The sequence below is a fragment of the Monodelphis domestica genome, chromosome 7 (assembly GCF_027887165.1).
Source record: "Monodelphis domestica isolate mMonDom1 chromosome 7, mMonDom1.pri, whole genome shotgun sequence".
Lineage (NCBI taxonomy): Eukaryota > Metazoa > Chordata > Mammalia > Didelphimorphia > Didelphidae > Monodelphis > Monodelphis domestica.
The window spans coordinates 196,823,507-196,967,685 of record NC_077233.1 but is presented as its reverse complement, the minus strand read 5'-3'; the positions used below and the strand labels follow the sequence as shown (position 1 = coordinate 196,967,685).

General features: G+C 36.4%; 1 protein-coding gene and 1 pseudogene across 2 annotated transcripts; both read right to left on the bottom strand.

Annotated features, from left to right (window-relative positions):
• Positions 1–27,843: 27,843 nt before the first annotated feature.
• LOC100617400 (heterogeneous nuclear ribonucleoprotein K-like) lies at positions 27,844–29,908 on the bottom strand (annotated as a pseudogene).
• A 22,099-nt stretch (positions 29,909–52,007) lies between these two features.
• CFAP95 (cilia and flagella associated protein 95) lies at positions 52,008–120,434 on the bottom strand. 2 transcript variants are annotated; one of them, XM_007498568.2, is made up of 6 exons: positions 120,138–120,434; positions 80,057–80,168; positions 67,373–67,491; positions 66,341–66,409; positions 59,494–59,551; positions 52,008–52,270 (listed from the first exon to the last, which is right to left on the bottom strand). In XM_007498568.2, exons 1-6 carry the CDS (start codon positions 120,263–120,265, stop codon positions 52,085–52,087), a joined length of 672 nt encoding a protein of 223 aa, XP_007498630.1. In that variant the 5' UTR covers positions 120,266–120,434; the 3' UTR covers positions 52,008–52,084. The 2 variants fall into 2 exon arrangements, with proteins under 2 accessions (XP_007498630.1, XP_007498631.1); XM_007498569.2 differs by lacking the exon at positions 66,341–66,409.
• Between the last annotated feature and the right edge of the window lie 23,745 nt (positions 120,435–144,179).

Genomic DNA, 144,179 nt, shown 5'->3' with positions numbered 1-144,179 from the left:
AAATCATCAACATTTCTATATATTAACCAACAAAGCCCAGCAGCAAGAGTTAGAAAGAGAAATCCCTTTTTAAATCACTCTAAACATTATAAAATACCTGGGAATCTACTTGCCAAAACAAACATAGGAATTATATAAACACAATTACAAAACACTTTTCACACAAATAAAGTCAGATCTAAAAAACTGGAAAAATATTAATTGTTCATGGATATGTTGAGCTAATATAATAAAAATGACAATTCTACCTAAATTAATTTATTTACTCACTGCCATACTAATCAAACTACCAAATAATAATTTTATAAAACTAGAAAAAATAATAGCAAATCCATCTGGAAGAACAAAAGGTCAAGAAAATCAAGGGAACTAATGGGAAAAAAATGTGAAGGAAGGAGGCCTAACAGTACCACATCTCAAACTATACTATAAAGCAGCAATCATCGAAACAATCTGGTTCTAAGCAATACAGTCGTAGATTAATGGAGTAGATTAGATACATATTATACAGGGGTAAATGACCTTATCATCCTATTGTTTGATAAAACCAAAGATCCCAGCTTTTGAAATAAGAATTCATTCTTTAACAAAAACTACTTGGAAAATTGGAAAATAGTATGGCAGTAGCTAGGTATAGACCAATAATAGCTCACACCCAAAGCCAAGATAATGTCAAAATGGATAAATGATTTAGGTAAAGAGAGTGATACCACAACTAAAGTATGGGAACACAGAATGGTTTGCCAGGCAGATCTTTGAAAAAGGGAAGAATTTATGACCAAACAAGAGACAGAGAATATTATAGATATAAAATGAATAATTTTTATTATTTTGGATAAAAACCTTTTTGTACAAACAAAACTAATCTAACCAAGATTAGAAGGGAAATAACAAACTATAAAAAAAATTAAACAAATGTCTCTGATAAAGGTCTAATTTTTCACATTTATAAAGAATTAAGTCAAATTTATAAAAAGACAAGCCATTATTCCTTTGACAAATGGCCAAAGGATATAAACAAGCAATTTTTCAGATGAAGAAATCAAAGCTCAATGATCATATGAAAAAATGTTCTAAATCACTTGATTAAAGAAATACAAATTAAAACAATGCCAAGGTACCACCCACCTCACACCTATCAGATTGGCCAATGTGACAGTAAAGGAAAGAAGTAAATGTTGGAGGGGATATGGCAAAATTGGGACACTAATGCATTGTTGGTGGAGTTATGAACTGATCCAACCATTCTGTAGAGCAATTTGGAACTATACCCAAAGGGATATAAAACTGTGCATAGCCTCTGATCCAGTAATACCACTCCTGGGTCTATATCCCAGAGAGTTAGTAAAAAAGGGGAAAGAACCTACTTGTACAGTAATATTTATAGCTGCTCTTTTTGAGGAAGCAAAGAATTAGAAAATGAGAGGAGGGTCATCATTTGGGGAATAGCTGAATAAATCACATGTTGGTGATGGAATACTATTGTGCTATGAAAAGTGATGAGCAAGATCATTTCAGAAAAAAAGCTAGAAAGATGGGTAGGAACTGATGCAGAGTGAAATAAGCAGAACTGGAAGAACATTGTACAAAGTAACAAACAATATTGTATGATGATTATCTGTGAAAACTCAGCTACTCTCAGCACTGAAATGATCCTGAAAGACTTCTGATTGGGAATGCTATCCACCTCCAGAGAAAGAACTGCTGGAGTCATTTTTCACATCAGTGTGTCTTTGTTTTATGTTGAGGTTTTGATTATGTATTGTAAGGATAATTTAGGGTTGTGACCTAATCTAAATTTGATTTTTGGTCGCCAGGGGATATCTCAAATAAAATACCCAAGACAGTTTGGAAATATATGGTGGTTTAATCAATATATAGGGAAGAAATCAAGGAGAAGAGAGAGGGAAAGGTACAGGATTTCTCCTGCCCAGGCCTGTGCCAGGTGAGTTCAAAGTCCTCTACCACGAGATCCTTGAAGATTAGAGGCTTTCTCTAAGAGGATAGTGTTTGGGAGGTAAAGGAGAGAAAAATCAGCCTAAACTCTGAGAGATCTCAGAGAAGAGTCTCACCTGAACTAGGTTACTAGGCTTCCTCCAGTATGGTATCAAGGAAAAACTCACTACTAAACCTGGACAATAGCAGCTGCCTCACCAAGATGCCGACATGCTCAGCAAGCTGCTGCCAGCCACCTCTCTGCCGTCAAAGAGGCCAGAGGGAGGAAGTGACATGAAATATATAGATGGTTTTCCTGCATCTCACATGTACCAATGATATCTTAGGCTTGACTTAGGATAGCCCAGGGGTCTGTCAGTTGTTTCTGATTTGTCATTTGCTAGCACATGTCTGTCATAGGCCATCCTTCTAAATACTTAATCCTTAAGTATGGCTATAGACATTCCTGATTTTGTTAGACTAAGTAGTGTGGAGTAACCTAAAGTTCACAATTTCCTGATTTTTTATTAGACTAAGTAGGGTGGAGTAATCTAAAGTTCACAGTATGACTTTTCTCTTACAACAATGGCCTATATGAATGTGTATTTGGCATGACAATCAATAGCTATTACACTCTGAAATAAATAAATATTAGCTATTAGTGCTGGGCCTGGAGTCAGAGAGATCTCAGTTCAAGTCTAGCTTCAGACACTTATTAGCTGCGTGACCCTGACCACTTAACCTCTGCTTAGTTTTCTCACCTACAAAATGGGAAAGGGAAGTCTGGGTTTTGAAGAGAGATATAGAAGTTTCTGTGGGAAATGAAATAGAGAATCAATTAAGGTAGGAATCAAAGTATATATACTCATTAGATGTGTGACCCTCAGTGAGTCACTTAACTTCTCTTTGCCTCGGCCTCCTCATCTGTAAAATGGGGATAATAATAATACCTCCCTCTCAATGTTGTTGTCTTGATCAAATGAGATGTTTATAAAATATTTAGCAGTGTACCTGGAACATAGCAAGTGCTATGTCAATATTAACTATTTTTGTTATTAGTCAAGAAACATTACATCCTAAGATGAGAAAGAACTATGGTTGATTGCTGAGCTTAAGATGTTTGGGGTGATACCTGAAACAAAACAGAAAATGAAGAAGGGTGGTATTGTCCCAATGTTTATGAAATTAAAGAGGCTAGAAACCTTAAATTATAGGTCAATGAGTTTCACTTAAATTCTTGGCAAAATATGTATTATTAGAAGAAACAATTAGAGAAATAATTTGTGAGAATTTAAAAGAAAAAGAACTGATCATTAAAAGCCCAAATGGCTTCATTAAGAAGTGTCCAGAGCAGTCTAAGCTCATTTCCATTTTTGACAAGGTTATTAGTATGAATCTTATGCCTATATTTCAGCATTGCATTTTACAAAGTTTCTCATTCTCCTTGGAAACAAGATGGATATATATGTCTCAGCTAGATGGCAGTTCAGTCAGGGAATTTAGAATGGGTTTATGGCCAGAACCAAAGAGAAGTCATTAATGGATTGATGGCAGCTTGGAGGGAGTTCTCTAGTGAAATGTTCCAAGAGTTTGTCCTTGGTCCTTGGCACTAGTGGAGTTTATCAGATTTGCAGATGACACAAAGCTGGAAGGATTGACTAACTCACTGGCTAAGAGTTAAGATGCAAAACAGTGTGACAGTTCAGAATGTCAGTCCTACTCTAATAAAACAAACTTTAATAGGGATAACTCTAAAACCCTATACTTGAATTCAAAGAAATAAACTCCAAAAATGAAGCATAGATTGAGATAAATATGGCTGAAAAATCCTGTATAAAAAGATTTATGCATTAATAAGAATAGTAATGATAATAAGAATAATATTTATATAGCACTTATGTTCTAGGTACTATGCAAAGCACTTTATAATCATTATCCCAAGCCTGAGAGGTTAAAATGATCATATCATTATCTCCAATTTACAGATGAGGAATTTGAGAAAGAAGTTAAGTGACTTGCCCAAGGTCATACAACTAGTAAGTACTCAAGGCCCTTACTTGACGTTAAGTCTTCCTGACTCTAGGCTCAGCACTCTTATAAACAAAATGTGTGAAATAACCCCTAAATGCTAATATAATTGTAGATCACATTAAGTGAAAAAATACGGCATAATGGATAGAGAGCTACTTTTCAGTCAGAAAGAGTTGATTCAAGTACCATCTCTCCTACAAACCAGTTGAGAGATCCTAGACAAGTCACTGAAACTTTTATTATCCCCTAACCAACTCTATAAGACTTTATGTCATAGAGAAAGTATTCACCTATATTGCTAGAGGAAGTTCCCTATGTCAGTCCTATGCCACTGAAATCAAGGGTTCAGCTTTAAAAAAAAAAGGCAAGAACCAAGTCCTTGATATTTTTTTTTGTCCTCCAGTGTACCCCAATCATATTGCATCTGGGATATTTTGTTTAGCTCTGGCCACTCTATTTTAGGAAAGATATTAAAAAGTTTAAGAGTGGCAGCTAGGTAGCACAGTGGATAGAGCACCAGGCCTGGAGTAAGGATGACCTTGGTTCAAATTTGGCCTCATACACTTCCCAGTTGTGTGATTCTGAACAAGCCTCTTAATCCTCATTGCCTATCCTTTACCACTGTTCTGCCTTGGAACTGATAATTAGTATTGATTATAAGACAGAAGGTAAGGGTTTAAAAAAAAAGCTGCAGAAAAGGACCACTAGAATGGCCAAGGTTTTGGAGGCTCCTGGTAAAATTTGGGATATTTAGCTTGGAGGAGAGAAGACTTGGAGGGGGATGCTTAATTGTTGTTCAGTAGTTTCAGTCATATCCAACTCTTCAAGACCCCATTTGGGATTTTCTTGGCAAAGATACTGGAAAGCTTTGCCATTTTCTTTGCTAATTCATTTTATAGAAATTTTTAAGAGTTACCAGTATCATCTTTTCTTATATGAATACAAATAATTTAAACTTATTGGGTCCCTTTAAAAGTGCCCCCCCCCTTTCTTAATTACCTTTTGGTAATTCTCTTGAGTTCTGTGTTTAGGCATCAAATTTTCTGTTTAAGTCCAGTCTTTTCTTTATGAAATCTTGGAAGTCTTCTATTTTATTAAATGACTATACTTTCTCCTACAAGAATATAGTCAGTTTTGCTGGGTAGTTGATTCTTGGTTATAGATCCAGTTCCCTTGCTTTCCGGAATGTCATATTCCATGCCTTCCAGTCCTTCAGTGTAGATGTAGTCAGATCCTGTGTTAACCTAACTGTGGTTCCATGATATCTGAATGACATCTTCTTAGCAACTTGTAATATTTTTAACCTTGTGTGCTAGTTCTTTAATTTGGCCATAACATTCTTGGGCATTGTCAATTCAGAATTAAATACAGGAGATGATCTGTGAATTCTTTCAATCTCAACTTTTCCCTCTTGCTTGAGAATGTTGGGACAGTTTTTTTGGTTAATTTCCTATAGAATAATGTCCTGGTTTTTCCTTTTGTCATGCTCTTCCAGTAGTCCAATAATTCTTAAATTATCTCTCCTCCTCTGTTTTTCTAGGTCTGTCATTTAATGAGGTATTTCATATTTTCCTCAATTTTTTCATTCTTTTGATTTTGTTTTATAGATTCTTGCTGCCTTGTGAAGTCATTTACTTTTAGTTGTTGGATTCTAATTTTTAAAGACTGAATTTCATCCCTCGCTTTTTGGTAATCCTTCTCCTTCTGATCTTTCATCTTCTTTGCCTCATTTTCAAACTGGTTAATTTTGGCTATCAAGATTATTTTCTGTTCCCAGATGATTTATTTTGCTTTTTAAGTTCTTTTCCCAGTTGTCTTCAGCCTATCTTAATTGTTTTTTGAATTGTATTTTGAATTCTTCCAAAGCCTGTGTCCAAGTTGCTGGAGTGCCTGTGTTTTTGCTTAGTGTTCCTTGGTCCTCCTCTGTTCCATTTGCTCTGTTCATTACCTGGATAGAAGCTGTCGATTGTAATTTCTTTTTTCCTTTTCTGTTGTTTATTCATATTTTTCCCCCTGTAATTGCCTGTAATCTTTCCCCTCTGATTATTTGCTGGATCTGTGAGTTTGGGTTATTTTGTCCTGAAGGGGCTTCTTCTCTACTCTGCTGATTGACTAGGTTAATTTGATGGTATTGATGAGCCCTGAGGTCAGATATTCCCCAGCTGGCAGCCTGTAGTCTATAGGGGAGGGGTGTTGGAGCTTGAGCTTCCCTGCCCTCTGAAGGCTTCTTATCTGCCCTATTGATAAGATTAAACCAGGGCAGAGTTGATCTGTAGAACTGGATGTGCCCTAAGACTAAAACCTTGATGGGGGGGAGGCAAGATGGAGTGTCTTGGCTGTGACTAGGCTGCCTTCTCTGTGCTTCTTCTCTAGCTGCCTCCTTGCTGCCTCTGTTCAATGCCCTGTAATTCATTTTATAGATGAGGAAACTAAGGAAGAGTTAAATGCTGTCTGAGATCAGATTTGAACTCAGAAGATGAATCTTTCTGATTCCAGACTGGCACTCTATCACCCAGCTGCCCTGATATGTACAATAGGTATTTTTTTTTAAGAATTTAAGTTTAATTAATTAATTAATTAATTTAGAATATTCTTCCATGGTTACATGAATCATGTTCTTTCTCTCCCCTCTTCCTACCCCCCTCCCAAAGTCAATGAGCTGGGTTTTATATGTGTCATACAATAGGTATTTTTTTAAAAATATATTATAAAATGTCATATAGGAGAGTCATAAGGCTTTATGCACTTGAGAGCAAATCTAGGAGCAATCAAATCAACAAGCATTTATTAAGTGTTTATTATGTGCCAGGCCCTATATCAAAGGGTGGAGATAAAAATAAAATCAGAAAGAATCCCTATCTTCAAGGGACTTATTCTCTTTTTTTCCAGATTACGTGTCAATAAAATTTTCAATAATTGTTTTCTGCACTTTGTGATCCATATTCTCCCTCTATCCCACCCCTGCCTCTCCCCCAAGACAGCAGGTAATATAATAGAGGTTGTACATGTGTTTTCAAACAACACATCTTAACATGTTCATCATATTGTAAAAGAAAACACATATTGCTTACACTAGAAAAATTCATGGAGGAAATAATGTGAAGAATGGCATGCTTCAATAGTTCCTTCTATGATTAGACAGGCTTTTTCATCATGAGTCCCTTGGAATTGTCCAAGGTCATTGCATTATTGATAATTGTTAAGTTATTCAAAGTTGACCATCATGAACTACTGTTTCTGTGTATGACTGAGTAACATTCTAAAGGGAGAGACAACAGGCAAACCAGTACGTACATCCAATTTATATAGAATATAAATGGAAAGTGATCTCAGAGAGAATGTGCTAAAACTTGGGCAAATGGGAAAGATCTCCTGCAGAAGATAGGATTTGAGCTGAGTATCGAAGGAGGATCGGGGAGCCAGGTGTTGAAAGGGAGCTGCTCATGCAAGAGGAACAGCCAGTGAAAAAGGCATGGAGTGTTAAAGAAGCAGATTTTGACTCAATGTAATTCCTAATAATTATAGCTGTCCATAAGCTGAATGGGTTGCCTGGGGAGGCAATGGCTTTCTCATTCTCTAGGAGTCACCGAACAGACCCTCTTGGTGGCTTGGGGATATTGTAGAGAAGATTTCTATTCAAATATGGATTGAACAAGATGACCTCTGAGATGCCTTCAGACTGAGATTCTGAGACAGTCTTTGTTCTGGCTATAATAGCACTCACTGTGAGTCTGAGGAATTATGGATTTGATGTTTTTTAAACTGTATCCATGGTGCCAGCTGCCTCGAAACTGAGTAAGTCAGTGTCACATTTCTAAATGTGTCTTTCTCAAATCTTACTGGCTAAATGGCTGCTCTAGGAAAGAAATATTTTGAAGGCAGCCATCAGGGACAAAAAGTGAGCCCCAAATTTCATAACCATATTTCATAACTATAATTCATATTTCAGATGCAGCCTACAGATAGATAATACTAATCATACCCCTAGCACAGAGGAAATGAACCCAGAAATGTAGTTAGAGATAAACAGAAGTGTAATCTTTGTCTAAAAGGAGGCAACCAACAGACCAACCAAGAAGATCCAGTCACTCGCACCAGCCTGAGCATAGAGAGCAAGAGGCCATTCTCTCCTTGCCCCTCAACCTATACCAATGGGCAGCAAGAAGAGAGACAAGCCACACCTATTACCACTGAGGGGAGCCACTGACTTTTCCCTTCAACCACCAACCCTCAATGCCCAAATGCCAACTTTCCACTAGGAGATTGTTCAGTGTCGAATGAATGATGGCACTCTCCCCTCAGATCTCTACCTCTGCTACATGTATCCCAGAGTCTCTAAGTGGCATAGCAAATAGAACACCAAACATAGAACCAGGAAAATCTGAGCTTAAATCCAGCCTCTGACACACTAGCTGTGTGACTGTGTCTCCATCTATAAAATGAGGATAACAGCACATTTCTCTCAGAGTTCTTATGAGGATAAAATTATATAATATTTCCAGGGTTCTTTTTAAACCTTAGAGTACTATATAAATGCTAGTTATTTATTATTCCACTCTAATCCTTGATCCCACTATCTTCTTCTAAGGGGACTGATCATCTGCCTCGCCATTACTCCCCAAGACCCTCTGGACCTCGCCACCTGCCCTTCTCCTTTCCCTTCCTAAGTTCTATTGACTTTTCTATCTGCCGTGAATTGAACTTAAACTTGGACTCTCCTCTGTATATTTTCTCCTCTAATTAGAATGTGAAATTCTTGAGAACAAGGGCTGTCTCAGTTTTTATATTTGTGTCCCAGCACTTAGGATGGTGCTTAACACATAATAAGCACTTCATCAATGTTTCTCCATTCCATTTTATTCTCTGACAGGAATCCCAAAATAAGGCAGATCTTTTTTTTTGGGGGGGGGTCTGGGCCAGCGACTGTTTCTATAGGGACTTCCTAGTGTGGAACCTCCCTTCATTCATAAAGCCTGGCAATTCATCTATAACCTAAAGACTTAGGAAGTTTCAGAGAACCCTGAAATGTTAGGTTATTTGCCCATGGCCACACAACTAGCATGTGTCCAAGGTAGAACTTCCTCTTCTCAAGGTCTTTCTGATTCCAAGGCTGTTCCCACCACAGGGCTTTTCTAGGATGAATGAATAGGTAAATCGTAAATGAATAAACTTTTAACTTAAATTTTTTCTTAGCACTTATTAAGCACTTACCATGGATCAGATCTGTGCTAAGCTTCACAAGGCAAAGATCATCTCCTCAAGGAGCTTACATTCCAATAGGAAAAGACAGCAAATTTGGAGGAATAGTGGAGTGAAGAGCAGGACAGAACATTTTGGACAGGGAAGTCAAAGAAATGAAGCCTGGAATCATTGGATAATTGACACACCGTCCAGCACTTAGCACAGTGTCTGGTATGTAATTAGGTACTGAATAAATGTCTGTTGATTAATTATTGATTTGATTACTTGAGGAACGGCAGTATGGACCAAAGTTAGCACAGTGCTGGCTACTGCTGGATGAGATAAGGCGAATGCTCATCAATTAGAAGCTCAGGGTCTCACAGTGGGGGCTTGAGTTCTCAGGCAGAGGTGGGGGCTGCAGAAAAGGAACATGGCAGTTTTAAGACAGACACTGTATGCAATGATATGTGTGTATGTGTTTTCCATTTGAAATATCTGGAGATGGGGGATGATATAATCAGTGGAGAGAAAAACCAATTAATCATGAGTCAGAGGACCTGGTTTGGTTCTTGTAACTTCCTCCCTAATTACAACTAGGTGGCATGGTGGATAGAGCACCAGGCCTGGGATACTCACTACCTTTGTAAGTCATTTAACCCTTTTTGCCTCAGTTTCTCCACCTGTAAAATGAGTTGGAGAAGGAAATGGCAACCTACACAAGTTATCTTTGTCAAGAAAATCCTAAATAGAGTCATAGAGTTGCACATGACTGAAAATGACTAAACAACAATAACTTCCAATAGGACATTGGCCAAGTAACTTAACTTGGATTGAAACCAAAAATCATTTATTATCATGTGCCAGCTACTGTATTAGACTCTAGGATAAAAAGAAATAAAACAGTTCCTGCCTATTTTCTACAGAGTTTTTTTTTTCTATTGATGAACTTTTTTTCTAATGTATAAACAAATAAACAATATATACAGAATAAGGTCAATTTTGCAGAGTGGGACTAACGGAATCAGGAAAGAACTCTTGTTCTTTCTTGTAGTTCTCAGCCTTGAAGAGAGCTCCAAAAGGTAGAAGGGAAGAATAGAGCATTCCAAGAATGTCCTAAAGTAAAGAGGCAAATGATGACTTGTGTCTGGTGGTTTAGAGCCAGCTCAGCCTGCTTTTTGAGAGCTGATTGTCAAATTTTCAGTATGAGCATTGGCACATTACAAATTAGGACCTGGTTCAGTGTTCTATGGATTGTACAGACTTTAAAAATTATGGAGAAAATGGTAATAACAAAGATTAAATTGAAAAGTTTGTCCCTCTGTACATCCTGAGCCTTTGGTTTTGGCATCAGGCATGCCTTGAGTTTGGGGAACAGCAAGTAGTCAAGTTTGGCTGGAATGTAGAGTATGAGAAAGGGAGTTACATGTAGTAGAACTGCAAAGATAGTCTGGAACCAGATTTTAAAGGACTTTAGATGACAAAAAAAAAAAAATAGAATTTGCATTTTACTCTAGGAGCAATAGGGAGCTTTTGAAGGTTCTTATTGCAGGAGGGTAATGTCACCTGACCTATACTTTAGGAGCATTAATTTGAGAGACAAGCCAAAGGTGGATCAGAGAGGGGAGAGACTGGAGGCAGAGAATTGCCCAAAGGCAGAAGTGTTGCTCCTAGGGACAAATGACTGTGTGGTGTGAGTTGAAAGGAGGAGAGAGCTACAAAAGACCTTGTACAGGCCATGAAATCAAAACTACTTGGCAATTGATTAGATATGAAGAATTTGTGACAGTGGAAAGTCTAGAATGATTACTGTATCTGTGGACTTGAAATGAATTGAGTAGACCACTCTGGATCTCATTTTACCCCAGGAGGATTGGCATACATGAACCCTACAGTCCCTTCTAGCTTTGAATCTATGCTTTTATTATTCTAATATATATGTTAGCATTAACCTGGAATCAGGAACACTCATCTTCCAGAGTTCAAATTTGGTCTCAGACACTAATGATCTAAAATGAAAGTAAAAAGCCTATTCAATAGTTCCACAAAATAGTTCATGTTTTGTATTTTCAAAGGAGGACAGCGTTATATGTGTAATGTCGTCCCCATTGGTTTCAAAAATAAGATAGCTTTGATTCAGAGAATTATCTGCCCCAATTATGGTTTTTTTCTTCTCTCTTAGCAGAATTAGATTATATGAATGAAAATCTCCTACAATAAATAAACCAAATTTACCATGCCTGGTGATGTACTCATATTAGCCAATGAATATCTCCCTTTAATGCATTGTAACAAGGAAAGCAAATGAAATTAATGACTTAGACTTGTCAGTGGTCATCTAAGGTATAATAGGAAGAGCTATGATTCTGCTAGACCTAGGTTCAGTCTGAGCTGTGCTATTTATAGACTATGTGATCTTTGACAAGTCATCTTATCACTCAGGGTCTCAGTTTCCCAATGGGTAAAATGGAGATACCAATAAAATTAAAGGGCAGCTAGATGGTAGATAGTCATGGAATCAGGAAAACTAATCTTTCTGAGTTGAAATCTGGCTTCACATATTTATGAGATATGTGACTAGATATGGGAAGTCATGTAACCTTGTTTGCCTCAGTTTCCTTATCTGTAAAAAATAAACTAGAGAAGAAAATGGCAAATTACTCCAGTTATCTTTGCCAAGAAAACCCCAAATGGGGTCACAAAGTGTTAGACATGGCCTAAATAGACATGGCCAATAATATCAAATGAGATAATATAGAAAGATTAATAAAACTTAAAGCATTATATCAATTTTATTACATCAACATTGCATAGAACCATGTTGGCAAACCTATGGAACACGTCCTGGAACAGGCTACTCCCCCCCTCTCCATCACACCTGATGACATTCTCTCATCACCCACACCTCTGCCAAGCAGCCTAATGGGAGCACTTTCTCTCTCCCCTGTCTGGGCTAAGAGGGTGGCTCACATGTGGCAGTTTAGACACTTGGTCTCCAAAATGTTCTCCAACATTATATACAGAGATCGATACACTGTGGTACAATCGAATTTATGGACTTCTCTACTAGCAGCAATGCAATGATCCAGTGTGGAAAGGAAATAAGTTTGTGGGGGAAGGGGCCAACTGGGAGTTGGCAGATGATATGATGGTCTCTGTAATATTTATTGGGAAAGGAAATGGGATTTGGAAAACAGTGGGATAATGGGAGATTTGTATGAGGGTAAGGAGGAGTTAAGGGGAGAGAGGGAACACTGCTTGGTGAGGCAAGGGAGGGTGATGCCCCCTGCTGAGAGGAAACAGTAGGGGTCTGATAAGGTCTTTTATTGCCTTGATGACTGAACTGATTTTCAGCTCCCTCTATGACCAGAAAAGATAGTCCACTTATCTGACTGCGAATTCAAATAATATAAAGTTTAATAATCCAGTTGGAATTGGAGTTTTTCCTTAGCTTCAGAGTATAGGGCCAGGCCCTAGAGGCTGGTGGAGAGTTTGTCCCATTCCCGTCTACTCTTGTTGTTCTAATTCAGAATCTTAGCAATAGACAGAAAGCAAACAAGAATAATTCTAACCTTCAGAAGCCTGTGTCTTCGGGCTGAACCAAGAAGAGCATGCCACTCCAGACTGGGCTGAACAAGCTCCTCTCTCCTCCAATACCAGGAAGCCAGTCCCACCCGGCAGGAAGGAAGTGCTAGTCACAAGACCCAACTGCCACTCCCAGTTGGCCCCTTCCCCCACAAACTTATTTCCTTTCCATACCAGGACAATTTTGAGGGGCTCATGATTTCTTACTATCCACATGCAGAGAAAGAACTGTGGGAGCAGAAACACAGAAGAAAAACAATTGCTTGATCACATGGGTCAAGAGGGATATGAGTGGGGATGTAGACTCTAAAGGAACATCCTAGTACAAATATCAATAATATGGAAATAGGTCTTGATCAATGACACATGTAAAACCCAGTAGAATTGCTCACTGGCTATGGGAGGGGGCTGGGGGGATGGAAGGGAAAGAACATGAATCTTGTAACCATGGGAAAATATTCTAAAATAACTAATTAAATAAAATTTTCTCAAGATAAAAAATAAATAAATAAAAATAAAAATTTTAAAAACATTTAAAAAATAAAAGGTTCTCCATCATGTGGTATAGAAGAAATGACTTTGTATTGAGAGTAAAAAGATTTGGGTTCAAGTCTGAGTTCCACCTCTTATGTGAAGTGGGGCAAAGCCCTTTTCCCCTCTGTGCCTTAATAACCTCATCTATAAAATGAGATAATATGCACACTGATCACTCAATAAGGTAACTGGGAGGGCCTATAAGTCAATGAGATCAGTCAAGTCAGATAGCAAGTATCCATTAAGTGTTTGCTACTATACTAAGCTCTGAAGAAATAGATGTAAACATAAAGATAGTTCCAGTCTCAAGGACATTGCATTCTAATGGGGGAAGCCAACACATAAAAGGGCCTGAAAAGGGAGAGAGGTACTAAAGAGTAAAGGATAGCTGGTCAAACTCCTTTCTCAAAATGGAGGTCCTAGCAGGAACTGACCAGGGGCAGAGGTAAAAGTTAGAAAGGGATAGGCTGGGAGGCAACTAGGGAGCACAATGGATAGAGTGCCAGGCTGAAGTCAGGAAGACCTAGGTTCAAATCTGTATTCAGATACCTCCTAGCTATGTGACTCTGGGCAAGACACTTCATTTCAATTGCTTAGCCCTTATTGCTCTTCTGCCTGGGAACCAACACTTAGTATTGCTACTGAGGGAAAGGAGAGAGACAGATAGAGAGAATGAAAGAGGAGTGAAAGAGAGAGAAAGAGACAGAGACAGGGTGGGGGGGGGGGGAGGAGAAGGAGGGGAAAGAGGGAAGAGACAGAGACAGAAACAGAGACTGAGAGGAAAATAGCCTATTGAACTACTTCTTTCTGTAGAGAATACCATATAAAAAGATAGCAGAGAGGTTGACTAATGACAGAACAAGGAGCTGATGCTTTAGAGCTCAGCAGAGGTATCTGGACTAAGCTACTTCTCTGCTGACTCACAGTGTTCACAGCTGATCCCACATCCTTAATGGCCACACTGCAGGATGTGTCTAATTCCACTGTAAAATCCTGGGATCCTGCCTTGTTGCTTTGTCACATAATGAGTTACGTACTGGTCTTTGCCAAGTCCCTTATGTTGCAAAGAAAATCCCATAATTTATGTTCCATCTTCATTAATGCCATGTTAAAGTTATGAATAAAATATTGTATAGTTAAACCTTTTTTATTAATGAGATCATAGCAAGGAAGGAGGAAGTTTAAAATAGACAAAGAAAAAGAAAATGTGATGCTCATTTGTTTTCTCTTATCAAGCCACAATACCAAAAGCCTCATTTAAATTTGAAAACATTAATTGCTACCTTTGAATTGGTTATTGCTTCTTCTCTATTAGGTTCTGAACATAGCAAAACTACATATTTAAATTTTTTATTCATTTGTCCTTCAAGGCTCAACTCATGTCACCTCCCTCATGCGACCTAGCCTGTTCTTCTCAGTTGCTAATGCCCTCCCCTTCATCATTTGTTTTCTGCATATTTACATGTACATATTGTTCTGTTGCCTCCCACCAAATACATGTAAGCTCCTCAAGGGCAGGCACAATTTAATTTTTGTCCTTGAATCTTTTCATATCTAGCATGGTGCCTGACGTATGGTGGGTTCTTAATAAATGGGGCTAAATGGATGAAACCTCCTTCTCTGGTCCAGTGGGCTGCATCCTGGACAGTCCATACTGGACTGCTCCAGTGGGCTGCATGGATTCTGGTATAATATGAAAGATGTGGAACTTTGGAAGGATTGTAGAATCCCCTTATTGACCACGGATCCAAGAAGAGTTGCTCTTTTAAAAAGAGAGGCAATTTCTGCTCTTGCTCTCTATCCAAAATGTGTGCTGTGGAACTCTTTTTGGAATGCTATGAGGATAGGGAGCACTGCCTCACCACCTCATCTCCCACTCCTAACACCTATGGTAACTCCTTTGCATGTGTGATAAAGCTCATGTGTTGTGAGAGCCCAGGTTTGGCCAGTGCTGTCCCTAGTGTAGAAAGCTGGAGATAAAGATAAGATGAAATCTACCAACTCTTCTCAGGTCTTCCCTGAGTTTTTTTTTTTCCTTCAACAACCTGAAGTGAAGTTGGTATCTTCTATCTTCCCTCATGGAGCCAAAAGTACTCAAAGCAATTCAAAGCTTGAAGAGAACTTTAAGACTATCTCAAGAACTAAAAAAAAAAAAATTGAGCTCTCCGACTCTTACCAACTTCAACCCCAAACCCTATGCAGGACAGGGCATTCATCTCTTCCAATTAAGAGAGAATCCCATACCAATGGGTTTTAGGACTGATGGCACATACATAGCAGTACTCACTTGTGCTGCCTAGAAATCATAGACCTGGATTTTGAGCTCCTGGATGCCTCTTCTGTTTTGTGTTTCCTTTTCTGAGCATTGGGGATCACCTGTGACCAGGCTTACCCTGTTTTTGGCCTGGGTCAATTCACTGCCTTCTTAGACAAACTGGTCTCTTCCCCACCCCCACTGCTCCTGGCTGTCCAAAGCTCCCCATATTCATACTAGATTTAGTATAGACTTAGCTTTCTATACCTCAGAATTCCAAGGTTCGAGGAAGAGATCAGTTGGCCTCAGCCTCCCAGGTAACTGGGATTATGTGTGTCACCATATTCCCTTAAAGTGTGTCCTATATTTTTCTAATAAATCATTATTGAATTTGAAAATCCATAGGGTACATTGATATACCTTTTAAACAGTGCAAACATTTTAGAACAAGAAAATGCCTTAAAGATCATTCCCACCTTCATTTATAAATTTTTTAAAAAAGCAAAACACCAGGGTTTAGAGAAGTTAAGTGACTCAGCTAAAGCTACACAGCAAGGCTATTTAAAAGCTCAGGTTAGACCTAGTTCTCATGACCCCCAGATCAGTGCTTTTTCTTTTTCCACCAAAGCTGTTTTTGTACCACTGCAACCTCTAGAAAAATAATATTGAAAAATATTCATTGTATAGAGTTGCAGATAAGTTTATTTGCACACTTCCCAAAGTGGAAAAAAAGACCAGGTAGAATCAGAAACAAGGAATCAAAACAAGCAATTAAGTTGTTTTTAAATTTACTATGAATTCATAAATATATGCCCTGAAATGCTTTCTTTTTAAAAATGGATTAAAAGAAAATGATCTTTGTTTCCAGTGAATAATGTTTGGAAATGACCAAATAAAATAATGTTTAAAATTAAAAATAAATAAATAAATAAAAATGGATTGTCTGATGTGATTGTGATAGAATACTATTGTGCCATAAGAAATGTTGAATAGAATGGGTTCAGAGAAACATAGGAAAGCTTATATGAACTGATGCAAAGTGAAGAGAGCACAAACAGGAGAACATTGAACATATTAACAGCAATGTCATATGATGTTCAACTGTAAATAACAGCTATTTTAATCAATATAATAATCTAAGAAAATTCTGAAGTACTTATGATGAAAAAATGCAATTCACCTCCAGAAAAAGAACTATTAGATTCTGAATGTAGATCGAAGCATACCTTTTTGGTCCATTTTATTCTTCTTTTTTATTTTTTCCCTTTTTGGTTTATGCCCTCTTTGGCAACATAGCTTATACAGAAATATTTTTGCATGACTTTATATGTACAATCTATATTATAGTACTTGTCTTCTTAAGGAGACAAGATGAACAGGACAGGAAAACAGAATATGCAACTCAGAAATTATTGTTAAAAACTAATGCTAAAATGTTTTTTACATATAATTGATGTAACTTATACATAAAATAGCCATATCAATAGCCCTAATTAGACATTTTGATACCCAGAGTCAGCTTCACACAACTTAGTCCAAGCAAGAAGCACAGAGTACTGGACTGAAATCAACTTTTCAAGACAAATTCTACTGGAGGACAGGAAGAAGTACAAGGACACAAGGCCCCAAGGAAGGACAGATTCCCAGAAAACTCCGTCACTGAGGAGAAGACAGACTCACAGGCAGAAACCACAGGATACCATAAGACTATTCAGAAGGCTGCAAGACTAGGAAAAGAAAGGAGCAGGGAGAAGGGAGAAAGGCAGACCTAAGCAGAGGAAGAACCTGGGGCGTGGTAGGAAAATGTACTATTTGGATAAGCAGGATGATTTCAGAAAAAGCTAGAAAGGTCTCATGAACTGATGCAAAGTGAAATAAGTACAACCAGGAGAACATTGTACACAATAATATATGATGATTACCTGTGAAAGACTTAGCTACTCTCAACCATATGATAATCTGGGACAATTCGGGAACGACTTGGACAAAGACTGCTCTCCATCTCCAGAGAAAGAATTGCTGGAATCAGATGTAGATCAAAGGATGCTGTCTTTCATATTCATTTATTTATGGTTTTATTTTGGGGTTTTGATTCTATGAGTCTTACCTAACAACAATGGCCAATACTGAAGTATGTTTTGTCTGATAATACATGTATAATTCAGATCAAATTGCTTACCATCTCCGAGGGCGCAGGGAAGGGAAGGAGACAATTCAGATCTTATCATTTCAGAAAATGTATGTTGAAAATTATAACATGTTATTGGGAAAATAAAATATTTTTGTATAAAAATGTGCTCTTTGGTAGTTTCATATTTTAATTACTCTAATCATACTAGCTAAATACTAAAAGAAGCTGATATTACTGAAGAGCTATAAGTGGTGGCAGTATACCCTAAATTCTGGATCATTAGGGCAGAGCCTTGTATAGTTATGGCTCTGAAAATATGTGACTACTCTTACAAATGATGGCAACTTTTTTCATACTTCAACAGTCATTACTTTTAGTTTATGCTCAAATTTAAAATCATTAGTCAGTTTGACTTCTGATGAACATTTATGTTAATCTGATTATTTTTATCTTTCAATGTTATTACTGACAGTGAATGCATTTTTGAAAAACTTGAGTTTATTTATTGACTAATAGAACATTAATAAGACAACAAGAGGACTTTAACAAAAAACAATCTGAGGATTTGAGGGGGCAGAGTTTAACTATTCTAATATCAAACTGTCTAAAATTAGTAGTCTTGGAAATTTTTTTTCCATTATTTGAACAGATCTAAGCCCATTTGCTTCTCTAGTTGCAAGAAAATGTCTTAAGTATTTTGGTTTGCTATGCTGATGATTGTTGGATCATGGGGCAAAGAAAGGAAGCAAAATGTAGGACAGAAAAAATGTTTTCTGATATTGGAAGAATATAGCAGATTATTTTGGTCTGATAAAGCTATGAGTCAATATTTGAGGAAACATTCACCTACAATTGTATTTTTTAAGAGTTGTGTCAGTATAAACACCTGGTAACCATGGCAACTGAGAAAATTATGTTATTTCCATTCACTGTCCAACAAAAGGCTGAGATTATTTCTAAGCCTTCTTCATCCTTATCACCTCAATAAAGCAAGAAATAGGACAAATAAAAAAGAACAAGTATAGATGAGGAAAAGAAAGAAATCCTCAAATGCAAAACTAGCTGGACTATAAACCAAGTAGGTCAATTATTTTTTTAAGTCCTATTTGCACCAAAATATTAATAGCAGCACTTTTTGTGATAACAAAAGACAAGAAATAAAGTGCCCAACGTTTGGAGACGAATCAAATTATTGTGGGTAAATGAGGTAGAATAATAATATGAGTTTATTGAGAAATTATTAATAAGATGAAAACTTATATGAACTGTGAATTAAAATAAGTAGTAAAACATAATATGCAACAATATAACAATGTTACTGGAAAGAACATCAACATGTTTCAATGGGACAATGGGTGTGGTCCATTGTATATATTGTTAGATTTGGATGACATGTCTTTGGTAAGGGAAGGACATGTTGGCAAATATAGGTAATGTAAACATAAATGATATCATTAAAAAGTTTTTTTAATTTTTAAAAGAAGAAATTGGTTACTTAGTTCATAATTATTAATCAGGATGATAAATATTTCTTGGCATTATGAAATAGGGCAGCTAGATAGTACAATTAATTGAATGCTGAACTTGGAGTCAGGAAAACTTGGGTTCACATCCAACCTCAGACATAGCTCTGTGACCCTGGACAAGTCGCTTAACCTCAGTTTCCTCATCTATAAAATGATGGAGGATAATAGCACCTATGATCCAAGGGTTGTTGTGAGGATAAATAAAGCACTTTGCAAGCCCTCAATTACAATGTCCATGCTAACAATTATTATCATTATGTCACAGCAATTATTCAATTAAAAAACAAACTGGGTATGGTATCTAATTATCAATTAGATTAATAATCTTCCTTGAGATCATGATATCACAAATAATAAAATAAAGGTTTGAGATTAAGCTGTAATAGCATACATGCTTTTTATATCACAGTTCAAAATAATACAATAGGGGAATGAATATGGTAATACAGCCTGCATCTAGGAAGAGACATACAGCTCATAAATAGAAATTCAATAGATTTAAAAAAAAAAGATTTACTCTGTTAACTGTCTTCTACCACAGCTCTTCTCAGGCAATTACCATGCTGTGTAACAATTTGACAGCCAAAATCTATAGGCTTTCTGAATCTGGTTGAGCCTAGGGGAAAAGAAAGGCTCTCTAGGGATGGCCAGCTTAGAATATCCTCCAAGCATCTGAAATTGTTCTACTGCATTCAGTTGCAAATGGGAGCCCTTAGAAGGACCATTCCTTCATCAGTACTGCTGCAGTGTAACTCAAATCTCATGTGCAACATCACAAGGCAAGTTCAGGGCTGAAGGGAAAGAAGGGAGACATTGAGTAATACCTACAAGCACAGAATTTTTTTTTTAAGAAAGAAAGCCAGTATCAAAAGGCTAAAAGTTGACCCTCAAGATCCAAAAAATGTCATCTGAATTCCCTGCATCACAAACAGGTTTTCAAATATTTCGTTCATTTTGGAATTTACAATGGGGATATTTTCCTCAGCAACAAGTCACAGCTTTGTTTCCCTCAGTTTCCCTCTTTGTAGTGTGCTGATCTGTATGTAGCCCTGTTTGAATTCTGAAAGCTGTCAAGAGCTCTAAATGAAATGTCAATAGAACATTTATTGTTCTTGGAAGAAGGGAGCCCCTTAAATACAATGAAGCAACACAGACTGTGTCTGACTGAGGTCTTCACATCTTGAAGCTTTATAGAACCATCTATGGACCGTTTACCATTTTCAATGTGACCTCCAAAGGACCATTAAAATGCAATAGTTGGTTCAAATACTGGTTCCTCTCTTGTAATAACCACCCCCTAAAGAAATAAGGAGCAATGGCCCCAGTGGGAATTGCCCCCCAAAACTTCTACTTCTGCCTTCATGGCTATGTTTTATTCCTATGTTCTCCTCCCTTTCAGCAATACTTTCTTGGAAATGGTGCATTAAATATTACTAAACTGCAGCTAAATGGTTTCAGCGTGTATGCCATCCATTCATTAATAGCAAATGAGATCACTACAATTAGTGTTAGGGTACAAAATCCCAGCTTAATTAATAATGACAGGATGTCTACCATGAGGCTTCTGCTCTCCAGGGGTGAGCCTATAGTCAGTGAAAGAAAAAAGAACACATGTGGGGAGAGCTTGCTGGTAATCAGAAAGACAACGCCGAGTAACACAAATGATTAAACACGGAAAATTCAAAGCTCCTCGCAGAAGCCGCAAACAATTAGTCTATTTCTCTTTCAGGAGCAGCTTGAGAAGTGGGATCTTAATTCAAGCTCTGCATGATTTCTGAGCAATGCCAAATAAGGGACGATGGAGTTGCAGGGGATGCAAAATAGGAAGGGGATGATTAAGCCTCCTTTGAGTTTTTAAATTGAGATGCTTGGAAAAGCTTCAGTAATTGACAATAATCACATTTACATCTACCTAGATGAAAATGAGGAACGTCTGGCAAGGAACACTTGAGGAAAAAAATTCTCGCGCCCCCAAATATACTTACTTCATGTAGAAAGACAATGAAATGGAGAACCTGGTGCTACTCTGAATATTAATTGCTGTGGAGCTTCTTTCCTTTTCTTACAACAGCAGAAACCAAGAATTAAGAAGCACCCCAATATGATTGCATTAGGAAAGTCAACCTTGAATAAAGATAATTTTTTTAACCCCTTACCTTCCATCTTAGAACCAATCCTGTATATTGGTTCTAAGACAGAAGAGCAGTAAGGGCTAGGCAATGGGGGTTATGTGACTTGCTCAAGGTCACATAGCTAGGAAGTGTCTGAAGCCAAATTTGATCCCAGGACCTCCCTCTCTGGGCCTGGCTCTCAATCCACCCAGCCACCTAGCTGCCTGCTTAAAGGTAATTCTTAGGAGTGTGAGGATAGAGATCAGGGATATCATCTGATTTCCAGAACTCAGATGAATACTGCTGAATTTTAAAAATTAATTTGTTTGTCTGTTACATTAAAATTCCCTACCCACACTAGAGAAGGTATCATTTGACAAAAAGATATATGTATATATAATACTATGCTTTGTTCCTATTTCTCAGTTCTTTTTCTGGAAACGGATATGTACAAGTCATTCTTCAAATAATATTTCTGTTGCTGTATATATAATAAAATATAACAAATGGACATTGTTATTATTATTCCTTATTTTAAATAGAAATAAAGAAAATTTTTCTCTCTTTGCAGATTGGGTTATGGATGTGTTATTTCATGTCCAGAAATGAAATCATGTCTGCGAATTTATTTTAGTGTGAGGACCTCTCAGTGTGGAACTCCCTTCATTAATACAAATTGGTAATTTGCCTATGATTTAATAGTCTGAGAGAATGGTCCGGGTATGGGGAGATTAAGTGACTTGTTCATACTTACACAGCAAGTATGTATTAAAGACTTGCTACAAGGAGGCTAAAAACAATGAGGTATTGGTGTATATGTACATAATATATATTCCCCTTTATTACTATGAACTTAATAAGCATTAACAAAGATGAACATTTACAAAATAAACCAAATAAAAGTAAACATTAGGATTCTGGCAAGGGAATTCCTGAGACTGCTTTAATTGGGAGTATTAATCCATTGGTTTGATAATCCATTCGATTGACAATCCAGGTATGGATGAGGGCAATGGCATTGACCAATTGGTAACAATTTGGACATAATCACTAGTCAGCAATAGGACAGCCAGGAGGCACAGTATATAGCAGTGATGGCAAACTTTTAAGAAATGGAGTGCCATGCCCCACCCTGCCCCCCAGTGCCTTACCCCAGACAGGGGAGGGAGGAAGAGCTCCTATTGGCTGCTAGGCAGAAGGGTGGGGGAAGTGAAGAATGTCATTAGGTGCATGGAGAGGTGGAGAGGAACAGCTCCTCCCCAAGTCCCTCTGACTTTCTAGTAATGAATTCTGACTGTAGGCATGCCCACAGAGAGGGCTCTGTGTGCCCTTTTTGGTACATGTGCCATAGGGTCACCATCACTGATACTATATAGACACTAACTGGGTGATCCTGGGCAAATCACTTAATCCTATTTTGCTTCAGTTTCCTCACCTGGAGAAGGAAATGGCAAACCATTCCAGCATCTTTTTCAAGAAAACCCCAAATAGGATCATGAAGAGTTAGAAGCTCCTGAAAACAACTGAACAATGAATTGGTAACTATGTTGGTAGCAGCAAGATAATGGAAAAAAAAGTGACTCTCCAATACCAACACCTTAGACAACCTTAGCAATGACACTCGGTCAGCAGGTAGCAACTCTGATAGCTGGTAGGAATGGGAAGAACCTAATTTACTGATCTTTTCCAGAAAGGGTAAAGGTAATGCAGGCTTCAACCAGCTAGGGTGGTTTTTAGGACTTTGGCACAGAATTCCAAAGACTCCAAGTGCTACTTTTAATTTTTTTGCTGCCAACTTAACCCTAAAATTTTCTTTTACTTTGGTGAACTGTCTTTTAACACTTTTGAGAACTGTTTTTATCTGGGGAAATTTATATAAAGTTTTATTGAGGGGGCAGCTACATGGTTCAGCAGATAGAAAGACAGGCTTGGAGATAGAAGGTACTATCAAATTTAGACTCAGACACTTCCTAGCTGTGTGACCCTGGGCAAGTCACTTAATCCCAACTGTCTAAGCCTTACCTTTCTCCTGCATTAGAACCAATATATGATAGTGATTCTAAGACAAAAAGGTAAAGATTTTTTTTAAATGTTTTATTGAAGGAATAGATCATTTAAGCTCTATTTAGATCTATTTAGGCTCTGACTGAGCTATCATATCAAATATTGAACCATGACCAAGACAATGTTGCTAAGAGACAAATTTTAGCTTTCTATAAAGAAAAGTCTCCTGACAATGAGTTATCCCAAAAATATATGAGCTGCTTGGCTCCTTCCTTACTGAAAAATCTTCAAACCAAGAGTGGACAATGACTTAGTGGATATAAAATGGAGAGGATTCCCTTTTAGGTATAGATTGGCTGCATGGTTATGGAAGGTCCTGATGGTCTGACTCCATGATAAGAGAGCGACTTAAGAATAGGAAAGGGCTAGAAGATCAAAGTCAAAACATCTTTTAGGGTTGAAATTGTAGTCACCACTTCTTCTTTAACCCTTACTTTCTGTCTTGAAATGTATTGGTTCCAAGGTAGAAGAGTGGTGAGAGCTATACAAGGGGGGTGAAGTGACTTGCCCAGGGTCACACAGCTAAGAAGTGTCTGAAGTCAAGATTTGAACCCAGGACCTCCCCTCTCTAGGCCTGGCTTTCTATTCACAGAGTCACCCAGTTTCCCTATTGTGTCTTCTTCAGAGAGAAGACTATGTATATGCAAGTTGTTTAAAGGAGCTAGGATTCAGAGCTGCCAGTGAAGTTCTAGTTATGTAAGTGAATCGATTTTAAAGACATTGAAAAGACAGGCCTGAATCATAGAGTACTAGGACAAAGGTATATTTATTTATAGACATTTCTGCTTTATGAGTTCCAAATGAACTTTTGTATCTCATAGGAACTATAACATTTCCCTTCCTAAACAACCTTACACTGTGCTACATGGTAGGGCTGGAGGGAGAGGAGGAGAGAAATAGATAAAATAATGATCCTTGTGCTTACGAAGAGTGGGATATTAGAATAGCACCTAGCACTCATATAATGCTTCTCAGTTTGCAAAGTACTTTACAAACAGTATATACTTTAATCCTCACAAAAGCCCTGAGAAATAAGAGCTTATTGTCCCCATTTAACAGATAAGGAAATGGAGGCAGACAAAGGTTAAGTGATACAGCTAGTGAGTATCTAGGGCCAAATTTGAACTTGTTTTCCTGACACCAAATTCAGTGCTCTGTCTACCAATGTGGCCCAAAGATTTGATCCTCGAACCTAAGAGTGTTTTAGGGAACTGCTTGTCTAATGAGCCAGATGTAATCCTTCATTCAATACACATTTAATAATAATAATTTCTTGGAGGGGAGATTGCCTCTCTTGAGAGAGGCAATATGGCATAATGGATAAAGAGTCAGTCTAAGAGTCTGGAAACTTGGGTTCAAATGCCTTTTATGACCATGCCCGACACCTCTGGTACAGTATATATGTTGGATGAAATCAAGACCTGAGTTCTAGCCTCAGACACTTCCTAGCTGTGTGATCCTGGGCAAGTCACTTAACCTCTAATTGCCTCACCACAAAAAGAGTTGCTATAAATAACTTGGTAGAAGTCAGTACTTTTTCCTATCTTTGATCCCTTTGGGACAGACCTAGTAGTGGTATCTCTGAGTCAAGGGGTATACAAAGCTGGATGGCCCTTCGGGCATGATTCCAAATTGTTCTTCAGAATGGTTGTATCAGTTCACAGCTTCATCAGCAGCATATTAGTGTCCCAATTTTCTCACATCCCCTCCAACATTTATCATTTTCCATCTTGGTCATATTAGCCAATTGGATAGGTATGAAGTGGAATCTCACACTTGTTTTAATTTGTATTTCTCTAATCAAGAGTGATTTGGAGTATTTTTTCATATGACTATAGAAAATTTTAATTTCTTCATCTGAGGATTGTCTATTCATATCCTTTGACCATTTGTCAAGTGAAGAATGCTTTGTATTCTTATAAATTTGACTCGGTTCTCTATATTGAGAAATGAGGCCTTTGTCAGGGATACTTGCTATAAAGATTTTTTCCCGATGTTCTGTTTCCCTTCTAATCTTGGTTGCAGAGAATAGTGCAATTTTAAAAGTGCAGCAATTGACAGAAGGTAAAGACAATAACACCCATGCACTGCCTTAGGATTGTCTATCACTGACAGCATTTAAAGCCCAACCTGTCCATATCTGAACTCATCATCTTCCTCCCACACTCAGCTCCTTTTACTGAACTCTCTATTTCTGAATAAATAATACACTTCTCCGACTGATTTCTGGAAAGTGAGAGGTATTTTATTCCAGCTCCCTAGCTCCACTCACTCACCTCATCTGTCTTGATGTCATTTTGCTTACTAAGTCTAATTCTAGTTACTAAGTTGCCTCGTTCTTATAAAACTGTGATTTCAACTCATATGAATTTAAAAAAAATTCTCTTGGATGGCCACCATCCTAGAGTAAATTATTTAATAAAATAAACAAATGCCAATAGCCTCTTTATGAAAAGATTTTGTGTGCACTCCACTGGCTTTCACATCATCATGGAAAAAAGATGCCATCTTGAAAAGAAACCCTTTGCAATTTCCCCATGTTCTTTTCCTTGCCTGACTTTTCATGGAAAGGACTTTTCAGGATTTTATTTTATTTGCTTAAGGTCTATTCATATGATTTCTTTACCTGATGTCCTAGGACTGTCTGCAAAACATCAACACAGAAATTCTTTTTTTAAGCAGTGACTATTTTCCTATGACAAATCGTGTCACCCAATTAAAAAAAAAAGTCCACTTAGTTTTAGCCTTTTAACTGTGGCTAACATTAGCTATCTATTCAATATTTCACCTGAAGGCTAACAATTTTGATTCTAGATATACTGGTGATTGTTCCCACCCCTACGCTGTCTTTACCCACTTCATCTCTTCCTGTTAAAATCCTACCCTTCCTCAAAGAAGAGATGGAAAGGGGGAGGGCAGTCCTAGCATGGAAATCACCTGGGTAAAGGTTCGAAGGCCAGAAATGTACAGGGGATGTTTGGGAAACTGAAGAAGTCCCATTTGAGTTAACTTTAGAAGAGTGAAAGATAACCTTTAAAATGTGGGCTGTGGCTAGAGCTGACACGTACTAAATGCCAGGCTAAGCAGTTTGGACTTCATTCAGTAAGCAAAAGAATGCCACTGTGGATTTTCAGCAGTTTAGTGAGATGATTAGAGTAGTAAATTAGATAGATGACTCAGGTGGCATTATGTACAGACAGACAGACAGACAGACAGACAGAGATGTACATCAATAGTATAAGCCAGAATTGTATACATCTAAATAAAACAACAAAAAATACTCTAATTTTAAAACATCTTTTCACATCTTTTATTTGCTACTCAGAAATATTTAAATTGTTTATATGAAAAACATTTTCCAAATTGACTTTTGATTTTCCTTTTAAATTTGTTTTCCTGTTTCCTTTTCCAGTTGCCAGTCCAATACCTGTGAAGGTGGTAGTTAGTAACTGTTTCCGGGCAAAATCTACTTAGTTGCAAAATCTCGCTTGTGTTTATGAAGGTTAGATTATAAACAGGGCAGCTAGGTGATTCAGTGTATAGAGTGCTGGGCCTGAAGTCTGGAGAACTCATCTGAGTTCAAATCTGCCCTCAGACACTAGCTGTGTGACCCTGAGCAAGTCACTTAACCCTGTTTGCTTCAGTTTCCTCCTTTGTAAAATGAACTGGATAAGGAAATGGCAAAACACTCCAGAATTGTTGCCAAGAAAACAGGGATCATTCTGGAATAGTGAGATAACTGAAATGACTGAACAAAAAGAAAGATTATATATTTGACCTTTTTAAAATCTTGCTCAGGTAAGTTTCCATTATCATCAGAGAATATTTATTATATCCTGGGATAACACAAAATGTAAGCATCCAGTCATCTTACTCCCCACCCCATAGTGAGCCTATGCTCCTTCAGAGAAAGCACTGTTGGCATCAGATGGATGCAGATCAAAGCATACTATCTTTCACATTAATGTATTTACTGTTTTATTTTGGGGTTTTGGTTTCACATGAGTGTGCTCTTACAATATTGAAATGTATTTTGCATGATAAAATAATAAAATTAAAAATAAGATAAAAAATAAAAATTAAAAATAGGCCATGTTCCTGAAGTAGTTGTGGGATGAAAACAAGTCCTTGAAAGCAGAACAAAGCTAAGACAAACTAGGCAGCTAGATGTCAAAATGGATAGAGCCTGGGACTTGGCATCAGAATGACACTAAGAGTTCAAATCCTGCCTTAGATACCTAATAGTTTTATAACACTAGGCAAGCTACTTAAACTCTCTGTGTCTCAGTTACCTCATCTGTAAAATGGGAAGATGCTGAGAAATGTGAAAGTGATATCTTTCTCCATTATTCCATCCCCCCCCAAATTACAGTGACCACAAAGTAAAGTATAAAATAATTACAGGAAGATTTGTGTTTTGTTTTACTAACAATAAACAAAAATAAAATTCACTCTCTCTGCTGTTTTTCTTTTTTTTTCTTTTGCACATCCTTTCCCCACAACCTGTTTGTAAGGAACTAAAACATTGTTTATTTTACTACACTTCAAATGCAGAACACCTACAAAGCAGAAGCATGTTAGCTTTTTAAAAGTAATAGGTGAAAAAAAAGATGATTCTTCACTAGTTTTAGGAAAACTTTCCAGAATTCTACTTCACACTTTTTCAGTAAATTCTGTGCATTTTGGTTTTGGTCCTATATTTCTGTAAGGATAATAATAATTTGATCCACAGATCTTTCCCCAAAAGCTTATTAACTGTGATTGATGCTCTGGATTGATAAGGCATTTGTTTAATTCACTGACCACTTTTGCCAGTAATAGATCCAGTCAAATCTTTGGGAATAGTTCTTTGTGTTGTAATAATGGGTTCACTAAGATCATTATTTGAGACATGGCCTCTTGCAGAGGAAAAATTATATCCAGCATCACCCTACAGTTCATAAGCCATCTGCCATTCAGAAAGACTCTATATATCTAATGTAGAGTCCCCAGTCTTACCCACACCAAAAACAACTAAGGCATCATCATAATTCTTTAGGAATTCCTCTTCTGTCATAAACTATAATACCTCTTCTTTTAGGCAATGGTGGTAGAATAGAAAGAGTTCAAGCTTTGCATTTTACCCCTCCACCATGGCCAAAAGGAGGTGGCCAGAGTTTTCCAAGAGAGTTCATTTCATTATATTCTTTTCTAAATGGGGGCATAGGATGCCCACCACCATCAAGGGGACATTCTATCAAAGCCCCCTCTTCCCTTCATGGGAAATCCTATAATATATCTTCATTACTCACCAATCATCATTGTGAAAACAACATACTCATAGGTTTCATTATAAAAATTGTGATTATAGGGTTTTGTATGTCCTTTGATAGGAAATTCAGATATAAGATCTAATATGATCTTTATGCACTCCATAATCCTATCAGACTTTCCACCAATCAGAACAACTCTATCAGTGAATTTAAGACAGCATCCCAGGAAAAACTTGATTGTTGTCCAAGTATTCTCTCAAAGATCTTTGACTTTATCCTCTGACCCCAATAATTCCTCCTGCCAGACTCTGGTGAATTAATAATCTTATAATCACAATTAAAAGTCTTTTCCTTTATAGTGTTTTACACTTCTGAAGTAGGGATAATTTTCTTGAGGGTTTCTCCAATTGTTTCAGGATTTGCCCTGATACTCAATATGTGCTCAGAGTCACTATCTAGGACTGAAACCCTGGTGGTGTAGGCTGTATAAAGTGCTTTAATCTTTTTGTCTCCTTTCCCAAAATGCATAACTCGAACCATTTTGCCAGTAAAGAGTTTTGCAAACCCTAAAGTGCCATATACGTGCTAGCTATTACTGTTATGCTAACTATAAAACCTCTAGGTCCTACCAACTCTACATTCCTGTCCAGATTCTATGACCCTACAGCATGAAACCAGGATCCCATGAATAATAGCAAAATGGGAATATCTAGAAGTTTAAGGAGATCCTAGACTTCCAAGTTGCAGAGCAGAAACAGCTGCTTGGTGGTGACAGTGGCAATTATGTTAATGGGGTAAGATGACCCAATTACTTCCACTTAGTATAGGCCATCATCTTAGCTCCTCCCTCCTAAAAATCCAAAATCAGCTACTAAAAAAATTATGAGGAGCAGCTGCAAGCTAGTCGAAGTACACATAAAGTGAATTACATCATCTTTGGAAGGTGGGTAATGTGTGGTATGGGAAAAGGGGATGGGAATTATTGAACAATAACAATGCCTGCTAAAATCTCCCCCCAAGAATGTAGCATTCCTTTAGAGGCATCATGAGAGAATGGAAAGAGCACTGGATTTGGAGTCCAAAGATGTGGGTCCAGATCCCACCTTTGCCACTTAAAACCCAGGTGTCTTGGGATATATCACTTCATCTCTCTAGGACTTAATTATGGAAGTTTTCCCAGTATGGTGGAAGTAGGAGCTCCCGGTCAGGAGATCTAGGTTTGAATCTCACTGCTAAAATTTACTAGCTCTTTGCCTGAGAGTAAGTCCTTTCACCTTTGTGGCTTTATGTAAAACAGAGATAGATGCCCAGACTATCTCACAAAGCCGTTGTTCAGATCAACGTTATTTGTGAAGATCACATTGCAATATAAATGGTTCTACTACTAATAATAACTTACAGGCCTCAGCTTGTGTTCTGTTGGCCTTACCCAGTTATTTTAACTTCTCAGAGTCTTGATTTCTTCAGTCACAAAATGAGAATAATGTTATTTGCTCTATTGACATCATAGGTTTGTTGTGAGGAAAGTTGTATAAATCATAAAGCCTATAGTGATTGTTTACTCCAAGAATATTAGAAAACCTTCCTGTGAATCTATATAATGTTCCTCCTATAACAGGTTATCATCTGATTTTCTTTTATAGTGAACACTTTGATTTGCAGAAAATACCCCAAAGGAGGGATTGTGATTAAGAAAATGAATAGAGAAGGGAGGTGATGTCAGCCTCTTACATTTACAAAGACTTGGGCTTAGCATAGCAAGGCACAGGTGCCCAGGAGGACATTAATAGACTTCCACCAGATGAGTTAAAGTCATAGCTGCCACTCAATCATGGCCAACAGCTGTCACTGCAGAGGAGCCAAGGGGGAATGAGAGATCAGGCACCTCATTGGAGAGCTACAGCTGGAGCTGCATTCTCAACAGCTGAATCCTCCACTGGCATAGTTAGCTTGGAGTTGTAGCTACTAACCTCCTGGGCTCTTTTGAGGCCACTAATCTCACCAACCACCTTTCTCAGTTTTCCGGTTGATTTAGGACCTTGGGATTTTTAAATTATGACTCCTTAATCTAGATATGCAATTTCATTAATGTAGAGAACTCTCAAAAGTGGAAATGCCTTCCCTCCAACAATACAAATAAATACGACATCTATAATTCATACTCTGGGAGAGTTGTCTGGGGCACCAAGTGGTTAAATTAGTCAGTCAGTCAATAAATATTTCTCAAGTGCTTATTATGCACTATGCTAAGACCTGGGCATATATAGAGGCAGTTACATGGCAGGCACAGTGGAAAGAATCCTGTCCCTGGAGTAAAGAAGACTCATCTTCCTGATTTCAAATCCAGGTTCACACTTACTAGCTGTGTGACCCTGGGCAAGTTTCTTAACCCTCTTTGCTTCACTTTCCTCATCTATAAAGTGAGCTGGAGAAGGCAATGGCAGTATCATGACTGAAGACAACTAAACAACAAAACACTGAAGTTCTACTTCATCCTAAACATATAGATGAAATTAACCAAAAAAAAAGGGGGTGGGGGGAGTGGTTCAAAAGGGCTTAAGAAAAACAGGTACATTTATATACCATTGCTGGGGCTATAAATTGGTCTAGTCATTCTTAAAAGTAATTTGGGGGGCAGTCACATGCCTCAGTGGATGAAGAGCCAGACCTAGAGAGAGAAGATCCTATATTCAAATCTAGTCTCAGATATTTCCTAGCTATGTGACCTTGGGCAAGTCATTTGACCCCAACTACCTAGCCTTTACTGCTCTTCCACCTTGCCAATATTTAGTATTGCTTCTAAAACAGATGAGATGGGTTTTTTAAGCCATTTAGAACTATACCCCAAAAGTGATTAAGTTGTACATGCCCCTTGACTCAGCAATACCTCTATTAGGTCTATTATCCAAAAGAGAGAAAAGAAAGAGTGGACATCCATATACAAAATTATTTAAATCAGCAATTTTCACAGCAGCAAAAAAATAGAAACTAAGGGTATACCCATCTACTGGGGAATAGGCAAATTATGACATTTGAATGTGATGAAATACTATAGTGCTATAAGAAATTAATAGATAGATATATATGTAGACACATAGACACATAGATATAGACACAGATATAAAGTCTCAGAAAAACCTATGAATGCCTGGTCCTTTGTTCCAAAAATGATAATAATCAGATCCATTTTGGTAGGGCCTGCCCTAAATTTCTCCACCATCATGGAAACTGGATCACCATGGTTTGTTCATTCATTAGCCTCAACCTGGTCAGATATTCTTAATTCTTGCATCTCCGTGAGCATCAGATTTATGACAGCTCTTAGACCTTTCACCATATTGTAATGATTAAAATAGTGGAAGACTTAAATTGTAGTATATATAAGAGTGGGTGAGTAAATTTGTGACCACAGAAAATATGTTTCAAGACAGTGTCTTGTTTAAATCAAATATAAGGTGGTCACCAGGGAAAATTTCCCAATTATTAAATATACCCAGGTCAGCTGAGTTTTATAGAGATTTTAATTCATACAAATGAGGAATTAATGAAAATGAGAGAGAATAAGAAAGGAATAAGTATGAAGGGCCTTAGCTGAAAGGTCTAGACCTGAGTCTTAAGAGAGAGATCAGTCAGTCTTTAATCGCTCACCACAAGATCTGTCCAAGCAAGAATATAGACACCAGTTCAGCCAGCCATCCTTCTCCAGAGAGAGATTCTTCTGACTGTCCTCAAGAGACTGTTCTTTTCTCTCAGATTTTCATCTCCTTATAAAGGGAATTTTCTCCTATGTCACCTCCCCTAAGTTCTCCCATCTACCAATCACAGTAGATGTTTTTCAAAGGACAGACCATTCTTAGTTCACACCTAAGAAGACTAATCTTTTGAGTAATTCACACCTGAGTAGACTAGAATCTCTGAGTAAATTCTCACCTCTTTGCTCCTTGTAAGTTCACAAGTTGTCTGACCTTTATAGGTACTTAGCACCCTTTTGTATTAGTCCTAAAAATAGGCACAGCTTAAGAACTTTTTGTCTTACTATAAGTATGAGTTTAAGTACAACTTTATCTTCCCTTAAGGCATGCTTAAGTATGGTGATGTAGAGTTCTCACATTCCTGATCAAGTACCTTCACTGTTTAAAGTGGGGAATGGTCTTAACCCAATGAAGTAGGGTCTGGGAATTTTTGAGGTTTACAATCCTAACCTTATGAAGTAGGATCTGAGAATTTTTAAGGTTCACAATATCCATCTTTCCTATCAGAGGCTGCCAAAGACAGGAACCACATCAGTGAAGTGTAAAGACTCTGAATTGAGTAGCAAATATGACATTTGGGAAAATTCTTTGGATTTAAATTATCCTTGGTGTTCCTTATCACCAAGAATTAATTTCATTCCAGCAGCTATTGTATAAGGAATCCGATAGATTCTGTCTGAATTGATGCAGAGTAAAGTAAGAAAATCTAGAAGAAGAATTTATTCGGTGACATTAAAAAGAAAAATAACTTTGAAAGACTTTAAAACTCTGATCAATGCAATAGTAAACCCTATCTTAAGAGCACTCAAGATGATATGAGCTACTCACCTCCTGAAACTAAGGAGATGGACTTCAGAACACAAAATTATATATGTATATATATGCATATATATATGCATATATATATATATATTTGGATTTGGCCAATGAAGGAATTTGCTTCATTTAATTATATATGTATATATATATATATATATATATATATTTGTTAGGAGGGTTTTCTTTTTATTCTGTTATGTGAGGGGATTGGAAAGGAGAAGAAATAGATGCTTGTTAATTGTAAAAATAACAAAATTAAACTTTATGAAAGGAATTTTGTTTCCTCCCATGAATGGGATCCATTCTTCAATTAGTCTTTTATAAAATCATGTGTAGAATACATCTAAGACAGTCCTTGCTGAATTGACACAAGGGACACAGATCCTGACCTTACATTTCTAAGAAAACTAGGAATTTTGTGGAGGAAGAAGCAAAGGACAGAGAATTATAATTAGCAATTTTGGCACCTAAGGGAGCTACTGCCTCTTTTAAATGTCACCAAATGCATTTAAATCAACTTTGTAAGTAATAATGTAAAAAATAATAATAATATAAGAAGCAACTAAGATAAATTCAATTAAGTTGAGTTAGTTAGTAACTATTTATAATAGTTTGAGAAAGAATTTCAGAGCTAAGAGGAAGTTCATAAATTATCTTGCCCAATCCCTGGCATTTGGAAAACCATGATCTTTATGTTCCTCCAAAGACACTTCAGCAACTTCCCGTCCCATAAAATAAGAAACTGAAGAATAGCACTGGAATCATTGCAAAGGGAACATGGAAAAGAAGCTAGTGTTTCTATAGAAGAAAGGGGATTTCTCCTTAAAAGGAGATACAGGTGGGCCAGATTGTAGATTTCTGTATGGACAAGAGGGAATAAAGGAAAAATCAAATAGGTTAGTACTCTCCACCTCCAGAATCACTGGAAATCTGAACATTTCTTTTAGTCTCAACCAGCATATAAATTCACTATCTCCTATTCTATACTAAAGGAATATATTTTTGCATCCTCTACATTTCTCTCATTGAAGCAAAACCCAAATGAACTTATGTTAGTTACCACTTTAGGGGCAGGACATCATCTAATATATAGCATCTGTATTTATTTGTAGGGGGTAAATTGTAATCTAAGATCCATCCCTAAATTGGTAACATTGCTAGAATGAAGACTTGGGATGAAAACATGCCCCAGATAAGGTTAAGATAGCTTAACCTTAAACAATTGGAAAAACATTGATTGCTCATGGATGGGATGAGCTAACAATAAAAATGACAATCCTACCCAAATTAATTTACTTATTTAGTGCCATACCCATTGAACTACCAAAAAACTTTTTTACTGAATTAGAAAAAAACATAAAGTTCATTTGGAAGAACAAAAGATCAAGGATATCCAGGGAAATAATGAAAAAAAATGTGAAGGAAATTGGCCTTTCAGTCCCAGATCTCAAACTATACTATAAAGCAGTAGTCATCAAAACAATTTGGTACTGGCTAAGAGACAGAAAGGAGGATAAGTGGAACACACTTGGGGTAAATGACCTCAGCAAGACAGTCGATGATAAGCCCAAAGATCCCAGTTTTGGGGACCAAAACCCACTATTTGATAAAAACTGCTAGGAAAATTGGAACACAGTATGGGAGAGATTAGGTTTGGATCAATATCTTACAATAATACCCTATACCAAGATAAACTCAGAATGGGTGAATGATGTGAATATAAAGAAGGAAACTATAAGCAAATTAGGCGAACACAGAAGAGTATACTTGTCAGATCTATGGGAAAGGAAAGACTTTAAAACCAAGGAAGAGCTAGAAAAAAATCACAAAATGTAAAATCAATAATTTTGATTATATCAAATTAAAAAGATTTTGTACAAACAAAACTAATGCATCCAAAATTAGAAGGGAAGCAACAAATTGGGAAACAATCTTCATTACAAAAACCTCTGACAAAGGTCTAATTACTCAAATTTATAAAGAGCTAAACCAATTGTACAAAAAATCAAGCCATTCTCCAATTGATAATTGGGCAAGAGACATGAATAGGCAATTTTCAGTTAAAGAAATCAAAACTATTAATAAGCACATGAAGAAGTGTTCTAAATCTTTTATAATCAGAGAGATGCAAATCAAAACAACTCTTAGGTATCACCTCACATCTAGCAGATTGGCTAACATGACAGCAAAGGAAAGTAATGAATGCTGGCGGGGATGTGGCAAAGTTGGGGCATTAATGCATTGCTGATGGAGTTGTGAATTGATCCAACCATTCTGGAGGGCAATTTGGAACTATGCCCAAAAGGCGATAAAAGACTGTCTGCCCTTTGATCCAGCCATAGCACTGCTGGGTTTGTATCCCAAAGAGATAATAAGGAAAAAGACACGTACAAGAATATTCATACCTGTGCTCTTTGTGGTAACAAAAAATTGGAAAATGAGGGGATGCCCTTCAATTGGGGAATGGCTGACCAAATTGTGGTATATGTTGGTGATGGAATACTATTGTGCTCAAAGGAACAATAAAGTGGAGGAATTCCATGTGAACTGGACCAACCTCCAGGAATTGATGCAGAGTGAGAGGAGCAGAACCAGGAGAACATTGTACACAGAGACTGATACACTGTGGTGCAATCAAATGTAATGGACTTCTCCATTAGTGGCAATGCAGTGACCCTGAACAACTAGGAGGAATCTACAAGAAAAACCACTATCCACATTCAGAGGAAACACTATGGGAGTAAAAACACTGAAGGAAAAGAACTGCTTGAATACATGGATCAAAGGGATATGGTTGGGAATGTAGACTAAATGAGCATCCTAGTGCAAACATCAACAACATGGAAATAGGTTCTGATCAAGGACACAAGTAATACCCAATGAAATTGTGCGTGGGCTGCGGGAAGGGTGGGTGTAGGGGAGGGAGGGAAATAATGTGATTATTGTAACCAAGGAATATTGTTCTAAATTGACTAAATAAACTAATTCAAATAGAAAAAAAATAAAGTGCTTTGCAAATTTAAAAAAAAAAAGATACCTTAACCTTTCTCCCCACTAGAAAAGGAATTTTATCTGGCAAAGAAAATGGTATTCTTCAGGTAAAAAAGATTTTATATTTTATTTATCCTAGTAGTCAATAACTAGTATTAAATATTCCAGAGTAATAAATGAAACCACTTTATCTTTAGAGTCTTCAGAAGTGATTTCATTTATTATTCCTTTTATATAAGTACATCTATCCCTTGGATATCTGCAGATCCAAGTTCTAAGCCTCCTTTCTTTCCTCATTACATACAGATGGAGTTACTTTAAAGTACCAGGACTGAATCAATCTGTCAACCTTAGAATTTTTAAAATAAGACTTGAGGGGTTCTGGAAATTCAAACAATCATCAAAAAGATCTAGGTAGGATTGCCAACATTGCCATTTAGCAGTATGCCATGGGGAAGTATTCTCAAGCCTCAGAGCCAGTTGTTACATCTGTAAAATGGGGATAATCATATTTATATTATTTCATAGTTATTGTAAGGATCAAATGATGTAAATAAATTGTTTTGGGCATGGCACAACTCAATACCAATACAAACTGTTATATTCCTGATATAATAGCTGCTGTAATGAAATGAATTCATCATGATAAAGGATACCACAGGCAATTTAAATCAAAGAATGTTCACAAATGTTATATTTGCTACTCAATTCAGACTTTTTTCTCTTCCTTGATATGGTTACTGTCTTTGTCAGCCTCTGATAGGAAAGTTGGATGTGGGGAATGGTCTAAGAGTTGTCATAAACTTGATGCTCAGGGAGATGTAAACATTGAAATATCTGAATAACTGAAAGTAATGAATGAGCAAGCCATAGTGTTCCAAGATTATGAGGGAAATTGGGACAAATCCTACCAAGTTGAAAGGGCTTGGAGTTTAAAACGGGTAATAGATTATGCTTTCTGCCCAAGGGTTTACCCTAAAAAACTGAGTATGATATTATATGAATAAGGGGAGAAAATATGGTCCATTAATAGACTAAAACACCCTTAAACATTGATACTGAATAGACCAGAGCTAAACAGAAACTTTGAAATACAAACATGGAAGTCAAGAAAAACCTAAAATATAAAAATATATGAACAGTTGGAAGCACTAAATAATGATGGATTATTTAAATTCAAATATGAAGGAAAGAGACAAATATCCATTCAGGTTTTCACCAGCTCCAGTGGTCACAGAGAGAATTAAGCACCATATTAAAAAAGGCACTAGCTGTAGCTTTGTTCTATTTTGTTGGTTTTAAAAGAAAGGAAAAGAGGAAATGAAACATAATATGGAAGAGATGAGGAAGAAGAGAGAAATTGTGGTACATAAAAATAATATAGAAACAGAGAAAAGCAGAGTGGGACAGGCATTTCATAAACCTCTTATACTTGAACCAAAGGAGAGTTAAACATACACACACATACACACACAGAGTTTATTTTTGTGTTTTAAATTTATGTTAAAAATTCCCATGTATTAATGACTACACACACACACACCCCACCATGTACTACACGTTTCTATTTATCAATTCTTTCTCTAATGTTTCTGTTACTGTATGTGATATTCTCATTTCTGCCCACTTCACTCTTCATAATTTCAAGTAGGTTCCATGTTTTAAAAAAATTAACCTGCTCATCATTTCTCGCTGCACAGTAGTATTCCTTCACAAGCATATGCCACGGTTTGTTTAATCATTCACCCATGGATGGGCATTCCCTTAATTTCCAGTTCTTTGCCACCAAAGAGAGAGCTGCTGCAAACTTTGTAGAACAAATAGTTTCCTTTTTCTTTTTCCCTGCTCACTTTAGGAAACAGGCCTAATAGTGGTATCACAGTTTCTATAACCATTTTGGAAAGCACATTGAAACTACACCCAGAAATTCACTCAACTTCAAGTTTTCCGATATAGAAATATAACTCCTAGGAATATAAAGTCCAAAAGATCAAAGAGGGAAAGGATCCAAATGGAGACATTTTTATAACTGCACTTTTTATTATAGCAAAGAACTAGAATTATATTGCATGCCCATCAACTTGGGAATAGCTGAACAAATTATAGTATGGGAATGTAACAATATTATTGTGCGGTAAAAAATCATGAAAAAGTCTTCTCAGTAATGTAAGGAGTAAAACAAAGATTTCCATTATTATTATTCAATATTGTACTAGAAATGCTAGCTATAGCAATAGTACAAGAAAAAGAAATTGATGGAATTAGAACAGGCAATGAAGAAGTGAAGCTATCACTCTGCAAATGATATAATGATATCAGAGAATCAACTAAAAATTAGTTGAAACAATTAACATCTTCAGCAAAATTGCAGGACATAAAATAAACATTAGCATTTCTATATGTTACAAAAAAACACCAGGAAGAGATAGAAAGAGAAATGTCACTAAAAAATAAATGCAGACAATATAAAATACTTGGAAGTACTGCAAAGACAAACAGAGGAACCATATGAAGACAATTACAAAATACTTCTCACATGAATAAAGACAGATAAAAACAATTACATGATTTCCTTATACATTTACATTTACATGATTTCACATGTATCATATTTCTTGAATTCTCAATGGATTGTGCAGATGGAAAATTTACAACACCTGAGCTACATTCCCAGCATCCTTTTAACTTACATCCTCACTTTGTGTAAGGATGCGTAGGAGATAAATTTGGCTGAGACCCACACTGCACAGTTCTTTTTTCAGAGCTTGAGCTTTTGGTAAAGTGCTGTAGGTGTGAGTCTGTGTCTCTCTTTGCTCTGCTCACTTGACTGAAAGAACTTTTTTTTTCTTTCCCCTCTTTTTAAAATTATTAAAAATCCTACAGGATGGTGGAGAGGCAGGAGGGAAGAAAACTCAGAACTAAAAAAAAAAATTTTAAAGAACTTAATAAACAAATGACAATTCTTTTAATTTTGAAAGATGGATTTAGAAAAACACCAAAAGATTGATATGAATTGTTCTACTTCAGAAGACTGTTGATGATTCACATTTCCTAAGATAGTGAACTAGAAATAAAAAATGAGAGGTACATTTTTATAATCAATACATACATTTGTTTTGGTTGATATATAGTCAATACATTTGTTTTGGTTGACAGTATTTGTTACAAAGAAGGGCTTTTATTGGCAGAGGGAAGTTACTGAATAGAGTAGGGTGTAGGTAATGACAAAATTAAATGGAAGAAAAGAAACAAACTTGTCAAAAAAACACGAAAAAGCAAAAGTAGGTTCAACTATGTAGAAAATACTGCATTAAATTTAACATACACTTGATTTTTAAAAATTTATTTTTCCCAATTACATGTAAAAACCGTTTCCAAACTTTTTCAAAGAATATTCAGTCTTGAACTCTCTATCCCTCCCTTCCCCACAATCCTTATTCTCCTTGAGATGGTAAGCAATCTCATATAGATTTTACACATGCAAACATAGCATATATTTTTTAAAAATTGTTCAGACAACCTCCAGGACATGACGCAGAGTGAAAGGAGCAGAACCAGGAGAACATTGTACACAGAGACTGATACACTGTGGTACAATCGAACATAATGAACTTCTCCATTAGGGTCAATGCAATGTCCCTGAACAATCTGCAGGGATCTACGAGAAAAAAAAAAACCCAATCCACAAGCAGAGGACAAACTGTGGGAGTAAAAACACCGAGGAAAAGCAACTGCTTGACTACAGGGGTTGAAGGGACATGTCTGAGGAGAGACTCTAAATGAACACTCTAATGCAAATACTAACAACATGGAAATGGGTTCAGATCAAGGACACATGTAACACCTATTGGAATTGTGCATTGGCTATGGGGGGAGGAAAAGAAAATGATCTTTGTTTCCAATGAATAATGTTTGAAAATGACCAAATAAAATAATGTTGAAATAAAAAAATGTTTTTAATTGTTCAGAATAGAGATTCATAATGTCAAATACAGTTTTTCTATCCTTTTGTATATGGAGATATTAAAATTTCTCGATACTTGATAAGTGCAAAATAAAAAGAAAACTTTTAAAGAGTGAAAGCAATACCACATTTATCACAGACAAAGCCCTGTTAAGGACCAAAGCAGCTGGCTCTTTCTGAGCTTTGCCTAATGGCTCAAACCTGTCTCACTTTAGTTCTAGGCTGAACTCTGGTCAATGAAACTGGGGCAATAAAATAAAACCAAAACAATATTTTTATCTGTTTAGAGAATGGTAATGAGTTTTTTACTCTTATATTTAATACCCTCAGAAGATATTTCTTACCTTCTGTCTTAGAATGGATACTAACTACTAATCCCAAGGTATAAGAGCGGTAAGAGATAGGCAATTGTGGTTGTGATTTGCCCAGGGTCACACAGCTAAGGAATGTCTGAGGACAGATTTGAACACATATCCTCCTGACTCTAAGCCTGGTGCTCTATCCACTGGGCTACCTCGCTGTCTCCAAGATTCATCTTAAACACACACACACACACACACACACACACACACACACACACACACACACACACAAACACACACACAACTTCCATCTTGGAATCAATACTGTGTATTACTTCTAAGGCAAAAGAGAGGCAATGGGGGTTAAGTGACTTGCCCAGGATCACATATCTAGGAAATATCTGAGGCCAGATTTTAATCCAGGACCTCCCATCTCCAGTCCTAGATCTCTATCCACTGAACCACCTAGCTGCCTCTAGAGGCACCCTTGCTACAACTGCAGGGAGTTGTAAATACTCATAGCAACATGAGTGACCCAGTTAAAGAGGAATAATACAGACATGCAAACGACAGAAGCCAAAGTCAAAGCTGATCCTGAGATAGGGAGAGGAGCCCAGAAGGCTAAGAGGCAGGCACCAAAGTCCAAGGAGCCCCTAGTACAAGGTAGCATTTTGTCTGCCTCTAGATCAGTGGTTCTCAACCTTTCTAATGTTGTGACCCCGCAATACAGTTCCTCATATTGCGATGACCCCAAACCAAAAAATTATTTTGGTGGCTACTTCAAAACTGTAATTTTGCTACAGTTATGATTCGGAATATAAATACCTGATATGCATTATGTATTCTCATTGCTACAAATCAAACATAATTTAAACATAGTGATTAATCACAAAAACAATATTTAATTATATGTTGAGAAATATTAATCCAGCAGGAGGCAGCCTGAGCTCTGGGGCAGGAGGTAAGTCCTGCCTGGGGAGGGGGTCTGCAGATGCTGCCTTCTTCTTCCTGTCATCTCCCTCCAGCTCGAGCTGAGGCTTCACTTTGCTGGGGTTACTCAGCTCCGAACCCCTCCAGAGCCAGCACCCCGGGTACTCTCTCTGGGTCTCTGTTTGAGTCCAGTCTCCAGGCAACAGGGTAAATCCATCACCCCTCATAGGGGGAGGGCTGCTGATAGATAACTAATATTAGTACAATGTGCGGGCAGCAGGGTCCCCGTTCTTTCCAAGATCTTGCTGTAAAGTAGCGTGATTTCTCAGTGGCTAAAGCCATTGGAAATATGTATTTTCCGATGGCTTAGGCGACCCCTGTGTTTTGGTCATTTGACCTCCGCCGGAGTCGCGGCCCACAGGTTGAGAATTGCTACTCTAGATGGAAGTCTCCTAGGAGCTCATTTTGCTTTAAGGACCCTTATAATGAGGGCAATCAAGCAATCCACTAGCACACACGTGAGCATCAAAGCAGAAAGAAGAAATCATTATTCTATCTACATTCATGGAACCCAAAAAGCCTGTGGAAGATGGCAAAATGTAGTAGAATGTGTGCTTAGTTGGTACCAACCAGCACTCCAATAATGTGCACCTACTTCATCTTAAGGAAGAAAGAATATAGCGGCACCCCCAAACCCCAACAAATGAAGGGCATCTAACATTTTGTCCCTGAGTTCCTCCATCCCACTAGAGTTTTTCTATTTCAATTCTTCTTCATTTCCAGTAATGTCTCTTAATGTCTATCTCTGAACTGAATATTTCTGGAGATGATCAAAGATGGACTTCTCACAAAAACTCTGCTTCTAGTCAGTGCTTTGGCCCACCTTGATCCCAGAGGGCTAGTGATGAAGAATGTTGCCTGCCTTCTGAGAGAAAAGGAGGGGCTCAGTACAAACAATGAAACAAACATTTTGAGCCATGACCTAAGTGAGCATTTTGTCCAATTAGGGATATTGGTTTAAGGGTTTTGTTTCCTTTTTCTTTGGGGGGAAAAAATGAGGAGGGAATAGGAGAGAAAATAGGATTTTATTCATTGAAAAAATAAGGTAAAATATATTAAAATATTTTATGAGATAAAAAAGAGAAAACAGCAAAATTCAAAGGTGGCCATTAAGCTTTATCTATTGCCAATCTGCATCAGCTAGCTTAATGGTGTCCATCTTCCCACAATCAGGCATTTTCAAATAATCAAGAGTTTGACACTCAGATTTTCATAGATGAACACTCTCTTGGAGATATAGTATTAAGTCCAGGTATTTATTTAGCATTTGAACTTTAAAGGCTATAAAATTCAAGGCAAAATCGTTCTCCATTAGCACATGTGATATTTAGGAAATTTAGATAGATATATTATTTCTTTGGGGACATTTCTTCTAAAGCAAACCCCAAATTTATGAAAGACTAATATTCCAAACCTTCCATAGTCACTGAAATTCTACAATCCTTTCATGTTCCCAAGAGCAGCTAAGTGACAGCATGGTTAGAGCTCTGGGCCTGGAGTCAGGAGAACTCATCTTCCTGAGTTCAAATCTGGGCCTCAAACACTACCTGTGGGACCCTGAGACCGTCCTTTAACTCTATTTGTCTCAGTTTCCTCATCTGTAAAATGATCTGAAGAAGAAAATTTTCTTTGCCAAGAAAGCCCCAAATGTGGTCATGAAAAGTTGGATATGATTGAAAAATGACTGAGAAGTAACAAAACTCACCTCCTCAATGCACACAGTCACCAAGAACGCTACCCCCTTGACCTCAGTTCCCTCTCTCAGCCCATGTTCTCTTTCTATTATTTAACTCTCTGGTCTCAGTTTGCTCATCTGTAAGATGGAGATAAGAATACCTATAATATATCCCTCTCTTAAGATTACAAATTGTATAACAGTTGCTAATCTGCACTAGTATAAGGAATTTCTCCAGTGGGAGTTCCCTGAGGTCAGTGAAATAAGAGACTGGCCTCATTGGATTGTTGTAAGCATCAGAAGAGAGGACCTAAATAAAGTGCTTTATATAACAAAGCCCTATATTCATGTCAGCTAGCAATTTTATTATTGTTCTTGGTGTTGCTCTTATATCATTCCTTGTTTCATTCTTCTCCCCATATTCAGGATAAATGAGAAAAGGCAGCCAATTTGGGGTCCATCTCATGAAACCTGGGAGAGGAGATGAGTGGAGAATGAGGAGGGACAGGCGAGCACCCCCTTGTATGGCCTCAGGAAATGTTCCTCTTTGCTGCTTAGTAAATAGTAGGCTCAGACAGTGATCAACAAATATATTTACAGAGAGCCAGAACTGGAATCAGGAGGACCCAAGTTCAAATTAGGCATCAGACACCTCCTGGCTGTATGATCCTGGGTAAGTCACTTAACCCCCATTGCCCAATACTTACTGCTCTTCTCTCTAGAACTATACTAAGACAGAAGGTAAGGGTTTAATGAAAAAGATACATTTATATCTTCAACTTATCTTGGAATGGATGAAAAATGTATATGAATGTGAGCATTATGTCTATAGAGTAGAATATTATATATATATATAGTCTATAGTATATATAGTGCAATATAGTATGGCATAATGTTGTACAGTATATGTAATATAGTATAGTAATATGTGTAAATATTTATTTGTATTAATTTAAAAACACATGTTTATATAGAATACTAATAAACTTATCTTTATATAGTATTTTAAAATATACAGTGTTTAGATATATTATTTTTATTTGATTCTTATAACAACCTAGGGAGGTAGATGCTATTATTATCCCTATTTTACAGATGAAGAAACTGAGGCAGAGGTTAAGAGACTTGTCCAGGATCACACAGCTAGGAAGTGTCTGAGGCAGCATTTGGACTAATGTTCTCTCTACTGTACCACCTGGACTCATACACACAAACATGCACACACACACACACACACACACACAAATGGAAAAAAATGCTGTTTAATTGCATAAAATCTGGAAAAGAGACACTCTTCATCTACTTGGTGTTTCTAGAGTGAGCCAGTAAGTCCATTTTTCAGTGATTAAAGATGTTGCCTCCCCAATGTTCTTGGGCTCAGTGCAGTCAATGGAATGCCATACACAAACAGGAGCATTGGAAGGACTTGATATTCTGCAAAGAATCCTCTTCCCCTTAGACGCTGTGCCCGACCCCAGGGCGATGGCAGACACATCTTGCTTTATGCTTCACTTGATACTAGTAAGGCGTTAGAGAACAAGAATTAGTGGGGTTAATTCTGTAACATTCATAGGTGGAATTCTGTGTGTGAGTGTGTTGAATTTAAATATAGCTTTAGATTTAGTCTCCCACTCACTGTTTTCAAGGAAATCACCATTTTATTCTTCAAAATGCTTTTTATTAAACAAAACTGGTCTTTTAAATTCACCTAAAATATAGCTAATGTTGATTTCCTGTTTTATTTTATTTGCAGAAAATTCCTCTTCGACATGGCAATAGTCAACCAGCGATGTTTGGATTCTGCTTGTTTGTTTCCTGTACTTAACATTCATGGTTTCTGTGAAGTTCAAGTGTGAGTCCAAAAAATAAGTTTTATGTGATGTTACATCCCATAATTCTCCAAACTTCAATGTTATCACTGAAAACTTCTTGCAAATTTAATGAACTAGCAATCATATAGCCCATTAACACCTAGCAATTACTTTATAAATTCTTTCTCATTTTAACTTCATAATTCCCTATGAGGTAGATGTTATCATTATCCCTATTTTATTGATAAGGAAATTGAGATAGATGGAAGCTAAGCAACTTACCAGAAGTCACAAAACTACTAAGTGTGTGGGAACACATTTGAACTCAGGTCTTCCTGATATTAGGTCTACTATGCCATGTAGCTGTCTCAAAAAGTCTTTACTTTTTAAAAAATTATTTCCATGTACAACCCAGTGGAATTGCTTGACAACTCTGAGGAGGGGGAGGACAGAAGGGGAAGGAGACAACATGAATCATGTAACCGTGGGAAAAAATGTAATAATCTCCAAGGAACTCCTATAATTTCAATAAACTTTTCTTCAAAATATTGATCTCTTATCACTTCCCAAAAATATGCTCCCTCTTCATTTTAGCCTCAGATTCTTGGACATTTATTTTTCATCTGAAGAAAATCTACATCAGTGTTTTTCACTAACCCAAGTATAATGTATGTAAAATGGCCAAAAAAAAAATGTTTTTCAGAAGTAAATAGTGGCTCTCTTGCTTCATTTACCTTTCTTGGAATAATTTTTTTTTTCCTTTAATACCAAAATATTTTAATCTAGATGAGGATTTTTCATTTCCTGGTCCCATTTACAAATAAAGATGTAGTGTTTGGCATACCCAAATAGTAAGCCCAGTTCCAAAAAAAAAAGGAGGTCATTTCCAGATCCCCACAGGTATGCCAAGATACTTTTTATATTTATTGCTCCTGTAAAGGAGTTACATATTTTAGACACAAATGTACTGACTCTTTGCAGTGGGGTCCTTCCTTTTGATATAGGAGTTAGTAGTTTAATATTTGGAAAAGGTCATTTAGATCAGCTTGAATAAATAAATTAGCCTTTGAGACAGAAAGGTTAGTTTAAATGGAGGAATCACCACTTTGCTAATCTCCTACTGGATTCATGCTGGATTCATCATTATAATCTGAATCGCTGGTTTCCTCATCTCCATCCAAATTTCTCATCCTTTGGATATAAATAGCTCAGTCTTGTAGCTGCTGTTAGATTTGATAGAATTTGTATAGTGTTTCAGATTTGGAGTTAGTACCTGACACATTTGTTAACTAATCAGTAAACCTCGACTAAGATCCTCCTTTGTGTCTGGTGCCAGGGAAATAAATAAATATAAATACAAAGAATGAAATGATTCCTGTCTTCAAGGACCTTATAGTCTAATAGAAGAGAGAAGAATGTATAAATTAAGAACAAATCAAGCAAAAAACAACCATCACAACAACAATCTGTTCAATGGTTGTTTTGTTCTTGCCAAATTATAAGGACTGAAAACAGCACATGACAAGATCTAGATATCACATTAGCTAGTTAGTAGTCTAATACAAGGGGTCTAACACAAGAGAAGGGTTCAAGTCTTACTCTGGTCACCTATTTTAGAATTCAAATAAATTATGTATTTTTTTACCTGGAGGAATAAAGTTTCATCTTGGTGTTTTAAATTAGCTGACCACATACCTTACAAAAATATTCAGATCATTGAAAATTTGCTAAGCAACAATGAGTTTAAATAATACATATATTTAGGATTAGAAGTCACTAATGATGGTTACCAAATGATGCCAGGTGCAAACTTGACCGAACACTTTATCACAAATTCATTCTGCAAAATTCATATCAAAATTCAACATGTTCAATCAGCAGTGGTAGATGACAGATTCTGTTCCCATTTTCAAATTTAGTATCAAAAATATGTACAAAACATATTTCCATATTACCAAACATGTGTTCAACAATATAATCAGGGATACTTTAGTCTATTTCCATATCTTTTAAGAGATCTTACATAACTGTAAAATATGCATAGGAGGCAATTTTCTAGGAAAGAAACTTTGAGATGTTATTTTGCTCTAACAAAATTTTTATAGCAAAAATAATAAGCACAGCAGGATTTTCCACTTTCTATTATATTAAGCCAAGTGATGATAAAAACAAAATATTGTGGAATATCAATTACAAAAGTCTATCTTTTCCTTTCTAATATTCCCATCAAATATGAATTCATTTGTGTATGTGTATGTATATATTTTTCTTGTAAAAATGTAAATAAATTAGAAAGTGGGGCACATGTACTTTTTTTGCCTTCTTTGGGTAATAAAGGTCCAAGATTTCTCCCCAAATGCACAGTTTTGGTACCTTTCCCTTCCCTAAGATTAATCTAGAACAGCTACTTTTCATATCTTTATTTTCTTCAATTTCTTGCCTAATCACTTGCCCTTAAAACATATCCAAGGGGCAGCTGGGTAGCTCAGTGGATTGAGAGCCAGGCCTTAAAGATGGGAGGTCCTAGGTTCAAATCTGACCTCAGACATTTCCCAGCTGTGTGACCCTGGGCAAGTCACTTGACCCCCATTGCCTAGCCCTTACCACTCTTCTGCCTTGGAGCCAATACACAGTATTGACTCCAAGAAGGAAGGTAATGGTTTTATTAAAAAAAAAAATATATATATATATATATATATATATATATATATATATATATCCAAGACTATGAGGTTAGGTTATATAAACCCTGTATCTACAAAATCTTGATAGTGAGATTCCTCCCACCTGCCATTTTTCATCTATTTGTTGACCTCTCTCTATAAAAGCTCTTAGAATAACTTTGTTTAGTTGGGTCTCTCCTCAAGCTTTCCTTAAAATTCTCTTTCCCACTACCACTCCTCACTGCTTCCTCCTGATTTGAAAAGATTTTATTTATAATATTTCATACCTCTCTATGATTTTATAAACAAATTTTTTTAAAACAAATTTATATTCTAGACTAGTCTTAGATACTAATCCTAAATGAACATTTGATTATTTGACCACTAAGGAAGTTATTAGACTACTAAGGAAGTTTTTAAGTACTTTTGGTTTCCACCTTATGACAATTCATTTACATTTGTTAAAATTCTATATAAAATTGCTATTATCAGTGCTAATATTCTTTCTTCCATCTACTTCCCATTTTTGTCATCAAACTTGTTAAACTATATCAGAAGGGAAAGTGAGAGGGAAGAAGATAGCTGAGGCAGGTAGGTAAAGGACAAATGTTTCTTCTTTTCAAATTTTATCTAGGGCCAATAGTGCTAGATCTGTTACTCAAAACTGTCTTACAGGTAACCTTATAGGTTATTGGACCTTGATCTAGAACAATAGTTCTTACCTATGGCCTAGACTCTCATGGGGGCTGTGGATAAATTTCCATGGGGTGCATGAAATTGGATGGCAGAAAAAGTTACATCTTTATTATTTTTTGTCCTTTAATATTTATTACCAATTACATGTTATAACAAATTTCCATATAAGTTTTCCTTAAATTACATGATTTAACTTATTTCCCTCCTTCCCTTCCTTTCTCCTTCCTGGTGCTGGCAGGTAATTCAATCTAGGTTATTCAAGAATTATCATGTAAAACATATTTTCATATGTTCATTTTATGTAAGTAGATAATCTTATAAAACCAAAACCCCCAAACATATACCAAAATAAATAACTGAAAAATCATATGCTTTCATCTACATTCTGTCTCCAATAGTTCTTTCTCTGAAGGTAGATAGCAGTTTTTTTGACACAAATCCCTCAGAATTGTTCGAGATCGTTGTATTGCCAGTAATAATTATTACATCTATCACAGTGTGATCATTTCCAGTATTGTTGTTACTGTGCACAATGTTTCCCTGGTTCTGCTTATTTCACTCTGCATCATTTTATGTAGGTCATTCTAGCTTTTTCTGAAATGATCCTGTTCATCATTCCTTACAGGACAATATTCCATCATGACTTTATTTCACTTTGGTTTATGATCTTGTGTTTTTATTTTATGCACTTAAAGAGTCTCTCTCTCTCTCTCTCTCTCTCTCTCTCTCTCTCTCTCTCTCTCTCTCTCTCTCTCTCTCTCTCTCTCACACACACACACACACACACACACACACACACACACACACTAATTATTGTCCTAAAAGCTGCCATTAAATATCAGAGATGTTTAAGTTGCATTTCCCAGTGGTGATGGGTTGATGTACTTGAAAGCATTGAGAGATAAATGCAATCATCCTGCTATAAAATATTGTATATGGTTCAGACCCTTAGCCCTTTGAAAGAACTCTCTCACTACAAATTATTAGAATTTTGAAATAAAGATAATTATAGCCAATAATTATTAAGGATAATATAAGAAAGTACTTTGATAGAAAGAAATTAGTCTTCTAACTAAATACATTGACAGTTGAATGAATTTATACTTTTATTAGGGTGAATATGACTTCTACCAATGAAAATCCCAATACCTACATCTCTTCTTTTCATGTACTATTTTTGAGTTTCTATAAATCATCCACAAAAATAAGTCACCTGACATTGCTGTTTTCCTCTGATTTTTATATCTTTGGGGCAACAGACTGTTTTTCTGTTTTTCATTCTTGTTACATGACCTACAGTATATAAACTTTCTGAACCCAACACACATATGGCCAGAAGTCATTGCTGGTAATATGCAGCAACCTTTCTTCTATTCTTACTCTTCCATCTTTTCATTGCTATTTGTGTTTCTTATAATTCAATTCTTATAAGATTATAGTGTTTCATGCTTCAAAGGAAAATATATTAAAGAAGAGTTTGTGGCAGAAAATAGTCCTGGATCAATAAAAGACACTTTATAATTTCTTCTAAATTTATTCGATTCTGATCCACTTTATGCATGTTCTATGCATACACATAGACTCATAGATGTAAACATGAAGGACTCCTAGCTCCAGACCCAACAGATTTGGGTATGTTTTTGTGGATGTCTGTCTGGATTATAGTCCCACTCAGGCAAATTAGGTAATGAGTGCTGTTGGCTCAGTTTATTCCCTGAAAGGGCCTTCCGCTCCCCTGAAAGTACTAATAATGGTAACAATATATCAACTGTAGGAAAAATTTTGTCTAACCTCAAAAACAGGGGAGCTCACACCCAAGTCCCTTGACCATCAAGAAAACCATCCTCCATTTTCCAGTGTGTCAAACAAACCACCCTTCTGGTGTGTCCCATAAAATCAAGAGAATTTGAAAACTGGATGAGATCTCAGAAGTCATCTAGTCTGAGATCTCAACAAAACTTCCTTCTACAACATACTTAATGTGGTCATCAAACCTCTACCTGAAGGCCTCTAGCCAGGGGTGGCAGGGGGACCACTATCTCCAAAGCAATGTGTACCAACCGCTATTAGATAGCTACAATTGTTATGAAGTTTTCCCTTGGATCTAATGAAAATATGCCTCTCTGAATCTTTTACAACTATTCAGAGTCCTGCCTTCTGGGGTTGAATTGAGCACGTCTAGTCCTTCTTCCATATTATACCCCTTCAAATTCTTGAAGACACCTATCACCATCCCCACCTAAGTCCTCTTTTCTCTAGGCTAAAAGCCTCCAGCTCCTTCAGCTGATGCTCATCCAGGAGGGGTGCTTGGGGTGTTCAGGGAGGACACCTACTCTATGCATGTGAAGACTTCCCCCTGGTGGAATGGGTGGAAAGAACGATTCATTCCAAGAGCCATAAAGGCAGCTGAAGCAGGTGCCTGGAGTGCTTAGAGCTTGGTTAGACGTTGAGGCCAGCAGCGCTACCCACTGCATCCCAGGGTCATCGCCACTTGGCTTCACTTCTGTCCTGCCTCTGGACTTGGATGAGAGAAGGAGGACTCCAACTCGCCTGTGCAATTCTGCCTCATTTAAATCCAATTGACAAGTAAGGCAAGACATCGCTCTCAGGATGTCACTGGTCCTCTTCGAAAATGAAGAATGAATAACAACAGTGTATGGTCTGCTCTCAAAACCCTTCCACCCCTTGGTCTACCCTCTACCTCATCGATAGTCTTTTTTAATGTACTCTGTGGCTCTGCGCCCAGAATCCCAGATGTGGCCTGAACAAAGCATAGGACAGGATTGCTATCACTTCCCTGTTGGGTTGTATACATTTTTAGTTTACTCTTCCTAAGTCTCATGTTTAGTTCAGGATATGTTTTTATTTCTTGTTAAATGAGTGTGCCTTCTAAATCCAGAATTCTTCCGTAGGCGAGTGCCTTTGGAATCCTCTTCTAATGAGAGCAAAAGAGCTTCTCCAGACCAGGGGAAAGCAGCTCATCTGGAAACCAGAGATAAAGCATCACACAGGAGAGTTTGGATTCACAGTTTAGCTCTGCTCTTTACTTCCTAGGTGATCCTAGGCAAGTTGATTAGCCTCCAGTTGACCAAATTTCCTCCTATATAAACTGAAGGGGCTGGGCTAGATCAGGGCTGCTTAACCTTTTCTGTGCCATGGACTCCTCTTGGCAATCTGGTGAAGCCTCCTCATTCCTAAGAATAATGTTTTTAAATGTGTACAATAAAATATGTAGGATTGCAAAGGAAACCAATTCTATTGAGATAGTCATTCGGTAGCATCATGGATAGAGTGCTGATGGAGCAGTGGATAGAGAGTTGATCAGCAAATATACTTATAGAGAACCAGGTCTAGAGTCAGGAGGACCTGGGTTCAAATCTGCCTTCAAAAGCTTCCTAGTTGTGAGACTCTGAACAAGTCACTTAACTCTATGTGCCTAGCTCTTATCTTTCTGTCTTTGAAGTGTTGCTAAGAGAAAGTAAGGGTTTAAAAAATGGAAAAAAATAGTTATAATATTTTAAAACATATTCATGCATACCAGGTTAAGAAGTCCTAGACTAGATCATCTAAGCTTTCTAATAGCTTCAACATTTAGCGATTTCTGTCATTTCTATGATTTCTATCAAATCAATTAACATTTGTAAAACATTTTGTAAACTGTTAAATCGCTAACTATCAAGTCCGTATGAGAAGAAATAATATACTGTGGGAAACACTTCAGTTATATTAATTAGAACACATAGTAAGCCATTAACTTGTTTATTGCTCTTTCACAAGAAACGCAGTGAAAGAGGTACTTTTGCACAGAAGACACAGTGTGTTATTTCAGGAAAGGGAGGATAGGACTGACTGCTGGGAAGAGGGTATGTCTTAAATCTGAATTGCCATAAATCCCACTCTCATCTTGCCATGAATGGATACCTGGCCTTTTATAACCTTCAACATCAGCGAACTGAGAACGGCATCTTCGGTGAACTACTGAGTACATGTCTTGGAGAGGCTGAATCTATGCAAATGAGAGAAATGTTACTGAAGTGAACATGGGTCATTTATCACATTACTGCCATTAAACACGTTAGTGGTATAGACAAAAATTAATTTCCAAGTAACTAAAAGATTCTATCTCCCAATAAAGCACTTAGCTGGAGAATCTGGTCAATATATTTACTAATATTTATAAGTGTGGAAAAGTGATCTAGTTCAGAGTTAGAGATACAAGAGATGTTAGTGATGCAAAGATAAAGTGATTTTTCATATCAAATCTTCTTAAATAATTTTAGTGTAAAGAAAGTTTTTATTTAACATGTATGGCTATAAAAATCAAATTGGGATAATTCCTACTTAACCACTGCTCAAAATGTTTATTAATATACATTATATACTTTCCAAAGAGTCATATTTCTGGCCTTCCTTTATTCCATGAAGCAATGAAATCACGTTTCCCAGGACAACTGTGAATTTCATACCCCAGAGAGAAAATGCAGCATCACTATTCCTCCTGGGAATTTGCCTTAGCAAAACAAATACCATTGTTCGAATACATCCCTGCTCCTATACATCTAAGAATCCATTTGTAATAAGTCAAGGCACCATATTATTGACCAAAGGAAATAATGATTGCATACAAGTTACTCATAACACTGCTACTGACAGCAACCTGGACCATACCAGATCTTTGAACTAGTGAGCTAATGGCTACTTTCAATCAGTACTCATTTTTTTTAAACCCTTACCTTCTATCTTAGAATCAATACTATGCACTGGTCCCAAGGCAGAAGAGTGGTAAGGGCTGGGCAATGGGGGTGAAGTGACTTGCCCAGGGTCACACAGCTAGGAAGTGTCTGAGGCCAGGATGGGACCTCCCATCTCTAGGCCTGACTCTCAATCCATGGAGACACCTAGCTTCCCCCCAGTATTCATTTTAAATTAAGTGGAGAATACTGAAAATAACCTGTTCAATCTTAATCTGTGAAACTTTTCCCTCAATTTTATTTAGTTCTTGACTTCTCCTATACTGTATAAAATAATTGAAAATTTGGGGATTTTTACAAACTACAAAGATCAGCTAGCCTTGGTGGACTACAAAAGGACCTGTTCAATCTTGCTTGTCACACAGTAAATAATCCTTAAGTAGGATCTTCCATTCAAAAAATGCTAGATCTGCATTTCACGGGAAAGCAATCTCTTGAGAATTTTAGCAATTTGAATTATAGTCTCAGCAATCCATGGCATTTCTATATTGCAATTCACTACCTTATCTACTCACTTTGCTGCTTTTTCTAAAATAACATCCTAGAAGATAGGGTAAGAAGGGTCTTTACCAACAGAGATCCTATAGTGAAGTAAATGTCTAGAGGTTCTAGATTAGTTGCTTGCTTAGTTTCATCCTGCTGAGCATGGCATTCTACCTGGGGGAGGGAGACAGACAGACAGATAGAGACAGAGTGATAGAGAGAAAGGGGGAGACAGAGAGACAGACAGAACCAGATGGAGAGACAGAGACAGATAAAGAAAAAGGGGGAGGGAGACAGAGACAGAGACATAGAGACAGACAAACAGAGAGACAGAGACAGACAGAAAGACATATGGAGAAACAGAGAAGTGGAAGGGAAAGAGAGAGAAACAGAGAAACAGAGACAGAGACAGAAGGAAAGAGAGGCAGAGGCAGACACAGAGAGAGTGAAAGTAATACAAATTATATGTGGATTGTGGAGGTACCCTCTTCTCCTACTGTAGGGAATGGTTGTTCCAAGATAATATTTAGTGATCATAGAAAATAGGACAACTTTTAAGTTGTAAGAAAAAAAATACAGTAATTAGGGAGTGAGCATGAGAAGCTAAGAGGCATAGGGATAATAACCTCTACAGCAGATAGTCTCATTATTTTGTGCCATCGTTGTATTGGGGCGAGTCGGACAAGGGGCTGCTGGGGCTCCCGGCCCCTTACACGGCTTACAGCGCTACAGAAGCAAATGATGATGATGGCTCTGATCAACTCTAGTTTCATATAATTGTGAATTGTTGGGTTTCCATCATCATTAGCTCATGTAATTAGATCACTTGCTTCTAGTTTTCCATCCACAGAGGAGAGCTCTGGAGTTACCCAAGTACTTGGACATGATTTGTTCCCCAAGGTGCCCCCTTCTGCCCCCAGGATGTCAGCTTGAGAGTGACTATGGATTAAATAAATGATAACTATTCTTGAAATCCCTCCAGGCTAGGCATTCTCAGATCTGACCACTGGCTTGGAGTATAATGCACACCATTTGCACCACACCTGACCCTCCACTGCCCCCTAGTGCCCATTTATAACACAAGCCTGCCCGGTCTGCAGGTTAAACTTCTGGTGTTTTGGTAACCCATGGTGAATAAAATAATCAGGATCAAGGCTCCCTGAAGGCAAGGACTGTTTGTGTCTTTCCTTTGAACCCCCAGATTTTAGCACAGTGCCTTGCACATAGTAAGAGCTTAAATTCTTGCTGATTGATGTAGCATTTCAAGACTTGCAAAGCTATTTCATACTTGAGACAATTTGATTTGATTGCAACCAGGGAAAAAAAACAATCATGTAGATGGGTCAATAGAGGCTTCCTGGAAATGCATGGAGAGGTACCACGGTGAGAATGAGCAAAGCCAGGGATACTTTCAGACAAAAATATACTGGTTTGGGGTAAGAGATTGGAAAAATAGATGGAGTTGCGATGCCAGACGAAGTTTATGCTAGAAACAATAGAAAAGCATCTTTATTCATAAGATGTGATCAGGTCATAGACTTGTAGATCTAGAGCTTGAAGGAATCTTTGACATTAACACCAACTCCACTATTTCAGAGATGAGAAAATGGAGGAAAAGGGATGTGAAGTGACTTTCTTGGGAGTCACATAATTAGTATCTTAGATGGGATTTGAATCCAGATCTTCCTGACTTAGGTCCAGTACTCTATCCATTAGTGCTTTATTAAGATTATTCTAATACCCATGAGCAAAAGTGGGATGGCCCTGGAGGTACTAGGACTATAGGTGACAGCAGGTATTACAGTGGAAAGAGCTAAGATTATGAAATTTGGATAAAGATAAGTATAAAATAGAAATAGTCTAAATCCAGGGTGGGTCTGTGATGTGGCTCAGTTGTTTTCAGTTGTGCCTGAGTCTTCATGATCCTTTTTGAGGTTTATTTGGCAAAGATACTGGAATGGTTTGTCATTTCTTTCTCCAGATGAGGAAACTGAGGCAAACAGGATTAAGTGACTTTTACAGGGTCAGACAGCTAAGTGTCCGAGGCCAGGTTTGAACTAAACAGCAGCCAAAGTAGAGCTGGCACCTGCAATCAGATGAGTAGGTCAAAATGGGAAACATTTAGGTAGTGAAGGTCAGAAACAGAGAGATAAGCTGGAATAAGAGCATGCAGCAAGCCAAATACGATTTAAAAGTTAGGAATAAGGGGGAGGGAGGAGGGAAGTAACAAACTGAAAAATAAGATAAATGGCAAGACCAAAGGTACATTAGAATGTTTTACATGATTGCACATGTAAAATCTATATGAGGTTGCTTGCCATCTCAGGATAGGTAAAGGAGGGGGAATTAGATTCAAAATTCCCTTCAAAATGTTGGAAACTTTTTATATGTAATTGGGGGGAAATAGAGAGTAGGAGCACTTGAGGACAGAGAAAACTAGCTGTCAAAATCTAAAGAAATGGTCAAAATTCTATCCACCTCCAAAGAAAGAAATAATGAAGTCTAAATGCAGATTGAAGCATCCTTTTTTTTACATTATTATTTTTTTTTTGGTCTGTGCTTCCTTTAGCAACATGGCTATCACATAAATGTGTTACATGATTGCACATGTATAATTTATATCAAATGACCTTCTCAAGAAGGGAGAGGGAAGCAAAGAAAGAATTGTTGGAGTTTTTTCACTTGTTTATTTGGATTTTTGTTTGGGGATTTTCACTTTATATAATTATTCACTTATAAAAAAGAACAAGGATAGGGAAATATGTTTTGCATGATAATACATGTATATCCCAGATGGAATTGCTTACCAGCTCCAGGAGGGGGAAGGGAAGAGAAGAAGGGAGACAATTTGGATCATAAAACTTCAAAAACCTCATGTGAAAATTTGTTATTGTATGTAATTAGAAAAAATAAATACATAAATGTTTTTTTTAAAAGAAGGGAGAAGGGAAGGAAGGAGCAATTTGGAACTAAAAAATTTTTAATGAATGTTAAAATTTTTTTGTTTACATATAATTGAGAAAAATTAAATAAAAATAAAATGCAAAAAATAGTGTTTATACATATATATGTATGCATAACAAGAGAAGTTATAAGAAATGCATTCTTATTTTGGATGTATTTTCATCAACTATCCCAATAATGGATAAAATATAGTCAGTGTAAAGCATTTTGGCCATATACTACTATTCAAAGGAATACGGGAAATACATAAGAGACAAATTAAAGGAATACTGGAAAGATCATTGGCTTTGAAAAGTATCTGAATTAAAATCCTACTTCTGTTACCAAACTAGCTCTTATCTGGTGTGACCTTGAGCTTGGTTCCTCATCTATAACATCGAGGTAGAATATTAGAGTTGCTATCCTATCCAGCTTTAAGTGTGTTTCCTTAAGTGTTTGCTCAGTTAGGTATAATTCAAAGAATATAATAAAATACGCCTTTTTCTAATTAAAGAATATGGTCAACTATGATATCACAAGCAAAGCATATCAAAAGCAAATTTATGAGATATCACAAAGCAAAATGATACATTTTATGTGTCTCACAGTCTACGTATACCTCTGACCATTAGATCCCACAATGACACCTAATTCTCTAATAATTCTGTACCAGCATTGTATATAGCACAAACCTGCCTTAAGTGAGTATCCAATGAGTATCCAATTATAAAGCACTTAGCACAGTGCCTCCCACATTTTAAGCACTATATAAATGTTAGTTGTTTTTATCATTTCTGTTGTTGTTAAAATGTTGTTATTAAACCCTCCCAAGCATACTGTGTGCTTCTGATAATGCTCTAAATATAGATCTGCCTAGGACCCCACATTCCCTACTTACAATTATCCTTTTTTCTATGTCCACCTATGAAACTCAGCTCAGTGACCTGGCTCAAATGTCTCCTGCTGACCTAACACAGCTGCCTCTCATTTAGAAAAATAGAAAAGCATGCCAGAGACTCTCATAGGATGGGCTCTCCAAAGGAAAAGTTATCAATGCTTTCAACTCGTTAAGCATAAAGAATTACAGTCAGTTTTACACTTCTCAGGTCCTTCATTTGACCTGCTATCAACCATGGGGACCGAAGAATCCACCTGGGGCCATATGCTTTACCCGTAACTGATTCAAGAAAAGGGGGTTGGGGGAAGAGATGGTATTTAAACCAAGCGTAGATTCAGCTGTGTAAGCAGATGACAAAATTCAAATTAGGTCATGGTTACAGGAGAAAATTAGTTGAGAAAGGCCAGACAGCCTGAAGTCAAGATAATGTCAATCAACACATAAGGGAAGCTGAGATAAGGGTTTAAGCAGCACCTGAAAGAGCCCCGTGTCATGCCATTTTAGGAAGTGCTCATGAGAGATAAAAGACTAAAATCGGCCTTATAGTCCTAAGGGGCTCATCTGACTAATGAATTGGACCTAAGTGGACACCTATGAGCATGGGAAGAACTAGAGAAGTGGCTTCACAAAGGTGGGACCATTTTTGTCCTCCCTTAAGAGAGCAACTCTCAACCTGGTTGACCACAGTCTCTACCCTTTGGATAGCTTAGAGCCAAAATGCATAAACTGACAAATCTGGAACAAGAGTCTACCCAAGATAAATGATGATTTAAAACAAAGCTGTAACAGTGGTGCCTTTTGAAGGAGATATTTCCAGCTGTGAGGGCCTTCCTTCTAAGGTTGCTTTATCTCTCATCTAAACACATTTCTCTAATGAAATATAAGCTCCTTGAGGGCAGAGATTATTTTTTCTTTTCATTTCTAGAATTTAGCACAGATTCTAGCACAGTGTAAAAGCTCAATAAACATTTGTTCATCGATTAATGTCTATATGAAATTCCCAGACCAGAATCTGGCAAGGTCTTTAACAGAGATCCCCTTTATGAATAAACTATATTTTTCTTTTCTTTGGATATTTAATCTATGTAGGTCATTGTATGTAGGCATATAATGTCCATAATGAACTTTTATGCATCTTGCTTATGTAGAAATACAAATGTTAACAAATTAAAACAACTCTGAGGTACCTACCACTTTATACCTAGCAGAGGGACCAATATGACAGTAAAGGAAAATAATAAATGCTGAAGGGGGTGTGGCAAAATTGGGACACTAATGCATTGCTGATGGACTTGTGAATTGATCCAATCATTCTGGAAGGCAATTTGGAATTATACCCAAAGAGCTTTAAAGGAATGCCTACCTTTTTATCCAGCAATACCACTACTAGATCTGTAACCCAAAGAGATTTTTTAATGGGAAAGGACCTGTTTGTACAAAAATATTTATAGCTACTTTTTTGTGGTGGCAAAGAATTGGAAACTAAAGGAATGTCCCTCACTTGGGGAATGGTTAAACAAAATGTGGTATATGATGGTGATGGAATACTGTTGTGCTATAAGGAATGATGAACAAGATGATTTCATAAAGATCTGGAAAGACCTACATGAACTGATGCAGAGTGAAATAAGCAGAACCAGGATCAAGCAAATACCTTAAAGATCAAGAAAATGAGTAGAATCACTGCCCCTGTTGTGAGTGGAAGGAAAACATACTACAATTCCCTTTTAATAAATATATTTTTTCAAAAAATACAAAGAATATTCACATGTAAAATATAGTCTTTAAAATCCATATTCCCCAAATTGCATATACTAGCTTGCTTCTTACATGTAGCACAGATGTATAGAAGCAAAGATGGAAAGAATACCAAAAAGTGTCTTATTTACCATAAAATTTTAAGTTCTGAATAGCAGTAAAACAAGAGAGGAAGAAAATGGCTGGTACATTTAAGGCACTGAAATATTTTCTTCCATGTATTCTATAAACTACTCAAAAATTATAATATCATTAGTGACTCCCACAGACGTTGCTATTAACTCTATGTAAATATAGCATTTCTAGTGGTTTCTTCTTACTTTCGAAAGTTGCTTATTTAGACTAGATAGGAATCATAAATAACCATTTAATAGGGCTCTTTTCTCTCATACTTACAACTTTCATATAGTCATAGGGAGGAACAAAGTCTTCTTTATATGATGTCATCCATTCCCTACAAAGGATAAAACAATATCCATTAAAAGAATAGATCTCTCTTAGACTGTTAAGTCAAAGAATTATTGCTGATCTACATTGATAGTTTTCTCACTAAGAGGTCCCTACACCAATCAATCATAGCAGCAGCAGCAGCATCTTCATCATTGTCATCAACAACAACAAGACCACTAAAAGCTAGCACTGAACAAAACTGTAAATAGGCAAAAATTTATCTTGATTTACATCTCTCAATGTTAGCTCCCCATGACAGAATTCAACCTATGTATATATCAAAACCTTATTATAGTTTGATTAACCATGAATTTAGTAAGTATCTTCTACATTCCTGACATCATGCTTGTACTGTGCCTTGTTATCCCCAAGGTTAAAATGCCATACATCCCAAAGTTTTTACTTTTCTTCCATCAAGACTTATCTATCCAGTGTCTCATTCCTTCAAGATTCACTCTCTAATTTGTTGTTCAGTTGTTTCAGTTGTATCCAACTCTTTGTGACCTCATTTGGGGTTTTCTTGGCAAAGATATTAGAATGGTTTTTCCTTCTCTAGTCACTCTAATGCCTGACAGCTAATTCATTTAATAAATTACCTGAACCTATGTGATACTTCAGTACTTTTGGATAAAAGGAGTAGGTATCTGTATTTAAGCCTTAGTTTCTCATGCTAAAATGAGGGGGGAAATACCTCATCTATTTCTTTTACATAATTATGAGAATGAGAAAAGATACTGCACACAAAGGAACTGAATTGTCTGAAGTGTTCTTCAAATGTAAACTGATATTGATGTCTGTACACAACAGCTAACATTAATGGAATATATTCAGGTTTGCAAAGCACTTTTCATATATGATCATAGGTAATCCTGATGATAACCTTTTGAGGTAGTTATTATTACTGCCATTTTAAAGAGGAGGAAACAGATTCAGGAAGGCTATGGCCACAAAGTTAGTTACAAGTTGATTGGGGTCTTGAATAGACATTTCATCTGAATCCAATTCTAGTGTTTTGCTTTTTCATTACCTTACTTACTGTCTGTTGTCATGGTAGAGTAACAGAAGAGATCATAAAAGGGGTGGGAGGGAGGTTGGGAATAAAACTACATCATGGCTAATGATCTCTTCAAACTACTGAAAAGACAGATTGATGTGAACCAAAGGTGCTCTGGTGAATTTGAGCTATAAATGCCAACTAGATATACTGTATGATATTAAAAAGGCAATGACAGAAATCTTCAATTCTGGAAAGTTTTCATCGTTACAAAAATATTCTCTTCAATATCATAAGCATATTATAGTACTTTCTGAGATAATTCACTGAGGTGTAAAATACAACAGGGATGCCATCCCAAGAGAAATGGGAAGCTTTCAAGAATGACATTCTAATATTATAAACACTGATGACAACCGTAAAGAAGAGAATGGAATGCTGCTTAAGTAGACTAAAATGAATACATAAGGAACTCAATGACTGTCTTAAACTTTAATAGCAAGTAATAAATCCTTCCTCAGACAATTATGAGCTATGTGACTACGGACAAGTTCCTTAACCTTCCAGAGCCTCAATGTACTTGTCTATAATATGGGAAAAATAAACTCTGCACTACTTATCTTGACATAAATGTGAGTAATGCCGTTTGATTATCTTAAGATGTTCTATGTGTCACTGTTTCTATCATCAATGGCATTATTATCACTGATTAAGGAAGAAAGGATAAGTAATTACAGGTAACAAATGTAATAAAGATCACAATGACATTAGGCTGGTGATAATGTTAAGATACCAAAAAGAAGATACCAATACGCAGTATTGACTCCAAGACGGAAGGTAAGGGTTTAAAAAAAAATAGGAATGCTGCCAACTCTGCTGATCTAGTTATATAGATGATAATAACAGATTATGTTGAGAAGGCAAAACTATTAAACTTCTGTTTTCCTTTTGTATTTTTGCTAAAGAAAATGATTTTCAATGGAAACAATAGAAAAAAGTCGTCAAGAAGTTGTAAAGGGGTAAGTGAAGATGTGACAAGAGAGCATTTAGCTTCCATAGTCAAAAAGCATTACATCCCAGGCCCCAAAAGTAATTGATTGATGGATGTGATTGTTGATCTACTGATAGTAGAAGAACCAGAAAGTAAGAAATGGGAAAACGTCTCAGTTAACAATGAAAAGACTAGAATATTCAAAACTCTAAGTCATGAGCTTGACTTCAAATCCCAGTAAAGTTCTAGAATATAATTTTTAGAGGGAAGATACACAAACCTCTAGAGAACAAAGCAGGGATCATTGGGTGTCAACAAGCTTCATACAAGTTAAACCAATTTCCTTTGTGAATAAAACAACTAGAATGAGAGAGAGGGGAACTGACTACTTAGATTTCAATACTTATATTTACCATCGTTTGGTGCTACCCTTATGGAGAAGGCAAATTATAGACTGAATAATATTACAATTGGGGTTATTCAGAACCAGTTGAATGAATAAATCCAAGGAATAAATCACTAATTACTCATGATTATAGTCACATAATGAACTTAGTGGTTAAGTCCCTAATGAACTTCCTAAAGTTTTTAATCATGTGCTAAATTGGGTAATTTAATTTCTTCCTCTCCTGCTTTTAATATTGAGTTTCAAATAGAGTAGGATCTTAGGGCCTAGATGAACTCAAGTCATATATACTAATGCTTCTGACTGTTGAGGAGGAGGGAAATAATAATTGCATTTCTTATTTCTTGGTATCAATTTCTTTTAAATGAAAAAGATGACACTGTTTACAAAGTATTTCTGGAACTGCTTTGGTATTTTTTCCATGACTTGGCAAAGATATCATGGATGCCTTCATCCAAATATGCATCCATAATATGCAGATGACCCAAAGCCAGTATGCTAAATGAGAAGGTAATATTCAAAAAAAGATCTTAAGAAACTAGAATAATGAGCCAAATCTAATCAAATGAAATTTAATGCAAAGTTCTGTTCTTGATTTCAAAGTATTTCCTGGTTGGGATAGACATAGACCTGAACTATGGTGATATGAAAAAGATCCAGACTGCCAACTCAATGAGTCAACATCAACATCATAATGTGGTGTTTAAGAGATTAAATGAACATAGGCTGTACCAAGGCTGTATTAGTGACTGTCATTTGTATTCTGTTCTGGCTGAATTACATTTGACGTATTGTGTTCAGTTGTCATTTTATGAAGTTAGCAAACTGGGCTGTATCCAAAGAAAAGTGAGCAGGAGTGGGAGCATACCAAACATGGATTGGTTCCAAATAGCTATTTACTATAACAATCCAGGGGAATTTTTCCAACTACAGAATGGACTAAAAGTGTCCGTTAAAGCCCTCTGTAAAAATGTAAAGCACTAAATATTCCAACCACATTTCTCTTGGGTAAGTAAAATTTCCACTCTTAAGATACATCATGAATTCTTTACTCAAGCAGAAGCAACAAACTCAAGTTTCCTGATTATGAAAGTTTTTCATTAAGATTTTTTTCTCTATGAATTTTTAAAATCTATTTATAAGGAAAAGAAGCATTGTCTTTATAAAAATGGTTGAAAATTAAGTAGGTCCAAGATTGTAGTATTGTGAAAAAAAACAAATATAATTACAATTAATTTGAAGTTAAGTATCCTTTGATAAAGGCCTCCATTATGACAAGGTTATACATTAATAATGTTTCACCACAAGAGTTAACTTGAGTATTGTAGTCACATTATAATTACAGTTTTCCAGCATAACTGGAAACACATCATTCTGCTTCATTGAGCAAACTCATTTTTATTCATTGCCTTTTTTAGTTGACATTTAGTTTTAACAGCTGTACAGTTGGCAAGAAGCAAAAGAATAGTTGATATTCAAGAGAATATTCTAAAATGTTATATTTCAGTGAATTTTCTAAAATGGTATGCTATGTGTATTCTGCCTAAAATAGGGTGTTAATGTCCTTTATACCTTGCTTACATTCATGAATTAAATAAAACAAGCAAGTGGTTCTAATCAACCATTTAATTTAATAAAATCTGCTTCCTAATGGACCATATATTCTCCACATTCATCCAGAAGGATGGAATTAGGAAGAACTTTTATAATTATATGCTTTCAATTGTCATATCAAATATAAAAATTAACCACCCCATTTATCCATTATTTCTGAAGTATTTTTATACCAGTCACAAACAGAATTTCAGAGCTGAAACAGACTTTATAAGTCATCTAGTTCAACCCACACTCCCTGTAACATACCTAACAAGTAGTCATCTTGATTATTCTTGAAAGCCTCTAGTTTGAGGCACCCACTTCCGCCAGAAACGGTCCATTATGCTTTAAAACACCTCCAATTTTTAGGAAGTTTTGTTTTTCTTTGACATAAAACATCAGTTTGCCATTTGGCAATATCTACCCTTTTTTCCTGGTTCTTCCCTTTAGAGTCAAACACAATAAGGCTAATCCTAAGTGAAAAGCTTTCTAATACTTGGAGGCAGCTATTGTGCCTACAATAAGACTCTTGTTCTCCTTCACAAACACTCCAATCCCTTTAATTGATCTTTATCTACCTATAAGACAGATCCAATGGATAAGTTATAGTATCCTAAATCATCTGTGGTCTACAGAATATCAAATGGAGATTTTTTTTTAAACTGATGTGGCCCATCTCTGGGGGCCTCATGAATTGACCAGTGGTGGTTGGGTTGGGTTTATTTGGGTCCTAAATGCCATGATAAGCTCATGTACAGTCTTTTAACTGTACCTGAAAAAAAGATTTATTAATTTAACCAATTTTTCATTATTTAATAATTATCATGTAATAGTAACTATTTTAAGATAGGTATCATACTCACAGAAGCTGTTCCAGGGTCTCAACAGACTCAACAGACCTAGGACCCGTATCCCTAGCATTGAACTGTAATTTGTCTAAACATTGTGGTTAGAAGGATGAGAATGAAACTTTATTTTGACCATTTTCCCAAGTAAGCTTACTCTTTGATGATAATGGTAATAATAGCTCATTTATATAGTCCTTTAAAAATGCTTTCCTTGCAACAGCCCTATGAGATGGATAACAGAGGTATTATTACCTTCCTTTTTCAGATATGGAAGCTAAGGAGAGATTAAATGACTTGTTATAGATCTCTTCACTAGCAAGTATCATCCAATAAAACCTCAGTCAGATCAATTCTATATTACTACTTGGTTCACAGAACTCTTCTGCCTTGAAATAAAAGTTTTAGCTAATGACACATGTTTATGATGCTTCTTCATAAAGCATAGGCTGCTTTCTGTGTGCCTTAGTTTTGATGCCCTTCATTTCTTTCTATAACTCTAAAATATCTTTCATTATAGATTTTTTCAAACTTCATTTGGGATTGTACTCACTAAATTAGATTGCCTAAGATTTTAGATGTCAAATGTACATTATTTTAACAATTTCATTCCTTTCAGAAATGGGGGTGTGAAGATTGGATTTTAGCTATCTCCTGATTGTAACAATTGTAACAATTGAAGATACTTAGCTCTTTCTTTATTGTGAAGATAAAATTGTAAGCTACAATCTTTTAGATTTTAACTACAAAAAGGTGTTAAGTAACTACAAAAGGTAAACTTACCAAAAGAGGTGTTAAGTAAGCCAAAAAGATATTATCTAATCAAAGAAGGTGAGAACTAAAGAATGGGCAGTCCTGGAAAAAAAAGTCTGCTATGATTGGTAGACATGAAAATTTAAAGGAGGTGACACAAGTGAAAAAGGTATTTAAATAGAAGAAAAAAAGACTGAAGAGGACAGTCAGTCACCTGGGCTTAGAGTGAAGGATCAGTCACTCAGAGATGAAGAAGGGCATTCGGAGACTTGGGAACTCAGAGATTCAGATATTTGGGCATGCGGACATTCGGGCACTGACTCAGAGGATTGACCAGAAGGCAGACACCCAGACTTCTTTAAGACTGTCTCCTTGGCCTCAGACACTTCCCAGCTGTGTGAACCTGGGCAAGTCACTTAACTCCTATTGCCTAGCCCTTACCACTCTTCTGACTTGGAGCCAATACACAGTATTGACTCCAAGACAGAAGGTAAGGATTAAAAAAAAAACAAACAAAAAAAAAACAACTGTCTCCTTTGGTGAGTGAAAAGCTGACTTAATGACCCTGCCTTTCTGGAGGCTTGAAGGCTCCAGGAAAGGCCCAACTTCTTGAGACTCTCTTCCCCTGGCTGGGGCTTAGAAATTCTAACTGGTACCAGAAGAAGTCAGAGTTCATTCTCTGTCTCTCTGTCTCTCTGTCTCTGTCTGTCTCTCTGTCTCTGTCTGTCTCTCTGCCTCTCTCTCTCTCTCTCTCTCTCTCTCTCTCTCTCTCTCTCTCTCTCTCTCTCTCTCTCTCTCTCTCTCTCTCTCTCTCTCCTTAATATCTTCCTTCTATTATAAATAAACTACCATAAATTCCATTTACTTTAGTAATTCATTTTGGGATTTAGAAATTAAATTCCTGGTGACCAACTAATTAATAATATATTATCAGTCCAACCACAATTAAATTTAACAGGAGAAAGCATAGTAATTAGTCAATGTAATATTATATAATAATTTTCATGTAATATTAACTATATTAAAATAGGCATACTAATAGGCAAAACAACATTATATTAAAGAATATACTACTAGCAGATAAAACAAGTAGTACTTGAGAATTTTTTTCATTTCTGACCCATTGTACCTACTCTAGAAAATGAAATATCCCTGACTCATTATGTAATATTTTCTATAATTTGTAGCATTTTTATTACATTACTAACATTCTACGGTGATCTGGTGGGTGTCGAGGAAAGAGGGCTCCAAAGCCTCTTTTGGGCAATCCAAGATCCCTGAAAACAAGAGGACATTTCCAGAAAACAGTGTAAGACTTCTACTTTCAAAATTTCAAAACATAAAAAACACTCACTTGAAAGAGAATTTTCAATAACTATTTTAAAATGAGCATATTGGAGAAAATGGTAGAAAATTTTATACCTTCCTGGAGAGGTAAATATTTTCATACCTCAAAGTTTCCTAAGTCCTGTTGATTCTGGCTATATAGCACTTTCTCAAAACCATCTCTTCCTTTCTAATATGGTTGTCATATAATATTGATTATTATAGTTATCTATGTGTTATATCTCCCTGGTAGACTATAAGTCCATGAAGGAGAGTTCCTCATATTATCCAAAGTATTTTCCCTCTCCAAACACATGGCACTTTGTACTTAGTAGATACTCAATATATGCTTGCTGTTTTCATTATTAAAGTACCATAAATGTAATGTTTGCATATTATGTGGCATGAACATAACTCACATGTTTTTCTGTATTTTCTTTTCTTTCTTCACTCAAAAATATTCTTCTGATTTAGTTTGAAAGTCACTGAGATCTTGAAAACCATGCCAACTGGGCAAGCATCAAGAGTAAAAGGATATGAGTATAGGCTGGTTATGAATTCTATACCTGTTGTCCAAAGATTAGTCAAGTTAAATTTAGAAAGATTCATCATCTAGTTGAAATAAAGAAGAGTAGCTGTTTAACCACAGCAAGTCTCATGGAATATCATTTAGATAATTATATTAATTCTCCTTTTATATTACTATTTAAGGCCTGCCATAAGGAACACTGTGAGACTATAAATTGTTCTTTATCTCTAGAGGGATTTTCATGCAAAAATTTCTTTCACTGCTGAAATCACAGATGTATGTATACAAAAAAGAAAAAGAGTTGACTACAGGTTTACTAGCCTCTTAAATAAGTCCTACTTTTTAGATTCATGTTCTGTATAAAGAAATACAAATATTAAAATACCGTTCAATAATCCCAAGGTCTATTGTGTTCTTATTCAGCAGAGGTAAACTTTTTCTTTCCCCAAAGTCTTCACAGAAAATAGTTTTCACCATTTCAGCATGTGTTTCTGACACCGGAGGCTGGAGAAATAAGAAATAATACATACAAAAAATGTATGATTTAGCAAAAAAGATTAGTAAACATTTCTATTAAAGTGCTGCTATACTGATTTATTTACAACAGTTAGCAAATATCCTATCACAACTACAGATATATTGTTTAACTTACATCCAATGTGTGGCTGAGAAAAAAAATGAAATTTATTTTTTTTTAAAAATGAAAAACATTATTTGGATAATAATGAAAAACAATGGTTTCTTTTGTCTGTTTTATTTCCCTATTTGTTTTCTAATTAGGAAAGTAAATTCCAATTATTTATTTTTAGTTTATTTCTCTATGAAATAGCAATGTTGAAAATGAACTTTGGAACTCATTATTGGACCTGTGAGAGATCTTAGAAGACCATAACACTAAGTGTATATGTATGTGATGGGGAACGCTGCCCTTCCACCTCCAGGGGGAAATCACTCCCCAAATCTGAGAATGACATAAAACCTTGAACCATTGGATGTACACCTGTATACCCAGTTTTGTCAATATTTTTGTCTAAAATTGAAAGGTTATCCACTTATTTAAAAGCTTGGAGTCAGGGCAGCTGAGTGGCTCAGTGGATTGAGAGTCAGGCCCAGAGATGGGAGGTCCTGAATTCAAATTTGACCTCAGACACTTCCTAGCTATGTGACCCTGGGTAAGTCACTTAACTCCCATTGCCTAGCCCTTACCACTCTTTGGCCTTGGAACCAATACATAGCATTGATTCCAAGATGGAAGATAAGGTTTAAAAATAATAATAAAAAGCTAGAGTCTCCAACCTTAGAGAAAGGTGGAAGTGGCCTCACAATAGATTTGGAAACATTTCCCATCCACTGAAGATCAGGCAACATTCAGCAATTATGACTCTGCCTGATTTCAGTCTCCCCTTCCCTAGGCATCTGCTTGGTTTCTGTCCTTGGCTCTGTGATATCATTCTCTTATACTTGTGCTCATTGTATTCAGTTTTGGAGACTGGAATTGTGAAGTTTCTTTGGACTTTAGTTCTATTAGATCTGAGTCTTCCCGAAGTCCAGGCTTTCTGATCCTTCCTCTCAGAGTATTTGGCCACTTTTTATTTCTAGTTGCTCAAATACTGACTATCTGGGTCTTTATCTTAGTATTAGGAGAAATGATGTTGGGCTTTTCATTCTACTCTCAAATATGAAAAAAAAAAAACACCCTCTTAAAAATTTTACCATCTGACATTTTGTTTTAAGATGACAGACTTCTCTACAAGTTGAAGGTGGGTGTATATTGATACCTATCATTAGCAAACTATTTGGACATGTTATGTTGAAAAGGAAGAAACAAACTTTTGTTTGTTTTGTTTATTACTAAAGTCACAATGAAATAGATTTCATTTGGTCAGTCACAGCCAAACAAATGACAACATTACTGTTATCTTCTGAAGAAAACACAATATTTGCAGGGATTATATATCAGAAAAGTGCCATTCCTTTCTTGAAACGTCCTCTTCAATGAGGAGAAACTAGATGCCCTCAAACAAAACTAAAATAAAATTTCATTTTTTAAGTGCTCACAAGAAAATTCTCAAAGAAAATAAGTGAACTTAAAAGAAAAAGGCCTCTTCCCCAAATTTCAGCATGATGAATAAATATTATTGTAAGAAAAACTAAAGAGTGGTCAACAGAAAGAATAAAAACCTCAAAATTGAAAATGCATCTATTTTCAGATGGATATGTGGCATCTTTAAAGTCAGAATAACAATCAATAAAAGAGGAAAGATAGGCAAATATGAGACAATATTCCAGAAAATTCCGAAAAGATAAGGGGAAAAGACATAGTTCCATGGTTCAGGAAAAGGGAGGTGCTGAGAGATAAGATTTAATCTGAACCCAAACCTGCATTCCACAGAGATGTAAAAGGTTGGCCAGCCTTGATTGGGTTCCATCCCATTCCATTCTCCACATTCTCAAAAATGTCCCCAGTATTCTTTAAAGGCATCTATATGGAACAGCCAATAATATAGTGTTGGATCTAGACATAGGCTGTTCTTGTTCCGTCCTTTCAGTCTTATCTGATTCTTTGTGACCATATTTGGAGTTTTCTTGGCAAAGATACCGGAGGGATTTGCCATTTCCTTCACTAGTTCATTTTACAAATGAGGAAACTGAGGGAAACAAGGTAAAGTGACTTGCCCAGAGTCAAATATCGGGTAAGTATCTGAGGCTATATTTTAACTGAAGTCTTCCTGACTCCAGACCCAACACTCTATCCACTGTGCCCTCTAGCTACAGAAGGCAGACCTGAGTTCAAATACAATTTGAGACACTTACCAGTTATGTTACCCTGGGGAAATCACTTAAGCTCTGTATTCTTAAAAAATAAAATAGAGATAATAGTAACACCTACCACCCAGAGTTATTGTGAGGGACAAAGGGGAATTAATATTTGTAATTTTCATCTTAATTGGAATTGTAATTTTCAAATCTTAAAGTGCTTGGTACTTTATTGTGCAATGTGCACAGTATGGATAATGAGCATAATGAAATGGAAAAACCAGTAAAGGTCCAAGAGAACAAAAAGGCCTTATGGCAGAAAGTGGAAGATTCTTTTTTTAGCCCTCATGTTCTGTCATGAGGGTTAAAAACTGGAGATTATCATGACAAAATCATTAGGGTTAAGGTTAGCCTATTTTTTCAAATGCAGAAACTGTATTGAATATTTTTGCTCAAATGTTTTTCTTCATCACAAGGGAGAGTTCAATTTGGGGGTAGAAGAATTTGAGATGACTGTGATATGTTTTTTAAAAGCGTCAACAATTTTTTCCAAAAAAATCTGGGACTCCCCAGGCTCCCTCCTCCCACTACTAACCAGACCATAGGGAGAGTGCATCCCAGCCCCCTGCCCTAAATCAGACTGAAGGCTCCCAAATGGCAGCATATCTTCAGAGCTCACAATAAGGCTATTTTCACTGCTTCTATCTCATAACAGAAAAATGAGGAGAAAATAAAAGAAAACCTGCAACTCATTTTTTTAAAAAGACACTCTGCAGTAAAACCTAAATTGAACAATTAATAGTCAAGATGGAAGAAGTTCCCATGGAGAAATAAAATTGGAAAATAAGCATATTAAATGAATTAAAGCAGGTCTTGAAAGCAGGTTTTAAAAAACACACACACAACCAATAGGGAAAGCAACTCAAGGAGTTGCAAACAACATCTGAGGTCCACAAACATCTATGACAATAGTATATAATAAAAATCAAGAGGGGGAAGCTGGGTGGCTCAGTGGATTGAGAGACAGGCCCAGAGACAGGATTTAAATGAAGATGAGATGGATTTAAATCTGGCCTCAGACACTTCCCAGCTGTGTGACCCTGGGCAAGTCACTTGACCCCCATTGCCTAGCCCTTACTACTCTTCTGTCTTAGAACCAACCCAGTATTGGCTCTAAGACAGAAGGTAAGGGGTTTTTAAATAAAAATAAATAAATAAAATCAAGAAAAAAGTTACTAAAGGTCAACAGAAAATAAAAATCAAATTGATGAACAAACCAATTAACATACCTAAAAAATAACTAAAATACATAATATAAAAGAACAGATTTGTAGATACAGAAAGAAATAAAAACATGGGATAAATTGGAATCTCAAAAAGTACTAAAAAGAAAGAAAAAAACTAGACATTATATTTGAGGACTTGATAGGAGGAAATTTTCCAGTGTACTAGACCAAACAAGCTTCTATAAGCAGAGAAAATACATAAGACAGCAAGGAGAAATATGAACATGATTGACTAAGCCACATAAGTGTAAACTGACAACAGAGTATCTCTTCAACAAGGTGACATCTTTAAAATAATGAACAAATAAGGAAACTCTAAGAATTTACATTCTATACAGAGCAAAAGATATCTCCTCTCTCTCTCTCTCTCTCTTTTTTTTTTTGCTATGCAAAACTCAACAGAGGAAATCAAAATGAAGCAAATAACTTTGGAAAGGATAAGAAGGGAAAAGTAAAGATTATTATATTATATTATATTATATTATATTATTATTATATCTTGAGTATTGTAAACCTCAAAATTTCTCAGACTTATGAATGTTAGGGGTTTCCCCCATTGAGTAATCTTCTACTTAAAAAAATTCCCTAGCAGATGGTGAGAACTCTACTTGAGTGTGGGGGCTCCTTGCCTTGGGAATATCCCTACTCCACCCTACTTAGGACTGCTTTAGGACAGAGAGCTCCTTGAGAACAATGAAAAGTACTTTGATCCATGCTTATGGAAGGGACAGGAAGTTCTTTGAGTCATGACTGTTTTAGAATTGATATAATGGGATACTAAGTACCTATAAGGGTGGGGCAACTTGTAAACTACTTAAACCTAAAAGGGTGATAACTTATTCAGAGGTTTCTTCTAATGAAATTTGTCGACACAGCAGCATTTTTTTTCCTGACTTACTAAAGAGATTAAAACTACTCAGCTGTGAATTCAAAATGGGCGGTCCTTTAGAAACATCTACAGTGATTGGTAGATGTAAGGACTTAGGGGAGGTTACAGAGGAGATTTTGCCCTTAAAAATAAGAGCTCAGGGAAGAGCTGGGAGGTCATTCTGAAACATTCAGATTGGAGAGACTCATTCTGAGGAGACTGATTCTGAAACATTCAGATGGAGGAGGGATCTGGTGAAAGCAGCTGAGATGCTGCTGACCTGGTGTCATTAGAAATCCTTACTTAGGCAGATCTTATGGTGAGTTATAAAAAACTGACTGATTTCTCTTTTAAGACTCAGGTCTAGGCCATATTGGCTTGAGGCCCTTCATACTTTTTCCTTTCTTACTCCCTCTCTCTTTCTTTGATTACTCATTGTACTGTTAATTAAAATCTCTATAAAACCCAATTGACTTGGGTATTTGAATAATTGGGAATATTTCCCTGGCGACCACCTTATATTTGATTTTAAACCCAAGACACTGTAGTGAAACATATTTCTGCGGTCAAATTTACTCACCCTCTCTTATATCTATCACAGTTTATATCTTCCACTATTTTAATCACTACAGTTTAAGACCTCAACCATTTTAAATCTCACAGTATAGAAGGCCAAGCTAATAAAGATCTGGGAACGATAGGGTATTTCTTTTTTTTTCCAGAAGGATTTGACCAATATGTAAATAACAATTTTCTGAAATTATGGTATTTAAAGCACATTCCTGAGTTGAGGAAGGGGCAAGAAGGCTTTGAAAAGTTTAACTCCATAAAACTAAGTAGAGAGCTCTCTGACAAAGAGAAAAGGGAAGAGAAATGTTGCTCTAGACTTTGATTATTTCTTGCTATGTAGACATGCCCACCGGCACCTTAATGAGAGAATTAAGGATATTTCCTGGGGTTAGAAGATTTGGCAACCTAGTCACAACTCATCAACATTGAGCAAGTCAATGAAGATGACTAGAGATAATTTGGTTGGTTTAGGCATCTATGGGTCAGAACCATCCCTTTTATTAGGCCTATAAAAGATGATAGGCATACAAAGGGATGCAGAAATAGGTAAATTCAGAGATTCAAAGGTCAGAGCCTTTAGTCCCTGAGAGTGACTGATCTTTAGAAGTTTCCTGTAAATTACCACAGTCCCCCTAGGGACCAATCAACTAACTCCTCCTTTTCTTCTTTCCCCTTACAATCCTCCCCATCATCCCCAGAGATGTCATCTATGAAGAAGCAGCAGCATCAAAAGGTGGCAGCAACCTGTGGAATAATAAGAATTCTTGGACCTCAAATTCCTGAACCTGAAATGTGATAAAGAAACAGCAACAGAGACATATTATAGCTAGACATACTCTCAACCACTTGGTCCCAAGAACGGAACCAGGTGGCCAAGTGGTAGGAGTTCCTCAAGAGAAAATATCAATTTCCTGGAAAGTTCAGGGACCTAGCCTTCTTGAAAGAGTAGAGAGGAGTAGGAGCAGACCCTGTACAATGCTATATCCTTGGAGAATTGAGTACACAACCTAAAGTCTTCTTCAGTCTTTGTTTCCTCTATTTAAAGATCTTTTTCTCTTGTGTCACCTCCCCTAAATTTCATGTCTACCAATCATAGCAGATGCTTCTCTCCAGGACTGGCCACTCATTCACACGTTGTCACAGACCTCCCACTCAATGCATGAAATGGGTGTTCACACCTTTTTTGAGGCTAGTTATACCTTTTGTGGTTAGTTAACACCTTTTTTTGGTTAGTTCACCTTTTGTAGTTAGTAACACCTTTTTGTAGTTAAGATGGGTAGATCTACTTCAAATACCGAGTTACCACCTTTTGGGGATTAAAATCTAAAAATAGATTGTGGATTACAATTCAATCTTTCCAATAAAGGAAGAGCTAAATACCTTCATTGTTACAATCAGGGGATTACAATTTAATCTTCACAATCAAGGAAGAGCTAAATATCTTCATTGTTACAATCAGGAGATAGCTAAATCTCCAATCTTCACACCCCTCTAGCAAACTTGAGTTTATTTCCTTTCTAAGAAAAGTCCTAAACATAGAATAATGCTGTCAATATGGAGTAAGGTGAGACTTCGCTGGAGGAATTCCCTCAATTGTCTATGAACAGTGGAGTCCTTTATGGGTTTTGCATTTTTCTTCAAAATGAAATAAAACTTTCTTATACCTTATATGTATTTTTACCTCGAGTATTCACATGGAACTTAATTACTCATATGGATACTCAACCTTGAGTATTTATATGGAACTCATCCAATGACATCTGTAGAGCCTGATTTTGTTTTCCTGTAGGCTAATGGACCATTCATGAAAAAGATTTCCTCACTTCTGCTTTAAATAACAAATTTCTAGAATATAAACTTGGGATAATCTTATAAAGTAAGATATACAGGTCTAGGATTATAGTGGTCAAACTGACATTTTGCACTTATAAAAAACTACCCCTGTTAAGTAAATGAGCATTTGTTTATTGTAGATCATAGTGATGGAAGTCACCTTATATGCCATCAAGATCATTTTACAGATGAGTAAACTGAGGCATATAGACATTAACTAATTTGTTCTATTAGCATATATCTGAGGTAGGATTTTAACCCAAGTGCTTCTAACTCCAAATTCATCTCTCTCCATTACTTCATGTTGCATCTTCGAGTCTAAATTGTATTATATTTGGAATCATGAACCTTTATTAAATGCCATCATTCACTTATATATTAATCAAAATTCACTGATATTTGTTACCTGACATTGTAGAAGATGCTGTCACCAAGGTCTTACTCTAATTCAGTTATGTGACTAGGAAATGTTCATAAATCAAATGGTCAGCTACACCTTTCCAATATCAGACAGCTCTCAGGGGCTCCTAATTGTCTGTTAGGCCTTCACAAAGTTGGTTGTCACTCATCCATTGGCTCTACCCTTAAATAGTGGTATTCTTTTTCTCATTAGGGATTTGTCATGACTTACTCAACCAAAGCCTAGATTGATTTCTATCCTATTTTAAGATACACTATTCCACTATGTTCCTTGCCCCATTGCTTCTTCAAAACCAAGGCAGAATACAGAAAAATTATGAACTGCCTAATCCCCAACATTATAACCTTGGTAATGCAGCCACTTCTTGCACAGGAATTCTGACACAAAGTTTTTAAATCAGAAATTAATAAATGCAAATAACATCAATATAACCAGCATTCTAAAACCCATGCACTCATCCATAGTTCCTGCATGATACCCCATGCCCAGCACCCAATCAAGAGGTTCGGTCCTCCCTCTCCTGCCAAACTCCAATAAAGAGTCAGTAAGGTTTCTGCAAAAAATTAAGTTGTTTATTTTTTCCATTCATAGCAAAACCTCCATAGTAGATCAGGGTCTAAAATGTTTTGTCCTAGAAAATCAGAGATTTCTGCTAGACTTTTCTGAGTCTAGCACAAGTGATTCCTCAAGGTTGAGTTGAGCGTCAAGCCCATCCCAAATAATTGTGGCTCTGCTCCCAGGTTCCAGCACTTTCAGGTGAGAGCATACTTATATCAACTGATGCAAAACCAGGAGAACATTGTACATAGCAGCAGCAATATTGTAATGATGATCTGCTATAAAAGACTTGTCTACTCTGATCAGTGCAATGATCCAAGACAATTCCAAAAGATGAAAAATGTTATCTATTTCCAGAGAGAGAACAGATAAACTCTGAAAACAAATTGAAGCACACTTTTTTTCATTTTCTTGCTTTTTTATTTTCCATAGCTAATATGGAAATATGTTTTAAATTACTTTATTTATATAATCATGTCACTTGCCTTCATGATGAAGGAGGGGGGAGGAACAGAGAAGGAGGAAGATTTGGAATTCAAAATAAATAAATAAACAGTTTTAAGGTGTGGCACAATGAAAGGTCATTGGACCTAAGTCTGGATCCCAGCTAGGCTACTCTATCAAGTGACCTTAGGCAAGTCACTAAAGGTCTCAAGACCTCAGTTTCAGGTCTTGATTAAATCAGATTAAATCAGAGCCAATAAAAGCATCCAGCTAGATAATCTCTGAAGTCTCTTCCACCTCTAATCCTCTGTGATTCATGAGATTCTGAGATTTCAAACTCTCCTGATATACTTGAGATCTCATCAGTACTGGACCTTCTTCCATTCGAATGGAAAGCAATCCCTCTATACCTTCTGTGTGATTCTTGTCCTTTTCTTTGCAGAAAATGAATTAGGAGTCACCTAAAGTGCTCCCTCTGTTTTTCACAGCCATCTCAAGTGTATCCATCCATCTAATGTCTCAGTCTCATCATTGGCCTGAGCTGTTCCAGATACAAATGTCCTTGATATATTTTAACCCTTCTTCTCTTACAATAGTTATTGGTACTGTTATCACATACACACATACAATGCATGTTATCTTTTCTAGATCACCTTCTTCACATACATTATCCTTCAACCTTAAAACCAGGCAAGCAACATTTATGTTACTCTAATAAACCAATCATGCATAAAATTCTGTAGCATAGATGTTTATTTCCATTGAGAGAATTCAAAAATAAACATGGGATGGAGGGATTGGGGGGGGGGGGACCAAGGCCCCACACCCCCAAAGAGACTGGAGGAGGGTACGGACTTATGTAGTGTTTCAATAAAAAGGGGAAGGGATGATGGGACAATGTGGGAATCTGACCAGCACAAGAAATATACTGTCAGTCTTTTGGAATGTACTCAGATGTAACATCAATAATATAAAAGAAATCATGGGCATCTTCAGGGCATGCAGACCTTTTTGGGACAGAACATTGCAAAGTCACTTTTAGGTATATATCACCCTTCCATAATCTTGATGTTTCAAGACAATTATAAACATCACAAAAGCCATTAAGAAATCTGTTAACCTTTGACATTTCCCTCATTTTGGCTGAGGGAATATTTGCCTCTGATGGTTAAAGAAGAAAAACTTGATGGATTATAATTTTTAGTCACAATCTTAAATATGAAGACACACAAAAAAGTAGTATATCTCATTTGATTATTTTTTAACCCTTACCTTCTTCTATCTTAGAATTAATACTGTGTATTGGCTCCAAGGCAGAAGAATATTAAGGGCTAAGCAATGGGGGTTAAGTGACTTGCCTAGGATCACATAGCTAGGAAGTAGCTGAGATCAAATTTGAACCCAGGACCTCCTGTCTCTAGGCGAAGATAATATTTTTCAAACACCTTCTGAACATAAATATCAAGCATAGCATATCAAAGCAAGGCATGCTAACCAAAAATGGAGGAAATTCAACACAAAGTTCAAGTTGAAGAGGGATTCCTTATAAAGGGTGAGAGCTCCCAGAAGTTCTCCTTTGGGCATTACTTTTTTCAGGTCTCCTGGAAGAGATCTGGGAAGAGAAGATGGGCTAGTCACACGGTAAAGGTGAAAGATGGCAAATGGATTCTAATGGATGATGTCAGGAGAAAATGAGGAATGTCATTAGCACATTGGGTAGAACTTCTGTGGGGAACTTAAGAACTTACAGACATGAGGCACATAGGATAGATAGTCATAGGTAGATTACTGTCTATATCACTGGAGGGAAACCGATAGGATCCCATATTTGTTTGAGCATTTGGATAAGATTTTATCATTTCCCACCAAGGAGAGGCAAAACAAACAAACAAAAATACCTACTATCAAGGATTTATTCTACCTAAACATTCCTAAAGCATAACTTCCTACTCAAAAAAATCTTTAGCTGCTCCCCATTGTCTACAGAATAAAGTGACACTCAAACTACATCAGAACCAGAAGGGATTTTGATATCCATCTTGTTCAGTTCATACCTAAAGAAGAATGATCTCTTCTATGGTATGATCTAGATTTCCTTTACCATCATGGTTGACCAATTCAGATACTCTCCAGCTTAAGAATGTTCTTCCTAAAATATGGTGCCTTGGTAGGGTCTGGCCAGAGAAAAGTACATAAGAACTATCATCTCTCTGATCCCCAACATGCAACCAAAGACTGCATTAACAATGGTTTGTTGTAAACTGGTAAAAATGTTTATAATAAATTTCTCAACCATAGAGAGTGAAGTCAAATTTATAAGAACACAAACCATCTCACAACTGACAAATGGTCAAAAGATATAAACAATCAGTTTTCAGATGAAGAAATCAAAGCTATCAATAATAATGTAAAAAAACATTCCAAATGATTCTTTATTTGGGAAATGTAAATTAAAACAATTCTGAGGTATCACCTCATGACTAAATTGGTCAATATAATAGTAAATGAAAGTGATAAATATTGGAGAGGATGTGGCAAAATTGGAACACTAATGCATTGTTGGTGAAGTTGTGAACTGATCCAACTATTCTGGGGGAAAATTTGGAGCTAATTATGCCCAAAGGGCTAGAAAACAGTACATACCATTTGACTCAGCAATATAAGGACTAGGTCTGTATCCCAAAGAGATTAAAAATGGGGTAGGGGAGAAGGACCTACTTGTACAAAACTATTTATAGCATCCCTTTTCATTGCAGCAAAGAATTGGAAATTAAGGGGATGTCCATCTATTGGGGAAAGGCTGAACAGATTGTGGTATATGAGGGTGACAGAATACTATTTTGCTGTAAGAAATGAATGAGATGATTTCAGAAAGAGCTGGAAAGGCTTACATGAACTGATGCAGAGTGAAATAAGCAGAACCAAGAGAACACTGTACACACATTAAATGTAATATTGTGGAATGATCAACTGTGAAAGACTAGCTACTCTCAACAATATGGTAATCCAGGAAAATTCTAAAGGACTTAATACAAAGTATGCTGTCTATTTCTAAAGAAAGAATTGCTGGAATTGGAATGCAGATCAAAGAATACCATTTTTTAAACTTTAGTTGATTTGGGGGTTTTTATTTTGTATGATTATTCTCTTAAAAAATGAACAATATGAAAATAAGTTTTGTATGATAATATATGTATTACCCAGACTAAATTGCTTAACATCTCTGGGAAGGGGAGGGAAGGAGGGAGCCAATTTGGATCATCTGACTTTTGAGAACTTATGTGGAAAATTTTTACTATGAATAATTGGTAAAATAAAATATCTTTATAAGGAAGAAAAAAATGATGATTTGTTGTTTCTTGTATTTGTCCTAGAAATGAGTTTACTGCTTTGTTGGTACTATTGTTATTATTAGATCATATCCATCCTGAAGGCAGGAATTACATCTTGTTCATCCTTATAGTCCCTAGCACAATGCAGAGTAAATATTCAATAAATATTTGTTGAATGAATGAATATTGAACAATGCCTGAGTATGCTTTGGAGAATTATGCTTTAGGAGAATTACACACCCTTCCTTAGCTCTTATTTTCCACACTACCTCTGCATTTCTTTACTCCTGTATAAAGAAATTTAATCACCTGAGAAACATTAATTTACATTTTGTATACTCTTACTAATAGGGGACATCAGCTATTCATTTTTATCAGAATGCTCAACAACAAAAAAATCAAAACAAAATTTTCTCATTAAATACCATAGCTAACAATATTCTAGGATTATTGTGAGGTTCTAGGTTTCTGTTGGGCTTCTTGGTTCATGAAGTTTCTTAGTCCCTAATGGGTTCTAAGTTAATGCAAAAATTAAATCAATCAGAACATCCAATTCCCCTAGCATCCCAGTTCATCAAGGCTTTCCTCCATATTTCCTTTATGTGGTAATTATGTTTATAGATTACATTATTTGATCCAAAATGAGTAAAAATCCATGAATAATCATGACATAATAAGGTTCTACCTTTTTATTCCCGTGTTGAAGATTATTAAAACAAATGTTCTAAAATTACATCTTTGTCTATGAGTATTACTATAATTTTATCTTCCCTTATTGTTTTAGCTAGTATTTCTAGGTCTATGCCAAATAATGGTGGTGACAATGATGAAGAATGCTGCTCACATGAAATATGGGAATTTGTTTTGCTTAATGTTTATCTGTTACAAGAGCTTTTTAATTCTTTTGTTGCTGTTTTCAGTGGTAGGGTGTAGAAAGCATAAAAAATAAATGCTTGATAATTAAATATTTACATAAGATTTTTTAGTACAAGTTACTTACCATAGTATCCTCATTTCCATATCTCAGGTAACTTGAATTGCATAGATTTTTGGAGCCAAAAGGAATTTGATTTATATCATAATCTTTGGGATATCCTTCTCTGTCAACATGCCTTTAGAAAAAAAATTATGAATATTTATTAAGAAATAAATTCTGTTTATTATTCTCCCTTCTGAAATGACTTAAAATTACTGAAAAGTGTGGAACTCTTTGGCACTATTGCTTTAATTCTAAAATATCCTTTTGTTTTATTTTTTCATTAAATAATCATCATCCAGATTCCTAACTTAATAATAATAATACTTCAAAGATCAGTGGAAGATATTTCTTCCACCAATGCAGATCATAATTCTTCCATGACTTAGTAGACGCAATTCATAATGTTTTGTGGCCAAAAAAATGAATTGCTCCATTGCAAGCTGGTAATGAGCCTCCCCAAAGTTAATTAGGCCAGTCCTTAGATGAAAAATCATATAGCTCATCACTGTACCCAGACTTCCCACAATAGAGGACCTGCCAGCATTTTATATTATGCTAGCATTGCCTGCAAAAACCCAAAGTCACAGAAACATGATGAGATGGAGGGGGGAAACTTTGGTGAAGAAAGAAGAGTAACTCATTTATATTGTGCTTTAAGGTTTACAAAGTGCCTTCCTTAAAATAGCTCCATGAAAACAGTTCTAGATTTTATAAATGGGGAAACTGAGGATAAGAGGTTCAGTGATTTATTCAAGGCCACACAACTAGTAGTCTAGGAAGATTTAAACTCTTTCCTCCTGATAGACCCTTAACTTGTTGGACCCCTAGATAAAGGCATCATAGTCCATTGAATAGGCCTAAGTGCACTGAATAAGCCTGAGTGACTTAGGAATAAACCTAGGATAGCTTTGTGTACTATATCCCTGGAAACTCTAGCAGAAGAGACGTCATCTTGAGTAGGTTTTCATGTTTCTTATGGATACCCCTGAATCCTCCAGTCACCTTGCAGATTGAACCCCATAGATCAGTACCTTGACAGGACGCATTGTTCTCCTCAAGACTCTCTATGCTTGGCTATTTGTTACTATGAAAACATCGCCTCTAACCATGTGGATGGATATGTTTGCATAGCAACCATAGATTCCTATCAATATCATCCCTTCCTTCAATAAAGTCACCATTGGTGCCATTGAATACCACCAGTCCTTTTGATTCATCCATCTTTCTTATGATCCTTGCCTCCTCCTTACCTGAACAAACCAGGACTTCTCAGGCCCCTCATAGGACCCCCCAGGTCAGGGTTTTGCTGGCCGAATCCTGGCCTTATCATCCTCCCAACTCAAAAACCATGCTGCTGCAATATGATAATGGGGCTAGTGACATATTTCTGGAATAAAATTTTAATTACCTAGTAATATAGACTGAACCTTGGAACTAAATTCTAAAAACAGAAAAATGGTAATGTGAAATTGGCAATTTAAATAAAAATGATCATTTCTTTATAAAGTTGGATTATAAAAATTGTCTAAGATATAAATGCATCAAAACCATTACTATATGTATTTGTGTGTGATCCTTAATAGCAAGATGAATCCATCAGAATAACAGAAGGTCCTAAAGTAATTCTCACAAAGCTTTCCGTAACCACTAAGTAGTAACAGGAAATAATAAACAGAAAGAAAACAGGCTTTTTTTTCTGTGGTGGTTGTTTTCCTAGCAAGGAAAAATCAGTATAAGTCAGACTACCTGAACTATATAAAAAAGCACCAAAAGACCATCACACACATCCCAAAGTCACATTATCTGATACAGTTCTAGAAACTCTAGCTATAACAGCAAAACAAGAAAAAAAAAAAACTGGAATAAGCACAGGCAAAAAGGAAATCAAATTATCTCTTGTAGATGATATGATGATATGATGGTTTACTTAAGAGGACTCTATGAAGATACAACCAAAAAATTTAACTGAAATAAACCAGTAGAGTATCTGGATGTAAAATTAACAAAAATTAGCCACACTCTGCATTATTAACAAACTTCACAGAAGGTGGGAGGTAGAGGAAATCCCTTCAAAATAGCTGCAAAATATATCAAGGATGTGAAAGTCAACCTAACAACTAACAATACTCGGGACTTACGTGAATAGCACCACAAAACATTCCTTACAGAAATAAAGACAAATAAGTGAAAAGATCTTCATTGTACCTGATTAGAACATGCCAATACAATAATGTAACCATGTGTATAAGCATATGCATGAATATAGAGCAATCATTAGCTTCAGGAGCCAGTCATAGCATGGATAAATGCATATTTGTATTATATGTATATATGAATATACACATGTGTGTTTACGTTTGTGTGCATAATCTTTATGTATATGGCTAGGCTTCTGGGGCCATTAAGGATTTTTTATTTGTTACCACAGTCACAGCAGTATTTTATGATGCTCAATTTGGTTCATATATGGAGTATGTATTGTGAGATGGGAGACACTGAAGATAGGAATGCCAATGAGGAGGCTACTGCAATTGTCCAAGTTAGAGGTGACAGAAGTCTAAACTAGAGATGTGTGAACCTCATAAATAAGGCAAAGGCAAGTTAGCAATTAAGTGGACAAAGAAGGTGAAGGAAGAAGAAAGAGTAAAGGATGCCTCCAAGGTTATGAGCCTGGATGACTGGGAAGATGGTAGTGCTACCAAAATAAAAAAAAAGTAAGGAGAGATGAGTTTTGAGTGAAATAATAGTCCCTTCTCTCTTTACAGAGGCTCTCCAAAAAGCTACCCCCAAATTTAAGGTACCCCATGAGTCAATACTTGGTCAAAAATTTGTTCACAGGCTACCACCAGTTGTTTACTTTTACCAATCTCCCCAAGAAAATCTTAGCTTGTAACAAAATAACCAAACAGTATAATTATGTGAGGGTATATAATTACATATACATATGTAACAGTAAATGATAACCAAATAATATATCAAATTACATAGAAATATGTGTATATAATTATATGAAATAATATAGGAAATTATATTGACAGTATCTATATACAAATATAAAACAATATATTAAATTGTATATCCCTATATATAAATGATTTGTATATGTGTGATTTATGATATGGTCATAATTTACTATGGGATTTTGTATTTATTATATATGTACATATATATACACATTGGTTCAAACTAGACATTGAAATTTATGTTTATATAAATATATATACTTTATACTGTCTAATGACCATGAGCTATACATATCCATGTATATATAGATACACATGTGTACATAGAAAGTTTTCTGTGAGATAATGTTCATAAAGCACTTAGCACAATGCTTAATAAAATTTTTCCCCTTCCATTCTTCCCCACAATGTACCATCTCCTATATGGAGGTCCTTCTGATCCTCTCCACAACTTATTAGTTATCTCTCTTTTGAAACTACTTTGTATTACAGCAGATTTACTTACTTGTGCACATGTTACAATACCACTTTAAGTTCCCTAAGGGCAGAGACTATTTAATTTCCATCCTTTATCCCTAGCACCTAGCACAGTGCCTTGCATATAGTAGGAGGAGTTCAATAAACATTTATTGAGTTGAGTTTGGTCTGAAATAAGTTTCATAATTAAAGAACAGTGAATGATGTGACTGCTTTGGCTTTCTCCCAGAGGACAGGTCACATGTCTTATTCTTGCCTTCACACTCCCCTTGTCCCAAAGCAACTCACACAGTGAAAACTAATCTATGTATTTTCTCTCTGTCATCTTAATAGTTCAAATGCTGAAAACTGAAGCTTTCAAATTTACCTATAAAATAAAGAGTAACTCTGCTCACTGTCAAAAAAGGCATTAACAAGGAAGAATTTATAAATATTTATATCTAGTTTTTTAATAATACAGATTTTTTTTCCTCAAGAGGAATTTGGATCTTCCTGATAAATGGGAAAACTTTTAGCATAAATATGCATAACATTGATGTCCTAATCAGGATTTTTTGTCTGATCTAATTTTGAAATTAGAAGAATGAAAAAATGGCATTAGAATCTCTAGTTCTTCTGAGCAGGTTTTTTAGATGTGTTGAAATTTATGGCCTAATATTGCAGTATATGTGATTTCGCATTTTAGAATTATTAATTGAGATTAAGAATTTCTAAATCTATATTTTACTTTCTGCTCTAAACTGCCTTTAAATGAGATGAGAATAATGCTTTTTTTTATTAGGCTCTGGTAGACATCTGCTATCCAAGGCTTCAGAAAAATTACTCTGGAGAGTGAGCAATTCCCTAACATATTAGAAGCCCAAAACAAATAGAACCAAAGAAGCAGAATAAGCTTTTGACTGTCATCTTTAAAAGATATCACAAATAAATGAAGCAGATGTCAGGAAAATATCATTTCAATGACAGATTTATCAAACCAACAAAGACTGCCATAATATATATATATATATCCTGGAGGGAGGGGAAACTTCTCATCTTCAAATTTTTTAAAAGGCCTTATTTTTCTGTCTCATATATGATAAATGTGAATTACATCCCATGAATAAACTGAAGCTACAAAATAAGTCAGAAATAAGTATCAGAAAAAAACCTGAACTAAGCTCAAACAATAAAAGCAGCTTAGGTCAAACTAGAAGGAACATCTATCTGAACATCTGGATTAGTATGATAAATCTCACTAAGTTAAATGATGTCATCTATCTCAACAGTGAAATAGCTGTAACTAGGAATTTTTGCATCTAGGGCAAGCATTAACAATATCACCTGTGAAAAGTGGTTATGAAAAGTATTCTCAGTTGGGATTTGAGGGTAGGAAAGGCAGATTCCAACCCCCTAAGAAGAGAGAGACCCCACAGACCACCAAGAGGTTGTTGCTACAGAAGCTACTATAGAGAAGAGGTGGAAGTTTACTTAGTCTTAATAATTAGGTCCTAAATTCAGTTGTTTCTTCATACTTAGCATCTAATTCCTAGGATAGGGAAGGGGGATTATAGTAAACTGATAGACATTTCAGGGAAGGAGGCTAAACACTGGCTGGAAGCCAATTTCTCTGACTCATTTCCTCAGGCTATCCCACCCCCAAAATAGGCAAAATATTACTATAGAATGTTAGAGTTGAAAGATATCTGGTGGCATTTAGTCCAATCGATTATACAGAAGCAGAGAATAAAATTCTATATAAGGAAGTGACTTCTCCCAAATCAAAAAAGAACACTCATACTGAAATTTCCTCTAAACTGAGATGGAATCAAATGAACCTAAATATCAGAGACTAAAAGACTGGAGCTAGAAGGTACCATAGAGACTGAATTCAAGGAAAAACTAGAGACCCAGCATTCATGTCTGAGCAGGAGCAAAGATTCAAGTATCCTAACTCCTTGCCCAGGTTGTTGAAATACAACCTTCTGAGATTTAACAAAAACTCACTTATAGATTCTGGTCCTCCCAATCTTTGGTCCCTGTTTGAGGGTGAACAGCTAATCTGATAAGAGTGGGGGAAGAGGGAAGTGACCCTCCGCCCTTTTCTGGTACATTTCCACAAGGGCTACACCACCCTCGCCAGTCCCCTGACCAACCTTAACCTCTACCTTCTTTCCCCCCTTCCCTATAGAATCCCTTGAGACATCCATTTAACCACAGCTGAGCCACTCCCTTTGCTCAATCCTTACCTGTGTCATCCTATCAACAATATCTATTCCACCATGGCTTTCTTAGAATAATACAAGTGTTACCATCATCCTCTAAAATAACCAACCTGTGGCAAATTTCCCAATGGATCAAAGAACCCAATGACCTTCCCTAGTCCTAATACCTCTGTGAATTTCCTCCACTGGAAATTTTCAAGTATCAATGTCAAAACTACTTCTTCAGTTCAATTCAATTCTATTCAATAAACATTTATTAAGCGCCTACTGTGTACCAGGCATTGTGCTAAACCCTGGGACTATAAATAAGAAAAATTAAGAAGAGAGGGGGAAGAAGTAGGGGTGGAGGGAGGACCAGGGAGCATGATTTTCTGTGCTGTGAAGTCAAAACTAAGTAGAACTGCTGATAGAAGGTAAAGAGTTACCTGGAAAGTTCAGATCCTAGTCCTCTCTTGATAAAGGAAGACTTTGAAAGGAAGAATTTAGAGCTTCAGCCTCTTAGCCCTCCAACCGAAGGGAGTTGACATGTTGAATCTCAAAAACTGAGTTGATTAGCATGATAAGATTTCATATAGGGAGTGAGGAAGAAGTTTGTGGCCCAATTTACTTGGTATCATCACCTATTTTAAGAACTAAATTGGATCACAGTCCAACTACTACACATATGATGATTAAAAACTATGCCAAACTTGATTAGGTCACAAAGTGCATGTCTACTTAGGTACATACATCTGAAAGGAATGTATGTGTCCTCTTTGCATCTACTGCTCTACCTAGTTTCAGTTTCACAGAACAAGATACCCCTATATTGGGTACTGCCAGTTATGTCTCCATCCCCCACTTTCCTGCCTCCTTTTGTGTATTATCTTCCCCTTTGGATTGTAAGCTCCTTGAGAGCAGAGACTATCTTTTTATTAGTTGTATTCCCAACTCTTAGCACAATACTTAGCATATATATGGCTAAATAAACATTTATTGGATTGGATTGGATTGGAAGGGTTTAGGTTTGTGCACCTGGGCTGTATTGTCGCTACTGTTTTTAAATCCTTTTAACTGCTCTGATGGTACTAGATCTCTGTTATCTACCCTAAAACAATAGCCCTTTCCCAATACACATACAAACATACACATGTCCAGAGTGGCCACTTAGTAGTCCTAATAATATCTATAGTAAACATGGAAATCTGTCAGCCCCAGAAACCCACCTGAACTTCCATGGAGTCCCCAATATTAGAATTTGAAAATTACTGACAAAATCATTTTAATGATTCCAGCATATCAGGAGAGTATATCAGGGCTATACCTCTTTTTTGGGGCTATGTGCTTTGGTGGTATTCACCAAATGTGAAGAGACCTAGATGAAAGCCTTTAATGCATTGATTCTCCATTGAAGAATTTATGGGAGGGCATAGAAAAATATCACACAAGAAAAAGTTATGATTTGTACTAATGGAGAGAATGTCCTCTTTGATGAGATAATATATCCTCAAAAATAATAAAATAGAAATCAGATGCTTTCATGGTACTTTTTTTGCTACCATTTAAAAAATTGTATATGTAACACAAAAATAATATAATAAATATTATTTGTTATAAATATTAATAAATTAAAATAAATATGCTTATCCAAGAGGAACAAATTTTCACATTAGCTATGTCCAAAAATATGTTTCATTCTTTCCCCCCTCCCTCCAATCCCTCTCCCCTTCCCAAGAAGGCAGGTGACATAATGTAGATTGTGCATATATTAACATATACCTATTTTCCTATTTATCATTTTATTAAGTAAGGTACATTACTTACATTAGAGAAAAATTCATGGAGGAATTAAAGTGAAAAATGATATGTTTCAATCCACATTCATACTCCATCTATTCCTTCTATGGCAGTGGGTAGCCTTTTTCCATCATGAGTCCCTTGGAGTTGTCCTGAATCCTTGCCTTGTTGATAATAGTAAAATCATTCATAATTGGTCATCATATTTTATTGTTACTAAGCACAATGTTCTCCTGGTTCTGCTCACTTCACTTTGAATCACTACATATAAGTCTTTCCAGGTTTTTTGTGATCATCTTGTTTGCCATTTCTTACAACACAATAGTACTCCATTACAATCATATCACACTTTGCTCAACCATTCCCCAATTGATGGATATCCCTTCATTTCCTGTTCTTTGCCACCACACAAAGAGCTGCTATAAATATTTTAAGACATATAGCTTCTTTTCTGTTTTCCTTGATCACCTTAGGAAATAAACCTAGTAGCAGGATTATTGGGTCAAAAGTAATATCCCTTTTAATCTTACTTTTCTGGTTCTATGACCACTGCACTTTCATTAAATAAGAAATGACCTTCAGTTTCTAAACAATAAGTAACCTTCATAATCAGTATAATTCACTTTGAGAAAAGAATACCAGTTTCTATGCAAATAGAAATTGAAAGTAAAGTCTCTTAATAAAGAATACAATCAGGTTAACATATAAATTGAATTTTGTGTTAATTTTAAAGATAACTAAATAACTTCTCACACCTTAGGTGAAAATTTTGAGAAAAATTCAATCCCACCAGTTAACACACTGGTATTAAACATTCTGTGAATGCATTATAATAATTCAAACTTAAATAACTCTTTAAATGCTTTCTTCTCTCACAATCATTTTGTGAGATCAACAGAACAATTTTCCAATTTTATAGATTTATAAAAATCAAATTTTGGAATTCTGCATTTTTAAACATAATTGTGAGCAAATCACAATGTGAAAAAGAAAAAATTATGAAAAATCGCCTACTTGAAAAAATGAGATACAAAACAACTGAGGCCATTTCTGTTGTACTGCTTTATCTCTTTTTGTCAATTCAAAACTTGTCTGTCTTTCTATTCTTTGCTTCTCTCCAATTTCAGAGGATCAAACAATCATTCTTTTTTGCCAAGGTTAACCCTTGCACTTGTGTCACTGCTCCCTCCTACTCTGTCTTCTCCTAGGACTTTACTCCAGACCTTATCATCTTCATTCTCTTAGCTAGCCTTTTGGCACCTATGAGTTCTGTTGCCAGCAAGTGGAAGAAGAGCCACGGGTCTCTTTCCCCCTAGACATGGTGCTGGTCACTGGTACAATGAAGATTTAATGTCAGAGCACAGTCTTAACCACCAATGGGAAACAGTTACAACAGTTGCTATGCAGAAATATCAAAATCCTATTAATCCAAGCATGATAGGGTTGATGTGTAAGACAGACATATAGATCCCACAGGAAAAATGCATAGCCACAGGCTTCTCGGTACAGAGTCGGGAAATGCTTTCTATTGTAAAATTGCTTCTCAGTATAGCAAGAACCAAAACATATGTTCAGGAACATTTTGTAATTGATCCCATAGAGAAAACAATAGAGTTTAATTCCACTAATATTTCATTTACAAATATAATTTTGGCAGATGAGAGTCATGTATAAACTACATCTTCAATATACCAGGAAACACTCAAGAAATCATAATCACTATGAAAGGAGTGAACCGTAACAGTTTCTAGAACTGATAAAAAAAAAATACTGAGACTGAAGAATTGACAGCTTTAGCAAAAGAAAGGCTGATGATATCTGTGGTGGCAGAAGAATTTGTATTGAAATAATGGCTATCAAAATGAAACATTTATAGGTCTACCAGAGTCTCACCAAGCTAGTAACATATTTATTCATATTTGTTATTTAAGAGGCATATCTGTATTATTTGTAGCTAATGAATTGTTATTTAAGAGGCATATCTGATAGGTATTAAGTTATCTTGGAGAGAGGCTGTAACTTCTTATAGAAAAAGATAGGAAGGTGCTAGACTTTCAAACACATGGAATCCCATAGGAACACATGAGTTACTGTAATCTCTTGTCCCAATGTTGAAGGCTGCTTGACTACTCAAGGTAGTGGTTGCTGACAGATGGAGTGACTGTGGCAATTGCTTAAAATTAGACAACAATGAATGTTGCAAGGATTGACTCTTCCTTTCACTAAAGATTTCTCCGCAGCACATAATGCTATTTGAATAGTATTTTACCCACAGTAGAATTTCTTTCAACATTGGAGACAATCCTCTCAAGCCCTAATGCTGCTTTATCAACTAAGTTTATGTAATATTCTTCAATATTGTTGTACCTCAGAGAAAAAGAGAGGCCCAAGGAAATGGAGAGAGAGAGAGCAATGGCTTGTGGGAGTAGTCAGAACACACCCAAAATGTATTAAGTTCACAGCCTAATATTAAGTTCAGAGTTCATGGTGCCCTAGAACAATTATGAGTGTGACATCAAAGATCACTGATCACAGGTCACCATAACAGAAATAATAATAATAATAATAATAATAATGAAAAAGTCTGAAATATCACCAGATCTACCAGAATGTGACACAGAAAAAAAAATGTGAGCACATGTTGGAAAAATAGCACTGATAAACTTGCTCAACACAGGGTTGCCCTGCACCTTCAATTTGTAAAAAAAGAAATGCAATATCTATGAAGCCCAATAAAGAAAAGTGTAATAAAACAAGTTATGCTTTAATTACATATAATATATATATTATATATACACATATGTAATACCCTAGTGTTGTTATTATCATCTTTGCCACTGGTGCTACTGCTACTGCTCTGCTATTATTACTACTTGTTCCTGCCCCTTCGAAAGGTTTCTCTCTTCCCAGAAAAAGTCTTCCTGTGCCCCTGCTCACTCAAGATATTATCTTCTCTCCTCCTCTTAACTGCCAAACCTTTAGAAAAGATTGCTTTAGTTACTACCTCTACTGTTCCTAAGCTCTGTATTCCAGCCAAACCATTTTGTAGTTTTTCCCTTACTAAGTCTTCTCTCCCACCTCCAAGCATTTGCAAAGGTCAAAATTAATACGTCAAAAAATTAGGTCAAAATTAACATGTCAAAAAATTAGGTTCATTATATATCCTCCTAGCTGTCTTTCCATCTTACTTTACAGTTAGTTTCTTTTTGTGGCACCACCATCGGCCTGGTCTCCAACATTCAAACCAAAAAAAATTGATTACTTTCTTCATAAGTCTCTTCTTCCTAGCTTTTTTATTTTTTTAAACCCTCATCTTTTGCCTTAGAATTGATCTTAAGTATTGATTCCAAGGCAGAAAAGCAGCAAGGACAAGGGAATTGGGGTTAAATGACTTGCCTAGGATCACACAGCTATAAGAAGTGAATATTTGAGGTCAGATTTCAAACCAGAACCTCCTGCTTCTAGCCCTGGCTCTCTATCCACTGAGTCACCTAGCTGCCCCTTTCCTAGTTTTTATGACACTAATTTTTCTTGGTTCTTCCCCTACTTCTCTGACCACGCTTTTACAGTCTCCTTTGCTGAGTCTTCATCCAGCTTATGTGGATGTTCTATATGGCTCTATCCAGGACCAGCTTCTTTTCTCCCTTTATACTATTTTACTTGATGATCTCATCATTTCTCGTGAAGTCAACTATCATCTTTTTGCCAATGATTTACAAAAATCTGACCCCTCTGCTGATCTCCAGTCTCATATCTCTATATTTGACATATAGAACTGGATTTCCCATAGATATTTTAAACTCAATATGTCTAAAACTGAATTCATTATCTTTCCCACCCCAAACATTTCCCTCTTTTTAAATTCTCTATTCCTATCAAAGGCAACACTACCCTTCCAGCCACTTAGCCTGTCAACCTTGGAGTCATCTTCAACTCCTTATTCTCTCTCACTAGCCCACTGCCCCACCATATCCAATTAAATTCCAGGTTTGTCCCCTTTTCTCCTCTAACCAAACTATCACTCTGGTGCACACCCTCATTACCTAACACCTGGACAATTGACTAAGCTCCCTACCTCAAGTCCCTCCCCACCCTCAGTCTATCTATCACTCATTCAGTTATCTTCCTGAAGTACAGGGCTAGCTATGTCACCCTCTTATTCATTAAACTCCCTATTATTGACTCCCTATTATTGCCAGTATCAAATATCAGATCCTTGGCCTACTCAAGTACAAACAACTTAACCTACCCTTGCCTCTCCAGGCCTCTTACACCTTACATCTCACCACTTTTCAATCCAGTAACACTGGCCTCCTTGTCACTCCTCATGCAAGATCTCATGACTCACTGGTCACCCTCCATGCCTGGAATTCATCGATGCCTCCTGGTTTCCCTAGCTGCTTTCAGCTAAAATCCAACCTTCTATGGAAAGTCTTTCCCGATTCCCTCTAATTCTCGTGCCTTCCCTTAATTGATTATCTTCAAGTTTTCTTCTATAGATTTTGTTTATACATAGTTGTTTACATGGTGTCTCCCCCATTAGACTATGAGTTCCTTGAGAAAACGGGATTGTCTTTTACTTTTTTTTATCCCCAGGATAGTGCCTAGCATATCCCGGGAGCTTAATAAAAGTTTATTGGCTAATTTCTTGGGGTTATCTTTTATTCTTTCCTATCAAAAGCCATCATTTAAGATGTCATATAAGTATGAACCAATACAAAGTGAAGAGAGTGGAACCAGGAGAACATAGTTCACAGTAACAACAATATTGTATAATGAGCAACTGTGAATGACCTAGCTATGATCAGCAATACAATCATCCAAAACAACTCCTAAGGACTCATGATGAAAACTACTATCCACCAACAGAGAAAGAACTGGTAAGAGTCTGAATATAAGATGAAGCAAATTGTTTTTTCACTTTACTTTTTTTAAAAGTTTTTTGTTTGTTTGCTTTGTTATTTTAGTGATACATGTCTTTTTGCACAACTCAAAAATATGGAAATGTGTTTTACATAACAGCATATGTATAACTTTTATCAAATTGCTTACTCACTCAAAGAGGAAATAGAGGAGGGAGAGAAGGAAATTTTCCCCTCAACCTCAAAATGTGAGAAAAATAATGTTAAAAATTGTTTCTACATATAATTAGGATAAAATATATTACTATAAAAAGATGTCATGTAAATTATATTTCTGCAATATCTTTCACACCTATTCCCTCCATTCTGGTCCAACTGCCATTACCCTAAAAGAAACTTTCATTGCTGTCTACCAACACTCTTGCTGAACATTCCTAGTTTTCTCATAAATACCTTTTCCCCACTTCAATCCATCTTTTATACTGATGCCAAGAGAATACTACTTTTACATAGAGCTATTCATGTGATTGACTTAAAAATCTTTAATGACATTCCCTGTTGCTTAGAGAGTAAAAAATCAAATTTCTTTACCTGGTATTGAAGATCTTCCAAAGCCCCATTACCTTACTACCTTACTTTTCCAGTCTTATCTCAAATTACTTCCCCATCCCCCATCCCTTCATGGTTCAGCCAAAGTAATCTAATCTCTATTTACAAAACATACTAAGAACCTTCTCACTTCTTTGCCTTTGTTTAGGCTATTACCTATGTCCACTTGTCTTTCCTTTTTCTCTTCACCAACTAAATTTCCATCCATCCTTCAGACACTTTGCATAAATTCAGTAAGAAAAGATATTCTTCTTTGAGACATAAATGAACAAAATATGTACATCAAACAAAATAATGGAATCACAGACTCTCAGTTAGAAAAGATCTCAATGACTGTTTAATCTAATCCATGGAATCTCTTCTAAAGTAATCAAGATATTCTTTTTTTTTTAACCCTTATCTTCCATGTTAGAATCAATACTGTGTATTGGTTCCAAGGCAGAAGAGAAGTAAGGGCTGGGCAATGGGGATTAAGTGACTTGCCCAGGATCACACAGCTAGGAAGTGTCTGAAGCCAGATTTGAACCAAGAACCTCCTGTCTCTAGACCTGACTCTCAGAATCCACTGAGCCACGCAGCTGCTCCCACCAAGACATTTTCAATTCAAATTCTGTTTGAAGTGGGGAATCCACTGCCCATTCCACTTTTGGACACTTCTGGTTGGTTAGATTTTTTTCCTTATATTGAGCTGAAATATATCTTTCTGCAATTTCTACCCCATGCTCCTTGATCTTCCCAACTATTTATAACTCGTAGTTGAAGACAACTATTATGCTGCCACCCTACCTCTTCTCTTTTCCAGGATAATCATCCATAGTTCATTCAACTAGTTCTTACATATCATGATCTTCAGTACACTCATTATTCCTGTAGCCCTTGTCTGCAAACACTCCAGCTAGTCAACATCCTTCATAAAATATGGCTCCTATAATTGAAAAATTCTAGATGTGCTTTATGCCAAGTATTGTAAGATTATCACTGCTCTCATTCTGGATACTGTACCTCTCTTTATGCAATGAAGTACTCTGGAAAGAGCCCTAACTCCAGAATCAGAGGACCCCAATTAAAATCCTGCCTCCAATAATTTATCTATTTGACTTTGGACAAGTCATTTCAACTCACTGGACTTCTGTTTCCTCATCAGTAAAACAAGAAAACTAGACAAATAATGCCTTTGAGGTCCCTTCAATATCTAGATCTATGATTCTATGATGCAACTACAGACCACAATTAATCTCTTTAGCAAACACATCACACCACTGGTACTTACTGAGTTTGCAGTTTAGTAAAGCCCCAAGTTTTATGCCCAGAAGTTGACTAGATAAGGCTCTCCTATCCCAGAGAAGAGATTGAAGACCAATTAGAGGTATTAATAGTCCAAATAAGATGTGATAATATATATCATAAAATAACAATACTTGGAATTTTGTTTCACTCCATATATTTCACTGAGGTTTTATCTGTATTTCAGGTTGAAACTTTTTTTATATTATTACATTATGGTGGGTTAACTATAACATTGTTGAGGAGTGTTCAATTTTGGATTCATCATCAGGAGATTCTTTCTATTTGCATATCACAGATTGATTTAGCTATGACTAAGAAATCTCCTTGGCTGATTTTCTGTAGTGTTATATTAAAATTTTATTCTGTTAGTGGTTATTTTCCTGTTTAAAAGATATAGGTAACCCTACAATTGTGTTGTGACCTACTCTCCAATCCACTCTTGGATTCTAGTTCTTTAAATAATAATTTTATGGGACTACATTTCCTCTAATGGATCTGTGTTGGTTATAACTGTTTTATATAGTATTAAGTCTGCTGTTGACTGACTGTTCTTTCAGATTTCTACTATACTTTCTTCAATATTTCTTTTTGACTTTTTTTTTTTAGCATTTTTTAAATTTAGTTTGATTTTCTTGCTTGGTTTTTATTTTTTCAGGATTGTGGGGGGTTCGGGGGGTTGGCTTATTTTCTTACCAGTTGTGTTAGGGGAAATTCTGCCCCTCTCCTTAACCCGACCCCACAGATTTGCCTCCTGCCCATCTCATAAATGCATGAAACTTCAAAATGCAAAAGATTTAGCAAAAAGACCTGTGTGAATTTTAACCTATTGACTATAACTGCAGCATGCTTTGGGCAGGTAGGTGGAATAATGGAGAGAGAGCCAGGATTGGAATCAGGAAGACCTGACTTCAAATCCAACCTCAGACATTAGGAGTGACCCTGGGCAAGTCCATCAACCCTATATGCTTCCATTTCCCCATCTATAAAATGAGCTAGTGAAGGAAATAGCAACCTAGTCCAGTATCTTTGCCAAGAAAACCATAAATAGGATCCCAAAGAATAGGACAACTGAAAAACTGAATAACAACAGCACACTTTAGAGCATTACTAATGGTGGGAAATGCTAACTTGCAGTTAGAGGTTAGTGAAAATAAAAATGTGATTTTTTTTTTATTCCAGAGAAGTTCAGGCCATAAACAAACTTAATGGCACTTTTATTCTTTGTTTTGCCATGAGAATTATCATGAATTAATGACCACCAGTGGAGAAGCTTAGTCTCTGGAGACTTTACAAATTTATGTTTCACAAAGTTAGCCAAGACCATAAAAGCAGGTCCTTATTTCTCTGAAAACAGGTCCAATAAACTTATGATACTCTTGGGGTAAGGTTCTCTCCTCCCCTCCTTTTTTTTTTCCCTCCATCAGCCCTCCAGTGATTATAATGCTTAGATATCACAAAACTCAGACTTCAGAATGGAGGTAACAGGCTATATCTTTGTTCCTTCACCAGTCACTTCCCTGGGACTCTTGGGAAGCTAAGAAAACTGACAAAATTCACTGACTTAATGTTTGTGGAATGAATGAATGAATGAATGCTTAGCTTCCCATGTAAGCCCACGAATATTACTTATTTATTTTTAAACCCTTACCTTCCATCTTACAATGAATACTGTGTATTGTTTCCAAGGCAGAAGAGCATTATGTACTAGGCAATCAGGAGTAAATGACTTGCCCAGGATCACACAGCTAGGAAATCTCTGAGTCAAATTTGAACCCAAGACCTCCTATCTCTAGGCCTGGCTCTTAATCCACTGAGCCAGTTAGCTGCCCCACAAAGCATATTTATAATAAGATTCTAACTAAAAAGAGCATTTATTTTGGGGCAAAGGATAGAGGTGTGGTGGTAGTTCTAATGGAGGCACCAAAGTGATGAAGGAGGTAGCTGGCCAAGGTTTCCACTGACTATCATAGCAATGGAAGTAGAAAGTCTGACGAGAGGAACATCAGCAGAGAGTAAAGGAATGCCACAGGAACCATATTAGCCCATGTCATAATTAAAAGAAGATATCAACGGTAGAAAATGGTTCTAAAAATAGGAAGTAGAAAGAGCTATTGAAATGTGTGGCTTGATCGTAACTACTGATTGTTTTGTAGCATATTCTCATCTTTAAAGATCTCAGCTCTCAAATATAAATCTGACAATTTTACTTCAGCTGATTTCATTTAAATTAAGTAAGCTCTCATATAAAGATCAAAGAGCTAGGGATCCTTTTGTCATTGGTTTTCACATGGAAAGGAAAAAGAATCATCATGGAAGAAAGATCATAAAGTCTCTTGGATTTGTTTATGAAAAATTAAAGAGTCTTAAAATAAAATTACTGCAATTAACAGCATTTGTGAGGATACGTGTGATGAAGAATAAGAAAACAAGGTTAGATTAAAAAGTCATAGGCTAGCATGCCATTATGGAGAACACAACCAAGAGGCAAATGAATATTCCAGTCCTTTTAATATTTAGCAGCAATTTAAAAGGCATAAAGAAAAACACCGTTGAATTGAAGTGAAAATAAACCATAACAGTGACTCAGACTCCATGAAGGATAAAAACTCAGATTGTTTTAATATAATTTGTAAAAACTGTCATTTAGAAAAATTACATCTGAAGAAACCCATCCAAAAACAGTATAGAATTTTTAATTGTTTTAGAAAATTGAAGCAAGAATTGAGGGTTGTAACAAATCAACAAATTCAGACAATAAAATAAATATTTGTTCTATATGCTGGTCTATAAAGTTATGAAATAATAAAGTTTGATGTGGTTATTTTAAGTAGTTATTTCAAAAATGCATTAAAATAAAAAACCTTACCTTCCATCTTAGAATCAATACTGTGTATTGGTTCTAAAGTAGAAGAGTGGTAAGGTCTAGGTAATGGAGGTCAAGTGACTTGCCCAGGGTCACATAGCTAAGAAGTGTCTGCGGTCATATTTGAACCCAGTACCTCCAATCTCTGGGCCTGGCTCTCAATCCACTGAGCCACCCAGCTGCCCCCCAAAACACATTTTTTAAAGTATGAGAGTCAAATATAAAGTCAAATACAAATTTCGAGATTAATATATACCAAAGTAAATCCAAATGATATCTTGGAGAACAAGATAATTCTTCATAAAGATCTGAGAACAGATTCTTATCTCAAGAACATCTAGGTGGTAGAGGGAGAGATGGAATATGGAAAACCTGAGTTCAAATCTGATCTCAAATAGGGCTATGTGACCTTAAGCAAGTCACTTCAGCTTTGTTTCCCTTTACTCAATTTCAAAATGAGGATAAAAACAGCACCATCCTTCCAGGGTTGTGGAACCAAATGAAATTTGTAAAGTGTTTGGCACTTAAGTATATACATAATAGATCCTTCCTTCCTTTCTTCCTGCCTCCCTTCTTTCCTTTCTTTCCTCCTTCCCTTCCTTCCTTCCTTCCTTCCTTCTTTTCTTCTTTTATTATTCTTGGACAATAGACAGATACAATCTGTCACCAAGTCCACATTGAAGGTTTTCTAACTTAGTAGAACCTGCTAGGTCTCCACCAGGTTTTGAAAAAACACCCACACTGAGATGAGACATCCAAAAGTATTTTAGTAGATGCTTCCACTTTGGGGAATCACTTATTCTGAGTAGTTGAAGGCTAAACACCAAACCTATCTTTAAACTATTTTGAAAGAATCTATCTTTTCCCCCAAAAAAGTATTGTAATGTTCCCTGCTTTCATAAATAGAAAATATAGAATATAATTTAGCCATTTCTTGATGATTTGTCATACTTATTTTCATTATTTATGCTTAGTTTCTCCCTCCCAACCTATAGATAAACTATTAAGTACAGGAATTATATATTATCTGAAGTTTGCATTTCTCCTACCACTTCAGATAGAGCTCTGTTTATAGTAGGTACTTAATATTTTTAAATGAAATGAATCCATTCTTATATTTTATCACTATGGTACACTCAGAGTCTCCTGAGCTACATATAAAATGATCTCGGACTACTCTGATTTTCAATTCTTGTATCTGCTTTTTTTTAGGTTTTCTGTCCCTTCTCTTATTGTCAGAACATTAATTGTATTGTATTAACAATCACTTCTGTTTTTCTATTTTTATTTTTGTTTTGTGGTTACCCCTTCCTCCTAATATGTGGCTTCCAATATATTACAGCCAAAAAAGTCAAATAATCAAACTTGTTATAATAAAACAGAGGTTCTTGGGATCTGGTCAGTGGGCAAAGGATGTAAGTATGTGAATTTTGTCATACTATTTTTGGTCATACAAAAACCTTTTTGAATTAGGGTCAGATATACAAATACTTGGGTTCTAAATAAGTTGGGCTTTACTCTACCATATATTACCTCCCCTCCTCCACACCAACTACCTTATGACCCTGGTGAATCCTCTGCTCTTTGGATTCATTTGTCTGATTGGTTATTGGAAGGGCAGCAGCCACACTTCCTCCTTGAGAATAAGGACTGTCTTGTTTACTTGCATTTGTATCTCTAAATACAATGCCTAACACATAAAAAGCAGTTAATAAATGTTTTATCTATTTGTCTGGTAATCCAAAAGAGTCAAAATATTTCCATGTAATAATAAAGCCCCTGGTTTCTGAAGAAAACTGTGGCTTAATGGAGAAGAAAATAGAAGAAAGTGCTACATGCATATAAATTCAAGATCCTGCAGCGCAGTAAATAGTACCCTAATGGTCTGAGTCACTGGTACCTTAGATATAACCCACACATCTCTGATTTCACTATGAGTATGAAGTAACATTAAATTAGTATTATATAATAAAGTATGACAGAAGTCTAGAAGTAACATAAAAATGTGCCCTTTCTACTTTGATTCTAGTCCACTACCATGGAACAGATAATTCCGTGTGAAAATTAAGAAAAATAAAATGCCAAGGCAACTGGGTGGGTCAGTGAATAGAGAGCCAGGCCTGGAGATAGGAGGTCCTGTGTTAAAATGTGACTTCAGATACTTCCGGCTAAGTGATCCTAAGCAAAGTCACTTTACCCCCGTTGCCCAGTCCTTACCACTCTTCTGCTTTGGAACCAATACTTTGTGCTGATTCTAAGACAGAACATAAGGGGCACAGGAGGGGAGGGAAGGGAAGAGGAGGGGAGGGAAGGAAAAGTATGACATAATGATCACTGTATTTTCTTTTCCTCCTCCTTACTATTTCCATTTCCTATATATTATAGAAAATAATAGAATACTCAGGCTGTAGAACTGGGCTTAGGTAGGAAAGCAAAATACTATGAAATCTCAAATATACAAAATTAAGTTAGTCTGTAAGTCTCTGTAAATGTCACCATGGAGACTAAGGTATGAATAGTCTCCATGGAGATTCACATAAGATCTTTCTAGTTTAAATTATCATTACACATAATCAAGTAGAGGTTAAGCCATGGAAAGAAACAGAAAAAGAAAGACATGTGATCCTTCAAGAGCTCAAACCCAAACAGAATGAACAGGAAGAAAGCCATTAGGAAAGGTTCTTCCTCACTCAATCCTACATAGAAGTCAAGCAGACGATTCTGACAAATGCCATATCAAGTCTGTGAGAGAGACTCTTAGTAAAGTAACAGGATATCAGGAGAATAAACATTTATAGAGCATCTACCACTGGTCAGGTACTCTGCTAAGTGTTTCTGATAAATATTATGTCATTTGAATTCACAACAACTTTGCAAGGCAGAGGTTATTAGTCTGAATCAATGGACTTGATTCTAATGGGGGTGGCTTTCTCTTCATTAACTTAGTAGTCAGTAAGATTGTTCACCAGAAAAGCCTTTTTCATTTGCTTAAAGTAAATTGAAATAGGGCAGCGAGGTGGTGCAATGGATAGAGTGCTGAGTCTGGAATCAGACAGACTTCTCTTCCTGAGTTCAAATTTTACCTCGGACACTTAATAGCTGTGTGACCCTGGGCAAGTCATTTAACCCTGCTTACTTTGGTTTCCTTATCTCTAAAATGAGCTGGAGAAGGAAATGGCAAACCACTCTAGTATCTTTGCTAAGAAAGCCGTAAATGGGCTTAGGAAGAGTAAGACATTACTGAAATAACTGAAAAGCAGAAAAACAGAAATCTAAATAACCATCTTTCCATAACAACCCTTAGGTGTTTTAGATATGCCAGTTATGTGTGTTCACATGTATTTTCTTTAAATATGCTTAAAGAGAGGCATCTAGATGGCTTAGTGGATTAAGAGCCAGGACCAAAGATGGGAAGTCCTGGGTTCAAATATGACCAACCTCAGACACTTGCTGGCTGTATGACCCTGTCACTTCACCCTAATTGGCTAATCCTTACAGTTCTTCTGCCTTAGAAAAAAATATTTAGCAGTTATCTTAAGACAGAGGGTAAAGGTTTAAAAAATCATACTTAATGAATACAAAGGAATAACATATTTAATTAGATTCAAATAATATTTATTAATCCCTCCTATGCTCAGTGTACTATATTAGGCACTGAGGATACACAAAATGAAGCAAATCCTAGTTCCTGACCTTGTGAAAAGAGCAGAGGAGTCAAGGTCCACAGTTTGAGTTCTGACTTGGCCACTTGTAACTCTGGGCAAACAAACCACTTAACCTGTGGGTACCTCAGTGTCCTAAGCAGGCATCCATGATGTTCCCCAGCTCATTCTGGAGAAGAAAGCTTATAAATTTCAAAGAGCTTTATAAATGGGAGTCAGTATAGAAAAGAAATATTTCAATACTACAATGCAAATCCAATTCTAAATCTATGATCCTTAGTAACCTGGACAAAATCAAAGAGAGTGGCAAGAGAGATGTAAGAAACAAATAATGCATCAATTAACAAGCATTTATGCTGCTTCTCTTATGTGCCTATAATATATTATGTATAGTTATCTCCCCCTGCAAAAAGGGAGAATCCTGCTTCCCAGGAGAAAAAAAAAAGAGTATCAACAGCTGTTAAAAACATTGACATGAAAAAAATATCTTCTCTCTCTGCTCTCTAATTTTCCACATGTACACCATGCTAGGCATGGGGAAATCCAAAAACAAAAATGAAACATTCCCCAGCCTCAAGGACAGAGGAGGCAACAAGTATGTGTAAAAGGGGGCAGTTAAATGGTTCAGTAGATTGAGAGACAGACCTAGAGACAGGAGGCCCTGGGTTCAAATGTAACCTCAGGCACTTTGCAGCTGTGTGAACCTGGACAAGTCACTTAAGGCCCATTGCCTAGCCTTTGCCATTCTTCTGCCTTGGAACCAATGCACAGTATTAATTCTAAGACAGAAGGTAAGGGTTTAAAAAAAAAAGACATGTAGGGTGTTGACTCGGGCACATATTACAATGATCACTTTCATAGGGCTTGCATTCTACTGGGAGGATACACTGTACAGGAGCTGGTAAACACCAAGTTATTTCAAAAGGGAGAGAACACTAACCATTGAGGGGACAGGATTAGCTGGGGATGTAGAAAGGACAGGTCTTGTTAATGAGGCAGCAATGAGTTGTGCTTTGAGGAGTCTAAGAGGCAAAGGAGATGAACTGTATTCTAGATGCAGAAGAAAAGGACCCTGAGCAAAGGTACACAGGTGGGGAGGTCTAATGTCTCATATAGCGAACAGAGAGAAGATTGTTTTGACTGTCTTTTTTGTTCTCTTTGAGGAAGATGTGAGAAGGAAAATAATATGAAGAAAGACTGGAAATGGAGGTGGGAGGCAGATTTTGAGAGGCAGAGGTCAAATGATAGGCTTAGGGTTTTGCCTTTTGTCTAGAGACAATGTTATCTTCAATATATAATTGTTTATGGATCTATTGAAGGGCACTGTAGTAAAAATCATAACATAAAACATTAAAAAGTAAAATTTGTATCCTGCATCTTATAAAATGTTGCAATATAAAGCATTCAATTTCAATTCAACACATTTATTAAATCTTTTTTAATGTGCAAGGCACTAGAGATAGATAACTGCCTATAGTCTACTAGAAAGATACAATGTTTATACGGGTAACCAACATTAAGGAATAAAGGGATCCAAGGAAAGATCCATCAAGGAAAATAAAGATTCTGAAATATAGGGATGACAGTGGAGTATAGACCAGGAAAGAGAAAATGGCTGGAACTATTTTACCAAGTAGTGAGATAATTTATCAGCTTCAAGCAACAAATAGTTGGGAAAGGATTAGATGAAAGAATGTTCAAGGCATCCCAAAAGTCGTAGTGTAGTTTAAAACTTGGACAATTTAAAAAGTATTATAAATGCTACAAACTAACAAAAAACATAATTTGAAAGTTAATTATTTAGATTTCTCATACACTTATTTAGCTTTAGGAATTTTTCTGGTAAAATTCTAGAATATATGGTTTGTTTAATTTATTATTACCATTCATTTTTTAAGATTCTGAGTTCCAAATTCTCTTCCTCCCTTCCATTTTTCTTCCCACCCATTGTCAAGGCAAGACCTGTGATATCAATTGTAATAAGTGAAAATTTAATATAGCTACCCAGTTATTAATTTTATAAAGTTTATTAATAAAAAAGGTAGATCCACATAGTTTAAAATCTCTTTCTTACTCTAAGTCCTCCAACCATGTTTCCCCTATTCTCCATTAATCTTTCTCTCCCTCACCTGTCTCTCCAGCTCTGTGTCCATCTAAGAAGCCTAGGTATGCCTCACCTACTTTCTTTTATTGATGTTCAAACATTCAGTGATGCAAACTCTGATATGTGGGGAATGTTGACAAATTGGGCTGGCCCTCCAGGAGGGGGAGGGGATAAGATCCCCTTGACACAAATTTCCCTGTGATCCTTTGGGAAACCAGTCTCCCCAATGGATCATTTAAACATAACTTTTAAACCTATAAATACCTACTAGATAAAAGTACATACAATATTGCATTTTCTAAGAGGAAGTTACAATAGTTAGAGATGAGAGGGAAATATAAGTGGAAAAATACAAAAACTGATCGATAGATGCATTGACAAAATGCCAATTGGGGGCGGTCCCCTTTGGCATTAGAGTTTACATTCAGAATAAGTATGTTCAACCCCCTTTAGTTCAGTTCATTATATTCCAAAGTTCATCCTGGATCTTTTGATGCAGTGTGTGGCTTCTTCGGGCATCTTTACAGCACCTTCTCCAAAAGGATCCACTTTCTTGATTTGGGATTTTTGCAAGTTTCTTTTCCTGAAATTTCTCCAAAAATTTTTAAATCTTGTATTTATTTGGATAATTACACAATCCCCCACTGAGGAGGGTATTGACAAAATCAGAATCACCATAGGATACATGGCTGAGTTATGCGGTATATAAATATAAAATATATATTGTAAATGTATAAAAATAATAAGAAGTACAGAAATGATAAAAAATAAATAAAAATCTTATGTGTATGAAAGTCAGAGTAAAAAATAAACTTGTAACAGGTTCTTGAATCAGTAGTAATGTCCAATTAAAGTGACTTATGTCCAACAAGCCTGTAGGACAATAGCATCAATACAACACTTTACCCATTTGCAGCCAGGACTACAGAAAATAGCCAGACTATAAGAGAGAAGGGTCTAGGTTTCAGCAGCAAATGGGAAAAGACATTCCCTGGTCTGATTTTACCTTCACTGTCAGGGATAAGGGGAGTCAGGGTAATAGCCAACCTGAGATACTTGACAGAATATTGCACAAAGAGTGTGGTATGCGGAGTCTTGCATGTTAACATAGGTCAATAGCCACAACCTTGATTCTCACACTAGGTTCAAGCCCTTTCCTATTTGCATAGAAGTTCAACAATCCTCTCTGGATTAGTTTGGTCCTTTTTGACTTCCTACTTGGCACTATATAGTGGCTCTGTTGTTCCCTTCTCCTGGAATCAGACACAATCATTTAACACAGTATCATGACATTTATCAATGTATGGCAGATTTCCATAGTCTAAAGCTTTTGGGTATGCATAGTTATTGGGGCCAATAGATACTGTAAAATGTATACTGTAAACTTTATCCTTCAAGTCAAAAACCTTCAAGTACCACCAAAATAGGAAAAAAGAAAGAAAAAAATCAAATATTCTATTATGAATATAAAGAGAAAAAATAATAAAAATAATAATTAATAGTTCACATTCCATGTGATAATGTGTTAGCCAAGCAGAGACAGAACACAAAGGTGGTTCACTCAAAAATGAGATCTAATTCCCTCTTAACTTGGCCAGGATCCACAGAGTGAGTGTACATAATTTTTTCACCAGGTAAAAGTCTTTTAAAAACAGTAGTACAACATCTAATACAGATTCTAAGAAGTACCAAAATCCCCAAAATTATAAGAGCCCATTTATGACAATAGCAAACAAACTCACTATCATTAGGATTTACATGAATTTTTACATAGCTACTTGCTGTATGACATCCAAAATGTCTTTTAAATTATGAATATTTGTCACAAGTTTTATAGATTTATCCAATCTTTCAACCTTTGAAGACATATTTTTAACAAAGTCTATTTTTACTATCATTCCAAAATTTGGTGAGAGATAAACCAGAAAACCTCTGTACCATTGATGAAAACCTTGTGGGTCCAAAAATGTCACCAAGAATCTAGATTATCCTGGTGGAAGGGTAGAATAAGTTGAAGAGGTACAAATATAAAAAACCCATTTCAAAGCTAGTAGGCTTCACAGAAAAAATCATTCCCACCTCCTGGATGAGATTATAACACATCACAGGGTAACTAAGCCACTTGAGAACCTCCCTCCCTCTTGGTATGAGACTGTAACTGTGTAACAGAACTGTATCCAATATGTCCCAACCATTTTCAGGTGGAGCCAAGGACTAAATAGTGAAAATCACTTCAGATGTCTCATGTAGTACATGTTCAATAAATGCAGAGATGGGAAAATACAACTGTGTTATTGCATTTAACTTCAGCTACAAACTAACCCTTACCTCTTGTTACAAACAAATCAGAGGCAGGCAAATGATCAGTCAGAGGTAGGGATGCTCCCAGATATCTGAAAAACATTTCTGAAGACCTATTAAAATCAATTGAGATTATTAGATAATTAAATTCTCCAAAACTTGTATACAGGTTGAAACCAGTTTGATGAAGTCTATCCATCATCATATGTGACAATTCACAGAGGCAAAAAAGGAACAAAATGCTATTCATGGGCTTTTTACAATGATATGTGCTTCAGAACAATCATAGGGGAGATATAAATAAAAAACAGTGTCACCGAATATTTCAATTTTGATAATTTATGAAGTGGTTTAACAGTAAGTTAAATACATCTTGTATTTAGAATTGTGTTACAAAGACTTCTTCATTCTGAGGAAGGGAACAAACTGAAACAGTTAACATCATTAAGGCAAAGGGGTCTGAAAAGGCTTAAAATTCACCTCCAGACTCTTTGAGGTTCCTTCCCCTCCCAAGTACCATCAGTCATCTAAATTCCTTTGTCCACACCCATGGGGTCCCCCATACTGAGGGGACTTCCCACACTGAGTACAGATGTTTGGGTGTGGGTTTTGATTTGCCTCATTTGAATAACTATTCTCCCTATCAATATTATTATTCCTGAAACTTTTATTCCTATTTTCCTGATTCCTCTTCTTACAATTCATAATTACATGATCCACCTTTCCACAAAAATAACATGTTAGTAGTTGTTTTGTAGATTCTCGTAAGGGAGGTATGACTTCTCCTTGCTTGCCTTTCCAACTGTTTTGGTTAATTCTTTTATTTCCTTTCTCAATGTCTCTACTAAAGTAGTGTTTTCTTTATCCTTATCTCCCTGTTTAGAATTTCCTTTATTATTAGTTCCTTTATTTCCTTCCTTAATGTTTCCACTAGATCAGTGTTCTTCTCCTCCTTTTCCTTATCTCCTTCAAAAGCATAAACTGCCACTCTTTTCAATTCTTCAAGGTCCATAGTAGGCCGTTTTGGACAGCTAGTCATAAAATAATTCTTAACTACCTTACAACTGTTTTTCACAAATTGTATTCTAATTTGTCTAACATCCCTTTCCCTATAAAGATCCAATTCTATATACCTTCCTCCCAGCTCAATAAGCCTATCCATAAACTGAGAAGGGTTTTCATTTTCTTCTTGCTTAAGATTTTTGAATTTAATCCATGTACCAAACCTATCAGGACAAGCTCTCATAGCTTTTAACAATGCATTTCTAGCCTGGCATAGTTGTAAGTAATATTCCTCTGAATTTAGGTTCCATTTGGGACCTTCAGTTGGTCAATGAGTTGTTCCCTCCCCTGGGCCTGATTAACAAGAGAAAGAATCTTATTTCTTTCCCTTTATGTTAGCAAGGCCTGGAGCAAATCTTCCACATTAATCCATGTGGGATTATATGCGCAGAAAATGCTCTCAACCTTATTTATCACCAATATAAGCTCATTTTCAAAGGAAGGTATTTTTTCTTTGAATGTCTCAATGTCCTGTGGAGAGAAAGGTGTATGATGTCTGATGTTGACTAAATCTCCACATCTATTATAAGTTGGAACCTCCCTTAGAGGGAAAAGAACTGTATTCAAATCATCTATGATAACTACTGCTTGGCTTGTGTTCTAGAGTTCAATGGAGTGGGTTGTAGTGAAGCTAGTAGAGGAAGGTAGGGAGGGAGCAAATGGAGAGGAAGGGGCTGGTCAGAAGAAGGGGGCAGGGCAAAAAGATTAGGGGTGGGGTTGGGGGCGTGATGGAGAGGAACAGGGGTAGGGTGGAGATGAGTATGATGGGTGAGGTCTAGAGGAGGAGTCATAGTATGGTGGGTGGTATTGGTCAGGGGGAGGAGGGTAGGGAAAAGGATGGCCAAGAAAATAAGGATAGGAATGGTTCAGGTAGCTATAGGGAAAATGGGTGGGCATTGGGTAGTGAGAAGGGGGGTATGAGTAGTGGGATGGTAATGGAGGGTAGAGGGATAGATTGGGAAGAAAGGGATTGGGAGGAGTAGGGGATGAGTGAAGTCTGACAGGGAGAGGAGGTTCAAGTCCTGGTTTGGGTCAGTATAAGGAGAAACCTCCTCACAGACCAGGTGGTATGACAGAGTGTGTTTCATGCTAGATCTAATCAAGGGTTCAGGAGGAGGAAGTGAAGGAGTTAAGCCAGAATAGTCTGGTTCCAAAGAAAGAATAGTTTTCTCACTGGAAGGAATGGTTGATTTATCAACATGATATGCCCACAAGAGCCAGTATTTATAATCTTTGGAATCTTTGTTTTTAATGGCTAACTTCAAATCCTTTAAGATATTGAAGTCAGAGGAGCCATATTTTGGCCATGTAAAAGATTTTTTTCCATCCACAAATCTTTCTATGTTCTTTCTTTGTCATCCAATTCTCCTTAGGTACATTAGGATCTCCCCAAGAATTAAAAAGTTTATGCAGGGCTGAATCTGGAGGAATATTTCCTGATTTTCCCTTGATTTATTGCAGTATTTCCCATAGTGTCAAGTCTGTATGGCTTAATCTGCCCATTTAAGCTAGTCTAAGTATTGCTAAATGGTCAGCTTAAACAATGAAAAGTTCCTAAAACATTAAAAATAAAAATGGAGAAACAAATTTCTTCAATGTTATTGTGGAAGGAAATGAGAGTAGGTTTAAAAAAATAAGCTAATATAAGGAACTAAATAATTGTTGCACAGCAATAATATCAATAATGAATATGTATTCACTATAATTATTATTATTAATAATAGTAAATAATAAACAAGTGTCCTTCATCAATAATGATTATTAATAATTAATAATCATTGCTAATGACTAATAATAGTTTTTGGAATTTAATAATTATTGTTATTTATAGTATCATTAATACTATTATTTTCTACAATTATTCCTTAATATTGCATTTAATTAATTCAATTTCATTTTGGCTTTGTTCAATTTTAGAAATTTGGTTTTAATTTTAATTCAATATTATTAATATCAAATGATTAAGAATTCCTTTATTTAAATGTATTCAATTTAATTTTTATTTTGGATCACTAAAATTAACAGGAAAGGTATTCTTTTCAATTTCTTGCAGTTTTATTTCTCGACAGTAGGTGGCGCTATTAGCATGTAGGGTGTAAGGCACTTGGGGCTAGGCATTTATCTAAAAGCAGTCAAAGAGATGATAAGCTCCAAAAGGAATGTTTTTAGGGAAGGGAGAAGAGAAATGAATCTTTAAAAAAAAAAAGCACTTCCTCTTAGCTCAGTCCTAAGGAATATTTTAGGCAGGGCTAAGGAAGAGAGAAAAGAATGTTTGAGGTGGGGAAGGGAGAAAGAAGGGTCTAGTCCTTTCCCTCCCCAGAGGTAAAAGCCACATGTTTCTTTTAAAAGTTGGGGGTGCTGGTAACTGCCAGTAACCTGCTCAATCATTGCCAGATTTGAAAGGTGGGGGGTCTTACACCCATTCCCAGGGGGCTATCCCTGAGCACTGTGCCCCCAGGCCTCAAGGCCCACTGTGCTGAGCTCAGCAGGAGCAGGTAGAACTTTTTGAATGCCACAGAAAATGAGGGCCGGGTCCCATCTATGAAAAAGGCTTCCTCCCCATTCTATACTGTCCTAGGGAGCTCCTAACTCTAATCCCCCCCAGTCTGGAAGGACCCCTAGGATCTGTTCAAGGGGTTCTCTTGCCCTCTGCTGCACTGGGCTGAGCGAAGTGGCACTAGGACCCTGCATCTTGTTGGGTCCTAAAAGCCCCTTTGTTCTGTGGCTTGGGCCCCATTCTCTAATGGACTTACCCTCAGCTAAACTAAAGGAATGGGGGAGGAGAAACACATAGGAGTGAGTTCTCTCACCAATCTATCTGATATGGGATGGCAGGGGTGTCAAATTCGAAAAGAAAAAACCTCGGCTTCTGTGTCCTGGCCAAGGTGATCAAAGCAGACAGCAGCTGCTCTAAAAATCTCTTACCCTTACTTAAGCACTACTCAGGCACTACCCAGAACTTCTCTCAGAAGAATATAAGGATCTGAAATAAACCTGCCTAGTGGTTGCGAACTGTAATAAGTGAAAATTTAATATATCTACCCAGTTATTAATTTTATAAAGTTTATTCAGCATAGTTTAAAATCACTTTCTTACTCTAAAGTCCTCCAACCATGTTTCCCCAATTCTCCATTAATCTTTCTCTCCCTCACCTGTCTCTCCAGCTCCTTGTCCATCCAATAAGCCCAGGTACACCCCACCTACTTTCTTTTATTGACATTCAGAATTTCACTGACACAATCTCTGATATGTGGAGTAGGATGATGAACTGGGCTGGCCCTTCAGGAGGGGGAGAGGATAAGATCCCCTCAACACACAGTATATGTGTAAAATCATGCAAAACATTTTCATATTAGGCATGTTGCAAAAAAAAAAGCAATAAAAAATAAAGTGAAAAAAAGTAAGCATTCATTTTCCATCAAGACTTTCTCTAGAGGTAGATGCATTTGATATCCAAGTACTTCAAAACTGTGTTGGATCACTGTATTGATCAGAATACCTAAGTCATTCACAGTTGATCATCATGATGTTGCTAACATTGTGTATAATGTCCTCTTGGTTTTGCTCACTTCACTTTGTATCAGGTCATATAAGTCTTCCCAAGTTTTTCTGAGAGTATTCCATCACAATCATATAACACAAATTGTTCAACCATTCCCCAATTGATGGCCATCCCTTCAATTTCCAGTCCATTACCACTACAGAAGGAGTTGCTATGCATGTTTTTTTTACATATAGACCTTTTTTCCTTTTTCTTTGATCTATTTGGGATACATACCTAGTAGCAGTATTACTGGGTCAAAAAGTATGCAGAGTTTTAAAGCCCTTTGGGCATAGTTGCAAATTGCTTTCCAGAATGGTAGAATCAGTTCTTAACTTAGCCAACAATGCATTAGTGTTCTAATTTTTCTACATCCCCACCAACATCAATTGTTTTCCTTTTCTGTCATATTAGACAATCTAATGGGTGTAAAGTGGCACCACAAGAGTTATTTTAATTTGCATTTTTCTAATCAATAATGATTTAGAACATTTTTATATGACTATAGACAGCTTTCATTTCATGTTCTGAAAACTATGTGTTCACATCCTTTGACCTTTTATCAATTGGGGAATGTAATTTTTTTTTACAAATTTGGCTCAAATAAATAATTTAACTCAGTTCTCTATATATTTGAGAAATTGGGCTTTTATCAAAGAACTTGCTGTAAAAAATTTTCCCAGTTTCCTATTTTTCTTCTAATCATGGCTACATTGGTTTTGTTAAAAACTTTTTAATTTTATGTCATCAAAATTATCTATTTTACATCCTGTAACCCTTTCTTGTTTGGTTATACATTCTTCACAGTTTTGACTTATAAAACTATCCGTAGTCCCTGTCCCTTAATTGCTTATAACACCACTTATATTACCTCTGTATGCCTAAATTATGTCCCAATTTGAACTTACCTTGGGATATGAAGATGGTCTATACCTAGTTTCTGACAAACTGCTTTCCAATGTTCCTAGCAATTTTTGTCAAATAGTGAGTTTTGGTCCCAAAAGCTTGGAACTTTGGGTTTATTAACCACTAGTTTACTATGGTCATTTACTACTGAATTGTGTACCAAATCTATTATATTTATCTACCACTCTATTTCTCTACTGAACCAGGTTGTTTTGATGATTATCACTTTGTAATATTGTTTAAGATTTGGTACTGCTAAGCTACCTTTCTTCACATTTTTTTCATTGATTCCCTTGATATTGTTGACCTTTTATTTTTCCAGATTAATTTTATTTTTTCTAACTCTATAAAATAATATTTCAGTAGTTCAAGGACAACTGGGTGGCTCAGTGGATTGAGAGCCAGGCTCAGAGATAGGAGGTTCTGGGTTAAAATCGGGTCCCAGACACTTCCTAGCTGGGTGACCCTAGGCAAGTCACTTAACTCCTCATTGCTAGCCCTTACCACTCTTCTGCCTTAGAACCAATACACAGTATTGATTCTAAGATGGAAGATAAGGGTATACAAAAACTATTTCAGGGGACAGCTGGGTAGCTCAGTGGATTGAGTCAGGCCTAGAGACAAGAGATCCTGGGTTCAAATCTGGCCTCAGACACTTCCCAGCTGTGTGACCCTGGGCAAGTCACTTGACCCCCATTGCCTAGCCCTTACCACTTTTCTGCCTCGGAGCCAATACACAGTATTGACTTCAAGACGGAAGGTAAGGGTTTAAAAAAAAACTATTTCAGTAGTTCAATTGGTATATTACTAAATTGATAAATTCATTTAGGTATTGTCATTTTTATTATGTTGGCTTGGTCTAACCAGAGCAATTAATATTTCACCAATTGTTTAGATCTGTCTTTATTTGCATGAAAAGTATTTTGTAGTTATTATATTCAAATATTTCCTGGGTTTATCTTGGCAGCTATTACTGTTCCTTGACCCATTTCATTCTTTATAATTAGATTATTTAGTTTCCAGTTAATTTTTAATCTGTTTCCATGGCCCTTTATTGAATGTAATTTTTATTGCATTATAGTTTGAAAAGAATGCTTTAATATTTTTGCCTATCTGCATTTGGTTGTGAGGTTTTTAACACCTTAATATACAGTCATTTTTTGTGATGAGAAAAAAGGATATTCATTTCTATTTCATTCAGTTTTCTACAGAGATCTATCATATCTAACTTTTCTAAAATTCTATTTGGCTCCTTAACTGCTTTCTTATTTATTTTATGGAAAGATTTATCTAGTTCTGAGGGGGGAAAGTTGAGGTTCTCCACTAGAAAAATTTTACTATTTTCTCTTTAACTCATTTAACTTTTCCATTAGGATTTTGAGTGCTATGCCATTTAGTGCATATATTATTAGTATTGAAATTACTTCATTGCCTATGGTACCTTTTAGCAAAATGTAGTTTCATTTTTTATATCTTTTAATTAGATCTATATTTGCTTTTGCTTTGTCTGAGACAATGATTGCTATCCCTGCTTTTTTTTAACCTGAGCTGAAATATAATTGATTTTGCTCTAGCCCCTAATTTTTACTTTGTGATTCTGTTTCAAATCTGTCTCTTGTAAAAATATATTGTTGAGTTCTAGTTTCTAATCCATTGTGCTATCCATTTCAGTTTAATGGGTGAATTCTTCCCATTCATATTCACAATTATGATTACTGTGTATAGCCCTCCATTGTTATCCCCCTCACTTTATCCTTCCTCTCTCTTTTTACCCTGTCTCTCCCCAAAAGTCTGTTTTACTTTTGACAACCAGTTCTCCCAATCCTCACTGTCCTCCCTTCTATCAGCCCACTTTATCTGCTTTTCCTCCTTTTTCTCTATTAAAGTAAATTTCTATACCCAACTGAATGTACATGTTATTCCCTCTTTGAGCCAATTCTGATGAGAATAAGACTCAAGGGGGGCCATTGAGTATTTCAGCAGATTGAGAGATAAGCCTAGAAACAGGAGGTCCTAGGTTCAAATCTGGTCTCAGACACTTCCTAGCTGTGTGACCCTGGGCAAGTCACAACTCCCATTGCCTATCCCTTATCACTCTTCTGCCTTGGAATCAATACACAGTATTGATTCGAAAGGGGAAGTTAAGGGTTTTTAAAAAAATAAGATTCAAGCATTGGCCTGCCTCTCCTTATTTCCCTCTTTACTATAAAACGTTTCCTTTTGTACCTCTTTTATGTGACATAATTTTCCCCATTCTTTCTCTCCCTTGCTCCTTCTCTCACTGCATCCCTCTTTCTCAACCTTTAATTTTATTTATTTTTTAAATCTTCTATCATGGTCAATTCATACTAATGTCCTTTGTCTATGGATACTTTTAAATTCCTTTAAAATTATAAAATTCTTAAGAGTTATGTGTCATCTTCCCATATAGGAATGTAAACAGTTTAATTTTACTGAGTCGCTTATGGTTTCTCTTTTATGTTTACCTTTTTGTACATCTCTTGAATCTTGTATTTGAAATTTTCAAATTTTCTATTCATCTTTTGTCTTTTCATCAGGAATGCTTGAAAGTCCTCTTTTCTTATTTAATATCCACTTTCCTTCATGAAATATTATACTGGGTATAATTATTTTCTGGGTAGATTACTCTTGGTTGTAATTCTAGTTCCTTTGTCTTCCAGAAGATTATATCCCAATCACTCCATTCCTTTTATGTGGATCTGCTAAATCTTTTGTGATCCATATTGTAGTTCCACAATACTTAAATTGTTTCTTTCTAGCTGCTTGTAACATTTTTTTTTACCTTGACTTGCAAACTCTGGAATTTGGCTAAAATATTCCTGGAGGTTTTCATTTTGGAATCTTTTCAGGAGATGATTGGTGGGTTCTTTTCATTTCTATTTTACTCTCTGGTTATAGGGTATTGGACCAGTTTTCCTGTATAATTTCTTGAAATATGAAATCTAGGCTCTTTTTTATCATGGTTTTCAGGTAGTCCTACAGTTCCTAAATTACTTATCTTAGATCTATTTTCCAGATCATTGCTTTTCCTGATGAGATATTTCATATATTTTTCTCTTTTCATTATTTTTATTTTTTTATTGTTCTTTATCTCTTATGTAGTTATGTAGTTTGTCTGTCTGTCTCTCTGTCTGTATATCTCTCTCTCTCATCATTTAACTATGGGGTTTTTTTCCAGGATTTTCCATTCATATTGACTGTTTTGTAGCACATTCAATTCAGTAAATGTCAATAAAGCACCTATATTACATAAAGCATTTCACTAGGAGTTGTGAGAGATACAAAGTTCAGATAAAACAGTCCCTCTCCTCATTGAGTTTATAGTCTAGAAGAAGATATGACACACAAAATCATCATAGTAATAATAAGTATAAATATAGAAAATTGTTTTTTTTAATATATTTTATTTGATCATTTCCAAGCATTATTCGTTAAAGACATAGATCATTTTCTTTTCCTCCGCCCCACCCCCCATAGCCGACACGTAAGTCCACTGGGCATTAGATGTTTTCTTGATTTGAACCCATTGCTTTGTTGATAGTATTTGCATTAGAGTGTTCATTTAGAGTCTATCCTCTGTCATGTCCCCTCAATCTCTGTATTCAGGCAGTTGCTTTTTCTCGGTGTTTCCACTCCCATAGTTTATCCTTTGCTTATGAATGGTGTTTTTTTCTCCTGGATCCCTGCAAGTTGTTCAGGGACATTACACCGCCACTAATGGAGAAGTCCATTACGTTCGATTATACCACAATGTATTAGTCTCTGTGTACAATGTTCTCCTGGTTCTGCTCCTCTCGCTCTGCATCACTTCCTGGAGGTTGTTCCAGTCTCCATGGAACTCCTCCACTTTATTATTCCTTTTAGCACAATAGTATTCCATCACCAACATATACCACAGTTTGTTCAGCCATTCCCCAATTGATGGGCATCCCCTCATTTTCCAGTTTGGGGCCACCACAAAGAGCGCAGCTATGAATATTTTTGTACAAGTCTTTGTGTCCATTATCTCTTTGGGGTACAGACCCAGCAGTGCTATGGCTGAGTCAAAGGGTAGATATTCTTTTGTCGCCCTTTGGGCATAGTTCCAAATTGCCCTCCAGAATGGTTGGATCAGTTCACAGCTCCACCAGCAATGAATTAATGTCCCTACTTTGCCACATCCCCTCCAGCATTCATTACTTTCCTTTGCTGTTATGTTAGCCAATCTGCTAGGTGTGAGGTGATACCTCAGAGTTGTTTTGATTTGCATCTCTCTGATTATAAGAGATTTAGAACACTTCTTCATGTGCTTGTTAATAGTTTTGATTTCTTTATCTGAGAACTGCCTATCCATTTCCCTTGCCCATTTATCAATTGGAGAATGGCTTGATTAATATAGAAAATTGTAAGGAATTCATTTCCAAGGAAAAGTTATTGCCAACCACAGGAATTATGACTGTAGTTCTTCACCTTTTGGGAATGATGAACCCCTTTGGTAGTCTAATGAAACCTATGGCTCTCTTATCAGAATACATTTTTTAATATGTAAATTATATAATTTTATAAAGGAACCAATTATTCAAAAATACATGAGGGAAATCAAAAAATAAAGGAAAACAAAACAAATTCATGGCAGGTGAAGCACTTCTGCTACTCAAAGAGATGTCTTTAAAGAGTAACTAGGAACTCCACTGTTAAAAGAAAATATGGAATAATACAGTCATAGAGAATAGCATTAGCAAATGTTTGGAGGTAGGATAACATGTGGTATGTTCTAGGGACAATAAGTGGTCCAGTTAGGGAAAATTATGAAATAAGGCCAGAAAGGTTCAATGGTGCCAGATTATAGAAGACCAGACAATGCAAACTATATTTGCTTCACAAAGTGAAGGCACTGAAATTTCTGACTAGAAAAAAGGCATGCATAAGGAAGATAAGTATGGTATGATAAGGATGATTTGGATATGGGAGAGTGAAGACATATTGACCTGTTAGAAGGCTAGTCACTGCAAAAGGCAAAGAGATCAGAAAACAAAGGGCTAGTCATAGGGAATAGCAGTGGAAGTGCTTAAGAAGTGACCTATATGAAAGATATTGTAGAGGTTGGATGAATGAATCTATTAATTTATTGCCTATGAGAAGAAAACAAGAGGGAAAAGAGAATCAAAGTTTGAACTTGGAAGATTAAGAAAGATAGGGATACTACTGCAGATCAGGTTAATGTTGAAAATAATAATGAAGCAGAACCGTGCCATAATTTTATTTTCCCCAGTAAACTTAGACTTATGGTCCAATAGCAACATTTTTATTATCATTTCCACTTTATAGGGAATAAATGAGTCACAGAAAGACCTTGAATGACTTGCTTGAGGTGATACATGCTCTTGGTACTTACAAAAAGACTCCCATTTCTCCCATTATTACACTGTATTCAAAATCCATATAGCCTTTTACCTCTTAGTTCCGAATCAGAAAAGGGTCAGTAGCAAAGTCTAAGGAAAAGCTACTTACAAAAATTCCTCTAGAACAAAAATAGACTTTTCAGTAATTTCATCTTCTAAATTATTTGGTAGTAGAACCTATACTTTCAATGTCAAATAAATCTGGACAAAACGACACTTTTTCCATTCAGTTTCCATATAATGAAAATGAAGAAGTTATGTTATGACTTAAATATCTGGACAATTACTTCAGCTGATCACTTCACTTTTCATTTATTGAAGTAACCTGAGTAATGTGAAATAGCACAATGGAAAGTGTTACCAGTGCTCCTGGTATAAAAACAGATGTTTTCTTTATATGATCAAACTAGAAACGAGGACTGGGAGGCAAGGAATAGAGTAAAGAGTAGAATTAAATGGAGAAATCAGAAAAATTTTGAGCTAAATGAATTTTTTAAAGGGGAACAGGAGCTAGGGCTACAGTTATAATTATAAAATAGATGAAATAGGTCATGTCATTTCCCCCTCTTTTCTTCACTGTTTTCCTTTTTTTCCCCCTCTCCCAGGAACCCACTGCTTCATAATGGGTCTCATTTTTCTTTCTATTCTGTAAACCTTAAAATTTCTTAGACTTATGAATGTTGGAAATTTCCCCATTGGGAAATTTCATACTTGAAAAAATTTCCTACTGATAGTAAGAACTCTATTGGAATGTGAAACTCTTTGGCATGGGAGGATCCTTCTCCTCCCTACTTAAGACTACTTTAGGACAGAAACCTTTTGCTAAACAATGGAAAGGGCTTTGACCTATACTTAAGCATAGAACAGGAAGTTCTTTGAGTCATGATTGATTTTAGAATTGATACAATAGAGATACTTGGAATGACAGAACCAGGTCTTGGAACTTACAATAAATATCCACCCTTCTCAGAGTAACAGGATTTAGGAAGGGCTGCAGCAAAGATCAAGATTTAATTATTTGAGAATATGACCTTCAACAGACATGTGCAAAGGGGGGCAGACCTCTGGGAGGTCCTGGGTTAAGCTAGAGCCACCATTGGAACAGGGGAGACATGGACAGTGATTGGTAGATGTGAGAACTGAAGGGAGGGGACTTAGATTGTTGACTTAAAGATAGCGGGGTCTGAGGAGAGAGGAGGAGTTTTGGCTCTGAGAGGTTTTGCCCTAAGGAGTCTGAGAGGAGAGAGGTCCTGGAGGGAGAGCTCCTGGAGAGATCTGAGAGGACGGCTTGCTCTGAAGGTGGCTGGAGGTGGAGGCCCCTGAGACTGTTTCTCCATTTTGGTCACGTGAGTGATAGGGACTGATCTCTTTTCTTTGCCTCAGCTATCTAATGGCTTGGGCCTTTGGCCCAGCCCTATTCCCCTTCTCTCCCCTTTCTCTCTCTCTCTCTCTCTCTCTCTCTCTCTCTCTCTCTCTCTCTCTCTCTCTCTCTCTCTCTCTCATACCTTTCTTCCTCCTGTCTGTACTTAAACTCCATAAAAGGTTGACTGCTGACTTGAGTTTTCATTTAGGAATTACATAGCTGAATTCCTTGGCGACCTTAAATTAATATATATCAGTCTTTTAAAGTGATTTCCATGTCACAATTCATCCTCTCCAGTGTGATAAATATCAGCTCTCCCTCTTTTACTGGTATTGACACTTAACTGAAGACTCCAGGAATACACTAGTATCCCAGCCCTCACTCTTCTGCTGGATTTGATGTACAGATGAGTTTTAATGGGAGAAATCCCCTTCAGAGACAATCTTAAAGAAGATTATTTTGTCAATGGCAGAACACTCGAACACAAGAGAAAGTTTCTCTTAATGCCCTGTATTGCCTGGGTTGCTTTTATTTTCTTAGACTTTCCCTAGATACAATATACCAAAAAGAAGGGGGGGGGGGGGAGAGAAGCTATTTTAAAGTAGAAAGCAATCTTATTGTAAAAGTTATCATAAACCAAATAATGGAACTTGTCATGGAATTTCAAGTACTATGCTCCTGTCAGTAAAGGAAATAGTTGAGGCATATCTTTCAAATTATACCCAAAGACAACTATGTAATCTACCTAAAGATGATAGGTGTCAGAGAAGTTGAGATGACCCTTCCTCCTTCCTCCAAATGCTAAATTTCCAACCCCTTATCAAAGGTCAATTTTATAAACAAACAATATCCCATGAAAAATGATTTGAGGATTCTAGGGTGCTGAGGTTGCTAGGTGGCACAGTGGATAGAGTGCCATGCTTGGAGTCAGGAAGACTCATCTTCCCGAGTTCAAATCTGTCCTCAGACACTTACTAGCTATGTGACCCTGGACATAATCCTGTTTGCCTGAGTTCTTCATCTATAAAATGAGCCAGAGAGGGAAATGGCAAACCATTCCAAAATCTTTGCCAAGGAAACTCCAAATGGGGTTATGACAACACAGATATGACTGAAATGACTGAAGCACCAACAAATAAATACCCCCCCCCACCAAATCCTTTCCCTCATTAGCTTCTGCTGCTTAAAATTTCAAAATGTAAGATTAATTTCTTCATCTTCTATTAAAATATATACACCCCTGGAATGTATAACACATTAAACATGTTTAAATGTAACATATGTAATATATGACTGGTGGTCATTTTGCCTCACTGTGAATTAATTTAATACATCATCTTATGAGTGTAGATTTGGACAGAAGGAAGGAAACTCCATCTGGAAAACAAGTTCAAAGAGGAACAGAGTAAAAAAGGATAAGAAACAGAAAAGAAAGGAGAAGCCTATGCAGTGAGGATAAACTATGTCTGAGGTTTGCTTATGGTATGCCTTGTTCCCAGACTTTCAGATTTGCTTCAGTACAAGGAGGAAAACAAATACTGATCATAATTTGTTTTTTGCTTATCTTTAGAATTATTTGTTTCTACAGAGACAAGAGTAGAAAGTATTAAAAATGCTGCAGGATAATGGAGAATGGTAGGACTGGGACAATATGTAGAATTCAAACAAATTCAGATCTGACAGATATTTAAGTTTATACTACACGAAAAGAGGCATGCTAAATATTGGGCATACAAAGATGAAAAAATAACACAGTCCCTGACCTTAAAAGGCTTAAAATGTAAACAAGGAGTATATGATATCTATTAAATGATACAAATATAGATATCATAGGCCACTTTTATATATGCATACATATATATAAAACACATATGTAAAATGTTTATATATAATGTATAAATATATATCGTCTAAATGTGTATGTATACACATACAAACACAAATGATACAAGGCAAAATAAAAAGCACTGGATTTGTATCAGTGGTTATTGGGTTCAAATCCCAGTTCTTTGTGACTTTAGGTCATGATTCTCTGGCCTTCAGTTTCATCATCTATAAACTGAACAGGTTGGACTAGATAATCTCTAAAGTCCCAGTCCCAAACCAACAATGATCTCTTAGGTCTATCATGTGAAGAAAGAGCTAGTCATTAATTTTATAGTTGAGAAAACTAAAGCCCTTTCTATTTAAATTACCCAAGGTATGGGGCTGTGTGAACATGCTAGTTTCCTTAAAATAAGTCCTTTACTATTTCTGCTAACCCAGGCTATTGATATGGAGTAGGTGAATGCAAGATGAATGATAGATGATCACAACTTTGAATGAGTATGTGCCATTCAAGGAACAAGGCAGGTGCTTCAAACATTTTCCCTAGAATACTGTATGTGCTCATCTGCCTGACATAATCAGCCCCGTGCTTCCATAGGTCTCCTTAGGACAATCAGATCATAGATGTAAAATTGGAAGGGAACTTAGAGATCATATCCGAGTCCAATCTGAGAGGGAGAGGGGATGGAACTGAATTGAATTGACCCTAGAGGGTCCCTTCCAATTCTGAGATTCTGTAATTCTACTAACGCCCTGCAGAGGGTGCGAAACTACAACAGGTAAGGAGTCCATTCAGTCTGAGAGAATGAGAAGCAGCTCCCTCTCAGGCTAGCGAGGCCACGTCTTCTTTCCCATTACTCAGGGTTGGCGGGTGAGGGGGAAGGAGTCCTTACCAGCCATACACCAGGACCGGCTTCGAGTAGTTCTTGTGGTGGGAGCGGAGAGTGAGGGAGCCTTTACGCTCCAAGACATCTGTGGGTCCCAGCTCCAAGTACCCGTAACTGGCGGGGCTCCCTAGCATGATTAGTTTCTGGTCGGGGGTGGGGGTGGGGGTCTGACCAAGATGTTCTTTTACCTCCTGCTTCCCCCTCTTCAAAGTCTTGCTAAAGAACCCCTCAGTCTCAACGCAGCGTCTCCGTCTCCACGGCAACTGAAGGGGGGGGGGAACGATGTAGGCTGCGGAGCCGGCGTGTGCGCCACGACGCACAGAACTACGTTTCCCAAAGGGCCACGCTCTACCTCAGGGAGGGAAAGGGGGAGGAGCTTTGCACTCTGGGAACTGTAGTCCCATGCGCACTGACTGGCCTAAACTGGGAAAGGGAAATAGAGAACTGTTTTGAGAAGGATCCAGTTAAGGGAGAAATAGAAAGGATAGGGGTGGGAGCAGAGGTTAGTGGGAAAGATAGGCTTTCTATAAAGCCTATCTTGTAGCCAGGAAAGCCTGTCTCTGACATATACTACCTGTGTGGTCATAAGCATATCACTTAGTCGCCATTAGATTGTAAGATTCCCCAAGGGCATGAACCGACTTTAGCCTCTTTTTGTATCCCTAGGATGTAGCACAATGCCAGGCACACAGTCAGCTTTTAATCAATGTTTAATAATAATAACAACAACATTTATATAGCACTTTTACTGTGCTAAGTGTTTTACAATTATTATTTCATTTGATCTTCACAGCAGCCATGGAAAATAGGTTTTATTATTATCCTCATTTTACAGATTAGGAAAACCAAGACAAAGATCAAGTGTCTTGCCCAGGATCTCAAAACTAGTAAATGTCGGGCTCAGGTGTGAACTCAAATCGTCCTTACTCCCAGTTCAGAGCTCTTTATGCACTGAATCACCAAGCAACTCCCAAGACAGCTAGTTATAGGGGGAAAAAAGAAAAGAAAGAAAATGCAGCTCTCTTTTCCCCTCATTTCAGAGGTGGGGAATCCTGGATGTGGAACATGGCATTACTGTCAGACTTCGTTGATGCATCTACTCTTTTTCACTTTTTGTTAGGGAAAATGGCTCACTTAAGTCAATTAGCATTTTTAGCATCAATTATGTGCCAGACATTGTACTAAATCTGGGGATACAAAGGCAAATAACAATAGTCCCTTCTATTAAGTAATTCACAGTCAAGTGGAAGAGACAATATGCAAACAATTATGTACAAGTAAGATACAGTATATGCAGGATAAATTAGAGATAATATCAGAGAGAGGGCACAGAGATTAAAGAGGATTGGGAAAGGCTTCTTACAGAAGGTGGAATTTTAGTTGAGATTTGAAGGAAGTCAGGGAAACCAGGATGTTGAGATACAGTTCAAGGGCAAAGGGAGGAAATTCAGAAATGAAGGTGATGTTACAATAGAAGATTACAAAAAAATCGAGTTTTAATTTTTTCAATTTTTAATTTTTCTTTTCAAATTACATGTAGATACAATTTTTAATAATTATTTTCTGACCTTTTTTATGTTCTTTCTCTCCCACTCCTTCCCCTCCCCAAGTTGGCAGATAATATGATATAGATTAAATGTGTTATCATATAATACGTATTTCCATGTTTGTCATGTTGTGAAACAAGATACACATATCTTATGCTAGAGAAAAATTTGTGGAGGAAATAAAGTGAGAAATGGTATGCTTCAATCTACATTCAGAGTCCATCAGTTCCTTTTATGGCAATGGATAGTTGTTTTTTTTTTTGTCATGAGTTCCATGGAGTTGTCCTAGATCTTTGCCTTGTTGATAATAATTGTCATTCATAATCAATCATCATACATTATTGCTATTACTGTACACAGAATTCCCCTGGTTCTGCTCACTTCATTTTTCATAACTACATGTAAGTCTTTCCAAGTTTTTTGTGATCATCTTGTTCATCATGTTTTATGGTACAATAGAATTTCATTACAGTCATATACCACAACTTGTTCAGCCATTCCCCAATTGGTAGACAATCCTTTGGTTTTCCATTCTTAACCACCACAAAAAGTACTACTATAAATAATTTTGTATAAGTAGGTCCTTTTCCTCCATCTTTGACCTTTTGGGGATATAGATCTAGTAGTGGTATTGCTGAATCAAGGGGTATGCAAGTTTGATGGCCTTTTGGGCATTATTCCAAATTTTTCTCCAGAGTGGTTAAATCAGTTCACAGTTGCACCAACCATATATTACTGTCCCAATTATTCCATATCCCTTCCAACATTTATTATTTTCCTTTTTTGTCACATTAGTCAATCTGATAGGTGTGAGGAGGGTATTGAGAGTTGTTTTAATTTACATTTCTTTAATTAATAATAATTTGGAGCATTTCTTCCTATATAGTTTTAATTGATTCATCTGAGAATTGCTTGTTCAGAGCCTTGGCCCACTTGTCATTTGAGGAATGCTTTGTATCCTTATAAATTGGATCCAGTTCTCAATAGTTTGTTGAAGTTAGTTTAGTACTTGGGAGAATCAATTGTTAATTTTCATTGATATTGTTTATACCTCACAAGGCTTGATTTGTTGTTTTGCTGATTGCCTAGGCTTAAGAAATTGATAGAGAAAATATTAATAATGAAGAGTAATTTAAAAGTTTCCCCAAAATGGTTATTAAACATTTACCTGTACACTCTTGCATTTAATTCTACCTATTTCTGTTAAGAGTAGCCATATGCCATATTTAATATTTTATATACAATATAATATAATATTCTATGATCTCATGTCTACACAGTAATGAAATAAGAGATTCCAAAGGAAAAGACATGGCATGACCCCGAGGACCATCACTGAGGAATATGTACTTGCTCCTTTTATTTCTCACTTCCTTACTTTAAAAAAAAAAAGGAAGTTGTTTGCTGTAATCTTTCCTCCTCATATGATTCATCTTAAAAACTGTCAACTGGGTTTTTGGGAACCCCAAGTTTTCCCCTGTACCCTCTGAACTTAACCCAAAGGAAATCTCAGACTCACATTTCGGACTGAACAATAGACCTTGGAGTACTTAATGATCCCAGTTTAAGTGAAACTAGTAGATAGAATTAAATGTTAAATACCCTTTTCGTCTTGGAAGTTTCTACATTTATGTCAGAGTCCACTCCCAGGTAGCCCAGTCCTTGGCTGGGCCCTCTCCTTTTGCATCCATTGTAAAGCATTAGCATCTGTCTAATAATCCCTGTCTTGGACTTTTCATTTCCTTGTAGCCATGGTAAAGCCAATCAATCATACTTCCCTGTCCTTAGTTGCCCAAAAAGTATACACATCCCCAAGGTCTATTATTCTTTGGAGAATGATCTCCTGGGATGATCCTCTCAGAGATACTGTTCCCAGAATCCCAAAGCCCTCGGCTCTGTGTGGTTTTTAGGTGCTTGACTCTGTATAGTGCCCAATTATTACGGACCTAACTCTTTCCTGATTAAAGATTTGTTTTTGCTGACTACTTTAGTACTTCTGTGTTTTTTTCAAGTTAACAAAATTAACATTGGCTACAAATGGTATATTTGTATTCTCCTAATTTGCTATGTAAGTATACTCCACTTTAAGAACCTCAAACATAACTCTGGGAGGGGGGAGAGAAAAGTGGAGGAGACAACATAAATCATGTTACCATGAAAGAAAAAATAAGAAAATACTTAAAATTTTTTAAAAAGAATCTCAAACATATTTTTAATCCTCACCGAAGATTAAGAAGACACCTTTTCACTGTAAGAAAATAGTTTTTACCAACTACAATTCCAGAGGACCCAAGCTAAAGCAGGCTATGCCTCACCTACCAAAATGGTTATGGGCTCTGAGTGAGGGCTGAAATGTATATTTTTTGGACTTAGTCAATGAAGAAATTTTATTTTCTTGACTATACATTTTTTTTACAATGGTCCCCCCATCCTTCCTACCTGTCTCCAATTAGAGGGAAGTAGGAGTGAGAGAAAATAGATTTTTGTTCATTGGGGGGAAAATTGTTTAAAGAAAAGGAGTCTTCAATTTTCACAGAAGATTCACCATCGAATTCTTTTAAATAAGGGAAATACTCTATTGTATTTTAAATGATTCTATTTTCAAAAAATTGGATTGCATACAACTATTTAAAAGCACATCTACCATATAAAAATTGTATGTTAATATTTACAAACTACCCTGATAGCCACATGCTGAAGGACATTAACATGGCACATTGGTACTCATAATAGAAAATTATAGAGCTACTTGCAATTCTTTTTTCTCTCAGTAATAAATAGGAAGACATGTGGTATCATTAAAGAAAAAAATTATATTCAGCAAGAGTCTATATATACCCTAGTATGGAATATTGAGAATATTCAATAATCCTCAGTTCCTACTATACATACACATTCACACTTGATTTTTTCCCCCCCAACATTCAAAATGATGCTGAAATAACACATGATCTGCTTAGCCCTTTCCCAGGTTCCAACAAGGATATGGCATATACTTAAAACAATATGCAATACATAGTGACCAGAGAAAACAATAACAAAATTAACAAAACACAATTGAATTCATCTTAGACTAAACTGACATCCTTCTCTTGCCTATAAATGTGCATTTTCCTTTTAATTTCAGTTATGTCTTCAGTGTCTCCCAAATGTCTTGGTAATAGCCTTGAGCTTAGGTGAAAGAGATTAAATCTCTAAAACCCTGAAGATTTGGTGTAAGAGTTAAAGTATAATTATGCTTTTAAATTTTCATTTGTCCAACACAGGCTCCATTGTTAGTGGGATTTTCCCATCTGGTTTCTGTATCATGTTTATTCTTTTCTTTGGGGGGAGGGCATATCTGTGATGTCTGTGGTGAAGTAACTTCCCCTCCTAATGGAAATTGGCATCACTTCTGCAATTTAGGGGTTTTAGAGGGTTATCTAGGTTGATGAGAAGTTAAATTATTTCCCCAGGACCACACGGTATGAGATGCAAAACTCAAACCCAGGTCTTTCTGACTCCCCCAGGACAGTCCACTAGCACAGACTTCCTCTTCAACTTTATCTCTGAACTCACCCATAGAAAAACCAAACTCTAAATATGACAACAAACAGATAATTTTTATGGGCTAACATATATATATATAGTCAAAGTGAATTCTGGAAGCCTCAAGTTTGCCCATTTCCCTTGAGAACTTGCCTTTAAAGGAAGTCCCAAACTGATTTTGTCTTAGACTGAATAGAACTGTCAGTGTATGTTTGATGTGCTTAATTCCCCAAAAGGTATATTAGATCCCTATGTTCTAGTATTCTTTAGAGAATCATCTAACACCTTGATCCTCTCAGACAGTCTCCAGAGCCCCCAGGGTTTGACTTTGTGTGATATTTAGTGCTTGGCTCTGTGTGGCAGCTGAATATTAATGGCCTTGTCTCTTTCCTGGTTAAAGATTTGGTTTTGCTGCCTACTTTAGTGGTTCTGTGTTTTTCCAGACAATATACACATACATATACATATATATTCACTGTTTTCCAGATTCTATGTTTCACTTTTTTTACATTTTTAAATTTTTAATTAATTTAGAATATTTTTCCATAGTTACATGATTAATGTTCTTTCCCTCCCCTTCTCTCTCCCACCTCCCATAGCAAACATGCAATTCAACTAGGTTTTACAAGTATTATTGATCAAGACCTATTTCCATATTATTAATATTTGCAATAGAGTGATCATTTAGAGTCTACATTTCTAATCATATCCCCATCAAACCATGTGATCAAGGAAATGTCTTTCTTCTGTATTTCTACTCCCACAGTTCTTTCTCTGGATGTGGATAGTGTTCTTTTTCATAGGTCTCTCAGAATTGTCCTGGATCATTGTATTGCTGCTAGTAGAGAGGTCCATTACAACCGATTGTACCACAGTGTATCAGTCTCTGTGTACAATGTTCTCCTGGTTCTGCTCCTTTCACTCTGCATCAATTCCTGGAGGTCATTCCAGTTCACAAAGAATTCCTCTAATTCATGATTCCTTTTAGCACAATAGTATTCCATCACCAACATATACCACAATTTGTTCAGCCATTCCCCAATCGAAGGACACCCCTTCATTTTCCAATTTTTTGTCACCACAAAGAGCGCAGCTATGAATATTCTTATACAAGTCTTTTCCCTTATTATCTCTTTGGGGTATAAACCCAGCAGTGCTATGGCTGGATCAAAGGGCAGACAGTCTTTTATCATCCTTTGGGCATAGTTCCAAATTGCCTTCCAGAATGGTTGGATCAATTCACAACTCCACTAGCAGTGCATTAATGTCCCAATTTTGTCACATCCCCTCCCTGTTTAACTTTTTAAAAAGATTTTTAGCATATTTTCAAGGTGAAATTTCACTTTTTAAATTAAAAAAAAATGTAATCGGTAGCATATTTGCATATATGTTATCAGAGATAATGATGCTTTGTATTCATATAGTTTTTCATCCATGAGAGCAATAACATCCTTCTTTAATGTGAATCTATCATAGAACCAAAAAAAATCTCACTCCAAAGTTTTCTAATCCAAACCACAAATAGGTTTTCAGTCCCCCATTGAAGGGAAGCCTCTTTCTAGTGATGAGTTAATGAAAAATCCATTCCACTTTTGCACATATCCAATTGTCAGAAATATTTTCCAATCACCAAATCAAAACTTGGTCTTTTTTAACTTGATCCTTTCTTCTCTAGTTCTTTAATCAGCAACCCAGCAAAATAATTGTAAAACACTCTTCCACTTGAAGGTTCTTTCAAATACATGAAAACAATGATAATCCTTTTTTACAGGTAAAACAACTCCAGTTCCTTCTGTCACATTGTATAGGGTGTAATTTTGTGTCTCCTCAATATGCTGATCACCCTCTTGTGAATGTGCTACAGCCTATCCAGGTGTTCCCTAAAATGGGGCACACAAAATTAAATGTGGTACTCTAGCTAAGTGTTTCAGTGGTTAGAACAAAGGACCTGGTATCAGGATGACATCTTCCTGAGCTCAAATCCAGCCTCAGACATTTACTAGCTATGTGTCCTGAGTAAGTCACTTACCCTGTTGATCTTAATGTCTTCATCTTTAAAATGAGCTACAAAAGGAAATGGGAAATGGCAAACCGCTCCAGTATCACTGACAAGAAAACCCAAATGGGGACATGAAGAGTCTCGGACAAGACTGAAATAATCAAATAACAACAACAAACTCTGGTAGTCTTAACAAGGTAGGTCTAATACAGTATAACTTGCCTCTTTTTAGGAATTAAAAACATATTTCTACAGTGCTTTATGGCAAAAGAAAGAGAAGATAGTCTGCTAAGGTTTTCATAGCATTTTTTAAAAGAGGCAGTTAGGAAGTGCAGTGGGTAGGGTGCTGAATGTGGACTAAAGAGACCTGAGGTCAAATGTGTACCCAAATACTTCCTAGCTGTATAACTGTAGGTAAGTCACTTAACCTCTATGTGCTTCAGTTTCTTCAACTGTTAAAAGGGAATAATAATAGCATCTACCTTCCAGAATTGTTGTGAGGGTCATTTATGAAGCACTTAGCACCACGTTTCTCATTTTGTTGGTGGTTAATAAATGCTTGCTTGCTTTTCTACTTGATTTTTCTATTAATGCAGTCTATGAGGGCATTAGCTTTCTTAGCTGCCACATCACACTCTTGATTCATATCAAGTTTCTTATCTTCTAAAACTCCCAGGTCTATTTCATATGAATTATTTGTTGTCTGGTCAAGTCTCCTCCAATCCTAAAGTGGCATAGCCAATTTGTTTAACCCAAGTTTAGCATTCTACATTTATACCCATAACATTTCATATTATTAGATTTAGCCCTTCATTCTGGCTTGTCACAATCTTAAGGGATGCTGATTCTGTCATCCCATGTTAGGTATTCCTCCCAGCTTTGTATCATCTGCAAATTTGATAAGAATGCCACCTCTATTTTCATCCAAGTCACTGATAAAAATATTGGAAGCAATAATTCTTATAACATTTCATATATCCATGTCTTCAGAATTCATCAGACCATCAAGAAAATATAGACTTTAAAATAATGACTTGCGTTTGTATGTCTCTTTTATGATCTTAACATTTTTCAGACTGGCAGTGTTCCAGAGAAGATTGAGGTACTGGTTTTAGGTGATTTTCTCAAAGTTATGAATAAAGTCAGGACCCTAATATGGTAATGAAGGTCTTCCAATTACAACAGATTAATGTTTCCCTATAAAGAAAAGTTGTCCATCAGCACATATATCTTGGCTGGAAAGTGCAAATGGACAATGAACGAGGACCAGAATTGAATAGAAGAGAGCTGGCTAGATTGATTTCCTTTGGGAAATTATATAGAGCCTTTACTGATCTCAAACTCCTCCTTGAAACTTAAAGGGAGGGGGACACTCTTTCTATAACAAATATTCATTTTTTGATGCTATATGACTATAAATTCTGAAATAGACCATCACAGTCTCTAATGAATTAAAATTGTGGTCACCCAAAGGGAAAAGAAGAGGCTCATGGTGGGAGCCAAGTAGGAGTAGACTACGAGCATAGTACTAATAAGCAATAAAATATCAAAAATGCCTTAAAAGTAAGTTAGTCACATAATGAGAGAACATGGTAGGACTGACACAGATGGATCGTTTCTGTGCTCTGCTGCTACCTATAGATCATCAAGAGATCTTGAGGAAAGCCCTCTGGGGAGGATTTCCAGGAGGAGATGGGCAAGAATGACATAAGAAGACAAGGCATCCATTGGTTTCAATCCGCACTCTACATTGATGAGATCTCAAATCCACTGAAGCTTGAAGGTACATTTCTTGTGATTCTATGTGGTTATGAATCATGAAACATGACATTTGTCACAGCCCAGGTAACATAAAGGGTCAGAGAAGAGTTGTAAACTATGGAGGAGCTGTGAGCACAAAATATGGAATTTAAGAAAATAAGAGAAGAAAGAAAAAGAAAGAAGAAAGACTCCAACACAATGTTAGGTTCAGAGAGAATCTTACTTGCCTCCACCCCTGAGGAGCTTTTGGTTTGTGCTTTTAAAAGCACATCAACACTCATTGATTATCTGGTTGATATCATAGACATACAGAACAAACAATGCAATGGATTACATCAAAGTCATTATTCCAGTTAAAACTTGGTTAATAACAAATTTCTATTACAATCAAAGTTCATATTTTTTATGTCCAAAATGTTTACTAAGGAAATAGACAGGTGAAAGAAAGAAGATTCTTGATAGAGAAGTTATCTAGAAGACAGTAGGACTGGCAATTCCTCTTTCAATCTCTCTAGAGGAGAGCTTTTGAACGTAAATGCCCATGTTGGTTGTAAAGATAATCAGAAGGGCCAGAATGGTCATTGGAGCTGTGGAAGCTTCCTAGAGAGTCTGTTTGGCAATGTCAGATTAACCTAGCCATTTTGGTAGAGACCCCACTAAATTGTTTTTTTCGTGGAAGGTTGGAACACTTATTAACCCTGTGAGTTCCCGATATGGCCACAACAAGAAAATTGCCTTTACAATAATATCTTGTTTTATACTGGACCTTGACCTTTGCCATGAGGCCCATATCCCAAGCATCCCAGGATGGTCAGTGCTTATTATCCCTTCAACATTGTATCAAATTTGGGGGCATTCATTTACCAATATACCCAGAAAATGTAAATAAAGATATCAATGAAATTTTAAAGAAATTAGATAATTATTAAACCATATAAAAGATAAGATGAGCACTTATTAAATGCCTACTATGTGCTAGATACTTTACAAATAACTCTGCTCAACCTCACAACAATCCTGGGAGATGGGTATTATTGCCTCAACTTCTCCCAAGTCTAGTTTTTGAGAAATGTAACTGACTGGATTGTATCATTGTTTTGTCTGGAGCATGGTGAAGTATTTTTGTTAAAGGTCTTCTTGTTAAGTTGTATTCACCCCATCCATGCTGGGTAACTTCTGTCTGTGTGCCTGTGTACATATGTGTGTGTCTGTGCAATTCTTTTTAACTCTTTCTGTTTTTTAGGGGAAAATTTGAGAACAGACCCCCAACTCTTGATATTTTTTTTTCCTTAGTAAATTATTTTCTTGCTGGAATCAAAAGGAAAAGGGAAATCTTTTTGCATTGGTTTTATTTGTACTTTACAAATAAGAGACATTTTGTTAAAAAAAAAAAAAGAAAAAAGCTGAGGAAACTGAAGCAGATAAAGATTAAGTGTCTTTCCTAAGGTCACAGAGTTAGTGTCTGATGCCACATTTGAACTCCAGTTTCCCTAACTCCAGGCCCAGTGTTCTGTCCACTGGGCCATGTAGTTACCTCAATGAATTTATCAAACCAATATAGCAAAGATAGCAATACTACCCAAATTAATTTATACATTTAATGCACATCTACTCAAAATACTAAAGACTGATTTCATGGAATTAAATAAAGAATTAATAATTTTTATAGAACAAATAGATAAAAAAAATATCAAGAGGAATTAGGGGGAGAGAGGAGAAAGGAAAATTTGCATTTGTGATCTTACTTTATGTTAGACAGAAGGACTTGTCAAAATTGTTTGGTAGTAGATAAAAAAAATAGAAAAAAACTATATCCATAGACAGAAGAGAAAATGTAGACTTGGCAACAATAGAATACGTAAATTGGGTAAATCCAAGATCATAAAACATTAGGAAAGGAATCATTATTCAACTTAAAAAAACTATTTCGAAAATTGGATGATTGGGGACAGCTAACTGGCTCAGTAGATTGAGAGCCAAGCCTAGAGATGGGAAGTCCCAAGTTCATGGGATAAAGGAGGGGAAAAAAATGTATGAAAACATTTAAACTCAAATCTCCCTGACATTGGGTCTACTACTATAAAGCATCACCTGAAGGATGTCTGAGGAGCATTTACTTTGGCCATGAAAGCAGGAGCATTTCTAAATTAATACCAAGGAACCACAGCCAAATGTTTTATTATAGTTATTTATTTCATTTTGAAAGTCAACCAAATGATATGCATGTTTAAATTGATGTATAAAAATCAATGCCTTAGATAACAATCAATCTCTATCCTCTGTCCAAACATAACCTAAAAGACACTGATAATTTATTTTCGGATCATCCCTGTTTTCCTTCAATCCAAACTTCCTCCCAGTGGGTACAATAGAGCAGGCACACACCTGGTGCCTAGAACTTCCCAGGGGACAGACTTGGCACTTGTGCTTCCCTGTGAGTGTATGTAATATAACTATGACAGCTGAACTAACAGAGCCCTGCATTAATATTCAAACATGCTACCATCGACTCACAAACAATTTTTGTCCAGCTCACACAGGCGTGAATGATCTAATACCAAAAAAGACTTGTGGAAAAGGATTTCAAAGTTTGTAGAGTTTGTAATAGGGATGATGGTCAAAGGCTTTGGTGCACTATTAAATAGTCCTTTTTAAAAATATATTTTATTTTCCCTATTACATGTAATAAGAATTTTCAACATACATTTTCCTAAATTATAAGATCCAAATTGTCTCCTCTTCCTTCTCTTCCCCCTTCTCAGAGATGGCAAACAATGTGATCTTGGTTATACATGTATTATCATGCAACACATACTTCCATACTAATCACTGTTGTATGAGAACACTAATATAAAACCAAAACACCAAAATAAAAACATAAACTAACATGTAAAATGGCATACTTTGGTCTGTATTCTGACTCCAACAGTTCTTTTTCTGGAGATGGATCACATTCTTTGTCATAAGTCCTTTAGAATTGTCCTGGATCTCTAAATCTTTTGCAGTAGATCATTGTACAATATTGCTGTTATTGTGTACTATGTTCCCCTGGTTCTGCTTATTTCATTCTACATCAGTTCATGGAATTCTTTCCAGTTTTTTTCTGAAATCATCCTACTCATGGTTATTTATAGCACAATAGCATTCTATCACCATCATGTATTACAATTTGTCCAGACATTTCCCAATTGATTCCCAATTCCCAATTGTCCAGACATTTCAATTTCTAATTCTTTGCTACCAACATTTTTGTACAATTTGTACAAGCCATTTCCCTTTTTTTATGATCTCTATGGGATGTAGACCTAGTAATGGTATTGCTGAGTCAAGGAATGCACAGTTTTATACCCTTTAGGCATAGTTCAGACTTGCCCACCAAAATAATTAGATCAGCTCACAACTCCACCAATAATGCATTAGTGTAGCAATTTTGCCATATCCCCTCCAATATTTATTGCTTTCCTTTTCTATCATACTGGCCAATCTGATAGGTATGAGGTGGTACCTCAATGTTGTTTTAATTTGCATTTCTCTAATCAAGAGAGATTTAGGATATTTTATATGATTATTGATAGCTTTGATTTCTTCATCTGAAAACTGCTCATTGAGAGGGGTGAAGCCAAGTTAGCAGCTTAGTAGCAGCGAAAGCTGTAACCACTCTGAGAATCCTCTTAAGCTAACGTTAAAATAACAACTCAAAATGTCTAGAGACACAGAATCAAGGAGACAGAGCAAAATAATTCTCCTGAAGAAAAGAACTTGAAAGATAGGTAGAGAGGGTCTATTTACTTGGGATAAGGGGAAACCAGAAGTAAAACTGCACAGAGGAATGCACTCACCACTCACCTATTGCACCAGATTCTAAGCCTGGTCACAAACCAATTTTGAGACCCAGGGACCCTGACTAAGTCAATGACAGAGCACCCCACACCAACCCCTTGAAGTCCCAAGCCCTAGTACAAGCCTGTAGTGAAGCTCCTAGACCCAAGGCAAAATATCTCATAGTCCTCTGAGTCCTGCAAGCTGTCAGCAGAAGTTCCTAGTAGATACTGAATCAGCAGCTTTCAGAGCTCCCAGTGCACAGGCCATCATACCACTCTAGAAGAACTGAAATTTGCAGAAAACCAGAACTAGAGCTGAGGTTATCAACATGCAGAAATGGAGAAACTGAGGTTTAAGAGATTATACTCTCTACCCTGAGAATAGAACCTACTTTTTAGATATAAGTAAAAGTTAAAAAAAAAAAACCTCAAAATGAGCAAACGGCAAAAAGAAACATCTAATCATAGAAAATTTCTATGGAGACAAAGAACATGGCACTGACTCAGTAGGGACCAGTACGATCAATGCAGCCACATGAAAAACTTAAAAAAAAAAATTTGGAATTGGCCTCTGGCACTGGAAGAGCTCAAAAAGGAATAAAAAAAAAAACAAAAAGAGAGATGGAAGAAAAATGGGGGAAAGAAATAGAAATAATGCAAAAAAGAAAATAAAAGCTTAAAAAGGAAAATTGGTTGAGTGGAAAAAAGAGGCACAAAAATCTTGATGAAGAAGATTTTCTGAAAAGCATAATTGACCAACTGGAAAAAGCAGTTAAAAAAATCCAAAAAATTGGAGTTACATAAAAAAGTAGAATTAACCAAACAGAAAAGAAAGTTCAAAAGCTCACAGAAGAAAAATATTCTTTAAAAATTAGAATTGGGCAAATAAAAGCTAATGACTTTATGAGACATCAAGAAACAATAAAACAAAATAAAAAGAATGAAAGAAATGGAAGAAATTATGAAATATCTCATTGAAAAAAGCAACTTACCTGAAAAATGGATCCAGATGAGACAATCTAAGAATTATTAGACTAGCTGAAAATCATGATCAACAACAACAACAACAAAAACCCTTCATATATTATATATTCATATATTATAAGAAATTATCAAAGAAAACTACCCTGATGTTCTTGAACAAGATGTTAAAATAGAAATTGAAAGAATCCACAAATCACCTCCTACCATAAATCCTCAAATGACAACTCCCAGGAATATTATAGTCAAATTCAAGAGTTCACGGAGAAAGTATTGCAAGCAACCAGAAAGAAACAATTTAAATATCATGGAGCCCCAGTCAGGATTACATAGGATCTGGCAGCTCCTAAACTGAAGGATTGAAAAGCTTGAAATATGATATTTTGGAAGGCAAGGAACTGTGTTTACAACCAAGAATCACCTACCCATCAAAACTGACTATATTCTTTCAGGGGAAAGTATGGTCATTTAATAAAATAGAAGATTTTCAAGCATTCCTGATGAAAAGACCAGACCTAAACAGAAAATCTGATGTCCAAATACAAAATTCAAGAAAAGCATAAAAAGGTAAATAAGAAAGTAAAAACTGCTCGTTCATATCCTTTGGCACGGTCCTTCTTTCCAGATTTTTAGTTATTGATTTAAGTTTCCACTCAGATTATGTGTCAATATTATGTTTGTGATCTGAATATCCATGGAGTCAGGGGAATGTAAATAGTATGGATATGTGACCACTAGGTATTGTTGTGGAGCAAATTTGAATGAATTCACTTTCCTTCCCCTTCCCACTAGGTAAATCTCTTACCCCTTTAAGTCCCATGGGGGTATGCTATAGCATACACCTCTTGTTCTTATACCTCCTCTTGGGAGCTAGAGTTTTGCTTGAGAACCCCTGGGGTTTAAATAGCCACTCTCTGATACAACAATAAACTCAATATCTGGCCACATGGTCCAAATGGATTGCTTTATTTGCTATCTTAGGGATCTTAGAAATACAGGTTATCAACTGAAATGAAGTATAGTAGGATAAAATTCTGATCACTAGGACAGGGTTTAGTCCCTTATCTGTTTTGTTTTTAATTCTTTATATCTTCACTAGTTACTATCTTTATCCATTTCCTCCCCTTCCCAGACATGCAATAATTATATGTAACCACTGGCTAAAAAGTTCATTTGCACACGACTTTCCTTTTTGGTGGAGATTGATTATTCACTGCTCCAGGTCTGTGTGAGGGATAGAATTGGTGTTACAAAAAGAGTGATTCTGCCCTCCTAACCAACCTTTCCACACTCATAGGCTGGAATACTGAGTAATCAGTCTTCACTAATGGGTAAAGTTTTATGCAAATGATTTTTTACATGCATGTAAGCCCCTTAATCTATCTTAGTCTTGGTTTTCTCATCCTGCAAATAAGATAACAGCCCCAACTTTGCATTGTTACTATGAGAATCAAATGAGCTATATGTTAAGTGCTTTGCAAATCCTAATGTGCTATATAAATACTAGTTATTATCATCTATCCCTTCCAGCTTTATGTTGTCTGTAAATCTGATAACTAGAGTTATTTTATTTCAGAAAGATTTTGAGGTAAGATTCTGTAGCAGTTCCTTGGTAAAATTCAAACACCTTTGATATAGGAAATACTTTAAGTTTTGTGAGAACAAACTGATACCTAATAGAGAAAGGATACTATGTTAATTCATTCATTCATTCATTCATCAGGCATCCATTTAGCATCTACTTTGCTAAGTACAGTGGAGAGATACAAAGATAAATAAGGCAAGACTCCCTCTCTCCAATAGATTGGTATGGTGTCCCCAGGGGAGAAAGGAAGGGCTGAAATGCACTCTAAAAGCTTACTAAACAATTTTTCCTGGGATCCAGTTATAAACCCAGCCATCTGCAAGCAAATCTGCCTAATTTTGCTTGTATCCTCACAGTAGGATAAAGATGGGGACATCAATAGAAGTGGAACTACAATTGACATGAAGCCTTCAAAGCTTTACTTTTATTGTTGTTTAGACAAGTAGTTGGTTGACACTTTGTGACACCATTTGGGGTTTTCTTGGCAAAGATACTGGAGTGCTTTGCCATTTCCTTCTCCAGTTCATTTAATAAGTGAAGAAACTGAGGCTTTACAGGAACCTGCTACTGAGTTCTAACTAAAGCAGTAGGTAAAGTGCTCCAGAGGCAATTGCTAACTTGTCCTTTAACACCCTTAGAGTGTCTATGAGGAAGGGCCTTTGAATGTATATTATTTGCTGAGAGTCAATGTTTTGGTTGGGATCTTAGAACTTAACCTTAAGCCAAAGCAAACTGCTGTCCAACTGCTATTTAAATTAATTAAATTGATTTATTTATCAAATGTATTATTCAATCAGTAAGCATGAAGAAGTCATTACAGGTACTGTCCTAGTGGTGGGGCTGCAAAATCAGAAGTGATTCCTCCCTTCAAAGAGTTTATGTATTTATCAAACTGATAATCCTCAAAGAAATCCTAAGTGTTGGGAAGTTCTTTTTATTTTTAACCCTTTCAAGTTGTTCAAATAATGACTGTAGTTCAGAAGGGCAAGGCCTAGGCAAAAGAAGTTAAGTGACTTGCCCAAAGTTGTACAGTTAGGAAGTGTCTGAAGCCAGATTTGAACCCTAGCTCTCTAGCTACTGTGCCATCTAGATGCCCCAAAGTTGGGGGATTCTGAAGTCAATTAACAAGAATTTATTAAGTGATTTCTATGGACCAGACACTGTGCTAAATGCAGTGGATACAAAAAAAAAAGATAAAAATAATTCTGCCCTCTTCTACATACTGTAATAATAAAAATTGGGTGGCCAAATGTAATAATGGTTAAAAAAATTATTGTGGTCACCATTTATAAAATTAACTCTTAAGTCACGGGGATGTTAGTAGTTTTAGTAGTTTTATTACATCAGGGTAGTGATAGTAAAGAGGGAAATGTAAGAAGGAGGTAGAAAATATTGCCTAGCTAAATTAACTAAGTGCAGATCCAAGTACCTCACCAAAGAGAGTATCCCACTGAAGACAAGAGAAGAGCTGAAACTCCAGTGTCTCCAGCAAGGTTCTCCTCAACCCAAGACTGAACTCCTTGGAGCCACCAATGCAGAATCTCCAATGCAGAAGTGCCACAGAGAAGAATCCCTCTTTCAGCAAGAGCCACCAGGACAGCAGAATGAATCAGAATGCCCTCAGTTGGCTTTTTTATGAGCAGTTTTCTCCATGTCACTTCCTGTCTCTCTGGTTTCTCCTTCTTTTCACTGTGGACTGGTCCATCACATCTCAGGAACCAATCAAAGTTTCTTAATTTGTCTGGCACTGCCCCTGGAGCAGTGCCTGTGGGGTCCACCTCCTGTCCTCTGAGGGTGTGAACTCTCATCAAAAGGATTCACAAGTTCCTAACTAATTAAATTAAAAGGTGGAGCACTCCAAGTACTTGATTAAGTTAAGAAAAAAAAATTCCCTTTCACAATACTAATGGGGAGACAGCATGGAAAGAAATAGATCCATACAAGTTGGAGAATAGTCCCAGAGGTTCCAGCAGTTAGGAAATATGAAGTACAAGAGGGTGAAATCAAGCAAATATGAGCAGCTTCCTCTTCAGATTTAAACTTCTTGACATCAGGGATTCTATTGTTCTTTTCATTGTCTTGTCTCCAGCACCTAGAACTACCCACTCAGATGTAATGGGCACATAATAAATATTTCTTGAGTTAAACTGAAAGCATTCCTTCCATTTAAATCTTGCTTATCTTTCATCAGATATTACTATGCTGATGCCCTATGCAAGATTCATTCCCAATAAATTGAGACCTAAATGTACCATGAGAAGTTGAAGAGAAATAAATGCATCATGAGAATTTGAAGCACACCAGTGGTTTCTCCCCTGTAAATATCAATGACTGCTTCCCTCTCTGCTTCCTCCATCTCTTTTTTCATGCAATTTTTCCATGTCATCATCTTCAATCATGCTGCCAACTTCATCAGTTCTTCAAATATCATTTATGAAGGAGCAATTCCTTTTTGGTTGAGAAGTAAAGAGGGAACTGCTGAAATAAGCATTTGCCATTTTATTGGTCCAGTATGAATAATTAGCCATTTAGAACATTCCAGGACAATGTTTTCTCAATTTATTATTGATTATTTGCTATTTGTAAGAACTTTTTATGAAAGGCAGTCATAAAAATGCTTTTTATCTTTATAGTAAATTATGGTCTCTCTTTATGTGTACATTCATCCATCTAGCTAATGCAGAGCTTCCTCTAAATATAATGAATGAGTGGTGGCAATGTATTGTAGATTGAGTTCAACCTACATCAATAAAGAATTCATATATATTCTCTGATGTTAACTGCTAAAGTGGCTTCTAACAATTTTCCCTAAAAGAATTCTTTCTTACACTTTGTTTCTAGTCAAATGTCACATGAAAATTCACGCTCAGGTAAGTTAACTTAGGTCAGTAACCTAAGACAGCTTGATAAAAAGAAAAAAAAAATTACCTTGTCAGAAGTCCTGCCTGGGAATCCTGCTTCCATTGCTTCTTAGCTATGTGACAAGGTAAGCAACCTAACCTCTATGAGGCCAAGTTTACTCACCTCAAAAATGGAATTCATTGGATCAAAGCTCTATAGCTGGAAGCAAACTTGAAGGTCTTTTAGTCCAACTTTTTTGCTTTACAGATGAAGAAGTTTTCTCTTCTTCACACATGACATTCCATCCATCTCCCATTTCTTTCTGTTGACCTTCATGTTCAGAATTCTCTCCCTCCTCAACTCTCTCTTAACTTCCCTGACTTCCTTCAGGACTCTGTTCAAACCCCATATTCTGCAGGAGGCTTTCCTGGTTCCACCAGCTTCTACTTCCTTCCCTTCTAAAACCACCATCAATCCTAGATATCTTGTATGTACGTAATCATCTGTGTGTTGGCTTCTTGAAAAGAGGAACTAGATTCTTCAAAGCACGCGCGAGTACGGGACGTCTGTCGCGGCCGCGGATCCCCGTCGCCCCCGCCTCCTCTACTTCGCCCCGCGCCCGATGGTGAGCAGCGTGTTGTGTCGCTGCGTGGCCTCCCCACCGGCCCCTGGAGCCTCCTCCACCCAGTCGCCGTCCGGGGACCCGTGTGGCGGCGCCGTGTGCGGGGGCCCTGACCACCGGCTCCGCCTTTGGAGCCTCTTCCAGGAGCTCGATGTCAACCGCGACGGCGGCCTTTGTGTCAACGACCTGGCCGTGGGGCTGCGAAGGCTTGGCCTGCACCGCACCGAAGTCGAGCTCCGGATTATAAATTTGTACAATGGGCAGCATCGATGTCTTTGATATATCATCCAGTGAAGCAGTGATACACCTTTTAATGAAGATTTGACATAATTTAGGTATCTAAAGCTCCAACAGAGACTTCATTTGGAAGAATTTATTGTGGCTAAACCTAAACTATCAGCCAAGGGTTTTTTTTTTCTGATGTTAATTAAATTATATATCTTAAGTAAAAGATTTTTTGAGTTCACCATCAAAGTGGGATTCTGAATTTAAAATGAACCTGAAGGATAGAAACTTTATAAACTATGTAGGCATCACTACCACCCTCCTCTCCCATAAGAAGAATTACTTTGTTGTATTGGAGTGTTAAAAAAATGCTTGAGACTCTCATAAAGAGCTTACTTGTCTCAGAAATGCCAATAAGTATGTTAGATCCTACTAATTAGGTGAATAGTTTAATTGTTAGAGCATTGTGTTGTCTCCTAGGAAAATCCTAGCTGAATGCTTAACCTAATGGTTATAAGGTTGTGATTTGCTACTTATTTCAGAAATTCCCTGGATGAGTCTTCATTCTTCATATGTGTAAGGTTGCAAGGAAGCAAGCATGAAATTGAAGAATAGTCTTCAGTAGAGCTTCTATCCATTAGCTCTACTTTGTTTTCTGTAATTTTGCTCAAGTCTCTTCCCTTTTCTTAATAGCAATCTTTGACTCTCTAAAGGACTCTCTTGTTGTCTCTTAGATTTTTTTTGTAGACTAAATATTTCCACGTACTTTAGTAGTTTTTCCTGTGACGTGATCTTCAGATCTGTTGCTATATTCGTGTCCTTCCTGGACACATTCAAGTTTGTCATTGTCTTTCTGAAAATTCAATGTCAGATATATCCCAGAGGAACCAAAGAAAGAAGGAAAGGACCTATATGTATAAATATATTTATAGCAGTACTAGTAGCAGAGAGCTGGAAACAATAGAAACAAATCAATTGAGGAATGGCTGAAAAAATATGTAAATGTAATAGAATATTATTTTGCTATTTAAAAAATGCCAAAGGAACAGATTTAGTGAAACTGAAGTCTTATGTGAAGTGATGCTGAACATAATGAGAACAATATATACAATGACTGTAACTTTGGAAGACTTAACTATAATGCAATAGTCAATCACATCCTCATGGTGAAGAGGCTTCTTATTCTTACCTTTTGGCAGAAAGGTGATGACAAAAGGTACAGAATGAAACAGACATTTTCAGATACAACCATTATTGTGTGACTTTGTGTTGCTTGACAATACAAGGGAGGATTTTTAGGGAAGGAGGCAGACACTTGTTGGGGAAATAGTGATAGCCATCATAAAATGAAAAAAATCCACCAGTGATACATTTAAAATATGGAGACCAGAAGAAGGTCTAGAAGGGGACTGGCTGGTACTGCTTTGCAAAATTTCATGTATACTCTTAAAAACAAAATAGACTATATGTGATCAAAAAAAAAAAAGAAAAGAAAAGAGGAACTAGATTTTACCTTTCTTTGTATTCCCAGAAAAATACCTGGCATATGGTAAGCATTTAATAAATAATTGTTGACAGATTGATAGAGGTCCATGCAGTAGTTTCAGAAGCAGAGTTTGAACCCAGGTCCTACTGTATGAGGTCCTACCTGACATACTATTCATTTCAAAGAGTGTTTTGAGGCTTGTATATGGAAAGCACTTGGCAAACCTTAAGGTTCTATAGAAATGCCCACATATCATCCATCTAAGATTTTATTTGTGCATGTGGATCCCTTTCACAAACAGAGATTTAATAGATAAAGTCTTAAGTTTGAGGTACTATACAAAGTGTCAGCCTAGAGTCGAAAATATATAGGTTCAAATTGGGATTCAAACACTTATTTGCTGTATGGCCTTGGGCAAGTCACTCAACCACTGTTTGACTCAATTTCCTCATCTGTAAAATGAGCTAAAGAAACTCTTAAAACCATTCCATTATCTTTTGGCAATAAATCCCCAAATGGGTCATGAAGAGTCAGGCACAATTGAACAAATACACAAATTGAGGGGAGAGGGTTATAGTTTGTAATTAATTTTGAAAGGCAACAGAATATAATGAAAAGGAGGCTGGATATAGAATTGACAAATCTGGGTTCAATTTTTGACATTAGTTTTTTAACCAGAAGCATGTTAATAAACCTCTATGGCTCAGTTTCCTCACATGTATATCAGAGACAGTAATCCTTATACCACACAAGTAAATATGTAGACCTGAACAAGTTGGTGTGAGAAAAAGTATTTTATAAACAGTAAAGCACCACACAGTTATTAGTATTATTATTTATTACATTATTTCATATACATTCAAATAATAATGATAGTAACAAATTTAGGCAACATTTTAAGGTTTGTAGAGGTTTCCCTTGCCATAGCCTTGTGTGGTATGCCATACAAATATTATCCCAAATATTTCAGACCTGACAGATATGTGGCAAAAAATTCTAATATACACCATCAGAAAGCTAAATGCCCTTGTTTTTAGAGAAAGTAAAATTTATAAATATATATGCTTTTTATATTTCATATATGTAATGCTTTCATATAATTTTAGTTAGATAGCATCATTTCAGGAAAATAATTCATTCTCAGAAGAAGTCATAATCCATTCTTTGCTTGGTATAACTTGCATCATGTATCAAAGACAAGATCCACAATTGCAGAGCTGGAAAGGATGTTAGAAATCATGAAGTTCAACTCCCTTATTTTAAAGATGAGGAATCTGACGCTGTATAAAATCAAGTGACTTGACCAGGGTTTTCCAGCTAGAGATTGTCTTTCAGAGGAATCAAACCTAGGTTTTCTTGACTCCAAATTCATCACTCTTTCCAAGTTGCCATCCTGGATTCCCAAAATCATCAATTATACATACAAGAGGGAAAGTTTGTGAATTGATTATGCCAGGAGATGGAATGATGCAAGACTGGCAATCCTGGACTTCAGGATAAGCATGGCGGCAGTCTAGACACAGGACACTTCCTCTCCCCAGCACCCACTGATATAGATTACCTCAAAAGCCCAAAAAAAAAAATTCTCATAAGAACAGAGGGACTCTACAGTAGAGTACAGCAATGAAGGTATGTGGGATTTGGGCATTTTCACACTATAATGGGGTGAAAAAGCTCCCACCCAAACGTGAGCTGATCTGTCCTCCCCCACCCCACCTACGGAGCCAGAGTGAGAGCCAGCGTGCACCAGAATGAGCGAGTGAGTGAGGGGCACCTCTAGAGGAGCATCTGTAGGTCCTTGGGAGCTAACTTAGACCACCAAAGACCTACCCCTGAGAGCAGCTACACCTGAAATCTCGGCAGGCAATGGAACTTAGACCCTGGGCCCTCCTGTGGAGAGAAGAGCTGTGAACAGCAGCAGCTGCAGAGATTCGAGAGCTTGCTTCAGGCAAAATCCTTACTCCTTAACTCCATACACAGGGAACCAGCCCAGCTCACTCATATTTCTAACTATAAAAGGAAGGTAAAACCTCCACAGTGATGGCAAATTCTGCCCAGGGGCAAACATCCTTCAAGAAACACACACACACAAAAAAGGCAGTGACCCTCGAAAATTTTTACGGAGAAAAATCCTAGGCTACAGAGGAAATAACAGGAGGAAATTCAAACAAACCCAATACCTTCCCCCCAAAATGGAAGTTGTTCACAAGCTCTGGAAGAATTTAAATTGGAGCTTATCAAAAAGATGGAAGCCTTCTGGCAAGATAAGTGGGAAATGGTTCAAATAGAAAACCAAAAAATTATAGCAGAAAACCAAAATTTAAAGCAGAAAGCCAGAAGATTATAATGGAAAAACCAGGCCTTAAGGACCAGAATTAAGCAACTAGAAACCAATGATTTTTCAAAATAGCAAGACTTAATAAGGCGAAGTCAAAAGACTGACAAAATAGAAGAAAACATAAAATATCTCACTGACAAGGTAACAGATTAGGAAAACAGGTCACAATGAAACAATTTGAGAATCATTGGTCTACCTGAAAATCCAGAAATAAAAAGAAATTTTGGCATCATACTACAAGAAATCATCCAAGAAAACTGCCCATATGTTCTTAAACAAGGGGGGAAAATAGACATTGAAAGAGTTCATAGAACACCCTCTACACTAAACCCCCAAAAGACAACTCCCAGTAATTGCCAACTTCCAGAGCTTTCAAGCTAAGGAGAAAATCCTACAAGAAGCCAAAAAGAGACAATTCAGATACCAAGGAGCACCAATCAGGATCACACAAGACTTGGCAGCCTCCACATTAAAGGACTGCAAGGCCTGGAACATGCTATTCAGAAAGGCAAGAGAACTGGGTCTTCAACCAAAAATCACCTATCCATCAAAACTGACTATATATGTCCAAGGGAAAGTATGGACATTCAACAAAATAGAAGATTTCCAAGTATTTGTAAAGAAAAGACCAGAACTAAGTGGATAGTTTGATATCCAAACACAAAGATCAAGAGGAACATGTAAAGATAAATAAGAAAGAAAAAAAATGTTCTCATTCAAACTCTCTTCTTTAAAGGCTACAATTAGATAAAATTACACACATATATATTAATATATGGGGAAAGTGTTATTTGTAACTCTCAAAAATTGTATTCATTATTATAGTAATTAGAAGAATCACTCAAAGGAAAAGATTGGGGCATTAAGGGCTGTAAGATATTATGCAAAAAAGAAAAAGGGGGGGATCAAAGATGGTACCAAGAGTACCTGAAGAAATAAAACAAATAGGATAATCTGTTTCACACAAAGATACACATGGGAAGGGGAGGGGAAGAATACTCTTACAAGGAGAGGAAAACAGTGCTAATAGGTAATACTTAAAAACTTTACTCTCAGTGAAATTAATTCTGAGAGGGAAGAGCAACTAGATCCATTGGGATCTTGAATTCTATCTTATCCTACAGGGTATGTGATAAGGGAAAACTAAGGGGGATAGGGGGGAGGGAGTACTAAAAGGGAGGGAATATTAGGGGGGAGGGTACTTAATGGACTCTAAAAAAAACAGAAGAGAACAAAAAGGGAGGGACTAGAAAGGGAAGCATATCAAGGGAGGGGATTAGGGAGATTGATTAAAAGTAAACCACTGGTTTAAAA

Excerpts from the sequence above, each read along its gene's own strand:
- CFAP95 (XM_007498568.2), bottom strand. The coding sequence starts at position 120,265 with ATGCTAGGGAGCCCCGCCAGTTACGGGTACTTGGAGCTGGGACCCACA. Across the intron at positions 80,169-120,137 it reads CCGGTCCTGGTGTATGGCTG|GCATGTTGACAGAGAAGGAT; the intron begins GTAAGGACTCCT and ends TTTTTTCTAAAG. Across the intron at positions 67,492-80,056 it reads ATGGAAATGAGGATACTATG|CCTCCGGTGTCAGAAACACA; the intron begins GTAAGTAACTTG and ends TTATTTCTCCAG.